This window comes from Pinus tabuliformis, chromosome 4_1 (assembly GCF_031772625.1).
Source record: "Pinus tabuliformis cultivar Carrire ecotype Pingquan chromosome 4_1, CPIR1, whole genome shotgun sequence".
NCBI classification, from domain to species: Eukaryota; Viridiplantae; Streptophyta; class Pinopsida; order Pinales; family Pinaceae; genus Pinus; species Pinus tabuliformis.
This window is the reverse complement of record NC_142303.1, coordinates 964,986,103-965,130,281: the sequence shown is the minus strand read 5'-3', so window position 1 is coordinate 965,130,281 and position 144,179 is coordinate 964,986,103. Positions and strand designations below refer to the sequence as shown.

At 38.0% G+C, this 144,179-nt stretch overlaps 1 protein-coding gene and 1 pseudogene across 1 annotated transcript; both read right to left on the bottom strand.

The window, feature by feature from the left end:
* Positions 1-67,500: 67,500 nt before the first annotated feature.
* On the bottom strand, positions 67,501-68,752 carry LOC149179365 (uncharacterized; annotated as a pseudogene).
* A 520-nt stretch (positions 68,753-69,272) lies between these two features.
* LOC149179364 (laccase-12-like) lies at positions 69,273-129,881 on the bottom strand. Its single transcript, XM_089422432.1, has 4 exons — positions 129,781-129,881; positions 71,750-71,997; positions 70,762-70,890; positions 69,273-70,321 (listed from the first exon to the last, which is right to left on the bottom strand). The coding sequence occupies exons 1-4, from the start codon at positions 129,879-129,881 to the stop codon at positions 69,273-69,275; spliced, it is 1,527 nt and encodes a 508-aa protein (XP_089278558.1).
* Positions 129,882-144,179: the final 14,298 nt, after the last annotated feature.

Sequence of the window (144,179 nt, the reverse complement as noted above, 5' to 3'; positions counted from 1 at the left end):
GAGCTTTTTCCCAATGGAGAAAAAGTTGGGGTCCGCGGGTCCGCAATGGTAAACTTGCGGACCCCCGCGCGCGGGTTTTGCACCTAAAAACCCTCCCAAAAAATGAAATGAGGGGCTAAATGAAAAAAATAAACGGATGAAAATAAAGAGTAGGATGATGTGGATTACCTAGAGAAGATGGCACTCGATTCCGACAGTTGGATTTTCCACAATCTTCACAGGAAGTTTTCTAAGCAAAAGCACTATTTTCTCACCCAAACTCGAACGGTAAAAATGAATTGACAAAGGCCCTTTTTATAAGTTTTTTGGAGTAAATAAATTGCAAATTTGTTTATGTTTCACTTTGAAAAGGTATTTTGCAATGCTTTTATCCATTTCAAACAGGTATGAGTAATGTTTTTTTTTTTGTGCAGAATAAAGGATTATTCAGGCGAAATCTATCATTTTCAACGAAAAAACAAGTAGATACATCTTTAAGCCCTTTTCTAACTCCTAAAAAATGAAAATATTGCCGAGCGTTTCTTTTACACTCGTTAAAACGGAATTAAAAGACGGTCCACTTACAGCTCTTTTCCGACCGTAAAAACATGAAAAGATTGCCAAATTTTTGTCGTTTCAAATTCGATATTGGTTATAAAACGACGTGTCGTTGATCACTTTTCTACTTTTTCGGATCAGTGACACTAATAACGAAAAGTACTCCTTGGTCGTAAAAGACCAAGCGGTTCTCTCAAGTATTATTTTATACTTTTTCGGGCTTGGGAGACACAAATTTATGAAAAAGGTCAACCTTGGAGTCTTCTTAAGTTTTTCAAACTCTCTAAAATTGAAAAACGCCGAGTTTCTCCTATACTGGACTAGTTAAAATTTCAGAGTAAAGGACCTGTTCAATTACAAACAGGAACGAACCACTCCTTCTTAGGGTTCGAATTTAAACTAAGTTGGACTCATTCGAAGGATGAGCTTATAATCAAGCAAATGTTATCCTCCTTAAGCTTGACAAAAATAAATAGGTACTTGCCAGAAATGGTGGGGGAAAAGAGAGAAAAATAAGCCTGATTGTCATACTTTGTAATCACATTTGAACACGACACTTTTATTCACCTAGGTTGGGAAATCCTTTGCCTAACAGTTGATCAAACCACATTGAAAGTCTTCAGCCGGTTTTTGGGTATTAACTTTGGGTCAAATGTCACCAAACCATCTGTTGTGTCATTATGTGTTCAAGAGGTCACTGCCAATAAGCCATTCATCTGCAAAATATTTGTCATCCATCTTGACCATCCCTGAGTCAGTCCTTGCAACTAAATTTCTTCAACTTGATCTATGGTTTCGTGTGGTGGGCTTGCCTATGACGGATCGATTTCTATCGACATCAGCTCATTATCTAGAAAGATGATCTAGAAATCGTCAGTACCTTGAGATCTGCATGCCTCAATGGTAGGTTTCTCGCCTTTGACGACAGTTTACATCATTGACTTTCGATCGAAGGATTCCATGATATGTTCGAAATCAACACATTTACTCACATCTCATGGATTGTACCGGGTACTTTGAGAGCCATTAACATCACTGGTGGTTTCTCTCACACTTGTTAACAGTTTACATTATTGACTGGTAATCAAGTGGTTTCTACCATGTTTGACATCAGCCCATTTATTCGCATGGATAGAATCGTACTATTTCGGGAAATAGAAATGAAGACCCTGGATCCAGTTTCCACCATCTACGCTGCGAGGAATTTTGTATTCATTGTATTGTGGATTATTTATAAACAGATGGCTGCATCCATACTATGTCCACATGAGTCCATACTTGTGATGTTTTACAAGATCGTTCCTATATCAGGGCAGTAGATAGTTTTGTAGTTAGTTTTGATCTGAGTATGGGAATTCCTACCTCAGTGATGATATGATCTCATATATATATCTTGCATTGAATGTTTCTACAGGTTCCGACCAAGCCACAAGATGATCCTCGAAATGATAAAGTACTTCACTCTTCCTATATGATAAATGAAATCCTCATCTACTACAGACTTCACACTTTATGGGGCAATCTGTTACACAAAAATATCATCACTATGATTATTTACAGTCAGTATAGGTCTATCACCACTTGTACTGTCCTCCTAAGTAAGTCCCAGACCTCAACTCTTCAAATCAAGCTTTGGAAGTGGGAGAAAGACATTAAAAATCAATGTAACTCTGGTTCTGCACTTTCTCTCATGGTCACCTGTGGTCCCGCAGCTTCTGTGTACAAAAGCTGCGTACCTACCCGCTCTGTCCCTAATGGTGTAGGTGCGGACCCCTGTGAAAGTCAAAAAGCGCAAGTTTTATCTTAAAAAACTCACTTTGGGTTAATTCTAGAGTTTTCTAGAAGGAATTTGACGTGGATTGTTCGCTCTGAGGTGGTTCATGCACCCCAAAAGAGAAGGAGCTAATCCCTTGACTAAAGGAGCTATCCCTTTGAAGGAGGGCTTTATCCCTTTGACGGAGGACCTAGTAACTTCCCTCCATTGCACTATAAATACAGGCATTGGGGTGAGGACTAGAGAGGTTAGAAGCTGAACATTTTGAGGGTAAATGCTGGTGAAACTAAGACTCTTTGGTTGAGCTTGAGAGGAAAGATCACATACCTCTTGGTTCCATTGGAGAGTGAGTGAAATTTGTCAAAGTAGAGGAGACATCTTGTTGGACCCTGGGAGGAGCTTGTACAGCGTCAAGGCAAAGGTTGTAAAGTTATTCTTCTTTGAATTAATACAATCAAACTCATTTTTCTCAATAAGTATCTTATGTTATTTGTTTCATGGACTCCTTGACTTTCATGTTAAATATGTTTTATGCAATTGGTTTTTCAGGTGCTATTTAATTTGTTTGCTTTGTTTGTGTTTGCAGGTTCGTGAAGAGGAGATCATTTGGATCAAAAGAGCGAAGGCATCCACAAGCCTGCGTTGGACCAAAGGTAGGCCCTAAAAACACTTGTTTGCTATTGTTCATCGAAGCATATTTAGAGAAAGATAGTGTCTGGCTGGTTTTCTTGTCGTTAGATCTTCTTTAGATTCTAGGAATGTCTATCTTTTCCGCAAGATCGACTCATTCCGCGTGACAATTAGGTGATTGATTGACATATTATTTAAGTGGAACTTGAACGATATTTCTAGGTACACCGAGTACATTTTTGGATAGGATGATCAAGATCTTCCAGGATCAGGAAGTTGACATGGTAAAGGTACGATGGACCATGCTCAATAGACATGAGGCTAATTGGGAGCAATAAGATGTCATGGGGGGGAGTACCCTCAACTTTTTAAAATGACGAGTTGTATGTATATATATATATATAGATTTCACCGAGGATGTTGCATAAAATAGGAGCTGGAGGAAAGTAATACCCCTTCTCGTTTATGATGTAAATATATATACTTGCATATTGTTGAATTTCCATGACCCTATTGTCTAGGATAGAGTCTTAAACCTTTGACGTGACCAAACCATGAATCACAATGAAACTAGTTTGCACAATGGAATATAAACAACATTAAATCTAGTGGTGCAAAAAATATGGACATTTTTTTATGATTTTCTACAATAACCCAACTTCATTATATTAATCCAACTTAATAATATAATATACTTTGACTATTTGGCTGATGTAGCATGCACTAATAGCTCCTCTCAGTCATACCCTATACCATCCTAGTCCTTCGGCTTCTGATATGCAATTCATGTAGGTTTTAACCCCGTACAGAAATTACCTACATACGAATTCTAAATCACAGAAAAATAAACAATGCGAGAGCATAACACATAAAACACATATACATAGAGATTTTCCCCTGGATCCCAAAACCAGGACTACCAGCTTGATTTTTCATTATATTCCTTTCAATGTTACAATACATATTTATACATGCCGAAGCATCCAATACCATGGATCGAAAACCATAGGTAGGTTCGCCCAACCTAATATAGGGTCCAAAAAAAAAAAATTCCCAAGGCGCTGCCCTGGACCCCGTAGAGGGGGGCTACCCGCCCCCCTCAAACCCCCCGGACAAGGGGGGCTGCCGCCCCCCACTGCCCAATCAGCGCAACGAAGGGGGGGCTCCGCCGCCCCTCTAACCCCTCGATTAACTACGTGCGTTAGTCGTGGAAAGAATATAACACAACCCAACAATTCATGCCTTTATCAATTCTCTAAGTCCATATAGCCACTGAATCTCGGCTATACAATCTGCTCGCTAGTTGATCATTCATCCATCAATGCATGAACACATTGAGAATATGATTTAGTTACTCACAACTCCCAACTTCCCATTATTGCTCCTCAACTACTTAGGTACTTCAACCCACTATGGTAATCCTTTGTTGCTCTAATGAAGACCAAAATAAGGCATAGAGGGTTGCCACCTATCACTGCAAGATGTCCATCACCCAAAAGGAACATGGTCTAGGAGGACTGGCCATCATCTACTATAGAAGTCCTTCTCTACACACAAGTCTATGACTGCTCAGATACCCGTCTGGCTTATCAAACCTTGAGCTCAACTTATTCCACTCAAGAAACCACCTCAGTCCATCAAGACAATCAACACTAGGCTCCAACTTGGTCACTACCATATTTTCCTCCAACAGACCATAAATGCCCAATCCACGCCGAAACGTGGTCCACTCTAACACTACCCTCTGATACACAATAAGTTACCAATATTGTAGTAGCATATGCTCCTAGTTAAGGAAGTCGACACCTATGGAGATCCTTCGACATGGCCGCCAACAAAATCCTCAAATATTCCTTTCAAAGGACACCATCAACCTACAAGTCACATCAACTCAAGAGGAATAGCATAGCTTTTTTCGGTAACCTCATGCTTCTCCACTTAACACATGTACTACCATTGATGAATTTCTCCTCATGATGTGCACAACTATGCTAATCTAGGACTATCATCCACCTAACTTCCAACTATTACCAAGGAGTCATCTGCAACCTCAACCTCTTATTGCATCCTTGCCTTGGGATCTATACATTCATAGGACTACTTAGGGAACACCATACAACCCTTAACCCTTGCTCCAAACCTGTGTGTCATCCTCTAACTATGTTGTCACCTTTTTCTTCCTTCTAAGCTTTCAAAACTCTGTATTAGGGCAGAGGCTCCTCCTCAACGCACACTAGAGCCACCTTCTCACAACAACAAGATGAATCTCCCCCAAACTCAAGGAGAATTCCTTTGGTTAGATTTTCAGTTCCCTTCAGTTGTCGTGGCTTAGTGAGGAAAGCCTCACAATCCTTCATGATGCTACAAATAACCTCCTCACATTGTTGTAACTATAACACTCTCCTCCAACCCATACATATATTTAACACACTAAAATAACACAGAAAATCCTCCTCCCAACCTTTGATTTGCTGCGACCTAGTCTAGGTAAGGAGATATACATATGGTACCCACAAACATCCCTTATTTTACCCACCTAGATGTTTCAGGGTTGTAGCCTATTACACAAATAGAAACCGCACCAAATGCATAGATACTCTCCCAAGCTCAGCAACCCTTTACTCCATTGTCTAAGCTTAGACTTGCTCTCCAAATCATAGAGATAAAACATGTAGTTGAATGCACTTATTATGCCTCAAATTTCATCACACTTGACCTATATTTAGATGCATCAAGTGGCTCCAACGATTTTGTATTTGGGCACAACTTTAACCTCGAGTTGACTTTCCTAATTAGACAAATTGACCCATCATATCTTCAAAAATTCATATCTCAACATAAACAACTCAGAATTGGATGATTCTCTATGCGTTCGATTCATCTTATCATTTAATATCATCCTTATCCATCACATGTCACAATATCATCATGATTTTGGCCTAAACATTGATGGGTATAAAATCCCAAGCTTGGTTTCTAGCCCACAAGGCCACTTATGGAACTCATTCCTCCAAGCCCTTTATCCTAAATGCTTGGAGTACCTCCAAGCTAGAAAAATTAACACTCCATTTTAGTGAGGGAGGTACTTCCAAGGCTAAGAAATAACCATCATCAATTACTAACACTATCCCATCTCATGTCCATCACTGCAACATACACTATAGGATGAACCCTGCAATATTGGTAGCCCCTTTGCTCAATACATCTGAACCTGAAGATTCCAAACCTCCATAAGGCTACTCCCTAATGCTATACTCCCTCTAAGCCTACACAATCTCCACTGGCTCAGTCCTGCAAGTACTCATCCTCTGAGATCAAATACTACTCATGCAAATCCATCCAATATCATATATGCAGCATCATGATCTAATAATAGTCTAGTATGCCAATATCCATTCCATCACATGAAGTCATCTCGATCAAACTCATATTTTCCAAGCTAGAGAAACCTTGGAGTTGTCCCAAACATCCAAGACAAGTCAAAGGAATTCCATGATCAATAGATTTCCCTACAAAAAACTGTTACTCATGAGTCTCACCACCAATCCACTAGAACTCCCAACCAATCTTGCTTCCAAGCCATTTCAGATCACATCTCCACGTCTTGAGCTAAACCCTCTTCTCCCTGGTCTAGACAACCATTACGCCCTCTAATTTTTTTCACGTGCACACTATGATTCATTGTCCCTCAAAGTAGCTCAAATACCCTCTAATACCATGTTTAATATCCATGACCCTAGTGTCTAGGATAAAGTCTTAAATATTTGACACTACCAAACCAAGAATCACAACGAAAGTACTTTGCGTAGTGGAATATAAACAACAGTGAATCTACTAGTGCAAAAAATATGGATAAATTTTTACAATTTTGTAGAGTAACCCAAATTTGTTATATTAATCCAACTAAATAATATAATAATATAGAGCTCCCGTACTAGGGATAATGGCCTTCATACATCCACGTGTACAAGAATAAAAACTCGGGCTTGGTGTTAGTTCATCGACAAGCACTCTACCCTCCAAAAGATACTCTCACCATCTGGTTAATGTAACATGCACTCATAGCTCCTCTTTGTCGTGCCTTATACTTGCCTATTCCTTCAGCTCTCAATCTGCAGTTCTTCCCTCTATTAATTCTCCAAGACCATTTGGATACTAAATCTCAGCAATCCAATCTGCTCGCTAGTTGATCATTCTTCCATCAACACGTCAACACATCAAGACTCATGTTGAGTTGTTCACAACTCCATTTGTGAACAACTGACAACTACCCAATGTTGCTCCTCACCTACTGAGGGACTTTAGCCCACTATGGTCTTCTTTCATTGCTCGAATGAATACCAACATAGGGTGTTAGGCCTAAGAATTATCCTTAAAATACATCCACTTTCACTCCATTCAAAATCCACTTTCTCTCCATTCACACATTTTCTCACCTCTATTCCACCACCATGTCATCACATTAGCTTCACTTTCATCATTATATGGGTTACCCTTGTATTTTCCAAAACATTATTAATTCTTAGTATTTTTAAGTGAATTTGAGGTTAAACTTTAGAAAATAATCTCCTTATACTTATACCTAACAATTGGAATGAGAAATTTGACATGTGTAGGTACAAAGGAAGCTTCCAAGGCATCCTTATGTGGCACTCTATCTTCAAATTCGAATTTGAGGAGATCATGGACCTCATGGAGAAGATCATGGACCTCATGAAGGATAGGGATATGTGTCACCATCGGTTGAGAAATATGTGGCTCTAAGAAGGGAATAGTGGATCATAATTATGAGTTTGTTATCTCATCATGTTGTATAAATAGGAGTGTTATCTCCTTCATTTGTAATATTAATTTTTAGAATTTAGAAACTTAGTCCTTCATTTGTAATGGATATCTAGAACCTTTTGGAATGTAGAAATTGGAGCTTGTAATTGCAATTTGCAATTGATTATAAATAAAGTGGATTGGAATTTCTTCTACATTTGACTTCTTTCTAAGTGTTCTTACGGAGCTATGGAGGGCCCCCATTTCCTCACTTGCATACCTGTTTCGGTATAGTAATATTTCATTTATGTTTTTAATTTCATTAGTTTAAAGATCTTGATGCTGGAAATATAAATGAATAGTCTCTTGTAACAGAGCTTGAATATTTATTTTAATCAATGTGATTTATGTTTAAATGCCTTCATTTATTAGTTTATTGATTAATATGTTAGAAGTATTAATGAACAATCTCCTGTAAGGAATCTTTAATATTTCTTACACTTGTCACAATGTCTTTTAATTTTTATATTTCATTTTGTTAAATGACTAAATAGATGTTGGAGATCCCAATGAAAACCCTTCCATAAGGGAGCTTCGGAATTTCTTCACCTAACTTATTTTAGTTTGTCTATAACTCCACCTAGAGTGGATGTTCCTTAGATTTTACTTACTTGGATTGATAGTAAATGAAACTCTAATTTGCATCCGCATTTTGGACCCAACATAGGGCATGAAGGGTTTCCACCTATCACTATAAGATGTCCATATCCCACAATGAACATGGGCTAGGATGTCCTTCTCCACACACAAGTGTATGGATTCTCAACTACCCCTCTAGCTGATCATACCTTGAATTCAACTTCTTCCACTCTAGCAACCACCTAAGTCGATGAAGATGGTGCACACTCGACTCCAACTTGGGTGCTACCACGTTGTCCTCCATAGATGCCCAATCCACATCCACACTTAGTCCACTCCGAGTTAGAGTATCAAACACCTATGGAGACCCTTCCATATGGCCGCTAACAGACTCCTCAAATTTTCCTTTCCAGTGACACCATCCACTTGCAAGTCACATCTACTCAAGAGGACAAACCTACCTTTGTTTTGCAACATATTTCTTCTCCTCTTGACACATGTACTAATATTTATGAACTTCTCCTCAAGATTTCCACAATTGTCCTAATCTAGGACTACCATCTAACTAACATCCAACTATCACCAAGGAGACATTTGCAACATCAAACTCCTGTTGCGTCCTTCCCTTCAAATCCATGCATTCATAGGATTGGTTACATCACACAACACAGTCCTCAACCCTTGCTCTAAACCTATGTTTCCTCCTCCAGCTAGGTTGTCCCCTTTGTCATCCTTGTAAGCCTTCAAAACATTGTATTAGGGCATAAGGCTCCTCCTCAACACACCCTACAACCTCCTACTCACAAAAACAAGATGAATATGCTCCAAACTCAAGGAGAATATCTTTGTTTAGGCTGCTGCCTCCCTTCAATAGTTGTGTTTCAGTGAGGATACCCTCACAATGCTTGAAAACCCTATATATAACCTACTCACAACATTATACCTATATCACTCTCGTGTGGACCATACAAAGACATATAACACTCCAAAATAACACAAAAAATCTTCCTCCCTACCTCTGATTTAATGTTTCCTGATCTAGCCAAGGAGATATAAATACGTTGCCCATAAACAACCCTTATGTCACCTTCTTGGTTTCTTCATGACTGCGGCCTATTCTACAATTAAAAACCGCAACAAATGTGGAGATACTCTCCCAAACTCAACAACCCTTTACTCCTTTCTCTAGCCTCAAACTCGCACTCCAAATCGCAAAGATAAACCAAGAATTTCATTGCACTTAGGATGGCTCAAATGTCCTCACATTTGACCTATATTTAAGTGCATCAAGTGTCTCTAAGGAATTTGTCTTTGGGCACCACTTTGACCTCAAGTCGACTAGCCTAATCAGACAAGTTAACCCATCATTACTTCAGAAATTCGTATCTCAACAACGACAAATCATAATTAAACTATTATCAATGTGTTGGATTTGTCTCATCATATACTATCATCATCATCCATCACATGTCGAAGTATCATCATGGTTTTGGCCCAAGCATCGATGGGTTCAAAACCCCAAGCTTGTGTTTGAAGCCAGTAAGGCCGGTGGAACTCATTCCTTCAAACCCTAGATCCTCAAGGCTTGGAGTACCTCCCAAGCTATGAAAATCAAGAGATAATAGGTTGGTGAGTTGAGTGTATATAATTATTAGGTTGATGAGAAAGATTCATTTTTGTAGACTTATGTACGTGTGTATATGAATATATGGATTTTGGAGATATCTTTTGAGGGACATATATGTTGTTTTGGGAAAGTGGCTTGAGGGTAAATATTTTAAATGTTTTACATATTTATATATTAAAATTATAATGGATGGATGCAGCTCCCAATCCATGGAAAAGAGTATGGAGATAGTGTAACTCCATGGCAATAGGAAATGGGTATTTGTTTCAGTGTTGGGGAAAGGGGATAATTGGGCCAAAATGGCTTCATGGAGTGCCACATGGCAGAGAAAGGCCATACATATTTAAAATGTGTATATTTTCCTAAGGGAGATAGAGGGAGTCATTATGGATTTGACACTTTATTGTATCCCATTTTACTCTAATCAACTATGGTGCAAATGGTTAGCGAGCCTTGTGCTTGGAGTTCTAGGCTAGTTGGAAGGTATTTCAATTTATGGTTGGAAAGGTGATGAGAAAGTAGTGAGATTGTCTCTAAGTGGATGTAACACAACCCTAAAGGTGGGCCCCATTGAGAGATTAGCAAGGCATAGACAAGGGGTGTGCCACTAGTGCATGCTTTGGAGAGTGGGAGCATGTGGTTGGGGTAGTGTTTATTGGATAGGTACATTGTTTGATAGTATGTGTTTCTTATTTGGTTTCTACACCATTGACTGTGGATTTGTGGAGTTGTAGCCTTAGGGTGAATGGTGGTTGAGATTGATGAACCCTAAGGTCTATAGTTGGGTGGAATGTGGAGAGTCTACAGCTAATTTCCTATTTCATTCTAGATAATTTTTCATGTGATTTTATATTCAATCAATTTACGTGTGTAGGAAACCTAATTTTCTAGATTATATGCATTTCTATCACTAATAATGCATCAATTGTTAATAGTATTCCATTGTGAAATTAGGTTTTATGGTGTATAATGGTGTGTAGATGTGAATGTTGTATTTATGAATTTTGAACATACATCATCCCCATATCTTGTGATCCAATTCTCATTTATTCAATTACACGTTGGCATTATGAGTGGTTTGGTTGTGCTAGCATTTCCCAATCAAAGATTGCGGACATAACACCCTTTTTCCAGTTCAATCTCAAACCCTAATAGTTTCTTTGTCCTACTTCTATTCTAACAATTTTAATTATTTATCAAGCTTTGGATCTAACTCCATTTTAATTTTGACTCTCTAGTTTCTAATAGATCTATATGAACATAAAGAGTGTCTAGGGTGAGCTTGTTGAGCAAACCCTTGCTAGATTGAGGTTTTGGTATATAGTATGAAGTGCCCATAGTTGAAATATAATAGTAATTTGCATTGACATTAAAATTGAAATTAAGTAGAAAATATGGACCACATATAGTAATTATTTTTGATATTAAAATTGAAATTAAATAAAAACTAACATGAATATAAGTATAAACTAAAATTGACATGGATATTGAAACATTGTGGTAAAAATTGGCATGTATATTGAAATCAACACATTGATTTCAGTATAAATTTTTCATCATTAAACATTATTACTTTATTTGTATTCAACTTATTCCCAGTGTGTGTGTGTATTATATATATATATATATATATATATATATATATATATATATCTATATATAGATATATATATATAATGTGTGACAATGTAACCATATAATAAATATGAGTTAATATAAATTAAATAATGAACTTGATACTTATACTTAATGTTTTGCAAAAAAGAAATTTATATAAACAAAATTGATAAATATGGTAAGTGAAAGAAAAATATAAAATAAATCCTTCATATACATTGAAATATCAAAATTTAAAAGAAATAGATATCACTTAGTCATCAAAATGTTCAAAATATAAAAGCCTCTAAGTCCAATAGAAAAACCATAACTAAGTGCTAAGTATAACATTGAATTTGAAAACATTTAGCTTCATCTAATATCTTTCATCCATACCCCATTAAAAAACACTATTAATTCATTCAAGTGCATCCATTCCCGTTGAAAAACACTGTTTATTCATTCAACTACTTCCATTTCTACAATACTCTTATTCAATGACCTACTGCAAGTTCATATATAAAATGACTCCAGTAACTGAAATAAGCATATAAATATGTCAACTATCTATTATCTGAAATCTTATAGATATGTCAATCCTAAATCCTTTCCTAAAGATTTCAGTTGATTATCACTGTTATCAAATACATTTTTTTAACATGCCTGTGTAACAAATGACCCTATAGAAAGTGCAATTAAATGTCACATTTCTTCAATAGTAGTTATCTATAATATTCTCTCATTCTTGATAGAAAGGAATCTATTACTATGCTATTTCCAATGAATTAAGATGAGAAACAACCAACTAGTTGATGTTCCAACTAGTTGGGAGAGAGATTGCAGTTTAAATCACAAGCGACATCAACATTGCCAAAACTCCAAACGGGATTTTCCAACCTATGGTATTTCATATCTGAACTGCCATGACACATTCCATTTATGTACGAGATCCATATAGTAAAAGTGTGTTATTGGCCTCAGGATACCTTCCCTATTCCTTTTCCATAATTTTGGGAACTAATTCTTTTCCTTTCTTTATTGCTTTGTTTCCCTTTAAAGGTAAATCGTTGCCAGATCCAACAGATCCCATTCTAAGAACACCTTAACGACTATTGATAGTTTCTGCGTTTCGACCTTCATTAGATATAGAATCTGAAGCCCGAGATGATCCGAGCCCTGGGTTTCGACCTTAATTAGATATGGAATCAAAGAGAACCCTTGCCTGTGCAACTGTAATCAAACAGAGCCCTTTACTTTGTAAGTACTCCATAGCTCCATTCATATCCCTCTCCATGTACTTCACAATATTGTTCTCAAAATCTCGGCCTTCAGCCGCTGATAGCATCAGCCAACAAAGTAAAACACACGTCGTTGTTCCAGTAACAGAACACATTTCTATTCCTAGTAAAAATCAATAATCAGGTCTGTACCTCAGCTGCAACATTAGGAGTTAGAGGCCCAACTGAACCAACATTGCTGTCAAGCTTACTCGCGCTCAAAACCAGCAGAACAGCTGAGCTTTGAGAACAAGAACTGAGCTTATCATGGGCTGCAAAAATTCAATGTTGCAAGAGATTTGGGAACAACCTTTATTTGCGTCTGCAGAAGGTTGACATACTCAATTATTTCATCTAGCATTGATACTTTGTCCATCTGCATATATAACAACAATCTTTCCATCATTTAAAGAACAATCATTTACCAAAATATAAAGAACAAACATTTACCAAAATCAAAAGAACTTTAAACCACCCAGTACCTTGGATTCTTATCAATCACCAACATTCCATGTATTGAATGATAGTAAATGCATATAAGCATTTCACACTTTACAGACAAATATTAAAAAAAATTTCTTCATCTCTGGCAATGAGTGGGTTGCCATTTGATCCCCAAGACTATGTGATCCCATTGCATTATGGGGAATCCTTATATCCTTCAATTTATATATATTATTTTATTTGAAGTGTTATGAATTAATCATGCTTGGAATAGTTTGCAGAAATACATAGTTTTGGTCAGAATTGGACTAGAACCACGTGTGAATAAGTGCAGAACTTATCAACTTATAGATGATAATTTGAGGCGATTGGTGGATGCCATCCATTTTATTTGAAACTTTATTATACTAATATTAAAAACATAATTACAATTATTTGCATAGTCAAAATAACTGAATACAATATAATTTTAGGATTTTTTTTTTCAATCACCCAGCATTTCTAATCAAATTTGATTCGCAATTCATATAAGCTCATTCACCATGGGTGTTTTCATGCCAAACATCCCGTCGAAGGTGAATTATGAAAAATCTATGGCCGAAATTATGAAACATCCTGTCACAGTGTTCATCCACAAATACATTTCGAGATCATCACTGTATGCTCTTACAATTACGGATAAATCAGGGTATGCCCAGGACTATGTGATCCATAGCATTATGGCTAATCATTATCTCCTTCAATTTATACATATTATTTTCTTTGAAGTGTTATGAACTTTCTTTGTGAAAACACTAAAGGTTGAGCCTAGTAGTAGAAGCCACAGTGTTCATCCTCAAATAGGGTAGGAATTACATTAGGAACTATAAAATTCATTTAACACAATGGACAAATATTAACAAATCTAGAACGGTTAAAGGACTGTCTTCATCTCTAGCCATGAGTGGGTTGCCATTTGATCCGCAGGACTATGTGATCCCATAGCATTATGGCGAATCATTATGTCCTTCAATTTATATATATTATTTTCTTTGAAGTGTTATGAACTTTCTTTATCTCTTTTCAATTTATAATATTGTTTTCTTTCTTTCTTTGTGAAAACACTAAAGGTTGAGCCTAATAGTAGAAGCCACTGTGTTCATCCATAAATAAGGTAGGAATTACATTTGGATACCATCTATCAATCATGGCAGGGTATTACCATTACCGTCACGGATAAATCAAGGTATGCTCTTATGATCATGGATTCGCTATTCTATTACTCCTATAAATTTAGGAATATTTAGGAATACCTCTTTTCCTTACCTTATTAGCATTTGGAACAAGCTCATGTGTCACTTTTAAGTTTTTTCCAATTATGTTTCTCTGTTTCTTGACCTCGACCAACCCTCCCAGGAATCTTTGGAGTTCCATTAAAAGCTTTTCCACCATTGACCTACCAACATCACCCATGTCTTGCAAATGATTTCCTTACAGAGCTTTTGTATCACAAGCTACCCAAGACAATTCTCTATTTCTGGTAGCCACTGACACAATATATGACGTAGCCAAGCCACATTGGCCCACAACTCCATGTGGCCTCGACTTTACAACAATTGCCGGACTTTATAACGTGTTAGATTTTTCCGGCGGTCGCATGCAAAGGTTGACAGTGAACGTTGGGTTGGCATCTATGAGCAATTAAGTCCGCATTCAATTCTTACCTACACACCTCTCATTCCTCCGTTGGTTCTTTGGCCAAAACACTTTGGGTTCCCATTCATTTGAGATTGTTCTGTTCACCTATGAAGTTGCTCCGAGAGTTCGTTGTGTGGTTTTTGCTTTGGCGAGTATGGAAATCCCTGATTCTTTTCTGGGTATTATTGTGGGTGAGTATTGGTCTCCTAATCCTAGTTATGAGGTTGTCAGCGGTTTTCTCGAGTGGCTCGAAACCGTTTTGGTTCTGGTGGTGTGCTCACTCGGCTCCTTTTCACACGGTAAGATTTCTTAGTCTCATTCTGATGTTCTGCTCTCGTCTAGTTGTAGAACCTGATGTCTCATCCGTTAACCACTACTTGCTATTGTTCTATTGCCTCTGCTTTCGTATGGTCGCCTCTACTACTATTATTGGTATCTCTGGTCACTATTCTGTGCGCAAAATGGTTTAACTTCTGTCTTCCTTAGATTCAGGAAACAAATTAGTAGGTTCTCGCCGCTCTGAAACATGTTTTGACTCCTTCCTAGATTCAATTCGGCCTTCTCATGGTATTGATGCTAACCAAAAATGCTCCTTTTGTCTCAACTTTTTCGATTCTGTCACAGATCTGCTCCTTGAACCCTCGGTCCGACTTTCTCAGGTGATATATGAAACCCTCCTGTTTCTGTGGTTGATTTGGTTTCGGTTCTTTTTTGTGTAACTGTATTAACAATGCTCTATTGTGTGTACATGTCAATGGCTCGAACTAGATACACGGGTTCCTCCAGGAGTCGGTCTTCCAATGGTAGCGAACCTTTGTCGGTAGGCTCTGGCTCTTGAATATGTCAATGCACTGTTAGATCTTTTGCTTTTCTGTAGATTTTGTTTTGTTGTCTCTGCTTGTCGTATATAGTCGTTGTCGCTTGTGGAGATGAGGCTTCTGCCTGGTTGTAATTTCCTATTCTGGTTAGTCGTTCGTTTGACTGATTATTTGGGTTTCTGTTCCCAAACCCTAGGGCAGGTTTTGTCCACTCTCGATGCGGCACTTGTTTTTGTTTATCAGTGAATGTAATGTATCTATGTATTGGTCAATAGCAATGAAAACATGGTTTTGTGATATTTGTTTGATTTATAAAAATTATGAGGACTCATTCAAAATTACCTTAACTGTGGTTTGCTTCTCTAGCACTTTATTGCGAGTTCTGTTTGCTCTCGGTCCTTTTGCTGTAACTCCCTATTCGGACTCTGCTTCAACTCATTGGTCCTTCGCTCTGTGGCTGTACATTTAAATGAGTTTGTTGTAGTTTGTTTATTTGACGAGAACAAAAAACAATACGACCTTACCGTGGTCTTTCAATGTTTGTCAACACTGTTCATTACAATTCGATAAATGAAAAGAAAATATAATATTATAGTAAATAGGCAACGAGTACATATGGATAGTTTTTTGGAAATAAGATCCATCTCTCTTTCTTTATTTCTTTGTTATGAAATTGCAGAACCTTTTTCTTGTTTTACATTGCTGCTTTTATATCTTTTGGTTACAGTTAACTTGAAACTGCAACTGTTTGTGAGTTGAACATAAACAATTTGTTGGGTAACTATAGTTTCGGTTGTCATTACAAGATCTCCTTTTAAATAATTTTGTCTTTTCTTTCCTAAATTGACAAATCAACTCCTAAACTGATGTTTAATACTGTTGAACCATAAAAACCCTAATCAACATTTAACTTTGACCTCATAACAACTAAGAGTAAAATAAACTAAAATCCTATCTCATGACCTCATAAACTAATTAAAAAAGACAATGCAGACACTCAACAACCTTCCAAACTTGCAGAGACTTCACTCGGTCATGGTGAGCTAGATGCTCCTGTATTAGGCTCCTAGGGTAAAAAGAAATCATGGTCTCGATCCATGAGCTTCTCGACTAAAGTACTTGTGTGTTCAATTTGCCTCGCATCAAGCCACGAGGTGTCCTCAATAGGACGGTTCTTCTAGTTGACCAGGTACTGTACATACTCCTTCCACCGAGTTCGTTTAACCACCTGAGTGTTGAGAATGCTTTCGATCTCAGGAGTTTGAACATAAGGCATTTGTCTCTTCCAAGCTTCTCCTTTCTCCTGGGTACTCCGTGTAGGTCACATGGTTCCATCTTCCTCCTTTTCCTCTAGGTCAGCTGTGTAAGGGAACATGTCTGCTACGTTAAAAATAGGTGAAATGCCTATTCCGAGTGGCAGCTGGATCTCGTAGGTATTCTCTGAAAACTTCTGAAGGACTTTGCAAGGCCCTATCTTTTTATACTTCAATGAAAACTTCTGAAGGATTTTGCAAGGCCCTATCTTTTTATACTTCAATTTATTATGCGTACCTTTAGGGAAGTGTTCTTTATGTAAATGCACGAGGACTTTGTCCCCCACATCAAACTGTACTTCCCTTCTCTTCAAATCTTCTTGCTATTTGTACTTTAAGCTGTTGTCCTGTAATTTAATTTTCACCTGTTCATGCAAATCTCTCATCGCGTTAGCGAAATCTTGTTCATCTGTGCTATGGTCCAAGGTCCCATAGTTCATGCACTCCGCGAGGATGCATGCCGTACAGGATCTGAAATGGACTGAAACTTATGCTGCGGTTAGGTGAGTCGTTGTAAGCGAACTCTACCTATGCTAGCGCTCGATCCCACATTTGTGAATTTTTCCCGACCAAGCTTCATAACAGGTTTCCCAGACTTCTGTTTAGAACCTCTGTTTGCCCGTTAGTTTGCGGGTGATATGCAAAACTATAGCTTAGCTGTGTGTCCATTTTTTTCCATAAGGTACGCCAAAAGTGTCCCGTGAACTTCACATCCCTGTCTGGAAGGACAAATTTAGGCAATCCATGTAACCTGACAATCTCATTGAAAAAAAAGTGGGCCACGTGGGTGGCATCACTGGTTTTTCTGCAAGGAATAAAATGCGCCATTTTTTGAGAATCTATCCACCACTACCATTACCGAGTCGTATCCTCGCTGTGTCTTGGGTAGACCTAAGACGAAGTCCAAATTTACTGAGTCCCATGGTCTACCTGGAACAGGTAACGGTGTATACAGTCCTGTGTTTTGACTGTGACCCTTCGCTAACAGGCACACTTTGCATCTAGCCACAAACCATTGTACATCTCTCCGCATCTTTGGCATAAAGTAAAAATGACTAAGCTACTTGAGGGTCTTATCCATGCCAAAATGTCTGGACAAACCTCCACTATGCTTCTCTCGAATAATGTTCTCCCTCATCGAGAAATCAGGTATGCACAACTGTCCTCCCTTAAACAACAACCTTTCCTATAGATTTTAGTCCAACCAAGGACTGTTATCTCTCACTAAAGGGTTCTGACACGCCTCATATGCTTCCTTAAAATCTGTATCCGTCTGATATAAGTCCTGTAAGTGCTCAAAAGCTAGCACCTGCACAGTGCTTTCCTGCAGAAGTAGAGCTTTCCTACTCAGTGCATCTGCTACCTTATTTGCTTGCCTGCTAATATGCTTCAATGCAAAATTGGAACTCTTCAAATACTCCACCCATTTGGCGTGTTTGTGGTTTAGCTTGTGCTACTGCATTACATACTGTAGTGCAGAATTATTTGAAAACAACACAAATTCATTTCCCAATAGGTAATGCCTCCAGTGTTTTAATGCCTGTATAACATTATAGAACTCCTTATCATACGATGAGTATTTCTGTCTACTCCCATTCAGCTTCTCACTGAATAACACTACAGGCTTATCCTCCTGACTGAGTACAACTCCAATTGCTGTCCTGCTGGCATCACAACGAACCTGAAATAACTTCTTGAAATCTGGTAATCTCAGGATCAGCCTCTCAGTAATCTTTCTCTTTAACAACTGGAAAATTCTCTCTGCTGCCTCTGTCCATCAAAAAGGTTGGCTGGCCTTTTTGATGGTGGCTATCATGGATGCACAAATTTTGTTGAAATTCTTTATGAATTTCCTATAAAAAGTTGCTAATCCATGAAAGCTACGTACCTCAAATAAATTTTTCGGAGATGGCCAACTCACTATCGCTGCCACCTTCTCTGAATCCATCTTCAGTTCATTCTCTGCTATTACAAACCCCAAATAAATCAATTCCTTCTATAGAAAAGTACATTTCTTCAAGTTTATTAGCAGTTTCTTCTATTATAATTTCTCTAGCACCTTACGCACATGTTGAAGGTGTAATTTCCTTGTCTTGCTGAAAATAAGTATGTTGTCCAGGAATACAATCACAAACTTCCCAATGTACTTCTTCAGCATCTCATTCATTAACCTCATGAATGTACTGGGTGCATTGCTCAGCCAAAATGGCATGACCAGCCATTTGTATAGCCCCTCATTCGTCTTAAAGGTTGTCTTCCATTCGTCCCCCTCTCGTATTTGAATCTGATGGTACCCGCTTTTCAAGTCTATCTTAGAGAAATAAGTTGCCCCGCTTAAGCAATACATCATATCATCCATTCGTGGCGGTGGAAACCTGTATCGGATGGTGATTTTATTGATGGTCCTTGAGTTGGTGCACATCTGTCATTCTCCTCCCTTATTGGGAGCAAGGATCGTTGGAATAGCACAAGGGCTTAAGCTCTCCCTTATCAATCCCTTGTCCAACAATTCTTGCACCTGCTTCCTAATTTCTTCATTGTCCTTCGAGCTCACTCGGTAGGCCACTTTTTTCGGCAAACTGGCTCCGGGTATGAAGTCAATATGATGACTTATGCTCCATTTGTGGGGTAACTTGTTTGGCAATTCATCTACAACTATGTCCGTAAACTCCTCCAACATTTGCTGGATCTCTGTAGGTAAATCTGATACCTCTATATGCAACACTACTATCCTTTCTTTGTTTACAACTACATAACCTTTCTCACTGTCCTCAACCTATTTTAACAACTGTTTTATGCTGACCAAAAATGTTCTTGGTTCACTAGTCTCTACTATCCCTTCTTCCTTGATGGGTACAAGCATATGTTTGATTCCATCCTTCACAAACAATATCATCAATCCATCATGGACCTCTTTTCTATCGTACTGCCAAGGCCTGCCAAGCAGTATGTGACATACATCCATCGGCATGATGTCACAAACAACTTTGTCCTTATATCTGCCTATCTGAAATTTGACCACACTCTGCTCATCCACTAGCAATTGATGACCTTTTTGCAGCGATGAAATTCTATAAGGGTTGGGATGCTTTGAGCATTTCAACTCCAATTTTTCCACCATCTCTGTGTACACTAAATTATCAGTACTACCACTGTCAATGATTAACTTACAACACTTACCTCACGACTTACAAATTGTCCTAAACAAAGCTTTCTGCTGCAACTGTTTCGTGACCTTCTTGACTAGTTTTAACAACACCTTGTGCAGCACCAGAGCTTCCCCTATCTCTGGAGCATTCTCTGCTTCTTTGGGAGGTGTTGCTACTTCCTCTGGTTATGCCACATACGCACCCCACTGTCCAGCTCGATCTGCTTCTGGACATTCAAACGATCGGTGCCCCCACTTATGACACCTATAACACTGATATCCAGCCCCTCTACCTCGGCCATTTCCCCTGCCTCGCTGGGATGACCTTCCGCCTCTCACACTGTCACCTCTGTCTATTGTTCCGGAAGCTTTAGAACTACTGCCTTCCTTGTTGTTGTTAGAAGTTCCGCCCCCGCCATAGGACTCGCCTTTCCCTCTGCTGGCTCCTTGTCCTCTCTGGGCATTCTGCTTTCTGGTAATTTTCTCCTCAGCCTTCATCGCACTCTGATACGCTTCCTCAGTGTTGTTCGGAGACAAGATACTAATTTCTTCCAAAATATCTAGCCTTAGCCCATTAACATACCTGACTGTTCTTTCTACTGTATCGTCTGTATATTCGGCTCGCAAATTCACTCGATAGAACTCCTCCGTGTACTCCCTCACGGTTAATCCTTTCCGTTTCAGATTCTGCACCTTCCTATGTAATACAATCTGATAGTCCGTCGGCAGAAATCTTCCCTTTAGCTTGGCCACCATCCTTGCCCAAGTTTTAATCGGTGCCTTGTTCAATCTCTTCCTCTCGTTCTAGACATTATCCCACCATAGGGCTACGTGTCCTTTCATTTTCATCACAACGAATTTAACTCCATGGTCTTTGCTCGCTTCCTCACACTCAAAGTACTTATCCATCTCACTAATCCAATCCAATAAAACTTCGATAGATAGGCTACCATCATACGTCGGGAGTTCTGGCTTGGGTTTACTAGTTGCCACTAAAACAGATCTCAACAATATCACTTTTGCAGGTTCACCTTCTGGTCCATCTGCTGCTACTTCAACTTCCTCTTCACTGTCATCGCCTATTTCTGGATCTCTTCGTCTACCTGCCTTTACTGCCTCCAAACGGGCAGCAAGAATTCCAATCTCCTCTCTCAATCCTTCCTCTAACAATATTTGAGCACCTCTGCCACCACCTAGCCTTCCTCTCTCCATTCCTCCTACTAACATAAACAACTACTCTGATACCACTTTGATGTAGCCCAGCCACACTGGCCCACAAATCCATGTGTCCTCGGCTTTACAACAGTTTCCGGACTTTACAACGTGTTAGATTTTTCTAGCGGTCGCATGCAAAGATGGTCAATGAACATCGGGTTGGCAACTATGAGCAATTAATGTCGCATTCAATTCTTACCTACACACCTCGGGCCTAGTTCCTCCGTTGGTTCTTTGGCCAAAACACTTTGGCTTTCGAGTCATTCGAGATTGTTCTGTTCACCTGTGAAGTTGCTGCAAGAGTTTGTTGTGTGGTTTTTGATTTGGTGAGTATGGAAATCCCTGGTTCTTCTCTGGGTATGACTATGGGTGAGTACCGGTCTCCCAATCCTAGTTATGAGGTTGTCAGTGGTTTTCTCCAGTGGCTCGAAACCGTTCTGGTTCTGGTGGTGTGCTCGCTCGGCTCCTTTTCACATGGTAAGATTTCTTAGTCTCGTTCTATTGTTCTGCTCTGGTCTGGTTGTAGAACCTAGTGTCTCGTCTGTTAACTTCTCCTTGCTATTGTTCTATTGCCTCTGCTTTTGTATGGTCGCCTTCGCTACTATTATTGGTATCTCTGGTCACTATTCTGTGCGTAACATGGTTTAACTTCCATCGTCCTTGGATTCAGGCAACCAATTAGTAGGTTATCGTGGCTCTAAAATAGGTTTTGACTCCTTCCCTGATTCAATTCGGCCTTCTCATGGTATTGATGCTAACCAGAAATGCTCCTTCTGTGTCAGCTTTGTCAATTCAGTCACGGCTTTGCTCCTCAAACCCTGGGTCCGGCTTGCTCAGGTAATATATGAAACCCTCCTGTTTCTGTGGTTTCTTTAGTTTCGGTTCATTGTTGTGTAACTATATTAATGGTGCTCTGCTGTGTGTATAGGTCAATGGCTCGACCTGGGTAAGCGAGTTCCTCCGGGAGTCGGTCTTCTAATGGTAGTGAACCTTTGTCGGTAGGCTCTGGCACTTCAATTCGTCAATGCACTGTTAGACCTTTGGGTTCTCTGTAGATTTTGTTTTTCCATCTTTGCTTGTCGTATATAATCGTTGTCCCTTGCGAAGATGAGGCTTATGCCTGGTTGTAATTTCCTATTCTGGTTAGTCGTTCATTTGACTGATTATTTGGGTTTCTGTTCCCAAACCCTAGCCTAGGTTTTGTCCACTCTCGATGCGAAACTTGTTTTTGTTTATCAGTGAATGTAATGTATCTATGTATCGGTCAATAGCAATGAGAACATGGTTTTGTGATATCTGTTTGATTTATAAAAATTATGAGGACTCGTCCAAAATTACCTTAACTGTGGTTTGCTTCTCCGACACTATGTTGCCAGTTCTATTTGCTCTCAGTTCTTTTCTGTAACTCCCTATTCGGACTGTGCTTCAACTCATTGGTCCTTTGCTCTGTGGCTGTACATTTAAATGAGTTTGTTGTATTTTGTTTATTCGACGAGAACACAAAAACAATACGAACTTACCTTGGTCTTCCACTGTTTGTCAACACTATTCATTACAATTTGATAAATAAAAAGAAAATATAATATTACAGTAGATAGGCAATGAATACAGATGGACAGTTTTTTGGAAATAAGATCTATCTCTCTTTGTTTATTTCTGTGTTATGAAATTGCAGAACCTTTCTCTTGTCTTACATTGCTGCTTTTATATCTTTTGGTTACAGTTAATTTGAAACTGCAATTTTTTGTCAGTTGAACATAAACAATTGGTTGGGTAGCTATAGTTTTGGTTGTCATTACAAGATCTGCTTTTAGATAATTTTGTCTTTTCTTTCCTAAATTGATGTATCAATTCCTAAACTGATGTTCATTACTTTTGAACCATAGCAACCCTAACCGACATTTAACTTTGACCTCATAACAACTAAGAGTAAAATAAACTAAAATACTATCTCATGACCTCATAAACTAATTAAAAGAAACAATCTAGACACTCAACAACCTTCCAACCTGGCACATACTTCACCCAGTCATGGCGAGCTTGATGCTCCTGCACCAATATAACTTTCAAGGAAATTGTTTGTTAAGACAAATTCAATTTGTTTTTTTGTTGAGAATATTCAACTATGTATACTAAATAGTAAACAGAAAAGTAGGTTTTCAACAAAACAATTTTTATATTTTAAATTAAAATAAAAACAGTTACTATTCTTATCTATATAAAATAAAGATGGACCTAATATTTAATTTTAAATAATAAAATAAAGATTAACCTTATTAACTAAAAAATATATATTTAAAAAATATATAATTAGTAGGTTTAGTTTCATTTATGGTTATAAAAGGGATATAATTAGTCTATTTAGTTTTATTTATTGCTATAATGAGTGGTGTGCACACCTGAAAGATTAGAAGGTAAAGTATCATTATATATATATATATATATATGATTTATTTTTTAATATTATTTTTAAGATAGACACTACATTGTTATGAGTTTTTTTTTTTATTTACTCACTAAGTTTTTAACCAAATAGGTATACAATCTATAATTTTGTGTTTATTGTTTATCCGGTTTGTATAATATAATGGGAAACTACCATAACTTATCAATACCATTTGCCAAAAAACCATAATTTATTTCAAAATCAAAATATTCATTTTAATTTTATTTCATAATATTTTTATACTTACCTAGTTCTTGACCAAAGAGGTACACAATCTATGACTTTGTGTTTATTATGCGTGTTAAGAAAATGAGGGTTAATATACCTCTTGGTGGGTGGATTATCCAATGAGGACTGTTTGGTGGTGTGGTAGGAGGGAAAATTAGTAACACAGAGGCCAGAGGATCAAATCCAAACCTCACTAAAAATACACGTCATTTGATTGTATTTTTATTACCAAAAAGGGCATGGTAGCATTCAAGTGGAGCAGAGTTTGTGGGTGTTGGTTGTATTATGTTTTGGGTACGATTTTTTCGTGTATTAATGGGGTGTGTGGCTTGGTTTTAACATGGGACCGTCGTGTGGGCAGGGTTGGCCCTCCCACTAGCCTTGGGTTCAACTCCCACCGGCCTCGTCCTTAATGTGATGTCATATATGTTTATTGGGCTGTGGGTTGGGTCCACCATAGGTGGCCTGCCCACCCCCTTAACAATTGTTTAACATATATGGAGAGTTGGTTGGGGTCCGACGGGGTCATGGTCACCGTCCCATGCAGCTATATAATGTTTGCGTATGGAGGTTGGAGGGTCTAGCAGGGTCATCGCTGCCAGCCCTATATTTTTAATAAAAATTTTGATATGCGGTTTTATATTCTGGTGGAGGTGGCGGGGGTCATGTCCTGCCACCTATATAATATGTTATTTTTATTTTTATTTAATAATAGACATTTTTCGAATTTGTCTGATATAGGGGATATTAGACAAATTAATGATCCAACAAATTCGTCTACTTTCGAGAGCTAGGTTTCATGCCTCGAGGTCAGTGAAATTGTAGGACACTTAAACCCGGCCCACAGCCCAACTTTGACCAAAACTTTGACTCGCTTGTTTTCCCTCACACGAGCTCAGATTGACGAACCTTTCACACTGTTGCGATGAGGACGACAAGATCTACGCTTTGGTCTTGGTTCGAAAGTATTCTGATCACTTTGATTTTTGAGCTTCCATAAGCCCTCTTTGTCCTGTGTGTCCCTGGAGCCACTTGGATCAATCCTTCCCACTTACCAGCTTTTGGTCCTCCAAAGGCATGAAAAATAATTTACAACTCCTTTGTACCTTATCTGCATCATAGGCTCCTTGAAAAGGTCCCGCTTCCATCTCCTTCTCCTTTGTTCTTCGGAGCCTTAAGCGATGAGCCTGCATCTGCAATCTTTGCAACCTGTAGTACATTTTTTTCTCAAATTACATGCTTGAATTTCATGACCAACTAATGACCCAAGCATCCCATACTTTCCATGAGTTTATAACACATACTCGGCTGTCAAGTTTACATTGAAATGGAGACAATACCCCAACTACGGAAACAAGGCCAACATATGATTGTTGCTTCAACAAGTGATGGAAAACACATCATCACTGCAACACATGATTTGTAAAAATAAGGCCAAACACTATTTTTTCCTTGACAAGTGATGGAAAAACAGCATCACTTTCACAGTTTATCATGCAACTCAAAATAAGACCAGACATCATTGTTTTTTAACAAGTGATGGAAAACACATCATCACTTTTAGATTTTAAACTACAACAAATTATTACAAAAGCGCAACCATGACAAGCTAACATGTCTAGAAACCATTTTTCACTTATCGCTATTAATGGGTCATCCCCTTGTGGTGGTTTTTCTTCTCAAACAATTTTTTCACCTGGTTCATGCACCGACACTTTGTCTTTAAGGCGCTGCTCTGGATGGAGCCTCCAACATGTGGCCCTTTGATGGCCACCTTTGTTTCAATGACTATAATAAATTTTCTTCCTCTAGATCTGCTTAACATGTTTCTTTACATGTTGTTGAGAGGGTCTTTCATGCCTTCTCCTTTTGGGTGTTGCTATTCTTTTCCAATGCTTAGAAAATTTATGGTTATGTAATCCACAAAAGATACATGTTTTTCGATGCGATTTTTTATGTTCATCATTAACAACATGATTATAATTGAAATGAACATTCAAATGTCAAGAGTTGTTATACCTTTCCTTGTCATCTTTGGTGTAAGTATGGCGATGCGAGCTTGCCTCAGTCCTTGCAATGGCCACTTCCATATGATGATGGGGAAGTGTTCCCATCATTATCTTTCCTCAACAATGTCTTAGAATAATCCGACACCTTCGAGCATTCTCCCTCAGTGTATCTCAAGACTACAAATTGATGTCTCTACACAACCTCCAATGGTTGAGTTATTCCTTGGTTGTTAACAGAAAGTACTTTTTCCTCCTCGTGCCTTGTCCTGGTAAGGAGCCTCTTGTTTTTCCCTGTAATTGGGATCTCCAAATCTCCAACAGAAATCATACTATGTGAAGATGAAATTGAAAGGAAATCAACATCTTTTACCTCCTCTGTCAATTTGGAAAGAACTGATGAGGGCCTCTCATCATCTGTTTTTGGTGGTTCACTGGTTGTCTCGGTGCATTCTCCAACTTCCTTTCTGACATAGCCAATTCCTGTTTGAGAGTGTAATTCTTCTAGTTTGATGGGGTTGACAATGCCTTGGTCATTAACGCCCAAGACTTTTACTTCATACCCCATTTTCTTCAATATTTTGGAGCCAATTCCTGCCGTATGATTTTCAAAAACAACGAAATCATCATCAGGACACATACATGAATTCGAAGAACTACTTTTTACCTCACATGGGTCACGCTGCAGCTTTTCTAAGGCCTTGTCCTTAGCTTGAACTTGTCTTAGATAACTTTTTTTTTCCTCTTTCTCTTCATGTAAAAGCATCTTCAATTCACCGTTCCCTGTTTTAAGATTGTGGTTTTTGTGCTTCAGTTCCTCCAGAGCCTCTTCCATGGCTTGCAATTGAATTTGCAATCACTCCTTTTCCTCTGTTTCTTTCTGTAGAGTTTCATACATTATTTCCACCATTTGGGAAATTTTGAGCACGGTTTCATACATCGCTTTTTCATCCTCTATCACTGCACATTCCATTGTTCACGCTTGCAATTCACATCTACGCAAAGACCACTCTGATACCAAACTTTATCCAAGTTGACTCAACTACCGGATTTAACCAAGATCTTTTCCCTTCATGATGTGATTATAATTGCATTTAAAATAGCATATTTGAACATATCTGCATGCTGTAAATAAGAAGGAATAGGACAATCATCAACAACATAAAATAGCAAGACATTGATAATGAAGTTCTTCAAGGATGGACTATGTGTCCGAGATGCAATGTCAAGATGGTGTAGGCCACTACATTAAGTGTTGTCAATAGTCATGATGTACGTAAAAGGTGATTCCACTATCATACAAGGAAAGTTCCCTAATGTGGGAGTGGCTCCAAGAGATGTTCTGCTATAGGAATTCTCAGTAAAAAAAGGACTCCTATCAGTATGACCTAAAACTCATGCGTGATGATAATGAGCATCCTGCCAATATGGCATAAAAGGGATATCAATGCAAACATACATGGCAACACATGAGTATCCCATCAACATAACAACAAAGGGATCTCAAACAATACATGAAGAATCATGACAACAAGTACATCCCACAAATGATTCTACGTTACATCAAGCAAGAATCATGAGAAAAGTAAGAAACAAGATCCCATATGAAGCATCAAACTGGGATCTATGCAGCACAATACATCTCATAGAAAAATGAAGTACATGAACACACTGAATATACCTAACATCCTGGGGTCATTTGAAGAAAAGGATGTCAAACTTCTCAAGTTGGTTGTACCATCAATCTCGCAGCGTCGAATCTCATGGAAATTACTACTCGCACATGAATGCTGACACCTCCACTCCACTTAGAAAAGTGGTTGAAAAATTAATTGAGAAAATGGAAAATCTGAATACACCATCAGATTTGTGGCGTCGAATAAGGTAAAATTGAATTTCAAATTTCTGAATTCTGAGAAAGTGAAAAGCTGGGGCTTAAGGAATATTTTAGATTCCCCCTAGATTCCTTGAAGATTCCCTCCTCCGGGTCCTCTGAAATGCTGATGCTTAGATCAGAAAATTGACTACACCATCAAGTTCATGTCACTGAGAGGTGTAAGATCGACATAAAATTTGTCCAATTTGGACATTGCAAAAATTCCACCCTTCTGAGAATTTCACCCAATCATGGTTCTGCCTGCCTCTTCTCCGGGCTCATGGCTCCACATGCAATAAATTAATTAAAAATTATTGTCTCAATTTCCGTGGTCACTGTTGGCTCCTCCATCCTTGGGCACATTAAGAAAATGAGGGTTAATATACCTCTTGGTGGGCGGATTATCCAATGAGGACTGTTTGGCGTTGTGGTAGGAGGGAAAATTAGTAACGCGGAGGTTGGGGGATCAAATCCCGACCTCACTAAAGGTACATGTCGTTTGATTTTCTTTTTGTTACCAAAACGTGTGTGGCAGCATTGAGGTGGGGTGAAGTTTCCGGGCAACATTTGTACTATGTTTTAGGTATGGTTTGTTGATGCATTAATGGGGTGTGAGGCTTGGTTTTAACATGGAGCTGCCACGTGGGCGGGGCCGACCCTCCCACCGGCCTTGGGTTCAACTCCCATCAGCCTCATCTTTAATGCAAAGTCATATATGTTTCTTGGGTTTTGGTCCGGGTCCACCGAAGGTGACCTGCCCAGCCCCTTAATAATTGTTTAACATATATGGAGCGTTGGTTAGGGTCCAGCGGGGTCATAGCCGCGAGCCCATGCATTTATATAATGTTTGGGTATGGAGGTTGGAGGGTTCGGCGAGGTCATGGCTGTTGGCCCTATTTTTTTAATAAAAAATTTGATATGTGGCTTCTAATTCCAGTCGAGGTGGCAAGGGTCATGGCTCGCCAGCTGTATAATATTTTTATTATTATTAAATAATAGACATTTTTTGAATTTGTGTAATATAGGGGATATTAGACAGATTAACAATCCAATAAATTCACCCACTTTCGGGAGCTAGGTTTCATGCCTCGGGTCGGTCAAATTGAAAGACACTTAAACCTAGCCCACATCCCAACCTTGACCAAAACTTTGACCAGCTCATTCTCCTCATACGAGCTCGGATTGACGAACCATTCACACCATTGCGATGATGATGACAACATTTACGCTTTGGGCTTGGTTTGAAATCATTATAATCACTTTGATTTTCGAGCTTCCTTAAGCCCTCTTTGTCCTATGTATGTCCCTAGAACCACCTGGATCACTTTTTGGCATGGAAGTCCAAAAAATGACTAAGTGTGGCGCCCTTTTTTCACTCCGTTCTTGTACTGCAAATGGGAACTTTCCTGCTTCATAAAATAGAAACATATACACAAGAATAGAAGGATATTTGAAAATTACTTTAGTTTTAACCTTAAGGAATTGTTCATGAATATTGTCAAGAAGGAATTGGCTAAAATTGAAAATTACTGAGGGATTTTCTTCATTGGAGAAAATGGATAGAAAACCTAAAATGGGTTCATCTACCCATTCATCCGAATAATACCCCAGTAAACATGAGAGTAAGGAAGTGATTTGATTAAATTTGTAAGGAAAAGTGGAGGAGCGATATGGTGGATTATTTTTTGGGAGGTGGACATCTTCATGTAGGAAGATCTTGAAACTCTTGGATCTCTGGTAAAAGGTCAACTTCTGATATAATTCATTCAAGGATTCCATTGAGAAAGGAGTAGTGGAAACATTATGAGGGATCTTCAACATTTGGTTAATTGACTAAGGGGTGATTTTGAATAGAATTCCACCATTATGGGCCACATTGGCTCTATAGTTTGGCAAGTAACAAGCTTGGCATTTGAGGACAAATTTGGGGAAGTGATGGGTTTGGGGAAACATGTAGAGGGGTACATTGGATTACCAGATGACAATTTCATTGCTCTGGTTGAGGAATATGTCTTTGAGCTAGCTGTGTAATTCGAATAAATCAAATTTGCACTTCGGCTCTTATATTTTTTAGTCTTTGTCATCGAGGGGAAAGTGATCAAGGTCAACTGATGAGAGAATCATAGGATTTTCGTTATTAACATTAGTTTTGCTCCTGGGAGCCATGTTGGGAATTTTGAAGCAATTTGGAAAAGGCTAAAGAGTTGTGCAATTTACCTGGGAAAAGTCTCATAATGGAGCTTCATGATGATGGTGAAGCTACTACTATTGCACCCTAGTTTTATGCTCAATGTTGATACAATTTAACTGTATTAGTTGAGATTGAGAAAATAGATCTGGACATCACAGGATCGAATTCAACAGAGGGAGTAAGAATAATGGATAACAAGAATTTTATGGCTAAGTAATCATTCGTTGAAGGCTCAAGACCATTAGGAGGTTCAATCGTAACTTGGAGGAAGATCAAATGCATAATGGGTAAGGGAAACTGTTAGACAGGTGTTGTGGAGGGATTAGTGGTATAGGTGCAGAAAACCGTTGGTTGGAAGGAGAGGGTTAGGTAGTTTTCATAGGGGTGGAGGGTGGTATATGGTATTCAGAGGGGGGAGGTGCGAAAGAACGAGAGGCTGACCAATAAGGTGGGGTTGGGGAGAGTGAAACTACCTTTTCGGATCCCCCATCGTAAAGGACACATAGATTAGATTTGGCACACCGTTTATCCTCTAGATGACATAACATATTTTCATTTTTGACTTTTGTTTATAGGAACGAAAAGTTAAGGACAAATCCTATATCTATTATGAATAACAAAGTTTTAATGTTTTTCATCCTAATTTTTGAAAGAAAGGCCTATCTTCTACAAACCAAGGGTACATCTAAATGTGCAGACCCTTTTTATTTTCCTTTGGAGGAGAGATTTGTGCTAATATAATTTCTAACCTTCAAACTTAAATTATTAATCCAACTTAAACAATTGGATCAATTTCTTCACCCATCTACCTAATTTTAACCAAGTTTTAAAAAATTGGTTAAATTATTCTCTAGCCTAACAATAAAAATTCAAATGTGGTTGACCATGAATATATTGTATGATTCAAACAAATAAGTGTGATTGTGGCATTTAAAACAAGATGCACACAACTCCTAATTTATTTTTCAAAACAAACTATTTTTCTCCTAGTGGCATTTGAATTTTCATAACTTTCACTCTTTTTCTTTTCACGAGGTTCTTTTCATCTTTTTTCTTAATTCTTTTATTCTATTTTTATCTTTTTATCTTTATATACCCTCTTTTCATTTTTATTTTCTTTTTGGAAAACATTTGCAATGTGCAATATTATTCACAATTTGATATACTGAAAGAAAATATTCAATCATCATTTCATTGTATCAATCATAGGACCCTAACACAAATATTTAGGTATCACCATCCACTATTCGCTCAATTCGAACTATCGCATTAAGAAAAGGACTATAGGAGGTTTGAAATCTTACTATGGGCTTCAAAAATATTGTAAGATGACTGATCTTTGGGTTTGGAGTAAAAGAAGTTCCCCTTGGAGACTCTCGTCACCCCTATTATTTATATGGATGTGAGGTGTGGGGTTACAATATATCTAGAGAGTCATGCAGAAATACTGAAATGATCCAAAAGCAATCCATAACCTACAACCTCAAGGTCAATGGTAATACTATATACACTATTCTCTTAATTGAGGGTAGCCTTTCCCATACTGAATGCATGACTCTTTTTAGGTATTTGATGTATAAGAAGGAGTTGTACAACATGGAAGCCAGGAGACTCCCAAAAATTTCTTATAAATCTAGTCAAAACCAACCTTGACTCAATCGAGGGTGGTATAAGGATCCCAAGTCCTAGATCCATCATTGGGAGATAAAGGATGATATCATCTTGGGGAATAAGGATAATATTAAAAACATCATTACTTCCAAATTCAAGGATAAGTTGTGGAGTGATAAGGAGTTAGGGGAGAAAAGAAAGTTAAGATACTATAAGGAGGTTGTCAACCCCACAATTTCTAACCATAATTACATTTATGTCTAATGAGTGCTAGGAAGAGAATGGATATTTCAAGGATTAGAATTAATTTTCATCATCTCCGGAGTAAAACAAGACAATGTTCTATTCCCATGATACCTTGGCACGAGAGAACATGCCTTCTTTGCGAAACTAAGAGAGTTGAATATGAAAAATATTTTCTCTTGGATTGTATGACCCTTACTCACATCCACTCTCACTTGAAAATCATTTTCCCCATGACCAACCTCCTCAACTTGTTCAATCAACAAAACTACAATGACCTCAAAATGCGTCTTTCCCTCATTTTTTATCACAACAATACAATTCTAAACAATCCCAATTAACCGCTTCTTTCTTAAGATCTGATAGACCATATCAGCCTTAGTAGACGTTAATTGTCATTGTCATACAAAACTTAGATCTAAACTAAACATACTTTAATATAATTTAAAGTACCGTAATATAAAAATTTAACATAACAATGTCTTAATTTTAAAGGAAAATAACATATTAACTACGGTGCTCCAAGGATCCGTGTAAGGGTTGGTCGAGGACAAGCTATGGAATCCTCACAGTGTAGTAGGTGAGAAAATATTCTGAAACTCTTTCTCTGTTTCAAATCTTTTAGTCTCGAGACGGTTATGACATTTTTTTTCTAATTATCTGGCAGGAACGGAGACAGAGAATTGGACGAAACTTGAAAGCGTTGCAGGAGCTTGTTCCAAATGCTAATAAGGTACAGTAGAATAGGCATTCCTAAATGAGGTATTAATTTAGTGATTATTTTTTACGTATTCTTGTTTTATATGAGTAATAGAATAGTAAATCCGTGATGGTAAGAGCATACCTTGATTTATCCATGATTGTAATACCCTGCCATGATTGATCGATGGTCTCCAAATGTAATTCCTACCTTATTTGTGGATGAACACTGTGGCTTCTACTACTAGGCTCAACCTTTAGTGTTTTCACAAAGAAAGAAAGAAAATAATATATATAAATTAAGAACGAAAATAATATATATATATATATATAAATTGAAAAGAGATAAATAAAGAAAGTTCATAACACTTCAAAGAAAATAATATATATAAATTGAAGGATATAATGATTCGCCATAATGCTATGGGATCACATAGTCCTGGGCATCAAATGGCAACCCACTCATGGCCGATCTAGATTTGTTAATATTTTTCCGTTGTGTTAAATGCATTTTATAGTTCAGTTCGGCCTCTAACTCAAAATGTTTCATGTTTCATGTGAGGTAGATGCTTCATTGTTGATTTTTACTGGTACTAGTAATATAAATTACTAGAACAGCGACGTGTGTTTTAATATCATCGGCAACTACCATAACTTACCAATACTATTTGCCCAAAAACCATAATTTATTTCAAAATCAAAATATCTATTTTAATTTTATTTCATAATATTTTTATACTTACCTAGTTCTTGACCAAATAAGTACACAATATATAACTTTGTGTTTATTGTTATCCCAGTTTGTTACAATACCATGGGCCCTTACTATGACTTATCAATACCATTTCCCCAAAATCCATAACTCATTTCAAAATCAAAATAATTTATTTTAATTTTATTTCATAACATTTTTATACTAGCTAATTTGTTGACCTAATAAGTACACACTCTATAACCTTGTATTTATTGTTAGTCTATTATATTAGAAAAAAATTACTTTTAACTTAAAATAAAATTCATAAAAGTAAATTGCAACTAAAATTTTAAATATATAATTCCAATTAAATTCTAAATAAAATTTGTGATGTCCCAAAATATTATGAAGATCTTATTATGTTAATTTTTTTTTATTTATTTTTAATATTACATTAATATATATATATATAATCAGTGAAAATAGTGGTATTATTCTAAATTATCAATTTTTTTTTTTGCATAAGACCCAAGTACTAAATAGAAACACAACATATTACACTTTATTTTATTATTTAATGAAATAATATATATTACTTTATTTACATAAAACCATTAAATATTATAGTCAAATAAATATGGTGAGTTTAAATGGTTTATAAATTCAACTTCAAAATTGATATAGGTTGGTTAGTTTTTCTCTTAATTAATATTTTTGGTCTTGTAAATATGTAACACCCCACATGTGGAAGTAAAAAATGAAATTAAATTATTGTTGTTAGTATTTTTTATTTTAAATTTTTGTGATTATGAAAATAAATATAAAAATGAATAGTTACAACTGATAATAATAAATTTCTAGAGTCAAAATATAATGAATATTCTAGGATAATCTAAAGAAAGTTTGGGAAAATAGTTGAAGGCACTTATTATTTAGTTCCTTTCTTCTAAGTCCTCGGGATAAAAAAAGGCTCGTGAGGGATGAATTGGATGTTGGCTACCATAGGGAGGAATGACCTGAAGAAGAAGGATACATGAAAAGTAGGAGTATTTCCAGAGTTGGTTTGGATGAGTGGAAACTTCTCAAGTCAGATTGATTTCTGAGAAGATCCAGACTTGACTCGGGTCAGGTTGTGAGGTTTGGAAGCCTAACCTTGAAAAGTTATATATAGTTGTATGAAACTTTTGCTAGGGGGGAATGTGGGCGTAGGAAGGGCGGACTGGTCTCATTCAAGTTCCAAACTCTTAATATTCTAAGGAATTTTAGATAAGTACATTATTCATTGTTTTTTATGATAGACTAAGTTCATAATAATGTGTGACACTCTCAACTAATTTATGAATAGATAGAAATAAAGGTTTGGTTGTTTCTTTAAAAAATATTTCTTGTAGTTCTTTCTTATATGGAAGTTAGCTAGCAGTAAATGTTTAATGGTTGGTACAGACCAACAATTTGTATTTGCGAGTATGTCAATCTTTGTTAAGGGAAAACTATAGACAATTTTGTTGATAATTACATGCAAAGCCTATTACTCTTGGTAAAAGAATTGTTGAGTTAAACGTTATGTTACTCTTGTTAATGAAATTATTGTTGAATTAAAAGGCGGGGTCTATACCTAAGAATAGTGTGGCGAATGGATTCTTGTTACTGTTATTCACTGTTCGAGTAATGCTCTTCAATTTACTAGTAATACCCTCTAAATACACCCTTTGAGTAATGTTCTTCAATATAGTAGTAATACCCTCTAAATACAGAGAAAAGTCATGCACAACACAGCAAAGAGGTAACACTATCCTAATAATAATGAATATAAAACATGTATATGCATATAAGAATATCTGTGGCTCATTGTGTTGATTTAGAATAGTTAACAGCGAGAGATTTTCTATTGCACCGTGAACCTAAACCAAACAAATCTACAATTTGAATAGTGAACTTGAGTCATGTTTAGGCCATAGTAAGGAAAGCACCGAACCTAGTCACTAAATTTACCTTCCGGCCGATCCCATTAGGATAACGAGGAGGCGGTTCTTGGTGGTTGAAGGTGGAATCTGAGACTTTTACCTTAAATAAAGGATACCCTGTTATCAAGGTAGCTGCTAATTGTAACCGTATTGATCCATAACACACAGAATGATAGTAGCTTCAATAATATCAAATGAGTAGCAAACATAAATAACCTATAACATTCATTCTCACCATTACAAAGAGAAGAACACATATAAGTTGTTGGGAAGAATTTCTTAACTAAATTGAACTGAATAGAGGTAGTTCGAATCTTATAGCCTGAGAGACTTAAACCCTCGACAACAAAGTTACATCAAGGAGTATTGACTAGTTAACCTAGTTGATGGTGTAGCAACAAGCCCACAATTGAAAAGAGACAAATATGCAATACAGAGCAATGGCTCTCAAATGGAAAGGAGTAATAAATCATGCTTGATATACATATATTATCCAAACTTAAGTAAGTGTCACATTTAAGCTACAGGAGTTAAACCCGAGGATGAAACCCTCTTGAAAACAAATATTAAACCTTGGCGAAATTCCAAACAGAACTTGAATTAGTCCTTAGCTCCATTAACAAGCTTGAAGTGCAAACCTAGAACCTATGAGGTTCTCTTATGAAGAAATTTGTTAAGAGTTTATTCCTTTTTCCGCATGACAGGGATAATTTTTCATGAGAGCCGCAAGGCAACATATGTGATTCCCAACTTGAAGGTGGAGATTCGTTCCTTCCAAGCCATCCTCTGGGACCTTGAACCTTACCTGCTGATCTGAAATGGGGACCTAAAGGCTTCTTTTCAACTTACAAGAACCTCTCCCACTCCAAAGCTTATATATTCCCAAGATCTATGCTTATGATTGACAATTTGTGGAATTAAAGGAATGTGAAATAGGTGTATGCTTGTGTTTCTTTTTAGATTGTTCAAGTACTTATGTACATTTTCTTATGGTGATGTAAAACACACATAACAGTAAATAAAGCAGCAGAGTAGCAAACACATAAGACAACAATATAATATGGAGTTCACCCTGATATCTTGGGCTACGTCTCCTTGAACTCTAATCAACTTGACTAGGCTCTTTGGGATTATGGTCTGAAATATTTTACAAGTCTTTGACTCAACTCTAATGGTTTACAACTGAACCATTGGGCATAGAATACCATCTTATCTTGCTGGCTGTCCATACTCTATAGACAGATCTAGGATTCTCTAGACTAGATCCCTTTAGTAAGTGCTCCGAGCTATCTTGAGCTTCCCTCTTGCACCAATTCCCTCAGAATCCTTTTTATGTCTCAAAAATTGCTTCTTCTGTTTTGAGCACACATCAAACACCAGCAACAGCTTGATCATTTGATCTCTTTGTTTTTTTGAACTTCATTATAGCTCCATGGTTCTTAAAAGTCTTCTTTGAGCTCTTTGGCTCTGAGGCTTTGCCTCCAACCTCTACTGGCTATGCCTTTCTCAAGCCTCCAACCTCTCGTGGCTCTTTTTTTGTCCTCCCAACCTCTGGACGCCCTCTGCAAATCATGGGACTCTATGGCCCTCTGCATTCTCTGCTTTCTCCAACTCTTCGAGCATTCATTGGGCCTTCCAATGTATTCCCGAGTATCTTTACTCTGCCCAAGCACTCGTTGAGCATTGCAAACCTCTATGAGCTTCTCAGAGCTTCTCCTCAGCATTATGCTGCCTATGCCTATGAGAATTCACCACCCTTTGTTGGTCTTTGTTTCTCTTGGCATTCCTGCAATTCCAGTTTCTCTTGACCTCCAAGTGACACCTGGCAATTATTCTCTCTGTGTATTTATCGTGCATAGGTTTTTGCCTCCCAAAAGCATGGAAGACTAATTGTTTGAAAAAATAATCCATTTTCCAATTGAAAGGAATGCCAACACTGAGTAGCCCAGTCATTTGGCCTTCCTCTGGCAGCAATTCCTGAAATAGATAAATTAACGAAATACATAGGAAAACACACGAAAACACATTCATGAGCATTAAGCCCAGACTTCAAATAATATGTAGCCACATTTATAAACACTTCGGGTCTGCCCCTTTATCGCAATATTGCAATTGCAAGTCACATATGTCAATGACCCTTTGTATTGTGCGGTCTGATCGCCGATCACATTGGCTATCGTTATGGGCTCCTTCGCATGTGCATTGGCCCTTTATATTGTTGCAATCTTGATTACTGCTTGCCACCTATCGCAATCACTTTATCGGCTCGCTCAGGCTCTGATATCACATGACAGCCTACCTCCAATGCGATATGTTGGAGTTCACGATCGAGGTTTCTTAAGGTCTGCTGCTCCGCCCTTTACAATAGCGATGTGATATTACATATAAAGCTTGCCCTTTATGCCTTTGCGATGCGATATTCTTTAATGAGCCCTTAAGTTCACTATTATAAGAAAATTCCTCCTTTTTAAAGGACATTGGTCCAACTTATTTCTGCAATAACTTCTTCATTCGGAGTCCATTCTAGTCCATTCAAATTGCAGTAGATTCAGATTGAAAATATCTACGCAATGAGACTATTCCCAGGATCATCCTTTGACTTTCATTTTTGAGTTAAAATTCATCAAGGATAATTTTCTAATCACGCCTCCCCACTGGAAATCTTTTGGACCCCAAAAGACTAATATATTGATCTGAACAGAAGATGAGTGTAACAACACCCTCTTCTTTCAGCCTCCATACACTTGCCTTGCATAGCCAGTGCCCCTGAACCAAAACTCGAAGATAGTTAACACTTTCATTCCTGGATGTGCTTGTCCTCTGGTTAAGAACTATCTTCCTCCTTGACTTCATGCAGAACTCCTGCTGAGAAGGTTATAGTAGGTAGTTTGAACTTCTCTTCCTTGATCATTGATCCAAGGTGGATCAAACAAATGTGAAGTTACATCTTCTTCACAAAAATTTACATTTGTATCTGTTTGACATATTGTCAACAAAAACAAAATTCCAGACAACAACTAGATGGCATAAACTCTTGCTTCAACAAAATAAATAGATTTTTCACATCTTGTGAATTACCTCCATGTCTTACATCTGCATATAAATAATTGACTAGATAACAAGCCAACAAAACCTTACATGTATGTTTACAACAAAGTAATCAAACCTTCAAGTTAATCACACATACATGTTGAAATACAAGGAAATCATCAACATCCCTGTGTTCATGCATATCATGATTATGCATGCATTTCATCCTTCAAATTTCACTTAAGTACATTGTACTTTCGAAGCTGAAATGAAAATGATGTTGCAGCAATAAAGAAAGTCTCCTACCCAACCTTTCCATTCACCTTCTTACTAAAAACCCTACAACTTGCATTCCATTAACAAAGAAATGCAGCAAATCAAAATACATGCAATCTCTAATTGGATAATAACTCTAACCATTTCTTACCAATCCATTTCAAAGGTGCTACATTTGTCTTCACATCAGCATCAACATGCGAATCATCTTGAAACACATCAATCATGGAATATTTCATTCCATTCCTTCCATTCTCTCTTTCCACCTTCTTCAACTTTTGTGGAAGCATTGTTGGATTCAGAGTCCAACCATTTTCAGAAATGTGTCCTTGCTTATGGCACTAAGTGCAACGCATGTGCATCTTCTTGACATCATGACTTGCTTTTTCCAGTGGACCATTGGCTTCTTGCTTCCTTTCCTTCAAACGTTTCCTGTATGTGGCCATTCTCTTCCAACATCTAGAAACATTATGGTTATCCAAACCACAAAATGAACATGCAATTCTTTTACAATGCTTATATGGAAATTTACTATGCTTTACACAATCCAAAGGAATATGATTAGAATAAGATTTATACCTTTCTTTTTCACTTTTATTACCTTTATGAGGAGGTGAATTGAATGAACAAGTAGCTCACTTTGGAACACCGTCAATCTCTTCAATGCTTTCAGAGTTTCCACAACTCTCCGGTTCAAGTGCATTCTTATGCACACCTTCTTTCTACAAAGTATGCTTCAAACTATTGCATTCCCCAAGAATACAATATTTACACTCTTGAGGTAGAAGACCTGAAATGAAACTCCTTCTTGGAACTCTTTCAATTCTTCTTCATTGTAGCTTTGGAACTTTCTCGATAAGACTATCCATAGCCAACACCCAAATACTTAGGCCTTTCCTCAACCATTATTGGTTCAACAATACCTCATGCATGTTTTCCCAAGCCTTTTCCTTCATAGCCCATCTTGGAAATTAGCTTGGAACCTATGCCTCTGGTATGGTTTTCAAAAGAACCAATATAAACATTCTTAGAGGAAATTGAAGACAAACTCGAATTATTTACCTCTTCTTCATGGTAGCTTTGGAAATTTCTGCATAAGACTGTCCATAGCCAAGACCCAAATACTTAGGCCTTTCCTCAACCATTATTGGCTCAACAATACCTCGTGCATGTTTTCCCAAGCCCTTTCCTTCATAGCCCATCTTTTAAATTAACTTGGAACCTATGCCTCTGGTATGGTTTTCAAAAGAACCAATATAAACATTCTTAGAGGAAATTGAAGACAAACTGGAATTATTTACCTCTTCTTCAATTTGATACTCAACTAAGGCTTCTTTGGCAACAAAGAGCTATGTCTCTAACTCATGCATCCTTTCCAAGTTCATATTTGCAATATGAAGTTGTCTCTTAATTTCCTGCAATTTGTCAGAAATCAACTGCTTATCTTCCTTCATGGAATTCAAATGCTCTCTAAGTATGATGCTCTTCCTTCCATCCTCATACATTTCCCTCACCATATCCATCATGGCAAACAAGTCTTGCTTCATGTCTTCATCAAAGAAGCTTTTGAAGGAAGAAGAAGTTGAGGACTCACTTGTAGAAGTTTTCATTATCAAAATGAACAAAATAACTTCAAAGAAGATTAATAAAGAGCTTATTCAAGCAACCTTTTACAACAAACCTCTTGTGCTTCAAGGATTGCTTTGAGGTCCTTTGGATAAGAAGAATGCCTTCAACCCTTCTTCCTTCTTGCCCTCTCCTGGACTTAGCTATCCATAGCTTTTCCCTTCACCTTTTAAAACTCAAACAACAGTCAGTTTACAAATAGTCAAACAACAAAAATCCTTTCTACTGTTTGAACACCTTTCAATTCAAACAAGCAAACTTATGCTCTGTCAACAAAGCATTCTGATTTGATACCATTTGCATCATGATACATCCTGCTTCATGATACAACCTACTGTGATACCACCTTCTTTGAAGGTGGGGTTAATCAACCTGCTCTAATACCACTTGATCTGAAATGGGGACCTAAAGGCTTCTTGTCAACTTACAAGAACCTCTCCCATTCCAAAGCTTATATATTCCCAAGATCTATGCTTATGATTGATAATTTATAAAATTAAAAGAACTTGAAGTAGGTGTATTCTTGTGTTTGGTTTTAGACTATTTTAGTGCTTCTGTACATTTTCTTATGCTGATGTAAAACACACATAAAAGTAAATAAAGCAGCAAAACAACAAACACATAAGACAATAATATAATATGGAGTTCACCATGATAGCTTGGGCTACGTCTCCTTGAACTCTAATCAACTCGATTAGGCTCTTTGGGATTATGGTCTAAATTCTTTTACAATTCTTTGACTCAAATCCAATAGTTTACAACTGAACCATTGGGCATAGAATACCATCTTATGCCACTGGCTACCCATACTCTACAGACAGATCTAGGCTTCTCTGGACTAGATTCCGTCAATCAATGCTCCGAGCTATATTGAGCTTCTGGCTTGCACCAACTCCCTCAAAATTATTTTTTTGTCTCTGGAATTCCTTGTTCTATCTTCAACACACATGAGAAACCATCAACAGCTAGATCATTTGATCTCTTTTCTGTTTTGAACTTCATTACAGCTCCATGGCTCTTAGAAGTCTGCTTTGAGCTCTTTGTCTCTCAAGCACTGCCTCCAACCTCTAGTGGCTATGCCTCTATTGAGCCTCCAACCTCTGGTGGTTCTTTCACTGTCCTCCCAACCTCTATAGGCCCTCTATGAATCTTGGGACTCTATAGCCCTTTGCGCTCTCTGCTTTCTCCCACTCTCTGAGCATTCACCGGGCCTTCCAATGTATTCCCGAGTATCTTTTCTCTACCCAAGCACTCAATAAGCAGTGTGGGCCTCTATGAGCTTCTCAGAGATTCTCCAGAGCATTATGATGCCTCTGCCTCTAAGAATTCACCACCCTCTATTGGTCTATGTTTATCTAGGCATTCACGCAATTCTAGTTTTGATCGACCTCCAAGCGACACCTGCCAATTGTGCTCTCTATGTATTTATTGTGCATCGGTTTTCACCTCCCAAAAGCATGGAAGATGAATCATTTAACAAAATAATCCATTTTCCAATTGAAAGGAATGACAACACAACGTAACCCAGTTGTTTGGCCTTCTTCTGCCAGCAATTCCTAAAATAGACAAATTAACAGGAAAAACAGGAAAATGCATAAAAACACATTCATGAGCCTTAAGCCCGGACTTCAAATAATATGTATCCGCATTTATAAACCCTTTTGGTCTACCCCTTTATCGAAATATCACAATCACAAGTCACGTATATCAACAACCCTTTGTATTGTGCGGTTCGATCGCTGATCGTCGATCGCTGATCGGATCAGCGTATTGCTATCAGCTCCCTCGCATGTGCGTTGGCCCTTTATATTGTTGTGATCCCGATAATTGATTTCCACCTATTGCAGTTGCTTTATCGTCTCACCTGGGTTATGATATCGCATGGAAACCTACCTCCGATGCGATATGTCGAAGGTCATGATCGGGGTTTCTTAAGGCCTATTGCTCCGCCCATTATCATAGTGATGTTATATTACATATAAAGCCTACCCTTTATGCCTTTGGGATGAGATATTATTTAATGAGCCCTTAAGTCCATTTTTATAAGAAATGCCTCCATTTTAAAGGACATTGGGTTAACATCTTTTTGCAATAACTCCTTCATCTGAAGTCCATTCTGGTCCATTCAAATTGCAGTAGATTCAGATTGAAAAGATCTATGCAATGAGACTATTCTCAAGAGAATCCTTTGACTTTCATTGAGTTCAAAGTCATGAAGGATCATTTTTTGATCACCCAGCACTTCAAAAACCCGTTGGGTAACGTGCAAATAGTAGGACACATACATTAAGTTGAATATTCACCTCTGATGCCAGAAAAAAGACCAAAAATTAATAAGTAAATGTGGATGAAGGATAATTTTAGGGGCGAATGTTCGCCCTTTAGCGAAATTAAGGGGTTTTAAATTTTTAGTGGGCAAATATTTTGTATCATAGTACATTTTTACAAATCGCCTCAAATAGCCCACCTTATTTTAAGGGAGAGGGTAAAAAAGGTAAATTTAGCCCTTGAAATTAGGACTTACAACCTTCAATTCGCCCATTTTCAAGAATAGGTTTTATTTAAGTGAATCCATTCGCCCATTTTCAAGAATATGTTTTATTTAAGTGAATCCTATGGGCCAAATACCATATTTATAAAAGAGGTATGGTAAATTAATAAAAATATAAATAAATGAGAGGTATGGTAAATAAATAAATCATTTTTTATATTTACTCCATAAGTCACCTTATATACATGTAACGTGTAAACGAATAAAAATATAAGTAAAGTGGAGGTATGGTAAATAAATAAAACGTCTTTTTATACTTACTCAAACGGTATGGTAAATAAATAAAAATATAAATAAACTAGACGTATCGTAAATAAATAAAACCTCTTTTTATATTTAGTCCATAACCCTCATTCTATTTATGAAGGCTCAAGAAAGAGGTTTTATTTAAGTGAATCCTATGGGCCAAATACCATATTTGTAAAAGAGGTATGGTAAATTAGTAAAAATATAAATAAACGAGAGGTATGGTAAACAAATAAAACATTTTTTTATATTTACTCCATAAGTCACCTTATATTTACAAACACTCAAAAAATGGGTTATATTTAGGTGAAACCTATGGCCAAAATACTATGGGACAAATACCATGGACTAGATTGTTATTAATACCATGCAAAAAACCATTATTAACCCTAATATTAGAATTAATAAAAGAAAAAAGGCACATGGTATTGACCCATGGTATTCACCAAAATGGCACATGGTATTCACCCATGGTATTCACCTGGAATGTAGCCTATTCAAATGGGGTAATTAAACCAGCATGTAGCCTATGCTAAGATTCACTAGGAATTTACAAAGTTATATTATTTAGTGAAAGACTCGCCAAGATCTTACAAGATTTTATAATTGAGTAAAATATTCGCCATGCCTGGTGAGAGATTCGCCAAAAAATTATATATACATATTATATTATTGATAAAATCGCCTTCCATTTTTCCTATATACCATGGAGATTCGCCCATTTATTATATTTATAAATTTAGGGGGGGTTCTTAAAATTTTCCCTGATGTGGATTACCATATTTTTCTGCAAGTGGGGTGGCCCGACAGGGGTATGCTGAGTGTTGAGAAGCGACAATACCCTGTACCGACCATTGAGTGACAAGGAAATCTCACCATGAACCTAAAACAATAGGACCATACCAATTTTCCCAGTGGAGAATAGCAAAACTAGGGAAGAGTCGATCTCATTTCTCCATACGCAAGGAATGAGAACGAGGATGGTCCATGATGAACTAGGTAGGTAGGTACCCTAACCCTCAGGTCTTGCCTCTCGAGTGTTTGATGGGTTGCCTCGTGGAAGCAATATGGAAAGGCTGCTAAGTGGAGGGCAGATTGACATGCACCTGGAGGGTGCCTTGACGGTTTGAGAACCATTCTAATTAGAGATGAGTGCATATAGGAATTACCATGGTTAAATCTCATAAGAATTGTTAGGAATTATAGTATGAAATCCAAACTTATGTTTGTAATCTCGGTCAGGTTTATTCCAATTAAATGTTTGTGCCATAATCAGACTTATATATGTAATTAATCAAATGCTTATGGCATGATTTTATATCTTGAGTTAATTCCACAATTACATTGAATAGACCTTGATGGTAATTTGGATGAGATAGGGACTTAAAAGGTAGTATGGATGTAAATTTTCTTTCATTACCTTATGCTTAGGTCATGTAGGTGTGAGAAGTGGTATCAGAGCCCTGAGGTTGCTACACTGAGGCCGAAAAGAACGATATTTGAATAACAAAAGTAATTATGATACACAGAGGAAGAGGATTGATGCATTGTGAGATGAGGAGCAGGATATTCCTCCTCTAGAGGAGAACTGGACATAATCCAGAGGTTTGGGTACAGTTGAATGAGCCAAATCAGAACAAAAGTGTTGCACAACTAGAAACAATACTAGAAAAGGTCAAACAACTACTAGCAAAGATGTTGAACTTATGAACAGACAATTAAAGATTACGCTTGGAGGAGGAAAATATTATAAAGAGTCTTTTAGACAGGTAGAATCAAAGGAATCTGAGGAAGGCCGAACTTGCCATGAAGAAGAATCTAATAATTTTTCTAATGAAAAACGATTTAAGAGACAAAAAACTGAACTTTAAGGGGAATTTTAAAAGATCGAGACACCAATATACAATTGATAGGCTGAGGAAGCGATAGAGGATTGTTAATCAACATGAACAAATAATTTCAAATCTATGAATACGATGATAATTTGAATGTAAGGTTAGAAATATACCAGTTGCAGGGTAAGGCCACTTTTTGGTGGGAAGAAATTAAAATAGTTAGGGAAATTGATGAGAAAAAAGTCACATGGGAACAATTCCATAAGAATTTAAAGGACAAATGTCTAAATGACCAGTTCTACGATGACAAGGAAAAAGAGTTTCATGACCTGAAATTGTGACAACAAATGGATGAGTTCATAGCTACGTTTAGCTCCATGTTGGGATATTTTCCTTACATTCGGGAAGAGAAGGCTAAATTCCAGTGCTTCATCAACAATTTACCAATTTATATGAAGGAAAAGTTGGAATTTGACAATCCTAAGATGATGGATGAGGTTGTTCAGAAGGCTCGAATTTTCTATCAGCAGATGAAGCAGAAGGGTGAGGGCACCAAAAATTGGACAAATAAGAAAGGGCAAAGAAATTTCCCAACCAGCAAGAGCATGAAATATACTAGTACCAGATATCTAGGTCGAAAAGGATCAAGTGGACCAGTAGGTAGGAATCAACAAAGGTATAGACCTCAAATTGAAGTGAAACAAAGCAAAGCATATAGCAAGATGGAAACTAATCAGGTTCCTAAGCCTCCTTTGTAGTGTTGGGGTTGTGGGAAACTCCATTACTACAAAAAATGTCTCCATCGAGGGAGAACTGAGCTAGTTGCGAACATTCAAGAAGCTTCTATTGTTCGCAATATGGCAAGGAAAATACCAAGGATTAACACAATGTGGGAGGATCAACAGCCAGAATAACAACCATTTATGGTGGAACTGGAAGGTCATATATCCAACCAACCTATTTCCATTCTGATAGATCTGGGTACAAGCTTAAGCTATGCTAACCCAAGAGTAGTTGATTTATGTCATTTGACAAGTACAAAGTTTAGAAATCCCTGGATGGTCCTGTTAGCAATAGGATCTAAAAGAAGAGTTAATGCAAAGATAGATGATTGTGTAATTGAATTTCCCAGACAACAGGTTAAAACCAATTTAAATTTTCTACCATTACGTTTCTATGATGTATTAATAGGTATGGATTGGCTAGATCAACATTGGAACATATTAGAATTTAAGGGGAAAACGATTAACTTCATATATGATAATGGCAACAGAGTAGAAATTCAGGGTATTAGAAGAGAAATTAGCTTCTGACCCATTACACCTCACCAATTAGGGAAATGTATGTGTAAAGGATGACAAATTTATGCTGTCTAGGTAGGATATACTAGGTCTAAAGATAAACTATATGTCTTGGACAACATACCAATTGTTAAAGAATTTAAGGATGTCTTTCTAGAAGATATTCTGAGATTACCACGCAAAAGGAATCTTGATTTTACTATAGAATTGATCCCTAGAGTTGCTCCAGTTTCCAAAGCTCCTTATAGAATGAGTGTTCCATAGCTTACAGAGTTAAAAATGCATCTTCAAGAAGTATTGGATAAAGGTTATATAAGACCCAGTGTGTACCCTTGGGTGGGGGGGTGGATTTTATTTGTGAGGAAACTTATATGACTTGTCCTTGATCTATCCATTCATATTTAGAAGCAGAAATGGTTCATGCTATGATCATGAGTGTGGATTGATAAAGTTTGATTGATAGTGTTGTAACTAGACATTTCGACATGAGCTCTACTAGTCACCTAGTCCAAATAATTTTTTAAAATGATATTGATGAGTTTGATATCAGTTTTGATCTGATATCTAAACTTTGATAATTTGAAAAAGTTGATTTGATTACACAATATTGATTTGTGTAAGGCTAAACATATTTCTTTGGTCAAGTGTTATGTTTCAAGAAAGCATTATATGAAGCAAGATACCTAAGCCTAATTTATCTGTGTTGATAGTTATTTGGTGAAGTTAGGATGATGTGTCAATCCAAACCTATACTTCAAAAGTGGTCCAAGGTGTGGCTTTGATTTTGGTTTTATATAATGATGGTCTATTCTTGACAGGAAATGAGCCTATGTGTTGAAATATGGCAACAAGAATATTCAAATTTAATCTGTCCTTGAATTAATTGTGAATTAAAATCGAATTTAGTCTTAACAGCTACTTGGAAATAATTAATTTATTTATTTTGAATTAATTAGTTGGAGAAATTCAAGTTAGAAGTCTTTATGAAGTCATGCAAGAGTTATCCCTTAAATTAAGGAGATAATATTGAGTTATATTTGAGTTGTAATTAGTTAACTCAGTTTACTGAGTTAAGTCTAGTAAAATTAGTTCCAAACTATTTGAGTAACTAATAGAGAGTTAACGGTCAGTTGATGCATTAATGCGTCCACTAGTGCTACTCCAGTTAAGTGAAGATTCCATCATTAGAAACTCATGCATGTCTATTCTGAGAAAGGCCCAGTTGATATTAATGTCATGGATAGTGTACTATCAGTTGCATGTGTTTGCTCATGTAAAAAAACTAATGCATGCAGTCAAGGATTTAAGTGTTGAAGATTGCATTGTTTTGGAGGAAGTGTTCCACATGGTTGGAGGAGGTTTTCCACTTGGTCAGAGGAGAATCATCCCAGAGGAACAATGCAAGAAAATAGGAGCTTGGAGGGTAGAGAAGAAAGCCTGAGAGAAGCCAATATTGCATGCGAGCATCTGTGAGGATTGTACTGAGAGCTGGATAGATGTGAGAGCTAAGGCTTTGTATAATTCCTATGTATTTCCACCTTGTATGATAATACAGATAATGGGGTTTTTAGCTGAGGCTTTCCCCAAAGTATTTTCATGTGTATTGTGAATTGATTCTTCTTCTTCTAGTTATATTATTCAGCTCGATATTTAAGCTTCCGTAAATTGATAGTAGAAGTAGGTTATTGTATTCTGCTTTGATTTGTATTTCATTATCGGGTTAGCCAACATCAAATTTTCTACATGGTATCAGAGCTGGATTTGTAGAAATATCTACAGGGTACCGGAGCTGTGAACACTATACTGAGAAGAGAATTTGAAGTTTGAAGTTCAGGGTCACATGTGCAAATCGAATTCATATCATACTTCAAGGTTAGCCAATGGAATTCTATGGCTTGAGACTTGAGTATGCCTTAGAAGGTAGCTCGAATTACATAGCATGGAAAGATAGAATGGAGGCTGTATTAGAAGACAATGGTTTGAAGGAATTCAGTGATCAAGAAATCCCAAAGCCAGCTTCAAATAATGCACAAGAGTTGGCTGAGTGGAAGAAGTGTGTGGCGAAGGCAATACGGATCATTCTTGAGGGAGTTCAAGACCATATTGTGTCGAGTCTCCATGGGAGGGATACTACATTTTCAGTGTGGAAGACATTGAAGGGCATCTTGTTATAGACAGTTTTGGGCCCTACAACCCCAAGCATGAAATGTCCATAAACCAAGGGCTCCTAAGTCCCTAAAAGTGTTGTTCTAACCCCTAAAGGAACAAGGTCAACAGATTACAACTTCTCCCAGAAGTTCTCCATGAAAAACTGCTCAGAATTGGTCAAAACAGGATCATTTCAGCTGCTCCACTCGTTAAGTGTGTTGCATCTCACCTAAATACACTGTGTGGGTGCGTTGCATTTCAAAAATACATTCTTGGGGTGCGATGGGCGAGAAATGACAAATGGAAGTGTCATTCCGCGAGGAGGAGAGGCAATGGAAGCTTCCAAAAACTTCTCCTGTGACACTTGCCTCACTGAATTCGACCAAGGATGAGTAAGAGACCATCAATCTCCAAGTGGAAGCAAGAACTATCAGAGGGAAGACACTAATCAAATCACAAGCTGACTCATCCCCCTTACAGATATCTATATATGGATCCCTCATCCCAGAGATCCAGAGGCTGGAATTTTGCATATTGTAAGGAATTGCTGTTGGTTTCTTGAGACAAACATCAAATTGTTGAGTGATCTAAGCTTTGTTTGAGGTGAAGAGGGGCTTCTTTGCTGGGAAGTTGATGTTGGGTCAGAACAACTGGTTGTAACTCCTCTTGGCTCTTTCTTGTTTATCAATAAAAGTTATTCAAGTTTTCCTCCATGCTCTTGTGTCATTGATGCTTACTACATTTGTATGGTCAATTTACTTCTGATCCTAGATTGTTTATGATTATAGATCCATGTCTTTGTATAGTGTTATGCTTCTGTGATCTTACAGGTACTTTGTGAAGCTGGGCGTGCAAGGGAGCAGGTAGCTAAAGACTATCAAATAAGAGAGGAATCAAATCAGCAGATTAGCGCAAGATAGAGGTTGGTCTTTCTGTTCCTCTCTATCTATAATTCATAAAGGAAAAATCAAAGTAGCTTTTCTCTATTTGTTTCTAAGGCAGCTGTCACACCTTAGTGGGATAGAGCAGTTCTATATAGACACTTTTCCCTGTAACAAAATGGCGACTCCACTAGGGAGATAATTAGTTGTTTGTTTATCATTCTTTGTTGCCTATTTCATAAACTTACAGGTAGCATTCGAACTGCATTTGCCATAGCAAATGCAAAGTAGATAACCGCTACTTCAATCCATCTACTGGATTTGTATATGATTTAAACAACTGATTCACAAAATATTTGATTGCCCTTGTGATAGCTCTTAGATCCTCCTTAGATCTACCCTTGATTGTTTCATTACTGATTGCTTTTTTCTCGGCCAAAACCCAAGAACTGAACTGCAAACTGTGACCCGGAACCCAAATAGAGTCTTGTTTCTGGCCCAACACAGGTACTGTTCAGAGAATCTGAACTTTAGCGCACTTCCCGAGTGGAAAAGGTGTGTTGCATTTCAAATTCTCTGTGTTACAGATGCGCTGATCAGGCTAGGCTCTGTGCAATTTTGGTTTCTGTGATTCATTCTTTCCAGTTCTATTCCTGAATTTTGCTCCTTGTGATCAGTATATGTCTGTTTGAAACCCATTTTCCTTGTTGTTATTCCACCTCCTTTGTACAAAAGAACTGCAGATGTCTTTGTGTGTTTGTTGAGTCATTTACAGTTCTCCTTTGCAAAAGTAGCATAATCGTACTGTCTTCCTTTGATTTGAAACTGTCGCAAGTGTCGATTTCAATCGTAGGAAAGAGTTTGATTGCTGTTGATGGTCGATTATCCTGTTAATATTGCTTTTGGTCTGAATTAGTAATTTTCTAGTGTCAAGAACAAGTATTCATTTCAAAATCGTAAGGTGTTGTGATCGTCTCCATTTTTAATTTCGAAAATAAACTTGTTGATATTTGTCGCTTGAAAAGAAATTCAGATTTGTGCATCAACTTTATTTTTAGCATTCATATACTAAGAAAGTCAAAAACAAATACATGCATGTGCATTTGAATATAGACAGTCTGATTGGCTTGATTTAGGAAAGTGCATTTAGAGTGTGCTCTTTTCTCTTTGTGAAAAGGTTTTGTCTTTCTTTTCCTTAGTAGCTAGGATTTTCATTGCACAAAGAAGATAAAAAGTTTGTTTATCATCTTAGATTTCATTTTAGGAATTACATCTACATCTCGCAGTGAACCTGAAAGGAAAACTTCATAAACAAGATCAACTTAAAATAAATTCAATGAATCTAACAACGCTTTGGAACTTAACGCACAACATTTAGAAGTCTAGGCTAGAGACATATTCCGGCGTCGTAAATCTTGGTAACTATTGTTCTCACTGATGGTTGGGTGATTCCTCCACTTTGAGACGATAAGTGCCAGTACGGACTTGTGCTCCCACGTACTGTCGAGTATATTTTGGGAGACCCCAATAGGCTTAATCCTTTATCCATAGGAAGCTGTGTCTGCCACCCTATCGATCACAATGCACTGAACATAGCATTCGGGAAGATTGACTGTCGTACCGTAAAAAGTATTCTGCAGTTTTGCGATTGGTTTGGTAATCCCTCTACCTAGATTTCCAGAGCAGTCCCTTTCATTCCTTTTAATACTCTTTAACAGAAAAGGTCCATCTGAGCACTTGTCACTTCAGGCTCATTAAAAATCGAAGGAGACTAGAGTCATTTTTTGTTTTTTCTCGACTCTTAAAAACTGAAAAAACAAGTTGTGTCAAAGCTTCTAAAATTCATTTAATTCGGAAACATACTTCCCCTTTATTATAGTTGATCGAGTAATCCGCAATCGTGGACAAAAGTCAATTGAAACCTCGTCGTTCACGGAGGCTTACGAGTCAACTGTCTTTGTCTCCAGAATCGAAGCTAGTACAGACAAAGCAAACTCATTTAACCGGTTCCAAATCCCCTATTAAAGTTAGAACAAGTGTTCCAACAACATCAGAGACTCCGGTTACTCCAAACATTTCTGGAATCCCTGCCTCTACAGAAGAAGTTCAGCAGCCACAGAAGGACAGTAATACTAATCCTAGTCTAAGAGTAAACACTTGTGTTACTGGACCAGTTCCATCTACAACTGGTTTGGAGAGTCTTGCTCTTCAGACATCTGTCGCTGCCGATTCCATACCTTCTTCGACACCAGAAATATTCTACGGACCTCACGGTCTTCCCCTTCCACCTGGTCTGATTGCCATAGAAGAGATTGTGGAAGATCCTCCAACTAGTACTCCATCGCAATTTGGAGTCGGGATCACTCTATATCCTTCTTCATCAGAAGTTAGTCTACCGCCAGTGGAAGCTCCTGTAGATTCGCTAGGTAATCTTTTGGATAGACTAGAAATGTCTGAACAATCGTCAACATCTAGGACTGTGTCATCTAACACAGCAATGGCAGAACTCCCTGCTATCACTCCAACAATGTTCACCGGCATACCATCTGTCCCAACTAGCTCTCAACCGCTAGAAGGAGCCCACTCAGGGGCCATTTCGACAGTATGGTCTGTTCCTGTTTGTCCATCCGGAATAATATCCGAAAACTCTTATATTGAGTCTCAACAAATTGATCCATCTGGAGGTCAATTTGGGCAGTCTGGCCCTCAAGGGCAAACCATTCCCTTGAGTTCTGGATTACCACCGTATGGGGGGAAGTATACCCTTTCATTATCCCCTCCGGGAGGATATCCATACGGGAGTTCACAACAACATTCGGGTTATACTGGAATTACCTCAAGCGGTTGGGTACCGATACTACCTCAACAACCAAGAGTTGTATATTCTATGCAACAATGCTTACCTATGTCAAATATACCAACTACGCCAACTATTGTGACGTGTTTCAAGTTCAAGTGCTGCCTATTGTATGCCAACCTCAGGTCTCTCAAGTTGTAATGCAACAACCCCTTGATCCTGCAACTCAACCACAATCGTCGATTGGTAGAATGACACAGGTTCAGACAAGTACGATGACCCCTCATCTTGGTCAAACTCTTAGTATCGGACAACAGCACATGGCTTCACAACCATGGCTAGTGCAATACCAACAACTACAATTCCAACAAGTATACCAAGGTTCTGAGCAACAAATATTTTCCAATAGTGGACAGTCGTACATTCAAAATGGTCAAAATCAACCATTTTACAATGGTCATGCCCACCAACCTTACCAAAGTTACCAGCATCAAATGCATTATGCCGATATGCAAAGACCAATTGCTCAGGCAATCCCATCTTATCCTGGGTATGCTTCGCCTAACCTGAATCAGCAGTTACCCTTTGTGGCAACTCTAGAGTTACCTAATTTAAATCGGTTAACAAACGATCCAATCGCTTACACCCCTTGGTGGCCAGCGATTCTGCATAAACTTCCATCAGATATTCCTAAATTTAATGGAAATCCGGGTGAGGATCCATCGAATCATGTGATGACCTTTCATCTATGGTGTTCATCAAACACCCTAAATGATGATTCTATAAGACTTCTTCTCTTTCAGAGGACGTTAACGGGTCCAGTGGCAAAATGGTACATCGAATTTCCTAGAGCTTCATTCAACAACTTCAGTACCTTAGCCACAACCTTTTTAACCCATTTTCAATTACCAATCAGGTACGAAATGGGAACAGAACTCCTTACCAACTTCAAACAGACGACGGCCACTCACATATCTGATAATATACATGAGTGGTGACGTCATCGTAGAATGGTAAAAACGTATGTTCCCGATCAGCTCTTAGCTGAATGGTTTATCAAGTCATTACTACCTTCCATAACGGAAGATGTGGCGAAGGGGGGAGTCGTAATAGAACAACAAGTTATCGCTTGTGCACAATATTTGGACTTGATTTACACTCAGTCTGGCACGCTGTACGATAAAATACCTGATGCCCCTAGATCGGAATTCTCAATTCCTCCTACTCGTAAATCAAACAATGACTCTCATGCCGGCGATGGCGTGATTGGCACGACAGACACGAAATCAACAAAGGCTACATCCAAAAAGGCCCGTAAGATTTCAGGTCAAAATGCAAAAGATGAACTTCTTGCCTCGGAAGTAAATTCCGTATCGACAGATAAAGGCAAAGAAACCAAAAAACTAGGGGGCAAGAAGAAAGGCAAAGGGAAGAAGAAGAAACAGGAAGAATCATCACCTGAAAAATCTTCTGCAAACCCTCCTGGAGATAGGAAACCAAAAAATCCATGCGTTATATGCGATGAGGATCATTGGACCACAAGTTGTCCACATAGAGCTGAGCTTAAAAAATTCTTCAATAATTCAAAGACCTCCGCAGTGTTAACTAATCCATTTCCAAATCCAGGAACAAATCTGGTTGAAAGTGGAAATGCTTCCCCGTCTCAAGTGCTAATGTTGTCGGTTTCGAAACAAAAAAATGATGCTTTGATATCGACAAGGAACAAAGATTATGGGAATCCACAGCTGTCGAACAACAAGGATAAAGATCAACCTAGTAGTTCGACAACAACTTCAACAGAAGTTTCGCCACCCATCATTCCTGAATTGACAATAAAACCGCCAAAGGGAGTAGTACACAAGTCGACGTTTAATCCCCGTGCTAGAGCGGCACAGCATTATAATATAGTGGAAGATTTGGCCCAATCGCCATCCGCTCTGTCGACTCTTGAAGTACTACAGAATTGCCCATCCCAAAGGTAGCCTTTATTATCAGCCATTGGTGGGATAGACCCAAAGGATTCCAATCTTGTATCCTTCGATCATAAAGGATACGATCCTCAATTACCAGCTCAACTAGCTTTCCTTGTTCAAGTGAAAACCCTTAACAAAATTGTTCATCGAACAATTATTGATGAAGGCGCATCTACATGCATTATGTCAATGATTTGCTGGAAAACTTTAGGATCTCCAACCTTGTCGCGATATTCGATGACATTAAAAGCATTCGACGGAAGGACATATACCCCATATGGTATTCTAAGTAACTTGAAAGTTGAACTAGGAGGGAAAACAGTAGAAATAGATGTTGAAGTAATCGATGGGAATCTTGATTACAACATCCTAATAGGAAGACAATGGATATATGCTATGGCTACTGTTGTGTTGACCTATTTTAGGAAGATTTCATTTCCCTTTTAAGGAGGGATTACAATCGTCGATCAACAAAAGTTCCTACCCAATGGTTCTCAAGTTACAGGAAGCATTCCTATGATCCATGGAAGCCCCCATTCGCTTCAAAATATCGGAGTAGGCCTACTAAAAGATCCTATATTAATGGGAACTTTTGCCCTTCCACCTCCAATCAATCTGGCGGAAGTAGCATCGGTAGGAACCTGCAATATGATATCTTCTAAAAAGATCTCAGAAAACGATATCAACATGGATCATGCAACGGTTTTTCCCCCAAGCCCAATGGAAATATTGTAGCAATCAATGTTCCTAGCCTGGATGGCAAACCCAAATCAACGCTCATCAAGCGTTTGGATAGATAGGTCTAAAGAATATGGTACCCTTTCAGATCCTTGGTCGCGAGTGCATGTCACCGACGAAGGAATTGTCCAATCAATGGTAATTGAAGGGGCACCATGGAATGATTCCCACCATCGTTCCCTTCTTTCGGATTGTGGAGAAGATACTCAAGATGACCTTTATCATCCTTCAGTTTTTTATTTTCTATCAAATACTGTAAACACATTGGATTCCGAGTGAAACTTGTCCAACATTGAAGAGACTATCGCCATAAATATCTCGACCAAAACAGATGTTGTAGAGAATATTTATGTTGGCAAATGTTGTTCTCCTTCAGAACTTGAAATATACGACGCTCTTTTTTGCGAATTCAAAGATGTCTTTGCTTGGTCATATAGTGAAATGCTAGGCATTGACTCGAGTATTGTTGAACACGAAATTAAGATGTATCCAGATGTCAAACCATTACGACAATGGCTACGACAGGTGCAACCCAAGAAAGTTACTGCCATTAAGGCAGAGATTGAGAAACTTCTCCATGCTGGTTTCATCTACCTGGTTCCTCTAACCGATTGGGTATCGAATATTGTCCCTGTTATGAAAAAACAAGGAACAATTAGAGTGTGCGTTGATTATAGGGATGTAAATAAAGCTTGTCCAAAAGACAACTACCCTACACCCTTTATCGACCAGATAATTGACGAATGCGCCGGATGCGAAATCTTTTCATTCGTGGATGGATTCTCCGGGTATAATCAAATAAATATCTGCCCACAGGACCAGTCGAAGACTGCATTTATTTGTCCGTGGGGCACATTCGCATATTGAAAATTACCCTTTGGTTTAAAGAACGTATGGGCGACGTTTCAGAGGGCAATGAATTATGCCTTCCATGACATCGAAAACATCGTTCAACCATATCTCGATAACCTTCCGGCTTATTCGTGAACGCAGACTGATCATCTGCAGCATTTAAGAAAGATATTTCTATGTTACCGACATTACAAGATACGACTCAATCCAGAGAAATGTGTATTTTGCATCAGTTCTGGTCGTTTGCTTGGCTTTGCAGTCTCAAAGAATGGGATTCGTCTCGACCTATGTAAGGTCCAGGCAATCATAAATTTTCCTCCACCTTCGAATTTGCTTCAAATTCAGAAACTCTAAGGCAAAGCGGATTTTCTGAGGAGGTTCATTCCAAATTACGCCGAACTTGCTAGAGGTTATACACGTCTTTTGAAAAAGGAAGTACCCTTTGTCTGGGATAAGGTTGCACAAGCTTCCTTTGATGATTTAAGAGAATCACTAATGAAAGAATCAATAATGTACGCTCCTGATTATCAAAAAGATTTTAACATGTATCTGGCTGCAGCGGATACGACCATCGCAATGCTTTTAGTTCAAGAAGTCAATGGAATTGAACATCCTATATATTATTTAAGTAAAAACTTAAATGATACAGAAAGCAAATATTCTTACATTGAAAAGCTAGCACTCGCAGCTGTTCAAGCGATACAAAGATTTCAACACTATGTCCTCTTTCGAAAAACTACCATTCTGTCAGATTGCAACCCCATAACTTATATATTTTCGCGACAGTTGTTGGGGGGCAAATATTCAAAATGGATAGAAATCCTGCAAGAGTTTGATTTGGAATTTGTAAAATCCAAGTCAAAGAAAGCTCTAGTTTTCGCAGAATTATTGTGTGATCTCCCATCATCGTCCAACGATGAAACATCCAATGAAACAATCGTGGATGAAAGTTTGTTTCTGATATCTTCAAGCAATGAGTGGTATGGGGATATAATCATTTATCTCCAAACCCAAAAATATAGGCCAAACACCTCCTGCGCGGAACAAAAACGTATTCGATACCAAGAAAAAGACTACATGATCGTCGGTGATACACTTTACCGTCGCGGTATCGATACAGTTCTGAAAAGGTCCCTCACCCATGAGGAGGCCGAAAAAGTCCTGAATGATTGTTATTTAGGCGCGTGTGGGGGGCATCAATCTGGTTATGCTACAGCGCAAAAAATCTTACGAGCAGGATACTTCTGGCCAACAATGTTGAAAGATTGCATAACCGCAGTCAGAAGTTTCCATGCTTGTCAAATTTTCGATAGCAAAACCAGAAAACCACCCACACCTCTACAGCCAATAGTTGCTGTTGGGCCATTCGCCAAATGGGGCATCGATTTCATGACATGTAACCCCACCTCGACCAGCGGCATGGGTATATCATAGTCGCAATTGACTATTTTACCAAATGGGCCGAGGCGATGCCTACATTAGATAATACTGGTGAAACAACTGCCCTCTTCTTTTTCAATCATGTAGTCGCCAGATTCGGCGTACCACAGGCTATAGTCACAGATCATGGATCACATTTTCACAATCACATGATGGTCGAATTAGCTGCCAAACTAGGGTTGTCTCATGAGAGCTCTGCTCCATATTATCCGCAAGCCAATGGACAAGTTGAAGCAATAAACAAGGTCCTGAAACGCATGCTGCAAAGGATGATTGGAGTTCACAAGAGAAGACGGCACCTAATTCTGTACTCAACTTTGTGGGCTCACCAAACATCGGTAAGGAATGCAACCGAGTTTACACCTTTCCAACTGGTATATGGCCTGGAAGCAGCCTTACCAATCCAGTGCGAAATCTCGTCTCTCAAACTCGCAATTGATCTCCTCCCCGGAACTTCAGAAGAAGAAGCTTGTTTCTTGGAATTAATCCAATTGGATGAAACCCGTCGTGATGCCGCTTTGGCTAACGAATCCCATAAGAAACGAGTCAAGGCGTAGTGCAACAAAAATTTCAAACCCTGTGTCTTTTCAGAAGGTGACTTGGTCTTGCTTTACGACCAAGAATCCGATAAATTGGGAGCAGGTAAATTTAAGTCTTTATGGATGGGCCCCTATATTGTTAAACGGGTGTTAACAAAAGGAGCCTACGCGTTAATGGATTATGACGGAATTCCACTGGCGCAACCTCGTAATGGGTTGTACCTCAAGCGTTACTATGCGTAATGGTAACATGTATGCTTTTGTTATGTTTTTGTTTTCGCTAAAGTGTTTATTTTGGTCAAGTAATCCACTTTTTACATTTATTGCAGATGTCAAACCTATTCGAGTCATGTGTTGGATATGCCGACGGAGCGAGTCGTAGTTCGCGGAACCTATCTTTCGCGGCCTGGGCCATTTTTGATCCAAGCGGTGAGTTAGTAAGTTTCAGAGGGGTATGTATTGGTCGATAAACAAATAACATCGCTAAATATAGCGCGTTTATAGAACTTCTCTCTGATGCCATCACACATGGTATAGGTCGGCTAATTGTCAGGCTTGACTCACAACTCGTAATACTACAACTCACTGGTATCTATTCTATCTGAAATCCAACTATTTATCGCATGTTCCTAAGGATTAAGATTTTGGAAAGACAATTTAATTTTATTCAATATCAACATATTTACAAAAACTTAAACACATTAACTGACTCATTGGAAAATTATGTGTTAGATAGACATTTTCAACATTTATAAAAAGAAACATACCATCAATGTTTGCATTTGGATCATGTAACTTAACCAAAATAAAACTCCAAAAATAAAAAATATATATAACTGTTTGTGGTTTACACATAATGTTCTGTAACCAAGACAAAATCGGTCAAATGACCAAAAAACTCCAAATGCTAGGGGCACCCTAGTCTAATGATGCTCGTGATAGCAAGTCACAGCCTGTGCGATCATGCATAAGAGATGAGTCCATCGTCTTGGCAGACCAGTAGTATGCCACTGTAACCTCAAAGGTAGCTTGTCAGTCCTCACATCTGGAATACCAAGAGTGAGGCCCTCAACCTGCTCCTGTAATGTTGTGAGAGTCTCAGCCACATCAAGGTCGCGAAGGATAGCCCTTCCCACAGCCTCTTCTGTTGGGGCAGCAGCTGGTACTCTTAGGCGAACTACTAGATGAACAGGACCAACATCTGCATGTACACATGAGTTTGATTAAAGTCTTGATAGAATAAAGCACAAGGACGTTATAAATAAAAAACGATAAACAAGAATATGGTCAAAGATTTTACCAATGGCGCCCCATTGTTCGCCATCCGGCAGTACTAAATCTGGATCATCCCGGAAGTCCATGCCAGCATATGGATACTCATAATAAACCATCTCCTGACGATCAAACCACCTGAAGAAGGTATCAAAAAACGAAATCTGAGACTGACCAGCATGCCTAGACATATGGTCAACCCATCTCTGCATACGTGGTTCAGTAGGTGAAGGTAAATCGAGTGCAATATACTGCGGCTGCATCAGTGGTATCTTCTCCAAGGAAAAGGTGGTCAAAATAGAACCATACCCAAAGTTCTTCAACCTCCCTCTCTTTATCTTGGTCAACTGTTCTTTCATCACAAGAAGTACTGCGTCACACCAGTTGAACACCTTTGGTTGGAGGCATTCCAAGGCATATTGCATATAAGATCGGTTGGCTACATGAAGAGCCGCACCACCGGCCATCCTACCAAAAGTAAACAGAATAGTCCTGAGGGACCTGTCAGTGACATCATGGATGATTATCTTGCTGTCTTTACTCGGCTGAGATCCCTCTCTGTAGTACCGGCGAACATAATCTCTCACAGAGTCACCTCCTCGGGCCGAACCTGATAAAGAGATGGGGGCACCCCGCCTTGACAAGCCAGTCAAGAAATAGATGTCTACTACAGTCAAGGGGATAGATTTGCCCCTGATCTGGAAAACCTGGTTGGTAGGATCCCAAGCATCGAGAAAATACTGCAGTAAGTTGATCTGTTGTCTCATGCTAGAAATGCGGAAAAACTTCAGCAAGCCACAGTTCCGCAATGCGTTTACTGTAACTGGATCATGTAGGGCAAGCATGTCCTCTTCTTCATGCTCACGTTCTCACCATGTAATGGTCATCTTACTCCAAAGATCTCTGAAAAACAAACAAGAGAAGAGTTAGATCCTGATTTTGGTAAGAAACAGGCAAAATTTCCATCAAAAATTGTGCACAGAATTCCTTCTCTTTGCCCATCGCACCTACAGTAGTGCTCTGGGTGCATTGCATGTCAGATGGCCTTTAGACAGGCCAACATTCAACGCACCTTTCGATACACAGAGGGTTCGCTGAAGGCAGAACAAGTTTTTCAAACCTTAGAGGCTCAAAAAAACTAGGAATCTAGCTCAGAATGTAAAATGGAAAACATGAAATGAAAGAGCTCAGGTTTAGCTCCTACCTAGTCCAGACGGCGCCGAGAATCGTCCATTGAATCTCCTGAAATCAGCAGATGAAAGTCAAAGGGGGAAAGCACCTCCAAAGCTCCAACAAACCAAAGTTCAAATGAAATGTTAAAATGAGAGGTAAAAACACTTTTTCATTACTTTTTATGTAGTTCAAAGTAAAATATTAGTGTTCTAACTCATTTTCAAGCATATATTGTTCATTTCTGACTAGTTTGATGAATAATTTGAAAATACAATACAATCTTTGAAAGAACAAAGCTATTTATGGTAAAATAAAAAAGGGACCATTCAATCGAGCAGTTTTAGCACATAGTTCAAGCTCGTTAAAAAATAAACATAAGCCATGAGCAAATGTTTCCCCCCGCGTTTAAGCTCATTAAAAAGTGAACTATTCCCTGGTAAATTAATCATCGTGAATGTAGTACTTCAGCCATTAAAGCCTTGGTCATGTTTGCATCGTCACCTCCACTTTTGCATTGGCCGATCATTCACCCCCATTTGATTGTTTACCCATTTTGAGGAACAGCTGCGAAGAGTGATTTCACTAGCCATCCTTGTAACACTGCCATGATTGGAAAATTCCAAACCTTACTTGGAATCAGCTGCTACCCTTTTTATCACACGTTCCTCAAAAGACGAGTCTCCTTTAAGCTCTTTTCAACTGACTCGTAAAATATGAAAAGATTGCCAAGCCATTGGCCTCTCTAGCTCGTTAAAGGGACAGGAAGTGCTATCCCTCCTCTAAATTTTAATCTTTTTGGACCTGAGGGATTATTACACAAAAATATCGAGCGCTTGTTTTGTTCAGCTCGTTAAAAGTATCAAAAATTCATCCCTTATGTATTGTTTTATACTTTTTCGGACTTAAGGGATTAGATGACGAAAAAGGAATTTTGGAGTTATCTTTACGTTCTTTTTCGGACTCTCTAAAATTGAAAAGGACCGAGTTATCTTTGTCGTTAAACTCGTTAAAATTTTAATAGCAACAAACTTGTCTATAGACGAGAACGAGTTTCACTATTGCTAGGCTCGTTAAAACATAGCGATGGGTTTACCCGAAGGGAAAATTATAGAACAAGCATATGTTATCCTCCTCAAGCTTGACAAAAATAAAGAGGTACTGGTTAGCAATGACTGGGGAAAATTGGGAAGAAAACTTGAAGAAACTTTGTTGGTAGCAAGTCGCTCTTGAACATGACACTTCCACTCCATGTCCGAGTCGGGTTGGGTTGTTTCATTCACCGGTCACATCACCATGGTCCCATCATACCATCCACATTTGGGGTTAATGCTACCAATCCATCACATCAGTGTCGCTGATATGTTCAAGAGAAGTCATTTAGAGAATTCACCTGTGTCTCACCCACTACCATACATTTATACTCCATTCTTTCATAACCGACACCCTGAACCTTATATCACCAAATCGTTTTAACCTCCATAAAAATCATTTGCTCCATTCCGTGTCATTGATGTGGGATTCATTAAGGCCCTCCTATGATGGATCACTTCTTGTCGACATCAGCTCATCATCCAAGAAGTTGATCTAGGAACACCCCATTCAGTACTTTGAAGCTTGCATGCCTCAATGGCAAGTTTCTCACTTCCGGCGACAGGTTTACATCAATGGCCTTCGACCGAAAGATTTTTCATGGTGTTCGACGCCAAGTCCTTTATTCACACCACATGAATTATACTGTAGTACCTTGAGGGTCATTATCATTATCGGTGATTCCTCTCGCACTTGTTAACAGTTTACATCATTGACTGGTAATCAAGCGATGTCTTTCCATGTTCGACTCCAAAACAACTTTCACATGGATCGACTTGTACTTCGAGTGAAGATCGAATGAGATTGAAGACCTCGGATCTAGTTTCATCCATCCGGGCTGCGATATATATTTAGGGAAATAAATACATTAAATGTACATCATTGCTGCACAGATAATCATCCAATCAAAAGGATGATGGCTCTACCAGAATCATCAGTCTACACTCAGACGATTGTCTGTCCTATGTACATGAAAATGAATTTATAAAGCTGAGCATGGGAATTCCCGCCTCAGCTAGATTATGAAAATATTATGAAGATAATGTATTGTATTGTATCTTATTACAAGTCTCCTCCCAGCATTGAAAGAACTTCAGATCCTCATAATAAAGCATTTCACCCGACATCAAAAGATTAACGACCTCATGCTTTAGGGGGCAACTGTTATAGACAGTTTTGGGCCCTACAACCCCAAGCATGAAATCTCCATAAACCAAGGGCTCCTAAGTCCCTAAAATTTTTATTCTAACCCCTAAAGGAACAAGGTCAACAGATTACAACTTCTCCCAGAAGTTCTCCATGAGAAACTTCTCAGAATTGGTCAAAACGGGATCATTTCAGGTGCTCCACTAGTTAAGTGCATTGCATCACCTAAATAAACTGTGTGGGTGCATTGCATTTCAAAAATCCCTTTTATGGGGTGTGATGGACGAGAAATGACAAATGGAAGTGTCATTCCGCGAGGTGGAGAGGCAATGGAAGATTCCAGAAACTTCTCCTGTGACACTTGCCTCACTGAATTCGACCAAGGATGAGTAAGAGACCATCAATCTCCAAGTGGAAGCAAGAGCTATCAGAGGGAAGACACTAATCAAATCACAAGCTGACTCATCCCCCTTACAGATATCTATATATGGATCCCTCATCCCAGAGATCCAGAGGCTGGAATTTTGCATATTGTAAGGAATTTTTGTTGGTTTCTTGAGACAAACATCAGATTGTTGGGTGATCTAAGCTTTGTTTGAGGTGAAGAGGGGCTTCTTTGCTGGGAGGTTGATGTTGGGTCAGAACAACTAGTTGTAACTCCTCTTGGCTCTTTCTTGTTTATCAATAAAAGCTATTCAAGTTTTCCTCCATGCTCTTGTGTCATTGATGCTTACTACATTTGTATGGTCAATTTACTTCTGATCCTAGATTGTTTATGATTATAGATCCATGTCTTTGTATAGTGCTATGCTTTTTTGATCTTACAGGTACTTTGTGAAGCTGGGCGTGCAAGGGAGCAGGTAGCTAAAGACTATCAAAGAAGAGAGGAATCAAATCAGGAGATTAGCGCAAGACATAGGTTGGTCTTTATGTTTCTCTCTATCTATAATTCATAAGGGAAAAAAGAAAGTAGCTTTTCTCTGTTTGTTTCTAAGGCATCTGTCACACCTTAGTGGGATAGAGCAGTTAACAATGTAAACTTTGAAATGGGAACTGATACTGTTACCCGTTTCGTAGAAATAGCAAAAAAGTGACCTGATTTTGAAAAGGGGTGATGCAGAACGAACATGTTTTTTTTAGATCATAGTTTTTGGCACCTTAATTTTTTTCTGTACATTATGTTTTAGAATCGTTTTAGAATGGTAGTGATTGTCATGTTGATTTTAAAAAGTGAGTATTCTGCGTCACCCCCTTTTTTTAAAATACCTGTTTTTTGGCTTTAAATTTTCTAATGTATAAAATGTAAATAATTATTTTGTAAATTTGATCATTTTTGAAGTGGTCGTTTTCTTCACGTTTTCTTGTTTTTTGTTTTAATTTTAACTTTTTTTTTAATGAGGTTTTTATTGTTTTGCATTTTTAAATTAGGAGGTCGATATTTAGAATTTTCGATATTCTACATATTTATACATCCTTAATTAATTTTTCAATCCACATGAAATAATTGTTTCTGAAAAACAATATTTTTTAACAATGAACATAAAAATAACCATTTTTAACATAAATATAGCTAAAAAACTACACGTTTTGATAATTTTTTGGTAGAATTGACATGTCAAAATCACAATTTTTACACGAAAATTTTAACTAAAAATGGTTAAATAATAGTTTTTTTTATGAATTTCATGTTAAAAAAATAATAATAATAACTTTTTTTTCAAAAAATAATGATTAACTTAAAAATTAATGCGAAAATCACATCTTAGAAATATTGAATGCATAACAACCTTAATTGAGTGTTTATTCTTTTCATAAAATGTCAAAGTCAAAACATTGCAAAGCTTTATTTCCAAGCATAACTTAAATTTAATCAACAATGTCACGTAATCCAAACTCTTCGTCCTCTAGGGTTTCATCATTGTCTTCTTCCACAATATTTTCTGCTTCCTTTTGCTCATTTTCCTCTTCTAATGGATCTTTGATGTCTGCGAATCTCCCAATGTATGTCTTTCCAAACATTCCATGTAATGGTGGGCGGGGTTCCTTTACCTTTTTTGCCACACATGATTCACTAAAGTCCCCTTTCTTCAACCCAATTTCTTGCATTGCATCTGGAAGAAATTGAAAAGCATAATTCTTTGTTGAATGAAAGGCTGAAATGTTTAAAATTTTTCTTGAATAACTATTTCAAATAACCATTTATGAAAAGATGTTAATGCAAGCACATAGAACCAATAAATAAGATTTCAAAGATGCAAGAGAATGTTATTGCCTAGTGGACAAATATCTAGTCTCTCTACAAACAAGCTACACCAAAACCATAAAAAAAAAACTAAGCAAGTTATTAAACCTTCCTAATTTTAGTTTATTAAGCATAGGTCACTATGTGTTAAATATCATAGTCTAAAAATAAAATAAGTAACTTGCACCTCAAACTTACATTGAAAAGAAGCATTAATACAAATGATCCAATTTCAATTGAGAACAATAGTTTATTATGAGGAAAACAAAAAGAAAAAACCCTTCTAATTCTAATTGAAACAAAGAGAAAATTTCAATATAAAAAACTCAACACCCATATCTAGATACATTATCACCACATCTCTTTGACTACAAATCAAGCACTGGAGAAATTTTTTAATATAAAAACCTGAGCATCCATATATAGATACATCAACACCCCATCTTTTTGAGTAAAAATCAAGCACTCCTCTTTGTACATTAAAAAGGAGGGATGAATCAATCTATCTTGGTTTATGAGGAGCAATGAAAGGAATTTTTTTGTAATCTTCTAGTTTAGATCAACTAAATAAAAAGGTGTAATAACTAATCATTTAGTTTGGGTTGTTGTTTCTAAAAGGGTATGGCCCAAAGCTTAATTATGCCCAATGTCACTTCATAATCTAATGATATGTAAGAAAGATCTCTTCCACTTGAATTAATAAGACACTAGAAACCTCACGTACTCAAAACAAACCTATTGAAAACCAATTTGATTCAATAGACCTAATCAAAACAAACATACAAGAGAATGTAAAAATGAACATTTGAGTATACTCAAATCTTGAAATTTGTGATCCCAATTCATAATTCTTTATTTATTTCTATCTCATCATACGTTAATTATTTTAGCAAAAGAAAAAGACACCTACATTTCTATCTTATTTGGAGTTCATTATTTTGGAAAAGAGAAAGAAACCTATGTGTTCATCTAGAACATGGAGAAGAGGTAAACCGCGTTAGAATGTCTCTTTTTCTTTCACAATACACACCAATAACCACTCTTTTTAGCTTGCCAATATTATTTAGCATCAAAAAATATCTGACAATGGAAGATTGGCAAATATTGTGTCATACACAATGATTGGAAAATATTGCGTCATACCCAATGAAAAACAAGATGGGAAGAAAAGAAATAGATGTGGCAGATCCATGGGTGAAAAAGAAAAGTCATAAATACTAAACATATTGCAGATTTTTATAACTTCTTGCAAACCTGGCATAGATGCCTAATCTATGCATCATGAATAAGAGATTTGGATAGGTTATAATTCTAAGCTTAATAGAATTGTCAAAACTTGTGACTTTACAAACTCCTTTTTGTTTGGGCACAAGAAGGTCCTATAAAACCACAAGCACTTCTACCTTATTATTCATGATGATGCCAAAATCAATAAACATATTATAAACCTTATGTCACCTCCTCAACGCCCATGCCACTTTTATAAAATAAAATGTATTTATCATTCTACTCAACATTCATTTTTATCAAAATTCAATATTTTCACAAACATGAAATCACTTTAAAACATTTTATACCAATTTTATTAGTCACTCAGCTGGGAGAATTGTCCACACCGCTGATTTGATTTGACCGTGTAAAAAATCATTTTTATATAACTAAAATAACCTAGCAAATTCAGTAAAACCATTTGAAAAGCTTTGAATTTGTCAATACAAAATAAGATTAAATACACTATTAAGAAGGAATTTTATTGACATCTTAGCCAAATATTTATGGTGAAGATAATGTGATTGATTACAAATTTGTGTCATATATACTGGTATTTTTTTAGATTTAAAACAAAGTGATATTAGGAGCATGATTTTCAAATTACAATTTCCCTCTCTCAGGTTACCATTCAAAATATGATGGATTCCATGATATCATAAGATGATTTCAGGGTGTTTCAATGAAATGAAGATTTTTCTTTTCAATTTTGGTAATTATATTTGTTTTTATTAAATTTTATTTAACTATAATGATATGTTATAGTTTTTAATTTATTTTAGAAAATTGAATATGACTTAAAATTGCGATATTGTGTGGAAGTTTGACATTTTAATAAATTTAAATAGAGAACACCCCCTTCAAAGGGTTGGACTGTTGTTCCATGGGAATTTTTCGATGACTTAGTCTACCAAAACGATTACTAGAGATATGACTATAAACCCCCACATATACAAAAATACTTTAGCTAATAAAGCGGTGAGCACAACAAAGATCTTTTCATACCTGCACTCTTTAGTGATAAGAAAACATCACAGATTTGTGAAAGCCCATTTCCTTGGGAATCTAAAACATTACATATGAGTTCAATACCATGTGTTTCAAAATTCGACATTGTTTTTATAAAGTTAACAAAATAATTAAAATAGCAAATGGGGCAATTCGTAGCAGATGGGGGTGATTCTGAGAATCGACCCACCACCCGACTATTCTCAGAATTTCAAAACGCAAATCTTTTCAAATGGTTTTACTGAATTTGATAGGTTATTTAGTTATATAAAAATGGTTTTTTACAAGGTCAAATCAAATCAGTGGTGTGGACAGTTCTTCCAGCTAAGTGACTAATAAAATCATTTTTCATTATCAGGAGAACAACATATTCATAAACCACCCCCAGGTCACGCAAGTGTCTGCATGCCCTAGCCAGTGTAACCTGGAAATGCGTCCCCAAAGCCGAGTAACAGGACTGCCGAGAGTATAAATTTGTCAATGCAACGAATTATGCTGGCACGCAGTTATTCGACAAGCAATAGAGTTGGAGTACCAACTGGTTTTCAAATCAATTTCAAGGCTTCTGAGGGGGAACACTCTGGGTCCCTCAATTTTCAGAATTGAAGTTATGGATGCATACCAGAGCTGCAGCCCTTATTAATTGAAGTTTCATTTCAAGCAATTAAAGTTCATCTCAGGAAGGCTGCATGAAAGAGAGAAAGCAATTATGTCTGAGATGGAAACCCATTCTTCATCTGTGAAGAAATTCACAATGGATGCCAGGCATTCTTGCAAAATGCCAGAAAGACAAAGAAGTTTACGATCTAAAAAGAACCGTGTTACCATGACTGCCAAATTCTCTGCTTCAGAGGCTGTTAAAATAGACCTCGACTTCCTTGCCCGGCAGCAAGCAGCCACAAATTTGACCCAAGACCGAATATTCTCTGGTGGCCCATCGTAGGAAAAATCATCTTTATCTTGTGAGAGCATCCGCTCATCTCCCATACAATCTTCCAAATATCCGTATATTTGAACAGTTTCTTTAATTTGATCATAGGTAGGAACCCAATCAAGAGTACAAAAGCTTGATGAACCCTCAGTTCCTGAAAGAATGATGCTGCATAAGAAATCACAAGCAGACATCTCCACATTTTCATTTGACGTGTGTGCCATTAAATTGAAGGCCCAACATACAGTAAAATCATCACAGTGACTATGAGATAAAATCAAGTTGAGAAGCCAACACTTCTTAAAAGCTCTACCATGAAAGACTCTCCATTTTCAGCACTCAAGCCTGTTGTCAACGGATCATGGACCTTTTTCTTATTCCTGTGGACATCACCTATAGTGTTTTGAGTTTTTTTTTTCAAAATGCGAGGCGGGACGAAGGATTTGTACCTGAACGTGCCGAATTATTTGAGATCGTGAAATTGATGTCAGAGATCGAGTCGTGGGAAGTGATCCAGTGCCGTTGACGTGATGAAGCCGTTCATAATGGAAGACGGTTGTGTGCCTGAACTGGGTGCAACTGCAGGCTGTTGACGGGGTTGAAGCCAAATCTACCCGGAGCCTTGCCGTCAAACTGGTAATTTACTGCACCACCGCTGTTTTCTGAAAGTTTTTGCAGTAGGGGACACACATCAACTGTTGGAACAACCAGTTTTGGAGAGGATTTCTGAGAACCAAATATTCTTTCACCCCATGATGACTTAGTCTACCAAAACGATTATCAGAGATATGACTATAAACCCCCACATATACAAAAATACTTTAGCTAATAATGCGATGAGCACAACAAGGATCTTTTCATACCTGCACTCTTTAGTGATAAGAAAACATCGCAGATTTGTGAAAGCCCATTTCCTTGGGAATCTAAAACATTGCATATGAGTTCAATACCATGTGTTTCAAAATTCGGCATTGTTTTTATAAAGTTAACAAAATAATTAAAATAGCAGATGGGGCAATTTGTAGTAGATGGGGGCGATTCTGAGAATCGTCGAGTGGTGGGGCGATTCTCAGAATTTCAAACCCAAAGCTTTTCAAATGGTTTTACTGAATTTGCTAGGTTTTTTAGTTATATAAAAATGGTTTTTTACAAGGTCAAATCAAATCAGTGGTGTGGACAGTTCTTCCAGCTGAGAAACTAAAATTTAATAGTAAATAAAAATCAATTATTTGATTTTTGTTAGTTGATTTTTTTTTACTGAGATTAGATTTCAAGACATTCTCAGAATCTACAATCCAAATATAAGAAATTGACAAATATACAAAACCAAAAAAAAAAAAAAAAAAAACCACCCAAAAATCTAGATTGCAGTTTTCTGAAATATATTTCAGAAACTAGAATATTGCAGTTTTCTGAAATATCTCAGAAACTAGAATATGAAGCGAGGAAAAATCGGTAATTTGACTTCTCTCAATTAACTTTTTTTAAGTTCCTATTCTGAAATATTCTCAAAATCTACTTCATTCATTGAAAACAAGGAATTGAGATCTGTAATAAATAAACAAATATCTAATACAGGGAACCAGTGAATCTGCTGACCAGGATTGTTAGCAACGAATCTTATAGCAGACCATCCATTCACCGGCACACCAACGGTGTTGCGCTGTGGAGGATCGATGAGGTTGAACGTCAGAGGGTCACGCTGTGGATCGAAGTTCCCGAAGCCCTCTCCCACGATGTAAAAATCGTACCCATGGAGATGAACAGGATGATTTTCTCCAGTAACTATACTGGTTCCCTGAAGAATTATTTGCACTGCAGAATTGTATTTGAGAACTTTAACTTTCGTGCCTAGCACAGGAGCCCAGAGAGCCGTGCTTACGTTCTGTGCAGTATAATTGAATTGCACGGGAGGGTTATCGGGGAAATCTTTGGTGAAGACTCCGGGAATTCCGAAATAATGAGCTTGAAGGAGAGAAGACGTTCTGGGAAAGACGAATGAAATGTTGTTCATGCTTGCTGTGGATCTTTTTCCGTTGGGGCCTCCACAAGGCTGCCCTGGGCAGTCCAGCAATCCTAAGCCAACGGTGATAAAGAGATTTTCGTCGATATTAAGGGGAACGTTGACTGGGTGGTCCGGGGTGGCCAGACTCCTGAGACCGGTGGTGAATTGGGTTACAGTAGCAGTATCGTTGTAGTTGGGAAGATTAGGGGTAACTGGGGACGAAGCCGAGCTTCCTTCATAGTCCAGAATGGCGGTGGTCGTGGTATTATCAAATTGGACTCCCTGGGTACTCGCGTAAGCTCGAGCAGCCATGTAGTATTTGGCCACGGGCTTATTTGCAATGAGGAGGACGTCCGTGGTCTGACCCGGGCCAAGCATCACAACCCGGGTGTGAAGTAGCTTTGTGTAGGAGGCATCCACTGCAACTACCAATAATACATGATCTGCTACTGTGAAAAACAGTTCTGCATTGAGGGCAGCGTTGATTATTCGAAGAAGATAAGATTCACCCGCCTTCACAGAGAGACGATAAGTATCTGCATTTGCCATTACAGAGTGTACAGAGTGTCAAGAATTTTGATATTTAACATGCTTTCAAGATGGTTGATTGAGAATTTAACACTTCAGAGTAATTCCAGAGCTATTAGATATAGGTTATCATTCTTATTTCCTTTAGATTTTATATTTTATTTTAAAATAGAGTTAAGTTTAACTATTTTACTCAATAAATCACTTTATGAGATGAAGCTAACACACTAACCCACTTTCTTCAACCTTACATAAATCAATTTTCTGAGAAAAAGCTAAAACACTAACCCACTTTCTTCAACTTCTATGAATCACTTTTGTAAGATGAAGCTAGAAAACAATACCCACTTTCTTCCACCTCCATGGATCACTTTTTTAAGATGAAGCTAAAACATTACCTACTTTCAAGAACCTGATAAAAAATTTACATTAAATCAACCTGGACTACCTGAACTTGAACAAGGATATAGATCTCCTGGTTGGGCATTTATGGTAAAAGCGTCAGATATATTTGGTGGGGCTCCCGTGCGCGTTGCCTGATTCACCACATCGATAGGGTTACTATTCCACCACTCCCCTGTTCATTCGAAAAACAATCAGTAAAAAAACAAAAATACTTTACGTGGTTAGAGTAGAAAACGTATGAAGAGAGAAAGTATGGAAAGTTCACTGGAGGTTTTTATTTTTCCATAGTGTTTGATGACATAAAATTTAACAAAAAAAATAAAAAAAAGGTTAGGGAAAGTTCTAAAATTTTAGAAGTTTGGGGTTTAGAAGAGACTCCCAACCACAATCGCTATGGCATAATGCTTTGGGTAATCATAAATAAAAGTTCAATCTATTTTTGGTTGTATTTGATTTAAACAAATTACATGTTTTGGATGGTTAAGTGAATACTACATTGGTGTATGAGATTTTTTTATTTGTGTGATAAAAAAAAAAATTCATCTCAGTGATTTGACTGCTAAATCTATTAAAATATATAGACTCTATCTTTCTAATTTTGAACCTGTGACTTCTTAGAAAAAAAAAGAAACTCTTAACAATTAAACCAACTCAACTTAAATAATAAATCAACTATTTAACTTTTCTCCTCTAAACTATATTTTCAAAATATTAAATTTAACAACTCTGAATTCACCACCACCGTGTGAGACCTGAGGACACAGAATTTGCCTAGAGGTTATCTTACTTCACACAGTATCTAAGCAACCCACAAAATACCTCTTACCTATCGACCTCCTATATAAAGATGAAAATAAAGATGAAACAAAAACTTATTTTTCCAATCAATCCGGTTGGACATCCCGTCAAAAACAGTAAGGCAGGGTACCATCTGCTCTTTAGAAACTTTGACAGATAAGATCTATAAGCTAAGTAGAGTAGGTGGAAATTTGAATATAAATGATGCATCCCTTGATATGTGGCGTGGCTACCTAGCATGATGGGTTCAGTCTCATGGCAGGGCTGAGGAAATGGATATGTCGTCCCTGGCTTTGGATTGATAATCAAAGCTCCATAAACTGTAGCTCTCAGCCACGAGCTGTGCGCATGCCACCATAGAGTTCCTTCTTGGCCTTCAAGGGTGAATCTGTACGTGTAACTTCCTCCTGGGCGAATGGGGCACTGCGTTATGAACTCGGGTCTGTCAGCCCATGCTGTGCGTACCTGGCGCACTCCATGCCTGCAAGCAATGAATTTCTACAATAATTATTATTGCTTTCAAAATTAGCAATCGTAATAATCAAAATTCTGTGAAACTTCTTTGTATGAGGTTAGGATTGATTAATAGTGGGGGAAGCAACACACTCAATAGTGGGGGAAGCAACACACTCAATAACCATATTAATAGGGGTGTCTCCTTATATTGGGTGTAAATTCTTGACCTAATTGACTTTTTAGAATTGTTGCCAAGGGAGATGTTTTTATGTTGTTGTTAAGATATTCGTAGTGAATTTGATAAATGTAATCGTTTCTCAATGGTAATTTATGTTAACGGAGGTCCAAACTTAGTTTGCTCATTTTGGTTGTGTTTCCCATTGTGGTATTAGAGTCCATGTGCTCCTCATGAGTCACCTGCAACAAAATAAGACAAACACAAAATACCATGTAACTATATTTAAAACACCATCAAAGTTATTATTGTGGTTCATAAGATGACAGTGACAGTGACCTTCCTTTAAAGGTTTGGAAATAAATTAAAATAGATTATTATTATGGCCTTAGATACTCTAATCAAAGTAAATCGAGTGGTCGTAGGTAGCTCATCGTATTCTCCCTACATGAGGGGCATGATTTCACTGATGATACATTATTAGGATTGTGATTGATACTAGAGTTATCTTCTGGGAACTTGCTTGTTTTTTCCAATTATTTCATTCTTGAGAGAAATTCCTCTAGCATCTACGTTTGGGATTTATTGATAGCAAATGAAGTTATCCTACATTCATTTCTCAAGAACACATTTATGAGGGAGTAATAAGGTTCTTGAGGTGTAACTGAGTTGCTTTAGCACAAATGAAACTTGCTTCTGGGATTCCTTGTGAACCTTTTGTGAACATATTTTATGGAGAGGGTGATCAGTTTAGCGAGGGTCATTAGAGGAGATTCACTGTAATCCGACTCCAATTCCTCTTTTTAGCGAAATCCTAGCCTCCTATGAATTTTTCATGCTTAAAATTAAAATAAGGATAATCAGAAAAATGTGCTTGATGTGATATGGTAAATTTGTCCATCTATGTTTAGGTGTAATAACCATGGCATGTAATGGTTGAAAACATGTTGAATTTATACTTAGGAAAGAAAAATGATATTCTACCAAAAACATTAATGTGTTTTTTTCCTCATAAACAACTTTGTTTGGCACATAAAAATTTGGTTTTACTAGCATTTTTTAAAAAGTTTGAAAATTGACCCTAAAAAAAAAATCATCGTTCTAGTATCATCACTTTTTCGTTTTGAAGCTATATTTTGCACGAAAATTTCATATAAATTTCGTAGTCACTGCCATTTTTAAAACATGTTCAAAATTGACCCCTTAAAAATAAAATCATCGTTCTAGTATACACACTTTTCATTTTTAGCACTGTTTTTGATGTTTTTTCAGGATTTTTTGGCCAGAGTTCTCGTTTTGAGTTTACAGTTCCCGTTTCAAAGTTTACATTGTTAGTTCTATATAGAAACTTTTCCCTGTAACAAATCTACCAGAACAATAACGACTAGAGGAAATTAGCGCTCAAGGATAAGCTTCAAAGAATCAAGATGGAGAAGGGTTTACTATTTCCACATTTCTGAACAAGCTCACTAGCTACAGAGATGAGCTTGCCAGTGTGGGAATAACTATTGCCGATGATGATATAGTGAGCATCGCTCTCCTCGGCCTTCCAAAGAGTTGGAATAGATACCAGGACTCTGTGAATGGAAGGTAGGAACTGCCATATTGGGAACGGCTGTGGTGGGATCTTATGTAGGAGGAGACTAGGAGGAGCACACGAGATGGTTCTTCATCCATGGATGATGATGAAGAAAATTTGGCCTTAGCAAGTAAGGAAAGGAAAGGGAAGGGGAAGGATTCCCATTCCAAATCAAATTCTTCTCATGGAGGGAAGAAGGGTGACATGTCTAAAGTAATATGCTTTAATTTTCACAAGATGGGACATTATGCGACTAATTTCCCATCGAATAAGTCCAAGAAGGGATCGTTGGAAGGATAGGAAGGTGAAGCCTTAACTTCTCAGTTCAAAATGGATTTTAACCTCATCGCATGCATGGTGTCATCGATGATGGGTTGTGTCTAATATCTTGACGATGGAGCCTCATTCCACATGACTGGTGATAAAAATTTATTGTGCCTTGGAGGAGAAAGACCTCAAGATGTGCATAGAGATGGGTGACGATGGAAGGTATAGTGTTTCAATAGTGGGCATGATTTCTTTTCAAAGGGAGCATGGAGCTCGTATCACCTTGACAGATGTGAAGTATGTGCCTAGACTAAAGAAGAACTTGGTATCGGTTGCAATGTTGGATGACAAAGGTTGTGATGTTTCCTTCACTAAAGGAAAGGCATTCCTCCGACACATAGCCACGGGTGAGACCAAGAGGATAGGGATTCAGGTGAAGAATCTCTATAAACTAGAGGTGGATGATTGTGCAACATTGAGTACAAAAGAAAAATTGGTGAAAGGCCAAGACATTGACGAGTTGTGGCATAGGCAGTTTGGCCATTTCGATCATGGGGCTTTGAAGATAATGCAACAGACATCTACAGGACTTCCCAAAGGTAAACTTGAGCAAGTTGACACATGCAAAGGTTGTACCTTGGGAAACTACACCAATTCTTCCTTTAATGATTGAGACAGTCAAGCAGAGGCTATCTTAGAGCGAGTTCATACTGATGTGTGTGGACCATTCTCAATGGAATCCACAATGAAGCAAAGGTATTTTGTGATTTTCATTGATGACTATTCTTATAAATGCTGGATTTATTTCATGCAGAAGAAGAACCAAACTTTCACAAAGTTTTGTGAGTTCAAAGCTTTGGTCGAGAAAGAGTCAGGGAAGAAGATCAAGGACTTGAGAAGTGACAACAGTGGAGAATATGTCTCTCAAGAGTTTAAGGACTTCTATTTAGTGAAAGCAATTAAACAAAAGCCTCAAGGAACCTCATAACCAATAACACAATGGGGTGGCCGAGAGGAAGAACATAACTATTGTAGGGGCAGCACGGGAAATGTTGCATGACCAAGGCCTACCACTTCACTTGTGGGTTGAGTCACGCAACAGAGGGGTCTATTTGTAGAATAGAAGCCCACATCACATACTTGGGATGAACACACTAGAGGAAGCTTTCTCTGGTAAGAGACCAGATGTCAGTCATGTCAGGATCTTTGGCTCATCGATATATTTCCATATCACAAAGGATCCACGGAAGAAGCTTGAGCCGACAACAGAGTTGGGGATATTTTTGGGGTACACTGATACACCTCACAACTATCAGGTGTACTTGCCTAGTAGTCAAAGGATAATGGTTCACAAAGATCTCAAGTTTAATGAGCAGAAGGCCATGCAAGTTTCCCTTGAGAGGGAGCTCCAACTACAGGTTGTGGAGCAACTATTGGTTCCTAAAGAGGAGGATCCTCAGACTGATGCAGAGGAGCCGCACGCAGATGTTACAGGAGTGGAAACATCCACTCAAGAAAAGTATTCTAGTGATGGATAGAAGCACACAAGAGAAGCTGACAAATTGTTGGAGGATGTGAGATAGAATGTGGGAGCACCATCTTCTCAACGTAGACTGAGGAGGTCACCTGAGAGGTACACTAGATACATGGCCCTTGCTAGGGAATGTGTTGAGATCGAGCCATCTTCCTTTGAGGAAGCAGTGTAGCACCCGTTTTGGGTTGATGTTATGGTGGAGGAGTATGACTAAATAGTTTGGAACAGTGTTTGGGACGTGGTTTCGTGACTGGAGAATAAGTCAGTTGTGAGTTCCCATTGGCTTTACAAGGTAAATCAAGCTGTTGATGGTAGTGTGGAGAAGCACAAGGTAATATTTGTTGCTCGTGTATTTTCACAGGTCAAGAGGATCATGTTGCTGCAGTATATTTCAACAGAGGAGAAAGATGCTAACATTTTGACAAAGGCATTGTCAAAGTGTAAATTTGAGTTCCATAGAGACAAGATCGGGGTGGCAGATAATACCTTTCTTGTTGAGAGGGAGTGTTGAAATATGGCAGCAAGAATATTCCAATTTAATTTTTCCTTGAATTAAGTTGCGAATTAAAATCGAATTTAGTCTTAACAACTACTTGGAAATAATTAATTTATCTATTTTGAATTAATTAGTTGGAGAAATTCAAGTTAGAAGTCTTTCTGAAGTCATGCAAGAGTTATCCCTTAAATTAATGAGATAAGATTGATTTATATTTGAGTTTTAATTAGTTAACTCAGTTTATTGAGTTAAGTCTAGTTAAATTAGTTCCAAACTGTTTGAGAACTAATAGAGAGTTAATGGTCACTTGATGCATTAATGCATCCACTAGTGCTACTCCAGTTAACTGAAGATTCCATCATTAGAAACTCATGCATGTCTATTCTAAGAAAGAACCAGTTGAGATTAATGTCAAGGATAGTGTACTATCAGTTGCATGTGCTTGCTCATGGAAAAAAACTAATGCATGCAGTCAAAGATTTAAGTGTTGAGGATAGTGCAGTTTTGGAGGAAGTATTCCACTTGGTTGGAGGAATTTTTCACTTTGGTCAGAGGAGAATCATCCCAGAGGAATAGGATAAAGAAATAGGACCTTCGAGGGTAGAGCGGAAGGTTTGAGAGAAGCCAAGATTGCTTGTGAACATCTGTGATGATTGTACTGAGAGTTGGCTAGATGTGAGAGATAAGGCTTTGTATAATTCCTATGTATTTCCACGTTGTATGATAATACAGATAGTGGGGTTTTTAGTTGAGGCTTTTCCTAAGCTATTTTCAGGTGTATTATGCATTGATTCTTCTTCTTCTCGTTATATTGTTTAGCTCACTCTTTATGCTTCTGCAATTTGATAGTAGAAGTAGGTTATTGTATTCTGCTTTGATTTATTTTGCATTATCGGGTTAACCTACATAAGATTTTCTACACTATGATGATCAAAGTAAGAGGGAGATGGCCTCTGAATTTAGAAATATAGAATTATGGCATGATGTATTATGTCCTAAATTTGGGAAAATAAAATCTATGTAGTGAAGCTATTAAAGAAAGTGGAAATGAAAATCCTTGGACATTCCAATCAAATTTCAAGAAATTATGAGGGCAACCGCTAGTTGATTGAAGCATTGATGTTCCATGTGAACACACATGTATTTTTGGTATGAGACGTTCTTCCTATGATATCTCACTGCATTGATTTATTGATGCTATTTGGTATCTTTGTTAATGAAATAAGCACATTTTTCTATTGCCTTAGTATTTTTATCTTTGATGATATTTTGGATGATAAATTCCATATCTTTAAGCATGATCGATGTTTTGCACCAAGTTGCTAGCATGGATAGCTATGAGGCAGGATGAAGAAGCTCTTTAGAGAGTTGTTTGAGCAGATTCGGGATATGGCAAGATTACAATGTGATAACACTAAGTGGGATCTAATTGGAAGACAATATCATATATGGCTAGGACTAAGATGGATTCATATATTGATACATTGTTTCGGTATGAGACAAACTTAGGCTTGTGGTTGCTACCTCTATGAGAGGGAGAATGAATCTGGTATCCTTTTTGTGATATGTATATTTTTTTTCTAATATGACATTTGATTTGATGTCTTGTATGAACAAGAGACAAATTCTATTGAAACATGATGATTACCAAATATGAGCTTAACGATATGTTGTTGATCTACATAGAGAATCAATAATAGGGGACACAAAGCTAACTCGTCCCCCCAGTTTTTGTTACCAGGGTGTGGAATTTAGATGGAGGGATCTTGGGGTTGAGGCATCTGTGGGAAATAGGGTGTCACCGCTATCTATTACACATAAAGTCGGATATGTTCCTCCCTTATCTTGGTATTTGTATATTCTACCCTAGTTGGCATCATACCCATTAGTACAGCTTGTTGGGATTGTCCCTCCTCGCATGGGAAATCGGTTGAGGAGGCTTGGGGCATGTGATCCTTACCTATTGGTAAGTCAAGTATCTAGACAAAGATTGGACTATGAAGTATGCGTTATATCACATGACTCTTGAGGGTCATTATTGGGAAGATTAGTAGGAAATAGGATGGGTTGAGATGTGTTCCCCTATATCACCTACTGCTAGATATGGGGTTGTATATGTTTAGCTCCCTTATGAGATTCTAGGTTAAGATTAATCCCGTCGATGTTGTTCCAGATTGAGCTAAGCTCTCCAATGTTGATGTAGGTCATAGATTTGGCTCCTTTCTAAAGTTTCGCTGGTGGTAGAATTAGGCTCCCAGTTCACAGATATTTTGTGTGGTAGTTGTGGCTCCAAGATGGATAGAGGGTGGTATATTGAGCGCCCCTCTAATGTTAAATTCTTCTTCTTTTAGATTCAAGAATGTTGATCATATGAGAAGGGACAATCAAGAGATATGCAAAAATAAGAAAGAAATGAATCGATGTGAATAGTGATGATACATGATGATGAGATACTTGAGACTGGATATGATTTGGTGACATGATACACATGACATCATGCAAGTGGAATTCTCCTTAGTTGAGTGGGAGTGCTGAAACTGGAAACTAGACTGCAATTGCACTTTCGCTAGCTCTTTCGATGGCAATAATCATTATATTGAATTCCTCTTCTTCAGAGGACCAAAATCGACCTAAATATCATCAAATTTGGACAACTGAAAGTATATTTTTGAATTTTGAGCCCACATGTGCATATTTGATCAAGTCGGCCCTAAACAAAATTTGACAACCTTGGAAAGCTATAAATACAAGAGAATTCTATCTCATTTTCACATCAACATGGATCATTCTTCTATTCTCTTTCTTATTTTTGGCTCGCATAGGTGTGACGTGTTAGTGTGAAATTTATTGGGGGGTGTACTAAAAACACTTCACTTAAGTCACTAGGTGACAAGTGACCCTAAAAAAATCTTGATGGATACTTTGGATTTAGATTTGCAATAAAAATGGAAAATGTGCAACAAAAAATATATACTATCCAAAATATAAAGCAACAGTAGAAATATCCAATGCAATAATCCAAATGGAAAGACTTAAATTAAACAAATCTTTAATTAAAAACACCTGGTGAAGGAGATCTACAGATGGGTCTGTAAGTCCCCCTTTGTGGGATGGGTCCTTAGATGTCCTTGATGCTTCAGAAAATGATCTTCTCTCTCAATATGTGAAAAACCTACACAAAATTTGGAGAACTCGAACGGGAGTTCAAAAGAAAAAAGATGATAATGGTGGCAATGATTATGGTCATGGTGAGGAATTAATGATGATTATAACAAACTATTGAGTTAATTTTGAAAATGGATAGTAATAAAATAATATCAACCAAATCAAGATCTTACTGGTTGGAATACTTTATTATATTTATTGGAGAGGGAAAATATATTTAAAATGGTTAAATATATTTATTTAGAAATAATTAACAAATAAAATGTTTTATTAATTATTTCGAGAGAATTAAGAATGGTGTGCAAATTAAATAATTATTAAATAGTGATTTAACGATTATTACAATAACTGAAATAAGGAAAATTAAATATATGGTGATTTATTTAATTAGTTCTAAGGGATTTAGTCAAACGTGACAAGGAACAATTATTTAATAATTATTCCTAGATAAAATTAAATCATTAATGATTTATCTAATTATTATAATGTGTTTTTTATTTAAATGAGAAAATAATTTAATAAAAGTGGTTTACTAAATTATTTTCTACAGTGAAAGTGATTTTACTGTGGTAAAATTAAATCTACATGGTGTATTTCGATCCTCCTAGTTAGAAATGGCTCGGTGATCATTTTTTGGTGATAACAAATTTCGCCAACATGTATGAGTGTTAGGAAAAAATAGTATGACTAAAATATCTTGTAGGTTACACTTCCATGAAAAACCAAAAGGGGAGTCAAAGAGAGAGAGAAGGATCTGAAGAAAGTAAAGGACAGACAAATAATGGAGGGGGTGAGACCTACTAAGCTCATAGGAGTCTCCTTTTATGTGGGAGTACATGATCTCAAATGAGGTGGAGAAGGCATATCCATACCCACCAAGATATCTGTGTACAAAGAATAATGATGAGCTTGATAATGTGGCACTGAGCTACAAAGTACATGATACATGATACACTAGAATCAATGGGCTAGAGAAAATAATACAATGAATCCCATATACATAATGTGCCTGGAGAAACATAGGCCACGATTAAATACAAGAACATATGATTACATCACACATAATTCCCCTCAAGGTAACATGGTGAGGAGGGATCACAACCAAAGAATCCCTCTGGAATAGGAAAGGGTTCTGAAGATCTGAATGGATCATGTAAAGGGGACATGCAAGTTGTGGGCGCTGTAAGAGGCGAAAATTGAACCCATCACATATGTAGAACTACAGCAGAGGCCAGATCAACATCTTTGGTCATCCAGGCATGTGGGGGGTCCGAAGGGTCACCCACTCATGAGGTCTGAAACATATCAAACACATGAGGAATCACTATGACAATCATTTGGATCACTGAACTATCAAGCATATGAATCTTAATCATGTGATAAGGAGCTCATGTCGAGCACGTGAGAAACAACAAATTAAAATCCTAATAATGAGCCCCTTTTCTTGATCCACGGCACCAAACAAAGACGGTAGCTGGAATCAAGGTACACGACCCTCTAGATCACTCTTCTAGAATAAATGTGTTGAGGTCGATAGAAGAGGGCCTGCCAGAGTCAAGGTAATAAGGAATCCTCAACAAAGGTATGAGGGATAATAGTAGAGTGATTGATGGACTGACACCAGGGATGGTGATGGAATGAAAGAAGATGGGTGGTGGACTGTCAATTTTCCTTGTCAGAGCATAATAAGGATAGTTGACCTAGTAGTGGCTGAATTAATTCTAGAGGGGATTTGTCAATGACTCAAATGAGGGTTCGTTAAATATGGAGTAGTAGAGTTGGAGGAAAAATATAAAAAAATGGGATGGATGTGACACGAAGAGATATGAAACATTGTAATGGTACTCAAGGGGACTCAAAACAGACTCCATAAGTACAAGGATGACTCATCTCAGATGCTCTAAACAAGGGTTACTTGATGATACTGTCACATGGGGGAGGCCAAGAGGGGACCGTAAAAGCACAAGTAAATGATAGTTACTCATGAAGAAATTCGGCACATGGGTCAATTAGTGGAAAGGTAAAATGGTACCATAGTATGGCTGATTCAAATGAAGATATTTGATCTTAATAAGAGGCAAAGTGAGACCCCATGGAAAAAAGGGCTTCCTAGTGAATTGTCAAATTATCAAAAATAAAGAGAGACCCATTATAGAACCCAGTGAGTGATTTCAAATGGTGCTAATGGTTCAACAAATGAAGCTATGGTTTGGTCACAATGGTTGACCAAAAAACTAGGGTTGCACCTGTAAAAGAGATTTTTTCCCCCCAAATCCAATTCATTTGCATAGAGAGTTGTGGAGAATTTGGAGAGGAGGAAAAGGTACTAAATGTTGTAGATATCGTAGAAAACAAAATTACCATCAGAACTTAGATCTACATCTTTCAAGTAGGTGGCCTTACTTGTCTAACATGGCCTTAATGCTTCTTTGAAAGAGGTTTCCTCGTGAAGAATCAAGGTAAGAAATGAATAAAGGAGTGAACTACAAGAGAAGGTCTAGGATCATCTGCACCCACATAGTCAAACATGGGGGCTGGGTGATAAGTGTGACATCACATAAACTTGCATGTTTGAATAGGTGGTATCAATGATCTACAATATGCAATGTGTACGTGGCTCGCCAGAGAGGCCAGTAGGAAAAACTTTCCATGGAATGGGAGGATAATCAACCGTACATAGATCATTGGGATCTAGGCTGAGCCTTCTATTAACCACGTGATAATGTGGTCAGAGGTAATCATGCCCCCAAGCATGGGATACATCCCCCCATAATATGGTGATGGAGGGGATCGATCAAGTGGTAATGATGCCCCCTACCTAGATGATTTTATGGGGTGTCATCATGTTCCAAGTGCACAAATAATGGATTCATGCATTCAGGGTTGCTGGCACAAGATCTTGCAGAGGATCATGAATAGATGTGATGGCATATGTTCCCCTTAATTTTGTATGTATATATGGGGTATGCTATGGGCATACTAGATGTATTTCGAGTAGTAGACTCCAAACACATTTTAATCATGTTGTTCACCATTTGTTTATGTTATGGTCATCCTCTTATGGGAAGAATTGATAGATACATTTATAGAAAGGAAACCATGGATTACTAATCTCATTTGGTACTACATATATGAATTAAATGGAATGAATTTATGGGTTTGCATACATGGTGTCATTATACCAAAGAGTGGCTTCTAAAAGAAGGAAATGATGCTCACCTAGAAAACATGGTTGTTGAACAACAACAATTTCTAAGGGACTGGGTTGTTGACATAAAATGAAGACATGATTAAGTGGGTCATTCTGATGGTGATATAGAGTGATATGATACTCTAGAGGTTCTTATAAATGGGGAAAAATAATGGTATGAGAGTCGACACTTGCAAATGCACTAGGAGGGTTGGGGAGAATTGCTTCTCATGGACTGTCAAAGATGAATTCCCCCTTGATCAACCATTGAGTGGTAATGTAAGGGACACAAGCTTGATGTGGTTTAGATTCATAGGTTCAAATTCATGGGTTCGAAGTAAGAGGTTATTGAACCACTTGACCTCACTATTGGGCCATTAATATGCCATTATTATTATCAGTTTTGAACACTTATTCTACCCATTTCTACCATTCTTCATCACGTCATTTATAATAATTTATCATATATTTCTATTTTACAATGATTTATGCTCTTATGTAAAAATACTATTTATTCTCCTTTATTTCTAATAAATCAATGATTATGCATGATTTTATAAATGATAGTTTTAATAAAGTGGTTGTAACATTATTCACCATTTTTAGCCTCCAATACAATTTCTAGATTGAAGATTTGATGATTAAATATTCCAACCCAGCAATTCACTGGAATAAGAAGTGACAGTTTTTCTGTTGAGATTCTAGGCAAATGAAGAAGAATCTAGAAAGTCTAGAACATGGGTTTTGTCCATAACGGACCTAGTTAAGCTTATTGAAGAACGGTTTTCCCAAATTCGGCTTGTATTGAGAGAAAAACAATGTTTTTTTAGCATGATTTTCTCAGATTTGTTGTGTGGCCATTTCCCAAATCTCAGCTGCAAAGCCAAATTTGCCTTGCTTTTATTGAAACATTGCTGGAAATATATTTCTTGTTGATCAATTCATTAGAAACAATCCAATTTTTAAATAGAAATCATGTTGTAATTATCTCTATTGTAACTGGTCTCTGATCTCTCTCTATTTAAATGAAAACAAAGATCAGAGATGGGGATGGAAAAATGATGGAGAATTGAGGATTCAGAATTGAAGATTCAAGAATGATGATGGGATAGGATAGAATAAGAGGAAAAGGAGATTGTTGCATTTCCATTGTGATCTTCAAAGCTTCTGTTGTTGTAATGATTTCATAGCTTGATGGTGAATAAATAAAAGGGTTGTTGTTCATTCTTCTCCTCTGGAGTAGCCCAGCAACATCTACTGGCAGCTAAGGGCCCAGCCTCCGGTGGATTAAGCTGCTGCTGTATTTTATCTTTCCAATTTCTGCCATGTGATGGTTTGGTTTCCTTCTCATTTCTTTAAATTGTTTTATTCAGCAATCTTTTGTTTATGAACATTTCACAGAATTTCTCTGTTATATTGAAATTATAATTGGATTGAGTTAGTAACAAAATTATTAATTATAACTTGAAATGTCCTGCTCTTAATTCTAATCTAATAATGCACTGTCTAATTAAGACTATGGTTCATTTAATTGATGTTCATGTGTAATCGAAATTGTTGTTCAATTATGTTATTATTCAATTATAACAACAATTGTTCTTGCTTCAATAACTGCGATTAATGTTCATGCTGCTGGATTAAGGTTGCTGATTCAATTACATTTGTAGTTGCTGTGTATTTCTATTCAGTCAGCATTCCTGTTCAGATTTATTAAATAGGATTCGTTGTTTAATTCCTTTAATTACAATTTGTTGTCCATTTACTTTGTTGTTCATTTATGTTGATTAATCGCAAAGAGTTTGCTTTTAACAAGTTTTCACAGTTTACTTTCAATAGCAGCTTTAGTTCAATTTCTATTTCCCTTTAATTGCTTTAAAGTAGGACTGTCAACTGTAGATAATATTGGTTATTGCTTCCTCGTTCCCAGACTGATTGTCTTGTTCCAGTTTGGTTTCAATTGCCTCAATCTCTAGAGGAATGAGTTATTGCTACTATATCCTCGATTGATGGTTGTTTGAGTGAATGATTTAGTTGCAGAGTGTTTGAGTTTTTTGTTGTTCTGATTATATTTTATTTCAAGCATTCATTTACTTTTGCATTTTAAGCACTATACTGCAAAACATTACTCTTGAGTAAATAGTTGCCTCAGACTGAGTACATTCTTGAAATAAAAAATCGTCCCTGGGTTGAAAATTAATGTGAAGATAATTAGGAGTTAAAAGGACACCTTTTTATCGCTCGAAATTTTGGCACTGTTGCTGGGCAAAGTGTAGCCATTTTTAAAGAGTAGTGTGCATCTGATGGGTGCCTGTTAGGAAATAATTGGGTATTAAAAACGGAAGGTAAGAACCTGCGTATGGAGCATGTAGAAGCCCTGCTCCCCCACCCGCTTTCCAACACATCTGTTAAAGAACTTAAGGTAGAAATAAATGTTTGAATTTTTGTGTGAATGATTAAGAAAAAAAAATAGAAACTTTGAAAAACAAATCTCATGATTTTTCTCAATTGGTGATGTAAGCACCACCCATTTCACTAACCAATTGACAGGAACATTTGAAGAAGGAGCCTTAAATAAACACATGAAGAACATCTTCTATTATGGTAAGAAATGACTTGCATTTCTACTTTTGAATTTCCTATCAAAGATCTAGGAAAAGTGACACAAATGCAAATAATTCCCCCATCTTCTCTACCAAATTTTCATGGCTTAACAAATGAAGATCCAGATACATTCTTCTTTGAGTTCGAAATACTTTGTAGAGGATATGATTATTGTACTAACGATCAAAGGTTGAAAGTGTTTCCTCTTACTTTAAAAGGAGAAGCTCTCCAATGGTTCATGAGCCTAGGTGGGAACTACATTCAAACATGGGGGGACATGAAAAACATATTCTTGAAGAAGTACCAAGGCTATTGCAAGGCCGATGAAGATATTTTCGATATGATACAAGGGGAAGATGAAAGCTTGGAGGACTATGTAGATTGATTTTAATATAACCTTCAAAAATCAAAACATAAGAGTTTGGAAAAAGAAATTTTAAAAACACTCCTACTCAAAGGGATCAAAGATGAATTTTTAGAACTCTTAAATCTGATAGGAAAAGGTGATGTTTTCTAGTTGTCATATGATGATGTTTGTGAATTGTGCATAAGGTACTCAAGAGGAATCTCCAAGGTTGGTAAGAATTCTAGAGATGTTTGTTCTTTCTTTTCCAAATCTGCTACAAGAACAGAAGACAAAAGAGCTGAAATCAATGTCTTATTTAAAAATTTTAAAGTTGATTTTATTAGCTCTCTAAATTCAAAATTGGATGTTTTGTAGGTTCAAAAAATAAAGAATTTGATGAAGTGTTTTTCCCTCATGATCAAAAGGAGCATCTCATAGATAGTTGTTCTTCCTTATCTAGGATGGAGGTATCATATCAAAGAGATGGGGAAGCTGCAACAAGGTCAAAACCATGGAAATAATGGCCTACAAGTATGGTTCAAAACACTTCTTCTCCATTTTCTTACTTGCATAATCAATTATGGAATACTAATGTGTTAGAGCAGCCATGTCAATATAACCATCAATCTTGTCTACAAGCTTGGCATGGTTCACCTTATGATTGTATAACTACTCTCCCCCATCTTGTAGCACAAACATATTCTCCATATTCTTTACCAGCTCCTCCACAATATCTTGCTTTCCCATCAAAACCATCCACACAACCTAATCATCTACATCATCAAAATGCTTCATTCCATGCACAATTTCCTGCTCAACTAATTCCACACCCTCACCACAATAAACTAGTACAACATGCTTACAATGTTGAACTACAAAATTTACACACCCTTCCCACCCATTTTATCTGACATGCATCATTAGAAAAAACTTACAATGAGATTCAGAATGTTTCAAATTCCAAAATTGTAGAAGCTATGGAGGAAAATGAGCTTTCTTTTAGTATGCATCAACAAGTCACTTTGAAGGCTCAAGAACTTCATGGTATGATGGCTATGGGAAATCAAGAAAGTAAATGATATATTGAAGATTGGTTTCACTCCATCATTTGTTTGCAACATCACTCTATGCTTCAACAATTTTTGATACCATCTTTTCAAGGGAAGTTGGCTTCTCATACCCTAATTTTTATCAACATGCATTTTTCAAATTTGGGTATGTACATACTAGAGGCCTTCTTTCTAAAATGGTTCCATTGGAAATACTCTTATACATAAACATATTCAATTTTCAAAGAAGAGTAGGATAGTGGACAAAATAAAATAAATAAAGAAATAAAGCAAACACTTTTTTTTATTTTTGTGAAAATAGTTGTTTCTTTGTTGCAACACGCTATCGAAATCAACATTGGTGATAAAAATTGCATTTATATTAAAAAATTGCATTTATATGCATTTTTATCATCGATATGAAAAAATTGCTTAAATACCATTTTTTGGCTTGCGGCTTAATGAAATTTATGGAAAAACAGTCGGGACAGTCATGTTTTTGGAGACCAATTGGCTATATTTTTAAAACCTGTTTCTAACCTAATTATCCCTTGATGTCTACTTTCCAACCCAATTTGGATCATTCAATTTGGATTTGAAACGAAAAAATTTAGAACCAAAACATTGACCGGATGTCTAGAAGGAAGCTCAGGAATAGAGTTGGGACAGTTGGGTTTTGGAGACACAAATGAATGAATTTTTAATACCTGTTTCTATGGTAGATTCCCCTATGAATCTAGTTTACAATTCAATTGGAATCACTCATTTTCAATATCGTATGAGAAAATTATGACCAAAATACTGACTGTCTATCGTAAATCAGCACTCTCAAAACTCTGTCTTTCCGATTGTTCCTTACAGTATTTGACCTATCAATTATTCTTGTCTTCAATACCTATTTCTATTGGAGATAAATAAATAAATTTCATTTCATTTCAAATTTTAATCATTGGAATTTGACATCAAACTAAAAATTTATGCTCGAAATATCAACTGGTGGTCTAAGATGGGTAATCGAAAATGACTCTGTTATGCAGGTTGTTCTAACTAAAATTGACATATCATATAATTGAATATTTAAAACATGTTTCTACTGGAGATAAACCTTTGAATTATCTCTCATCTAGATTTGGAATCACTCAATTTCTATGAAAAACAAAGAAGTTGTGACTAAAACACTGCAGGTTAGCATGATTGGCCACTACTCTCCCGCAAATGACAAATAAATCTTACTTTGTTATTTTCTCCATGGATTTATTCTATAGAGTAACTACTTGTTTTTTTTTTGCATAATTCTTGGATTAGGGGAGGCTGCGCACCTCTCTTTCTCCATGATTTAATGTTTTATTGTAGGCAGATACTCATTTTTTTCAGGTCCTAGGAGAAAAAGAAGGTCAATTTATGGACAAGTGATTCTTGAAAGAAATTTTAATGAAATAAGGGAATTTCATCCAACTCATTACCCAACGGATTCATAATAGAAGAAATGAAGAATTGACTTCCATTTGAAGATTCATGTCATGTCTTTGCTGCCAAAACATTTTTCGAAGAGATCATTTTTTTTTACATAACATCATAGCTGTTGTAACTTAATTTATTTATTTACATACTGCTTTTAAATAAAAAGTTGTTTTTTTTCTGATCTCTCTTATATTTTGTGTTTCAGGTGATACTTAATTCAAACTGTAACTCACCCTCAGCATCAGTACAGTGAACAACTAATTCATTCTTTGCGTGCTTGAATTTTATGCTTGTGCATTTTGTTGTTCCTTTTTTGAAGGGACAACATTTGTGTGCACTTTTGTTGTTTCTGTTATTCTTTTTCCTAAGGGACAACATTTTCATTTTGTTGTTCATTTTTCAAAAGAACATCACCTTTTGTGTCAGTTGTTCCTTTCCCACGGTTCATTTTGTTGTTCCTTTCCCACGGTTCACCTTGCCGTTCCTTTCCCATGGTTCATTTTGATGTTCATTTTCCACGGTTCATTTTGTTTTTCCTTTTCCACATTCATTTTGTTGTTCCTTTTTCACTTTTTTTTGTTCCTTTTCTAATGGAACATCACTTCTGCACTTTCACTTTTTGTTGTTCCTTTCTGAATGGAACAACACTTCTGCACTTTCACTTTTTGTTGTTCCTTTCCGAATGGAACAACACTTCTGCACTTTCATGTTTTGTACTTTCACTTTTTGCTGTTCCTTTCCAAATGGAATAGCACTTCTGCACTTTCACATTTTTTTGTTCCTTTTCGAATGGAACAACACTTCTGCACTTTCACGTTTTGCTGTTACTTTCTGAATGGAACAACACTTCTGCACTTTCACTTTTTGTTGTTCCTTTCCGAATGGAACAACACTTCTGCACTTTCACGTTTTGTTGTTCCTTTCTGAATGGAACAACACTTCTACACTTTCACGTTTTGTTGGTCATTTTCGAATGGAACAACACTTCTGTACTTTCACATTTTTGTTGTTCCTTTTCAAAGGAATAGAATTTTCGCATTTATTGTTGTTTTCTTAGGGAACAACACTTTTTCACATGCATTTTTTTCGTTGTTCCCTACACAGAACAACACTTTTTCCTGTGTATATTTGCTTTTTGGTGTGAATTTCCTTTGATGTTCCCTCCAAAGAACAACACCTTTTTTTTAGTGTTTTTGTTGTTCCTTCAAGGAAACAACACTTTGGGAGTATTTTCAATAACCCTTCTTTCCTCTTGTAGGATTATTCCTAATTCATCTCATCCACATTTTACTGATTCCCTTTCATGGCATGAAGTACACTATTTTTATGAGGACGAGAATTATGGATTCTATTGAAGCGAGTTAATATCTTTCACGTTATGATTTTTAACAGGACAACTCCTTGATGATAGAATCTTTTCAAAAGGGACACAATTATTTGTATACTACTTTACTGCATTATTTTCTGTTGTACATGATACTGATTGATTATCTTAATACTATGTTGGTTCCGCCCTTCCTGATTATAATCTTCTCTGTCTGTAATAAATGAGATTATGGGTATATTTTTTTCTATTGACATGTTCAACTTCTTCCACCATCCCTACTCTTAAGGAGTACTGAGCCTCCCTATTTTTATCATAAAAAATGTGTAATAACAACAAGAAAAATTTCACAGATAGAGGATAGGGGTCTCATTACGAGCCAGCCTACCATGTTCATAAGGCTGTAACAAAGTGACATTCCCATTACGGCCACCACACCAGGGTTATGATCCATTGGATAGCCAAATTATCCTTGGAACAGGAGGTCTTATCACGAGCTAACCTGATCACTTTTGCTACATCCCAATGAATGGCAATGTGGTTATCTGGTTACCATGCGAGCACACTGATCTCTTCTGTAGAACAAAACTGAAACTCTCTAGTTATAAATTGAGGATTCTTACTCATATGGGTTAAAAAATAACCCTGCGAGGCTATGGATGCCTGCTAGCAGCAGAGGCTCTACTTATGGTATTGAAGTTATATCTTATCGTCAATTATTATTATAATACCCTTTTCTTTTCTTTTTTTTCTTTTCATAACTTATCATCAATCCAAATCATCCTATCTTTTATTCATAACTATCTTTACACACTCTGCTCTCATTATAACCATAACTCTCGCTGTCCTATCATTGAGATGTGTACTCTGCTTCATTTACTGTTGTATTGTTCATTCCCTTGCCTTGTTGTTATCCCAACACCTCTCATATGCGTTATGGTCATGGAATTCCTTTTTCAATTGGAGGGGGGAATGTATGCATTATGGAATCGCATGTGATATGACCATTACAGTTTGCCATAACTTGTTGATTTGACAAAAATTTTTCTGATTGAAATTTTTGCATGCATCTTATATATTTATATTCATAACTAACACTATGGATTCAAGAACATTGTATGCGAAATAGTGATTTGTTTACAGGAGAACAAGAAGTATGGCGGGGAAACTCTATTCGTAGCATGACCACACTATTGCAACTAATAGAAGAGGCTCGAGCAACTCGTGAACACGAACAATTCTTCAGACATATGTGCTTACCTGGATTCCACCTTTTGCATCACTTTCAGCACCCACCCTACCTAAATCAGCTTCAACAAATACTAGTACATATATGTCCTTCCACATTTTTCTTTTGGAGGTAAGACTTGATGTAAAATAGCATAATTTTCTGATTTATTACAAATTTAGGAGAATTTCGTGTAAATCCATTTTGAGCATTATTTATCATCTTTCATTTCACATTTTTTACCACTTCCCATTTTTCAGCGGCATATCATATTTCAGTTTGGGGGAGTGTCGCTTTCATTCATTTCTTTCTTATAACCATGTCATTCATATTCTTTATCATCCATTACTATTCTTATTCATTGTCAACACCTCCCTTATTCCATGTTGTTTTACATGAAGAATAGCATTCAACAGATGGTAGCAACTACCTCTATTTGTTTTCTAGCATTGCATGAGGGCATGCTAATTCTTCAGAGAGGGGGAGGAATTGCTATGCATGATAGATGTTTTCTACTTTCTTTCTCATTTAAGGCATATAATTTCAGTGAACAAATTGATTTCCATAATACTTTTGAAACTATGAACTCAATTCTTGTAATCTCTGGAAAACACAGACATATTATTAAAATACACAAACCCAGAAAATTGCAAGTTATATTAGTTCGTAATATTCGGAAATCATGCACTCTCGCATATAGCCATTTTGTTTATATCTCATGATCCGTGCATCAAAATGATCTGATTCTTGGATCATAGAGGCATTCATAAATTACACATTTATTTGCAAAGTTTCAACAAAAGTTGGTTTGTAGTTTTTGGGAAAATGGTTAAGGAAGGTTGTTGTCACTTATATCATATTTTGCTGCAACTTCATTGTTATGCCTTCATCAAAATTGCTAAGTTTGAATATTCATTAATTAAGAAGGAATTCATTTGTTCTATCCATTTCATGAGTTGGGATGAACAAATTTTTTATTGCTTGGTTAACACATGGGTTTTGTCTTTGGGTTGCATGAAGACATGCAATATGCTCAGTTTCTGTTGCATGAGGACATGCAACATATTGAGTATGGGGGTATGTTGGGCCGCTAATATTCCATTATTATTATCGCTTTTGAACACTTATTCCACCCATTTCTACCATTCTTCATCACATCATTTATCATAATTTATCATATAATTCTATTTTACAATGATTTATGCTCTTATGTAAAAATACTATTTATTCTCCTTTATTTCTAATAAATTGATGATTATGCATGATTTTATCAATGATAGTTTCAATAAAGTGGTTGTAACATTAATCACCATTTTTAGCCTCCAATACAATTTCCAGATTGAATATTTGATCATTAAATATTCCAACTCAACAATTCGCTGGAATAAGAAGTGATTATTTTGCAGTTGAGATTCTGGGCAAATGAAAAAGTATCTGGAAAATATGGAACATGGGTTTCGTCCCGAATGGACCCAGTTAACTTTAAAGAATAACGGTTTACCCAAATTCAGCTTGTATTGAGAGAAACGCAGGGTTTTTTGAGCATGATTTTCTCAGATTTGTTGTGTGGCCATTTCCCAAATCTCAGTTGCAAAGCCAAATTCATCTTGCTCTTGTTGAAAGATGGATGGAAATATATTTCTTTTTGATAAATTGGTTAGAGACACTCCAATTTTGTAATAGAAATCATGTTGTAATTATATCTATTCTAACTACTCTCTGATCTCTCTCTATTTAAATGAAAACAGAGATCAGAGATGGAGATGGAAAAATGATGGAGAATTGAGGATTCAAAATTGAAGATTCAAGAATGATGATGGGATAGGATAGAATAGGAGGAAAAGGAGATTGTTGCATTGCCATTGTGATCTTCAAAGCTTCTGTTGTTGTAATGATTTCATAGTTTGATGGTAAATAAATAAAAGGGTTGATGTTCATTCTTCTTGTCTAGAGTAGCCTAGCGGCATCTGCTAGCAGCTAAGGGCCTAGCCTCCAGTGGATTAAGCTGCTGCTGTATTTTATCTTTCCGATTTCTGCCGTGTGATGGTTTGGTTTCCCTCTCATTTCATTAAATTGTTTTATTTAGAAATCTTTTGTTTATGAACATTTCACATAATTGCTCTGTTATATTGAAATTATAATGGGATTGCGTTAGTGACAAAATTATTAATTATAACTTGAAATGTCCTGCTCTTAATTCTAATCTAATACTACACTAGATAATTATTATTGTGGTTCATTTAATTGTTGTTCATGTGTAATCGCAATTGTTGTTCAATTATGTTATTATTCAATTATAACAGAGATTGTTGTTGCTTCAATAACTTCGATTAATGTTCATGTTGTTGGATTAAGGTTGTTTATTCAATTACATTTGTAGTTGTTGTGTATTTGTATTCAATTAGCTTTGCTATTCAGATTTATTAAATATGATTCATTGTTTAATTCCTTTAATTACAGTTTGTTGTCCATTTACTTTGCTGTTCATTTCTGTTGATTAATCGCAAAGAGTTTGCTTTTATAAAGTTTTCATAGTTTACTTTCGATAGCAGCTTTCGTTCAATTTCTATTTCCTTTTAATTGCTTTAAAGCAGGACTATCAACTGTATAGAACATTGGCTATTGCTTCCTCGTTCCCAGACTGATTGTCTTGTTCAAGTTTGGTTTCAATTTCCTCAATCTCTAGCGGAATGAGTTATTTCTACTCTATCCTCGATTGATGGTTGTTTGAGTGAATGATTTAGTTGCAAAGCGTTTGAGCTTCTTGTTGTTCCGATTATATTTTATTTCAAGCATTCATTTACTTTTGCATTTTAAGCACTATATTACAAAATATCACTCTCAAGTAAATAGCCTCCTCAGACTGAGTACACTCTTGAAATAAAAGGTCATCCCTGGGTTGACAATTAATATGAAGATAATTAGGAGTTAAAAGGACACCTTTTTATTGCTCGACACTCACCATGGATGAATTCTTTGGAATCCACACCATATCGGTTAGGGGTTTGTTTCGGATGGAAGTATGCATGATGGTGCATATCATCCCAAGGATAATTAGGAGTGGTCACAACTTCCATGATGTCTTCATCAGAATGGAATAAGGGTGGATGGGAGGAAGAAGGACCGCATCATGGAAAAGAGTTACCTGAGGCATATTCATGAGAGACAAGGTTCACATACGCATTGTCAAGGATGTGAGACATATGACAAGTAGATGGAATATCTACCAATGTTGAGACCTGGGTGATTGTCAAGGAAGGTTCAACAAAATCACAATAGGATACATCAGGGTAGTTCCAAGGCATTGATCTCATGGATGACAACAGGTAGAGAATAAGAGTGGTACTATCGATCACCTTAACATCAGGGGGATGGATCATAATGGGTGTTTAAGGGACCTAATGTTCCAATGTAGGAGAGGGGCCAGAATCTGTAGGTAGAGTAGAGGTGGACTCACTACGAGTAGCCTCTAATTCACGAAGAACTTGAACTGTACCATGAAAAGTAGACAGGGACAACGATGAGAATAGTGGCCAAAATTATTACACAAATCACATGGGTAATTTGTGCATAATGATATTTTATTTATGGCTGACTCAGGTAAGGTGACATGGACCTCAAAAATGTTAGAATTACGAAAGGTATCATTTAGCAGATCCTTAACATGTGGGAATTTAGGACAATTATTGATGGCATGACCGACAACATCACACAAGGCACAGGGAGGAATAGGCTTTGGTAGCTTAGGAGGAGTTAGGGTTTCTAGGAGGGCATTGACTTCATTTCCATTTTTCTAGGCTTTCCCCCCTCCCCATATGCTTTCACAACATGATTCAGCTCTTGTTGAGGTAGTTGTGAAACTGAAGCAAAGGCAGGGGTAGGAACAATATGTTGAACCAGGGTCAAAGTAGTGTAAGGTTTGAGTTCATTTGGATGGAGTGTTTGCAAGAGGATTGATGTACCAAACTGGGATCCCCAAGGTAATGATAGGTAGACTCAATGTAGCCATGACAGGTGTAGAATAAACTCCATGACGTGGAAATTAGAAGAATATCTTACTAGAAGGATAGTGGCCTCGAGGAACTGCTCTAAAATGGTTAAGGCCTATGGGAATGGTTCCAGGGGATAACGGATTAGGAGAGACACTAAAAGAAGGAAATGATCCTTAAGTAATCGTTCTAGGAGGAGGGGTAGAGTTAGGAATAGCAGGTTGTTGAGGTGCAGTCTATTTTGAATGCGTACCAAACCATTAATGGGTGGCTTGTGATGCTTGGAGCATGCAAACACTAGATGAGCTAAGCTCAGATGGGGTAGGCATGGATCATAGTAAGAATGACGCAAAGTGGAATATTTTTAGTCTCCTTGTTAAACACACACATGGCAGCAATAGTATATGAATGATAAATATGAGAGTATATTTTTATTAACAAAACATATATATTTATAGTACATGGTTTGACCATTGGGTTCCACATCCAAAGGTCTCTTGGAATTCCTTAGTCTATTCTTCTTCCACACTAACGCATAGAGTATTAGGTGTCCAACATTCCCCCCCTTAATCCGAAGGGTTATGTATGAGTCCAATAAAAGAGTTGTAATACAAAATGTGCAAAAATGCATGGCAGCACTAGGCTGAATGTGCTCTCTAAAATGTTGGTATAAAGGGTGATGGTTTAAGGATGACCACCAACACTGGAACGCTTAGTGTAGTCCCCAGAACTCTTCCAATTCTGGCATGAATCTCAAGTCTTCTGGTAGAGGAAGTGTTCCTGATGTTTTGAAGAGGGAAACCTTCAACCATGAAAGGGAGGTGTCACCCCACATAAAAGGGATAACTTCAACCTGAAAAGAGAAGTCTCAACCTGTGATGATTTAAGGATGACCGACAACTTTGGAATTCCTAATGCAATTCCTAGAAATCTTCCAAAACTGGCAAGAAGATGAATTCTTCTGCTAGAGGAAGTGTCCCCAATTCTATTCCTGGAATTCTTCTGAAACTAGCAAGAAGCTGAAGTCTTCTAGTAGAGGAAGTGTCATAGATTACCAACTGAAGGCATGCTCTAGGGCATCTTTGTCTCTAGCTACAACTCTGAAACTGGTGTGGCAAGTTGTGGCTCAGGCTCGCTTGATGTGACTTTGAAGCTTATAGATGACAATCATTTCCCCCCTTGTCAGTTACAAGATGAGATGATGGAGAATACTCAACTGCAAGACTGTTCAATACTCTTGAACAAGTTCTGACATGTGACTAAAATATCTTCTTGGTTGTTGATGCCCATTGCCAAGAAGTGATCCAACCAAGATGAATATTTTTTCTTGCACGAGTTTTGTTTCTAAAGCATCTTTTTGAAGAATGACTGGTTTTATGATAATGCTTACATGGATGAAGATCAAAACAATGATCTTTCACATGGCCAACTCAATCACAGTGTTGGCATTTCAGAATCTATTGTTGTTGCTGTGGAAGAGGAGCAGAATCTGGAACAACTGAAGGTGAACTGTCATGAAGGAATCTAGCACTCTAAAACTGAATGGGCTTTGAGTAGTCTGGAATGTGAAAGGACACTTCCTTGTCATATCCAAGACCGATTTTGTGCTTGTTGTGGACAAGGTATTACCAAGGTCTGACGATTGGCTTTGGAAGTGTTGGACGAATTTTTGCATCTGCATGCAACTCTGCTACTTCATTGGGCACTAGATCCAAATCAACTTGCTTCTTATGGGAGTATGTTTCAATGTTATGAATCGAAACAGGTTCAAAATGCTAACTCCTCTGTTTTAATTCTCCTTGCTAAAGCTAAGATTCAAGCTCCAAAAATTCCACTTTTTCTTGTGTATACTACAGATAGGTTTTAATATCACAGAGAGTGTTCTTGCTGATTTTCACTGTATTGTGATCAGTAGAATGCATCAAATTTTTCAATAATTGTAATACTTCAGCAATTTGAGCCATATTCTCCATTGTCAAAATTACACCTTTTAAAAACTGATCACAACTATAACCCAATGTGGAAAAGTAACACCCTACAAAGACATTACAATATCCTCTATAAATGTGCACCGATTGACCAATGTGCAACCAACAAGAACCAATTACTGTAAAGTTATTCAAGTTGATCAAGTTGCAGCATATTTGAATTCTACATGTTGCTTCTTGTTGCAAATTGGGACATCACTTCTCGTTTGGCATGGTAATTTTGTATGATTGTGCATTTGAAAAAGGAATATTAAGCCTGCAGAATTCTTCAACTTTAATCAAGATGACCTGTTGATGGACAATATCATGGTACTGGATACTTACAACAAGGTTTTCATTTGGATTGGTCAATATGCAAATTCTAAACTGAAGCAATTTTTTTTTTTTTTTTTGTATATGAAATATTAGTGATAGACAATCAGTCAAAGTACAAGTTAGGCGGTTCACAATAACAATACAATTGAGTATCCCAAATCAAAGCCTATCCATGGTCCTCTGAATAACAGTACCATCATCCTTCGAAGAACAAAAACGAAGAGTTCTTTGTCTATGTTGCCAAGCATGAAATATAATGTCGGGTCTTAGTTTTTAAAATAAAACAGGTGAAAACTAGCAGAAGTTGCATCTGTTCTGAGAAACCTATAAATTTCCATATGTTAGTTTGAAAACAATTGCAGTCCATCTTAAAACCTATTCGTAGTCAGTGCCAATTAACTGATAAATGTGGTCAATATTTAGCCACAAGGAAAGATCCTAAGACATATATAATTGTCCACCGAGAAAAGACATGTTAATATATGTATTATGTCTAGGCTCTCCCTCAGTAACGATGTAAAGCAGATTATCTAGAGACAAACCTTCAAACGCAATTGCACAACATGCTCTGTGTATTTTTGAGAGTTTGAATGGTCTTCGAAAAGGTGGCTTAACTCAAAAATCTTCTGCACTTGTTGCCTTATCTTCGGCTTTTACATCAAGTCACAGAGAAAAAGGTTCAAGTAAAGATGTGAAAGCGTCATCCAAACCTACTTTGAATTAGTTCTCTCAAATATCGTCTGTTGGTTTAGCATTATCTACTACTCTCAGTGTAGAAACCAAAAGCCATCCCGCTAAAGACATAACCATTCTATTCCAGTTACTAATGCTACAACAGTTTCAGATGTAGCAAAGATTGGAACAAGCAATATGACACATGCTGAAAGTGAGTCGCCTAAGCAAGATGAATCAGCCTTAGAAAATGATATGAAATTAGAACTGTTTATGCCTAATAATAAAAGAGAGGAAATATCTAAAAACGTCAATATCGAGCTAGAGGAAAATGGATCTTCACAACGCCATGTCTAACCTAGGAAGCATCACTGAGGCCCTCGAGGAAGCCATTAAAGAATGAGAAGAGATACAGGCTTGATTGGAAAGCTGACCTCTTCAAATGGTTCACTGAGCTTACATTTGTGGGTAGAATCCATGCATTTCTCGGCAGAGCGTAGCACCAACTCGAGAAAGTTGCTTGTTCTATATTAAAATGCGTCCTATGTTGTATTGAATAACAGTTCATCTTCTTATAATGGCTTTTGGAATGCAAGCATAGTTTCCAGAAGCATGGAAAATGTTGTAGCCACACTATAGTCTGGTGTCACAAGCTGGTGAAATTCTTTCCTTACATATCATCAAACCTCACAATCTTGTCATCCCTCTCAAAGATTGCAACAACATGAAATTGATCATTTTCTTACTTAGCCTAACAAAAGTTCTAGTTCTGGGTCATTGATTTCGAGCTGTAATCCATTGAACCAAAGTCAGGGAAATCCCCTTTGTGAATCTCATCAATTTGAATCATATCAACTAACTACAAACATACTTGAAGCTCGCTCTGCATTGCCTCTTAGGACACGAATTATCCTTGCTCATTTGACCAGTTCTCCTCAGCCCATTTCATTAATTAAACACACTTTTCATCGATCAAAATGCTGGAACATGCGATATGTTTGGTTAATTAAATAAAGCACTAAATCCTGGCAAATGAATGAAGGGAATGTGTAGCAGATAGAGGTGGGAGGGTGGCAAGGTCACAGTGGATCATTATACATACGTCCTACCATCACCCTCCATCCCTTTCAAATTGGCGATGTCCAACAACATCAGGGCCAATAATAACAACACATAACAAGATGCAGATCAAATCCACCCCAAACAATGCACATCACACCATGATATTCCAATGCACAATGCATCATGCGAATGATGGTTGGACGCACCACATATCAGTCTGAAAAAGGTGGTTTATAAATTTTATTACAGAACGAGCAACTGAACATGCCATAACAGTTTAGTCACAACAAAAGAGGTAACGTTCAGTAATGCACAACTCTTAATCATGCGAGTTGCTTGTGCCTTACACCACAACACTAGCCTGGTGTGGCTGACAAAACTAAATGTTATAGCTAGGAATATAACAGTGACACCAGTATGTAGAAAGGTTGTAATGGTTCCGCCAAGGGGCGGCGATGACAAAGATGCAACAATAATAGTAATCGCAGTTCTGACATGCAGAAGGGCAGAACTGATCGCAGAAATGACCTACACAAAGAGGCCATAATAAAATGGTTCAAAGTAATTATGCAGGGCAGGAATACGCCTACTATGATACCATGTTAAACACACACATGACAGCAACAGTATATGAATGACAAACAGGAGAGTACATTTTTATTAACAAAACATATACATTTATAGTACATGGTTTGACCATTGGGTTCCACATCCCAAGGTCTCTTGGACTTAGTCTATTCTTCTTCCACGCTAACCCATAGAGGATTAGGTGTCCAACACTCCTCGAGAGACATTCTTGAAGGAAAAGACATTTATATAGTCAGCCACACAGGAAATTTTGGTGTGAGGTGAATTTTGGTCTTTATGGTCATACTACGTCAATTGATCGATGGTGACAATCTTTCCATTATGGGGAAAGAACATATTACGGTGAGCGAAAGATGAAATACATGACATCGAATAAGTATAAGTATGACCCAAAAGGATGTTGTATTCTAGGGGAGAATCAATGACTTCAACGTCAATACAGACAGTCTTGCCAGTAACTGTGACTAGGAAGTGGTGATATAAGCCAAGGGGTTGTGAAGGATGACCATCCGAGGCTCAAAGAGTGACGGTGGATGGGGATAGGTCAGGGAAAAAAAGTTGCTTCCAAACACTAGTGGCGATCACATAAGTGGAGGCACCTTTGTCGATGATTCGCTTCTTAATAGTGGCATTTCTAATAAAGATTGGTATTTCAAATGCAATGGATGAAGTAAGGGGAGGAGTTTCTCACTTGTCAACATGAAATAAAATCATCTAATCATCTTGAGGATCCATGACACACAAGGAAGATAGTATATCTTTCCATTGGGATGCGCACATCTAGAGGACTTCTAGCATTTTCATGGCACCAGGAGACTGCACCAAGTCATCTACTATGCTATATGTATGGGAGGCTTTGGCAGAAGTAGAATTTTGATGTAACGAACCTTTGGGGATCTTGGGAGTAACCTAGACCTAAGGCTAAGGGATTTTTAAGGTACCATTATATAATGATAGATCCTTAGTGAACACTTTGGGTTGGGTCTCAGTTGCTGACTTAGTGGATGGCTTGTCGTATTGGCACGATCAAGTCTGAATGTTGACTTGCTCGGTATTTACCTCATCAAAATTCATCATAAGAATATGATAATAATGTTGATCAGAAGGTGGATTTGTTTGAGTTGCCTCACCTTGTGTGAGTTGGGTAGCTATATATCCTTGGTGATTAAAAGGATTGGTAAGCATTGTTGGTTGAGATGAAGCAGGAGGGTGAGGAGGAGTGGTGGACTATGATCCTTGAGAAGCTACTTGAGCTTCCCATACTTGTCGCATATGAGGTGAAAGAGGACACTCATAGTTATAATGACCATATATGCCGCAAAAAAATAAAAGGTTTGTTCATATGAACACCCTCATTATATTTGGGATGACTGCCCTATTGTTGGGTTCTAGGATTAAGTTGAATACCCTGAGGGGCATTGGGTGGAAGACCCTTGTTTCCTTGATTACATTGAGACTCCTTGTTCGAATTACCGTTCCATTTTTTCCTTATCTTGGGGTTAGGAGGATTGGGTCCACTCTGTTGAGCATACACTTGACCTTGTGGACAAGGTGGTAGTTGTGGCAGAAGTGGAGTAGGGATGGGGGGTTGGGGCGATGGTGTCAGAGGATATGGAGCACTAGGAGGTGCATGCTGATAATAAAGAAATGGTGTCACATTGGGATAAATAGTGAAACGGTTGGCCCTAGCATATATTGATGTGGATGGGGATATGTATATGGCATGATGGGACCTAGTTAAGGGTTTCCTTGTGCAGGATCAGGGGAGGGATATTTCTAAGTGGAACTGGTCCCTCCCTCAGGTGAACCATAACTCATCTAAGGTGAAGCATATGGTTGAGTGTGTGAAATGGTTCCAACTATGCCATCCATGGTGTGAGATGGCCTCGATGACTTAGAACCACCATGCTAAGGGAGATTAAGGATTACATTGTAAACATAACCTTACTGGGCATATATTAGATCAAATTTTATGGCTACTTGGAGTGCATCTTCCTTAGATTGGGGGAAGTTTGATGCAAAATATTTAGAAATGGGGGCCTACAACTATCTATGGACCCAGTCCATATAGAATTAGTCTTCCAATCAAGGAGCTTTAAAGATGCTCCTCCTTCCACACCGTTCTTGAACATGGTCGGAAAGGTTTACATCATCATCTTGAATCCTATTAGTTCTTATAAAGTTTATTTTTGTTGTAAATTTTACTTTGGAGACCCATTTTAGACCTCAAAAGTCCTCTAATCAGTCTTGAGCTTCTGGGTAGTCAGCTACCACACGGGATTCCCTACCATGGCTTGGTTAGCCTTGAGGAGAATTGCTTGCATGATAACCTAGCCTAAGTCCCTTTGAATTGGGTTTCTGACGTAATCTAGCTTTAGATCGTGGGGTGGTGAAGGATTTTAAGTCCCTAATATGGAAAATTCTATGTTTGAATGAAAATCGATCGATGCGTGTTATTGGAAACCTATCCCACTGATCCTAAAACTACGCTATAAATACTATTTGGCCCAGGTTCCCAAGTGAGCTTAATCTATGTGTGTTGATATTTTAAGGTGTAGTATTTCAAGTCTTGGCTTGGTAGTGTTAACCAAGCTCACATTTGCTTAGGGTGCGACTGTGTGTAAATAATGTGTCATGAGTTAATTAAACATGTTTCATGATTCCATGTGTTATTGAAGGTAAAATGATGAAATATTGTAAATAAATCTGAAAATGACATAAAGTAAACAACCAATCAAGCACACAAAACCACACCTACAAAGGCTACTAAGCAGCTAAACAAGATAGGGAAAACAAGTTACTCAAAGACACATAAAATTCCTAAATGATCTAATGTCAAGGGACTAAGATATAGAGCCAATAATCTCTTGTCAAACAATGTAGACAAATAATAGAAATCATAGGTGAATATTTCTACCAGGGATAGGTGTGAAGCTCTTAAACATAGGAGGATCAAGGGTATCCTAAGGGGGAAAGGAAAACCCAAACTCTAAATGTAAAAAAGGTAAAATAAACCTATCCAAAGGAGCTAAATAGTAATGGATCAGTCTCTAAAAATCAATTATTAAAAATGTTGAAAACCCTAGATTCCTCACTCATCAAATCTCTTCCTAACAATGTGGAGGTGTACTCTAAACCCTGGGGGGGTTTCCCTTCCTCCAAAAGAAAAAATAAGTAGATCTAAGCCTAAGGGAGATTGAAAACAGAGGTAAAATTTCTAAACTACTCTTTAGACAACACTCTCCACAATTCTATAAAACATTTGAAAATTTTATGGAATTTTCCAAAATGTAGTTATTGACCTAGAACAGTGGAAAACACAGTTTCAATGCCAAATAGTGCACTTTGGAACACATATCAGGGGTTGAAAAGTGTTTTTTTATCCTGATACTCTTGGTTAGCAAATCTCACACATCTTTTGTCGTGTCGCTCAGCTAGTACCTGTGACTTGCGAAAAAACCATAAAACCAACAGAATTTGAAAATTTGACAAAAACAAGTTTACTACTATAAATGGAAATTTAGAGGCTAAAAATAGTTTTAGAAAACCCTAAAATTTTCTAAAGCTTCAGTTACCCAAAAATATTGTTATTACACTAGCGGAGTTTGCGTCATTTGTTGACGATAAATGTAACTAAAGACCCAATGGAGTCACCATTTTTTAGTGTGAAATTTCTTAGAAGGTGTACCAAAAACACTTCACTTAAGTCACTAGGTGACAAGTGGCTCTAACAACAAGTTGATGGCTGGTTGCGATTCAGATCTACAATAAAAATGGAAAACATGTAACAAAAGGTATAAACGATCGAGAATAGAAAGCAATAGTAAAATTATCTAATACAATAACCTGGTGAAGGAGATCTATAGATGGGTCTATAATTCCTCCTTTGCGGGATGGGTCCTTTGATGTCAATGATTCTTTAGAAAATGATCTTCTCTCCCAATATGTGAAAAACCCAAAGAAAATATGGAGAACCTGAATGGGAGGTGAAAATAAAAAAGATGATAATGGTGACAATGATATGATCATGGAGAAGAATGAAAGAAAAGTCCACCTATTTATAACAAAGTCTTGAGTTAATCTCAAAAATGGAGAATAATAAAATAATATTAACCAAATTGATATCTAAACGCTTGGAATATTTTATTATATTTTTTGGAGAGGGAAAATATATTACAATGGTTAAATATCTTTATTTAAAAACTCTTAACAAATAAAATGATTTAATTATTTCGCGATAATTAAGAATTGTGTGAAATTGAAATAATTATTAAATAGTGAATTAACAATTATTCCAATAACAAAAATAAGGAAAATTAAATAAAGAGTGATTTATTTAATTATTCCTAAGGGATTTAGTCAAATGTGACAAGGAACAATTCTTCAAATAATGATTTAATAATTACTCGTAGATAAAATTAAATAAATAATGATTTATCTAATTATTCTCATGGATATTTTTATTTAAATTAGAAAACAATTTAAGAAAAGTGGTTTTGTCAGGCCAGGCAGTAACTCCACAAAGAAAAAAACTGATTTGTGTATTATTCCATCAGGTAGGTCTTTGCTATATACAATAGGGAGAGACTGTTCAGTTCATCTCCCGATGATTGTTCACATTTCTAATTTAATTATTTACATAAATTCACCCAATCATGACGATTAGGTGTCAACATTCCCCCCCCCCCCTAATCTGAAGGGATGTTGGTGAGTCCAAGCATCGTTCTGAATCGTTCAAGCTTTTCTCTTCCAAGTGCTTTGGTGAAGATGTTTGCAATTTTCTCATTTGTGGAACAATGACGGAGATGGATTGTTTTGGCCTCAACATGATGTCGAATCAGATGATATTTAGCATTGATGTGCTTCATTCGATCATGGAACTTTGGGTTCTTAGCCAACTTTATTGCAGAGGTATTGTAAATCATGAGTGGAGTTGATTGTAGTTGTTTTACCTGCAAATATTCAATAATTTTCCCGAGCCACAAAATTTATTTCATTGCTTCAGCTGCTGCCACGTATTCTACTTCTGTTGTGGAATCTGCTAGAACTAATTGTTTGCGTGATCTCCAGGACACAGCTCCTGATCCAAGACTCATAGCATATCCTAAAGTAGATACCCCAGTTTCTTTGTCTCCATCGAAGTCTAAATCAGAGTATCCAATCAAGTTGAAGTCATCCACCTGTGTATACCTGATTCCAAAGTCTTGAGTTCCCTTCAAGTACCTTAGAACTCTTTTTGCAGTAGACCAATGTCCCTCACAAGGCTTTTGCATAAACCTGGAGAGGATTCCAACAACAAATGAAATTTTTGGTCTGGTAGTAGTTAGGTAGTTGAGACTTCCTACAAGTTTTCTATACTTTGTTGCATCCTCAAATTCCTTTCCTTCAATAGATGTGAGCTTTAAGTTTTGTTCCATTGGAGTAGTAAGTGGATTGCACTCTGTCATGCCAAACCTGTTCAACAAATCTCCAATGTATTTCTTTTGAGAAAGAAATATGGACTTTGGATGTTGGGTTACTTCAATGCCAAGATAGTAATGAACATAGCCCAAGTCAGTCATTTCAAAACTTTTCCCCAATTCCTTCTTTATGGATGTAATGTAGCTTTCATTGTTCCATGTCATCAAGAGATCATCTACATACACCACAAGATATACAACTGCTTTGTCAACTTTCTTGACAAATAAAGTTGCACCATCAAGATCAAAATGTTTGAAATTGAGTTTCAGAAGATGCTCAGTGAGTTTGTCATACCAGGCTCGTGGTGCTTATTTGAGTCCATACAAGGACTTCACAAGTTTTCATACTTTATGTTCATGTCCTTTCACATCAAATCCTTTAGGCTGGGACATAAAAACATTCTCTTTTACATCTCCATTCAAGAAAGAAGTTTTTACATCCATTGGATGGACTTTCCAACCGTTCTGAGCTGCTAGTGCAAAGAGTGTCCGGATGGTAGCCCATTTTGCTGTGGGGTAAAAGTCTCCTCATAATTAACCCCTTCCTTCTGTGCAAAACATTTTTCCACAAGCCTAGATTTGTGCTTTTCAAGTGAGCCATTAGCTTTATATGTGTTCTTGAAGACCCACTTGCAGCCAATTGGCTCCTAATGGAGGATCAACCAGCTTCCAAGTGTCGTTCTTTACGAGGGCATCATACTCCTTTTCCATCACTTCCTTCCATTCATCATGAGAAGCAGCTTCTTTGAAGGAAGTTGGTTCAAAATCTGTAGACAATTTTAATTCACAATCATAAGAAACATCGATATCAATAGGTGAATTAGAGTCATCTACATCACCTCCATTTTTCCAGTTTGAATTTCTGGTTCCTGTCTTTCCAACTTCATCAGGATGAACACTTTCAAGTGTCTCTGTCACCCATTTTGGGGGACCTTTTTTAGATGGTCTAGGCTGCTCCATTGATTGAGTTGGGACTGAATCAAGATTGAGTCTCCCAATTCTATCAATCACATTGTTACAGGGAAAAGTGTCTATGCAGAAATGCTTATCCCACTAAGGCTAGTAGCTACCTTAGAAAAAAACAAAGTAAAACCACTTTCGTTTTCCTTTATGAAAGATATATGAGAGAAGAATAAAGGAGACCAACCTCTGTCTTGCGCTTGGTTCCTTGCTCAATTCCTCTCTCTTCTGATAGTCCTTTGCTACTTGGTTTCTTGTATACCTAGCTTCACAGAGTACCTGTAGAATCAAAGCAGCATAACACTATACAAGAAGATGGATCTATTATCATAAACAATCTAGGATCATATGTAACTTGACCATACAAATGCATGAAACATAAATTACACAAGAGTATGGAGGAAAACTTGAATAGCTTTATTGATAATCAAGAAAGAGCCAAGAGAGTTACAACCAGTTGTTCTGACCCAACATCATCCTCTTAGCAAGTAAGCCCTTCTTCACCTCATGAAAAGCTTAGATAACCCAACACTATGATGTTACCTCAAGAAACCAATAGTAATTCCTTACAAGATGCAAAATTCCAGCCTCTCGATCTCTGGGATGAGGGATCCATATATAGATGTCTGTAAGGGAGATGAGTCAGCTTGTGATTTGATTAGTGTCTTCCCTCTAATAGTTCTTGCTTCCACTTGGAGATTGATTATCTCTTACTCATCCTTGGTCGAATTCAGAGAGGAAAGTGTCACAGGAGAAGTTTCTGGAAGATTCCATGCTTCTCCAACTCGTGGATTGACAGTGCCATTTGTCTCTTCTCGCCCATCGAACCACATAGAAGGGCTTTTTGAAATGCAACGCACCCACTGAGTGTATTTAGGTGCGTTGCAACGCACTTTGCCTATGGAGCAGGTGAAATGATCTAGTTTTGACCAGTTCTGAGTAGTTTTTCATGGAGAACTTCTGGGAGAAGCTGTAATCAGTTGACCTTGTTCCTTTAGGGGTTGGAACAACACTTTTAGGGACTTAGGAGCCCTTGGTTTATGGACATTTTATGCTTGGGGTTGCAGTGCCCAAAAATGTCTATAACAGTTGCCCCCTAAAGCATGAGGTCGTTAATCTTTTTGATGTTGGGTGAAATGCTTTATCATGAGGATCCAAATTTCTTTCAAGTTGGAAGGAGACTTGTAATAAGATACAATACAATACATTATCTTCATAATATTTTCGTGATCTAGCTGAGGCAGGCATTCCCATGCTCAGCTTTATAAATTCATTTTCATGTACATAGGACAGACAATCGTCTAAGTGTAGACTGATGATTCTGGAGGAGCCATCATCCCATAGATTGGATGATTATCTGTGCAGCAATGATGTACATTTGATGTCTTTATTTTCCTGAATATATATCGCAGCCTGGATGGATGAAACTAGATCTAGGGTCTTCAATCTTGTTCGATCTTCACTCAAAGTACAAGTCGATCCATGTGAGAGATGTTCTGGAGACGAACATGGAAAGACATCGCCGGATTACCAGCCAATGATGTAAGCCGTTAACAGGCATGAGAGGAATCATCGATAATGATAATGATTCTCAAGGTATTGCAGTACAATTCACGTGGTGTTAATAAGGGACTTTGCGTCGAACACCACGCAAAATCTTTCGGTTGAAGTCCATCGATGTAAACCTGTAGCTAGAAGTGAGAAACTTGCCATTGAGGCAGGCAAGCTTCAAAGTACTGAAATGGGTGTTCCTAGATCGACTTCTTGGATAATGAGCTGATGTCAAAAAGAGGCGATCCATCATAGGAGGGCCTTAATGAATCCCACATCAATGACACGGAACAGGACAAATTATTTTAATGGAGGTGAAAACGGTCTAGTGATATAAGGTTCAGGGTGGAAGACATGAAAGAATGGAGCGTACATGTATTGCAGTGGGTGAGACACAGGTGAATTATCTGAGTGGCTTCTCTTGAACATACCGGCGACACTGACATGATGGATTGGTAGCATTAACCCCAAATGTGGATGGTGTGATGTGACCATGGTTATGTGACCGGTGAATGAAACAACCCAACCCGACTTGGATGCAGAGTGAAAGTGTCATGTTCAAGAGCGACTTGCTACCAACAAAGTTTTTTCAAGTTTTCTTCCCAATTTTTCCCCAGTCATTGCTGATCAGTACCTCTTTATTTTTGTCAAGCTTGAGGAGGATAACATATGCTTGTTCTATAATTTTCCCTTCGGGCAAACCCATCGCTATGTTTTAACGAACCTAGCGATAGTGAAACTCGTTCTTGTTTGCTATGGACAAGTTTGTCGCTATTAGGTTTTAACGAGTTTAACGAAAAAGATAACTCGGTCCTTTTCAATTTTAGAGAGTCTGAAAAGGGATGTAAAGGAAACTCCAAAAATCCTTTTTCGTCATCTAATCCCTTAAGTCCGAAAAAGTATAAAACAATACAGAAGGGATGAATTTTCGATACTTTTAACGAGCCGAACAAAACAAGTGCTCGATCTTTTTGTGTAATGATCCCTCAAGTCCAAAAAGATTAAAATCTTAAGGAGGGATAGCACTTCCGGTCCCTTTAACGAGCTGGAGAGGCCAATGGCTCGGCAATCTTTTCATATTTTACGAGTTAGTTGAAAAGAGCTTAAAGGAGACTCGTCTTTGAGGAATGAGTGATAAATTTGGGTAGCAGCTGATTCCAGGTAAGGTTTGGAATTTCCCAATCATGGTAGTGTTACAAGGATGGCTAATAGGATCACTCTTCGCTGTTGTTCCTCAAAAGGGGTAAACAATCAAATGGAGGTGAATGATCGGCCAATACAAAGTGGAGGTGATGATGAGAACATGACCAAGGCTTTAAAGGCTGAAGTACTATATTCATGACGATTATTTACCGGAAATTGGTTCATTTTTTATTGAGCTTAAACATTGGGGGAAACATTTTCTCATTTCTTATGTTTATTTTTTAACGAGCATGAAGTCCGCGTTAAAACTGATCGATTATAATGGTCATTTCTTGACTTTACCATTAATAGCTTTGTTATTTCAAATATTGTACTGCGTGCTCAATTGCTTCATCAAACTAGTTAGAAATGAACAATATATGTTTGAAAAATGAGTTAGGACACTAATATTTTACTCGAATTACGCAAAATTAATTTAAAAGTCCTTTTACCTCTCATTTTACCATTTCATTTGAACTTTGGCTTGTTGGAGCTTTGGAGGTGCTTTCCCCCTTTGATTTTTCACCAGCTGATTCTGGGAGATTCTGTGGACGATTTTCAGCGTCGTCTCGACCAGGTAGGAGCTAAACCTGAGCTCTTTCATTTCATCCTTTCCATTTTGCATTATGAGCCTGATTTCTCGTTTTTCTGAGCCTCTGAGGTTTGAAAAACTTGCCCTGGCTCCATCGCACCCTTTATGCATCGAAAGGTGCGTTGGATGTTAGCCTGTCCACTGGCCAATTGACATGCAACACACCCAGAACACTATTGTAGGTGCGATGAGCGCAAGGAAGGAAATTTATGCACAGTTTTCAATGGAAATTTTTACTTGTTTCTCACCAAATCAAGATCTAACTCTTCTCTTGTTTGTTTTCAGAGATTTATTGGAGAAAAATGACCATTACATGGTGAGAAGGTGAGCATGAAGAAGATGACATGCTTGATTTTCATGATCCGGTTACAGTAAATGGATTACGAAACTGTGGCCTGTTGAAGTTTTTCCGCATTTCTAGCATGAGACAACAAATCAACTTGCTGTAGTATTTGCTCGATGCTTGGGATCCTACCAGCCAGGTGTTCCAGATTAGGGGCAAATCCATCCCCTTGACTGTAGTGGACATCTATTTTTTGACTGGCTTATCGAGGTGAGGTGCCCCTATCTCTTTATCAGGTTCGGCCTGTGGAGGTGAATCTGTGAGAGATTATGTTCGCAGGTATTGGAGAGAGGGATCTCAGCCGAGTAAAGACGGCAAGATCATCATCTGAGATTTCACTGACAAGTCTTTGAGGACCATTTTGTTCACTTTTGGTAGGATGGCTGGTGGTGCGGCTCTTCATGTGGCCAACCGATCTTATATGCAGTACGCCTTGGAATGTCTCGAACCAAAGGTGTTCAACTGGTGTGACGCAGTACTCCTTGTGATGAAAGAACAGTTGACCAAGGTGAAAAGCGGGAGATTGAAGAACTTTGGATATGGTTCTATTTTGACCACCTTCGCCTTCGAAAAGATACCACTCATGCAGTCGCAGTATATTGCACTTGGTTTACCTCCACCGACTGAACCACGTATGCAGAGATGGGTCGACCATATGTCTAGGCATGTCGGTCAGTCTCAGATTTCCTTTTCTGATACCTTCTTCGGGTGGTTCAATCGTCAGGAGACGGTTTATTCCGGGTATCCATATGCTGGTATGGACTTCCGGGGTGACCCGGATTTGGTACTACCAGCTGGTGAACAGTGGGGTGCCATTGGTAAATTCTTGACCATATTTTTGCTTATCATTTTCCTTTTTATAATGTCCTTGTGCTTTATTCTATCAAGACTAATCAGAACTCATGTGCTCATGTAGATGTTGGTCCCATTCAACCAGTAGTACGCCTGAGAGTGCCAGCTGCCGCTCTAGCAGGAGAGGCTATGGGAAGGGCTATCCTTTGCGACCTTGATGTGGTCGAGACTCTTTTAGTATTATAGGATCAGGTTGAGGGCCTCACTCTCGGTATTCCAGATGTGAGGAATGACGAGCTGCCTTTGAGGTTGCAGCGACATACTACTAGCGTGCCAAGTCGATGGACTAGGCTTTTGCGCATGATTGCACAGGCGGTGACTTGTTATCACCAGCATCATTATACTAGGGTGCCCCCTAGCGTTTTGAGTTTTGGGTCATTTGACCAATTTTGTCTTGGTTATAGAACATTATGTGTAAACCATAAACAGTTATATATATATATATGTCTATATATATATATATATCTATATATATATATATATATATATATATATATATATATATATATATATATATTTGATTTTTGGAGTTTTATTTTGGTTAAGTTACATGATCCTGATGAAAATATTGATGAGATGCTTCTTTTTATAAATGTTGCAAATGTCTATCTAACACATAATTTGCCAATGAGTCAGTTAATGTGTTTAAGCTTCTGGAAACGTGCTAATATTGAATAAAATCAAGTTGCCTTTCCAAAATCTTGACCCTTAGGAACATGCGATAGATAGCTGGATTTCAGATGGAGTAGATACCAGTGAGCTGTAGTATGACGAGTTGTGAGTCTAGCCTGATGACTAGTCGGCATATTCCATGTGTGATGGCATCAGAGAGAAGTTCTATCAACGCGCTATATTCAGCGATGTTATTCGTTGATCGACCAATACATACCCCTCTGAAACTTACTAACTCGCCGCTTGGATCAAAAATGGCCTAGGCCGTAGAAGATAGGTTCCGCGAACTATGACTTGCTCCGTCGACATATCCAAAACAAGATTCCAATAGGTTCGACATCTGCGAAAATGTAAAAGTAGACTTACTTGACCAAAACAAATACTTTAGTGAAAACAAAAATGTAACAAAAGCATATAGGTTACCACACGGAATCATGCATAGTAACGCTTAAGGTACAACCCATTACGAGGTTGTGCTAGTGGAATACCATCATAATCCATTAACTCGTAGGCTCCTTTTGCTAACACTCGCTTAACAATATAGGGGCCCATCCATAAAGACTTGAATTTACCTGCTCCCGACTTATCGGATTCTTGATCATAAAGCAAGACCAAGTCACCTTCTGAGAAGACACGGGGTTTGACATTCTTGTCGAACTGTGCCTTGAATCATTTCTTATGGGCTTCATTAGCTGAAGTGGCATCACGGCGGGTTTCAACCAATTGGATTAGTTCTAAGAAACAAGCCTCCTCTTCTGATGTTCTGGGGAGAAGGTCGATTGTGAGTTTGAGGGATGAGATTTCACACTGAACTGGTAAGATTGCTTCTAGGCCATACACCAGTTGGAAAGGTGTAAACCCGGTCGCATTCCTTACCGATGTTCGGTATGCCCACAAGGCTGAGTACAAGATCAGGTTTCAACTCCTTTTGTGGACTCCAATCATCCTTTGCAGCATGCGCTTCAGGACCTTGTTGATTGTTTCAATTTGTCCGTTGGCCTGCGGGTAGTATGGAGTAGAGCTGTCGTGGGACAACCCTAATTTGGCAGCTAATTCGATCATCATGTGATTGCGAAAATGTGATCCATGATCTGTGACTATAGCTTGTGGAACGCCGAATCTGGAAACTACATGATTAAAAAAGAAAAGGGCATCTGTTTCACCAGTGTTATCTAATGTAGGCATCGCCTCGACCCATTTGGTAAAATAGTCCACTGTGACTATGATATACCCATGCCCCCCGGTCTAGGTGGGGTTACATGTCATGAAATCGATGCCCCATTTGGCAAATGGACCAATAACAACTATTGGCTGCAGAGGTGCAGGCGGTCCTCTGGTTTTGCTATCGAAAATTTGACAGGCATGGCAACTTCTGACTGCAGTTATGCAATCTTTGAACATTGTTGGCCAGAAGTATCTTGCTCGTAAAAATTTTTGCGCCGTAGCATAACTGGATTGATGCCCCCCACACGCGCCTAAATGGCAATCATTCAGGACTTTTTCGGCCTCCTCATGGGTGAGGCACCTCCTTAGAACTGTATCGACAACACGACGGTAAAGTGTATCACCGACGATCATGTAGTCTTTTGATTGGTATCGAATACGTTTTTTTTCGGAACGGGAGGTATTAGGCCTATTATTTTGGGTTTGGAGATAAATGATTATATCTCCATACCACTGATTTCTTGAAGATATCAGAAAGAAAGATTCATCCATGATTGTTTCTTTGGATGTTTCATCGTTGGATGACGATGGGAGATCGCATAATAATTCTGTGAAAACCAAGGCTTTCTTTAACTTGGATTTTACAAATTCCAAATCAAACTCTTGTAGAATTGCTATCCATTTTGAATACTTTCCCCCCAACAACTGTCGTGACAATATATAAGTCATGGGGTTGCAATTTGACATAATGGTAGTTTTTCGAAAGAGGACATAGTGTCAAAATCTCTTTATTGCTTAAACAGCTGTGAGCGCTATCTTTTCAACATAACAATATTTTCCTTCTTTATCATTTAAGTTCTTACTCAAATAATATATAGGATGTTCAATTCCACTGTCTTCTTTAACTAAAACCATTGAGATGGTTGTATCCGCTGCAGCCAGATATAGGTTAAAGTCTTTTTGATAATCAGGAGCATACATTAATGATGCTTTCATTAGGGATTCTTTTAAAGCATCAAAGGAAGCTTGCGCAACCTGATACCAGACGAAGGGCACTTCCTTTTTCAATAGACCTGTATAACCTTTAGCAAATTCGGCGTACTTCGGAATGAACCTCCTTAGAAAGTTTGCTTTCCCTTGGAGTTTCTGAATCTAAAGCAAATTTGAAGATGGAGGCAAATTAATTATTGCCTAAAGCTTACATGGGTCTAGACGAATCCCGTCCTTTGAGACTACAAAGCCAAGTAAACGACGAGAACTGACACATAACACACATTTGTGTGGATTGAGTCGTACCTTGTAGTGTCGGCAACGTAGAAATATCGCTCTTAAATGCTGCGGATGATCAGTCCGCTTTCGCGAATGAGCTGGAAGGTCGTCGAGATATGGTTGAACGATGTTTTTGATGTCATGGAAGGCATAATTCATTGCTCTCTGAAACGTTTCCCCTGCGTTATTTAAACGAAAGGGTAATTTTCGATATGTGAATGTGCCCCAAGGACAAATAAATGCAGTCTTTGACTGGTCCTGTGGGCGGATATTTATCTAATTATACCCAGAGAATCCATCCATAAATGAAAAGATTTCACATCTGGCGCATTCATCAATTATCTGGTCAATGAAGGGTGTAGGGTAGTTTTCTTTTGGACAAGCTTGATTTACATCCCTATAATCGACGCACACTCTAATCATTCCTTGTTTTTCATAACAGGAACAATGTTCGATACCCAATCGGTTAGAGCAACCGGGTAAATGAAACCAGCATGGAGAAGTTTTTCAACTTCTGCCTTGATGGCAGCGGCTTTCTTGGGGTGCACCTTCCTTAGCCATTGTCGTACTTGTTTGACATCTGGATACATATTAATTTCGTGTTCAATGATACTCGAGTCAATTCCTGGCATTTCATTATATGACCAAGCAAAGACATCTCTGAATTCGTGAAAAAAGAGCGTTATATATTTACAATTCTGAAGGAGATCAACATTTGCCAACATAAATATTCTCTACAACATCTGTTTTGGTCGAGATATTTATGGCAATAGTCTCTTCAATGTTGGACAAATTTCGCTTCGAATCCACTGTGTTTACAGTATTTGATAGGAAATCAAAAACTGAGGGATGATAAAGGTCATCAGGAGTATCTTCTTCACAATCCAGAAGAAGGGAACGATGGTGGTAATCTTCCCATGGTACCCCTTCAATTACCATTGATTGAACAATTCCTTCGTCGGTGTAATGCACTCGTGACCAAGGATCTGAAGGGGTGCCATATTCCTTAGACCTATCTATCCAAACACTTGGTGAGCGTTGATTTGGGTTCACCTCTCATGCTAGGAACATTGATTGCTACAATATTTCCATTGGGATTGGAGGCAATACCTGCGTATGATCCATGTTTATATCATTTTTTGAGATCTTTTCAATTGAAGACATCATATTGCAGGTTCCTACTGATATTACTTCTACCAGATTTATTGGAGGCAGAAGTGCAAAAGTTCCCATTAATATAGGGTCTTTTAGTAGGCCTACTCCGATATATGGGGGCTTCCATGGATCATTGGAATGCTTCCCGTAACTTGAGAACCATTGGGGAGGAAGGTTTGTTGATCGATGATTGTAATCCCTCCCTGAAAGGGAAATGCAATCTTCCTAAAATAGGTTGACACAACAGCAGCCATAGCATATGTCCATGGTCTTCCTAGTAATATGTTGTAATCGAGGTTTCCGTTAATTACTTCAACATTTATTTCTACTGTTTTCCCCCCTAGTTCAACTTGCATGTTACTTAGAATACCATATGGGGTATATGTTCATCCGTCGAATGCTTTTAATGTCATCAAAGATCGCGACAAGGTTGGAGATCCTAAAGTTTTCCAGCAACTCATCGACATAATACATATAGATTCCCCCTCATCAATAATTGTTCTATGAACAGTTTTGTTGAGGGCTTTCACTTGAATGAGGAAAGCTAGTTGAGATGGTAACTGAGGATCGTATCCTTTATGATTAAAGGACACAAGATTGGAATCCTTTGGGTCTATCCCACCGATGGCTGATAATAAAGCTTGCTTTTTGGATGGGTAATTTTGTAGTACCTCAAGTGTTGACATAGCGGATGGCGATTGGGCCAGATATTCCACTATATTATAATGCTATGCCGCTCTAGCACGAGGACTAAATGTCGACTTGTGTACTACTGCCTTTGGCGGTTCTATTGTCAGCTCAGGAATGATGGGTGGCGGAACTTCTATCGAAGTTGTTGTCGAACTACTAGGTTGATCTTTATCCTTATTGTTCGACAGTTGTGGGTTCCCGTAATCTTTGTTCCTTAATTATATCAAAGCATCATTTTGTTGTTTGGAAACCAACAACATTAGCACTTGAGATGGGGAAGCATTTCCACTGTCAACCAGATTTGTCCCTGGGTTCGGAAACGGATCAGTTAATACTGCCGAGGTTTTTGAATTCTTGAAGAAATTTTTAAGCTCAGCTCTATGTGGACAATCGGATGTCCAATGATCCTCATCACATATAAAGCATGGATTTTTTGGTTTCCTATTTCCAAGAGGGTTTGCAGAAGATTTTTCAGGTGATGATTCCTTCTTTTTCTTCTTCTTCCCTTTGTTTTTCTTCTTGCCTCCTGGTTGCTTGGCTTCTTTGCCTTTATCTGTCGATATGGCATTTACTTCCGAGGCAGGAAGTTCTTCTTTTGCATTCTGACTGGAAATCTTACGGGCCTTTTCAGATGTAGCCTTTGTCGATCTCGTGTTTGTTGCGCCAATTACACCATTGCCAGCATGAGAGTCATTGTTTGATTTAGAAGGAGGAGGGACCGAGAATTCCGATCTAGGAGCATCAGGTATTTTATCGTAGAGTGTGCCAGACTGAGTGTAAATCAAGTCTAAATATTGTGCACGAGCGATAACTTGCTCTTCGGTGATGACTCCCCCTTTTGCCACATCTTCCGTGATGGAAGGAAATAATGACTTGATAAACCATTCAGCTAAAAGCTGATTAGGAAGATACTTTTTTACCGTTCTACGACGACGTCGCCACTCATGTATATGATCAGATATGTGAGTGGCCGTTGTTTGTTTGAAATTGGTAAGAAAATCTGTTCCCGTCTTGTACCTTATCGGTAACTGAAAATGGGTTTAAAAGGTTGTGGCTAGGGTACTGAAGTTGTCAAACGAAGCTCTGGGCAACTCGATATACCATTTTGCTGCCAGACCAGTTAACGTCCTTTGAAAAAGGCGAACCCTAATCGAATCATCATTTAGGGTGTTTGATGAACACCACAGATGAAATGTCATCACATGATTTGATGGATCTTCACCTGGATTTCCATTAAATTTAGGAATATCCGATGGAAGTTTATGTGGAATCGCTGGCCACCAAGGGGCGTACGCCGTAAGCGATTGGATCGTTTGTTAACTGATTTAAATCCGATAACTCTAAAGTTGACACGAAGGGCAACTGTTGATTCAGGTTAGGCGAAGCATACCTAGGATAAGATGGAATCGCCTGAGTAGTGGGTCTTTGCATCGAGCATAATGCATTTGACGTTGGTAACTTTGGTAAGGTTGGTGGGCATAACCATTATAGAATGGTTGATTTTGACCATTTTGAATATACAGCTACCCACTATTTGCAAATATTTGTTGCTTAGATCCTTGGTATACTTGTTGGAATTGCAGTTGTTGATATTGCACCAGCCATGGTTGTCAAGCCATGTGCTATTGCCTGATACTAACTTCTTGACCAAGATGAGAGGTAATTGTACCCATTTGGGCCTGTGTCATTCCACCAGTCGACGATTGTGGTTGAGTCGCAAGGTCAAGAGGTTGTTGCATTACAACCTGAGAAACCTGAGGTTGGCATACAACAGGCAGCACTTGTACTTACGACACTGTCATAATAGCTGGTGTAGTTGGTATATTTGACATAGGTAAACATTGTTGCATATAATATAGAACTCTTGGTTGTTGAGGTAGTATCGATACCCAACAGCTAGATGTAATTCCAGCATAACCTGAATTTTTTTGTGAACTCCCGTATGGCTGTCCTCCCGGAGGAGACAATGAAAGTGCATACTGCCCCCATACGGTGGTAATTCGGTACTTAAAGGAATGGTTTTCCCTTGAGGACCGGACTGCCCAAATTGACATCCTAAAGGATCAATTTGTTGAGACTCAACATAAGAGTTTCTGGATACTATTCCAGATGAACAAATAGGAACGGATGATACTGTCGAAATAGCCCCTGAGTGGGCCCCTTCTAGCGATTGAGAGCTAGTTGGGACAGATGGTATACCGGCGAACATTGTTGGAGTGATAGCAGGAAGTTCTACCATTGCTGTGTCAGATGACACAGTCCTAGATGTCGACGGTTGTTCAGACATTTCTAGTCTATCCAAAAGATTACCTAGCAATTCTATAGGAGCTTCTGCTGGCAGTAGACTAATTTCTTATGAAGAAGGATACAAAGTGATCCCGACTCCAAATTGCGATGGAGTACTAGATGAAGGATCCTCCACAATCTCTTCTATAGTAATCAGACTAGGTGGAAGAGGTAGACTGTCAGGTCCGTAAAATATTTCTGGTGCCGAAGAAGGTATGGAATCTGCAGCAACAGATGTTTGGGGAATAACACTCTCTGAACCGATTGTAGATGAAACTGGTTCAGTAACACAAGTGTTTACCTCCAAACTAGGATCAGAGCTACTACCCCTCGGTGGCTGCTGAATTTCTTCTGTAAAGGCAGGGATACCAGAAAGGTTTAGAGTAACCAGAGTCTCCGATGTTGTTGGAACACTTGTTCTAACTTTACCAGGAGATTTGGAACCGGTTAAATGAGTTCGCTTTGTCCGTAATAGTTTCAATTCTGGAGACAAAGACGACTGACTCCTAAGCCTCTGCGAACGACGGGGTTTCAATTGACTTTCTTCCACGATTTCAGATTACTCGATCAATCAAAAATAAAGGGGAAGTATGCTTCCGAATTCTTGTTTTTCAATTTTTAAGAGTCGATAGAAAACAAAAGGTGACTCTAGTCGCCTTCGATTTTTAATGAGCCTGAAGTGACAAGTGCTCAGATGGACCTTTTCTGTTAAGGAGTCTGAAAAGGAACGAAAGGGACTACTCTGGAAATCTAGACAAAGGGATTACCAAACCAATCGCAAAACTGCAGAATACTTTTTACGTTACGGAAGTCAATCATCCTGAATGCTGTGTTCAGTGCATTGCGATCGATAGGGGGGTAGACACGGCTTCCTATGGATAAAGGATTAAGCCTATTGTGGTCTCCCAAAATATACTCGAAGGAACGTGGGAGCACAAGTCCGTACTGGCACTTATCATCTCAAAGTGGAGGAATCACCCAACCAACAGTGAAAACAACAGTTACTAGGCTTTACGACGCCAGAATACGTCTCTAGCCTAGACTTCTAGATTTTGTGCGTTAGCTTCCAAAGCGTTGTTAGATTCATTAAATTTATTTTATAGTTGATCTTGCTTAAGAAATTTGCCTTTCAGGTTCACCGCGTGATGTAGATTTACAATTCCTAAAATGCAATCTAAGATGATAAACAGTCGTTTTATCTTCTTTGTGCAATGAAAATCCTAGCTACTAAGGAAAGAGAGACAGTATTCTTTCAACAAAGAGCAAAGAGCACACACTATATGCACCATCCTAAATCAAAACCAATCAAATAGTCTAAATGCAAATGCACATGCATGTATTTTTTTTCAGCCTTCTTAATATGTGTAGGATAAAAGAAAGCTAATGCACAAATCTGAATTATTTTTCAAAGCAACAACTACTAACAAGTCTCTTTTCAAAATCAAAATGAAGACAACGACAACACTTTGCGATTTAGAAATGAAAACTTGCTTTCGACACTAGAAAAACTACTAATTCAGATAAAATACAATAGTAACAGGGTAATCGACTATCAAGAAAAATCAGTTTCTCTTCTATGACTAAAAACGACACTTGCGACACTTTCAAATCAAGAAACGACAGTACAATTACGTTACTTCTTTGTAAGGCAGAACTGAAAATGACTCAACAAATACATAAAAACATTTACAGTTCTTTGTACAATAGAGGCGGAATAACAGCAGAGAAAGGGGTTTCAAACACAGGTGTACTAACTACAAGCAGCAAAACTCCTGAATAGATATGAAAAGAGTGAACACAGAAACCAACATTCAGGAATAAGGCGTTGTCTTATCAACGCACCTGTAACACAGTGAATTTGAAATGCAGCGCACCTACTACACTCAGGAAGTGCATTGAATTTGAGATTCACAGAATGGACAGTGCACTGGACCAGGGACGAGACTTTGATTGGGTTCTGGGTCACAGTTTGCAGTTCAGTTCAACGATTTTGGCAGAGCAAGTGGTAATCAGTAAATTAATCACAGGGGTAGATCTAAGGAGGTTACTAGAGACACCATAAGGGAAATTAGAGAGTTTGTAAATCAGTTGTTTAATTCATAAACAAAACCCAGATATTGACTGAAGTGGCATTTATCTACTTTGCATTTGCATAGCAAATGCAGTTCGAAGGCTACCTGGCTCAACTTCAGGCTCCATCTGTAAGTTTATAAAGTAAACAAATGTAGATAAACGAAAAACCTAGTCGTTCCCCAGTGGAGTCGCCATTTTGTTAGAGGGAAAAGTGTCTATGCAGAACTACTTATCCCACTAAGGCTGGTAGCTACCTTAGAAACAAACAAAGTAAAACTACTTTCGTTTTCCTTTATGAAAGATAGATGAGAGAAGAATAAAGGAGACCAACCTCTGTCTTGCGCTTGGTTCCTTGCTCGATTCCTCTCTTTTCTGATAGTCCTTTGCTACTTGCTTTCATGTATACCTAGCTTAACAGAGTACCTGTAGAATCAAAGCAGCATAACACTATACAAGAAGATGGATCTATTATCATAAACAATCTAGGATCAGATGTAAATTGACCATACAAATGCATGAAACATAAATTACACAAGAGTATGGAGGAAAACTTGAATAGCTTTATTGATAATCAAGAAAGAGCCAAGAGAGTTACAACCAGTTGTTCTGACCCAACATCATCCTCTCAGCAAGTAAGCCCTTCTTCACCTCATGAAAAGCTTAGATCACCCAACACTATGATGTTACCTCAAGAAACCAACAACAATTCCTTACAAGATGCAAAATTCCAGCCTTTGGATCTCTGGGATGAGGGATCCATATATAGATGTCTGTAAGGGAGATGAGTCAGCTTGTGATTTGATTAGTGTCTTCCCTCTGATAGTCCTTGCTTCCACTTGGAGATTGATGATCTCTTACTCATCCCTGGTCGAAGTCAGAGAAGCATGTGTCACAGGAGAAGTTTCTGGAATATTCCATGCTTCTCCACCTCGTGGATTGACAGTGCGATTTGTCTCTTCTTGCCCATCGCACCCCATAGAAGGGCTTTTTGAAATGCAACACACCCACTAAGTGTATTTAGGTGAGATGCAACGCACTTTGCCTATGGAGCAGGTGAAATGATCTAGTTTTGACTAGTTCTGAGTAGTTTTTCATGGAGAACTTCTGGGAGAAGCTGTAATCAGTTGACCTTATTCCTTTAGGGGTTGGAACAATACTTTTAGGGACTTAGGAGCCCTTGGTTTATGGACATTTTATGCTTGGGGTTGCAGTGCCCAAAAATGTCTATAACACACATCACTTAGAGCATCATCTGTTGTTGGAGTTTCATGCAGGGGAGAGTGTTCTTCAGAAGAAGATTCCACATGTTGATCTAGTATAGGAATCCCCCCTTCAAGATGTGGAATCTGATTATCAAATTCTTGCAATGATTTTTCTTTTGCGAATCTATCCAAGCGATCAAGTTTCCGCTCAACAACATTGTCAGTTTTGGATGATTCAAGGAAAATTACATCTCTAGATACAACAAACTTCTTATTTACTTCATCATAGAGGAAGTATGCTTTGGAGGTGTTTGAATATCCCAGGAAGATACACTTACGAATTCTAGCACCAAGTTTGTTTCTATGTACCTTTGGTATCAAAGCATAACAAGTGGAACCAAAGACCCTGAGATGCTTTACCAAAGGAACATGTCCATACCACATTTCATATGGAGTCTTGTTTCTTATAGCATTAGATGGGCATCTATTCTTTATATATGAAACACATAGAACAACATCAGCCAAAAACATTATCTTTACATTTTTGAAGAAGAGCATGGATCGTACCATATTTAAGATTGTCCTATTCATTGTTTCAGCTACACCATTATGTTGGCGATTATAAGGCATAATTGTTTGATGTTTGATCCCATGTTGGCGAAGATAGTTTCAAATTCATTTGATGTGTATTCTTTTCCATTATCAGTGTGAATAGACACAATATGAGATTGTGCATCATTTTCAATCCATTTATGAAAATTCTTGAATGTTTGAAAAGCATTAGATTTGTTCTTCAATAAATAAACCCAACACATTCTGGTGTAGTCATCAATAAATGTCATGATATATTTATTTCCATTTGCAGAAGGAATAGGCATTGGACCACATAAATCTGAATGAATGAGTTCAAGTTTCCTATGTGCTCTTGAATGTGAATCATGAAAATACTGTTTGCTATGCTTTCCTAGAATGCAAGCACCACATTGCTTAAGCTTTCTAGGAATTGTAGGCAAACTAGCAACACCATTTTTCTTCAACAAGCGGAGACTGTCATAGTTCAAATGTCCAAATCTAGCATGCCATATTAAACTTGATGGAAGTGTACCTTCCTCATGATGAGAATTGTATGAGAAATGTTGTGCATGAGCAGAGGTTCCTTGCAGTTTGAGAAGCCTTTCTTCTTCTATTCCCCTAATGACAAGTGAGTGGTCAGATTCTTTCCTTACCTCAAGCTTTCCATCAAACATATGAATGGAGTGACCTTTCTGGCAGATGTGGACTAAGGACAACAAGTTTCTCTTGAGCTATGGGAGATATAGAACATGATCCAAAAGAAAGTCTAGAAGACCAGGCAGTTTAAGCCTGATTGTGCCAAGCCCTGATGGCTTGATTTTTGATTGATCTGCAAAGTATATTGCTCCATCAACATTGTCAGTGAAATCTTCAAAAAAATATTTTCTATGAGTCATGTGGCAGGTTGTTGCTAAATCAAGCAACCAATCATTTTTCCAAGAATCAAGTGAAGCATTAAATAAATCTTCATTTACTCCAATGTTACACAGTGCCAGAACATAGTGAGCGGATTCAGGTGCTTTACCTTTGTCTGTATCATCAGTTTTACCTTTCTGTTGGTTTGGTTTCTTTTCTGTTCAATTTTGTCCCATGGTAGCTTGCATGTAGAGGCATCATGTGATCCATTTCTTTTGCAGCAAATGCAGTGCAAATCTGCCTTTTCTCCTTGAGAATGTCCGCCCCCCCTGCCTCTGAAATATCTTCCTCTTCCTCTTCGTCCACCTCTTCCTCTTGCGAAATCTTGAGCATGATTCTTTTCTTTATGAGCAAGGCACACAATCACTTTATAAGATTTAGGGGTTCTCTTCTTTTGAAAAGCTTTCTCTCTTTCAGCGAACTTTTTCACAAGAGAGTCAAAGGTTATATCTTTGAGATTTCCATTTTCTTGCAATGACTCAAGATAATTGGAGTAAGTAGGATAAAGTGGCTTGAGAAAAGCAATAAGAGGAATATCCAATTAAACCTTAGTAGATTTGATATCATGCATTATAAACTTTACTTTAGATGAAAGAGAAAGAGGATCTTTATTTTGCAGTTCAAGAGTGAAGAGTTTAATCATGAGTTGAACAACTTCAACTGCAGAATGTGAGTCATAGAGTTCTTTCAGCTTTTGTAAGGCTTCAAAGGCAGTTGAATATGATGAAATATGGTGACTCGCCTCTTCCTTTATAGATGCTGCAATTAATGCATAAGCTTTGCTATTCTTGTTTTCCCAAATGACGAGCTCTTTGTCTGAGGTAGGTTGTATTGGGTCATTGTCTCCTTCACCGACACACACTCCTTTCCACAACTCATTGAAAATGAGGGTGTGTTTTCTCATCTGGGACCATTCAGGATAGTTCTCCTTGCTAGTGAGAACTACTCCCACCATGGATATGATCGAATGCATTCTGTAAAAAAAAAAAATTTGCTGATAGAAAAATACTTATGCTGCCAATGTATAAAATTGTGCTTCTCGTGGAGAAAAAAATGCAGCTCTGGTGTAAAATTGTAAAAAAAATTGCACTCTTATATATAGGAATTGGTAACCTTATGGTGGATATGATATCACTCACAACAAAAAGCTTCAGAGAAGCACATAACCTCAAGCTAGAAAACTCATGCAATGTACCAAATTGGCCAAAAGCAACTAGTCTAAATGTAAAGAGACCTAGAAACCACTGAGATGTGGGTTATATGTGAGTAGTTATATCACAGTGGCTTTGACTGTAGAGGAGGTCCAGTTACCATCATTCTACGCAGAGTATGGAGGGGATGAGCATTGTATGGCAACATTCAAACAATACATATGGTTGCGTATGGGAGCAGAGGTATGGCAACGTTCAATCAATACATATGGCTGCATATGGGAGCAGAGGTATGGACAACGTTACTTATATGGACACCAGTGGTATTAAACGTAGAGAGAGAATTTATGTATGGACCGTATGGTACCAGTGGTTAACAGAGAGCGCTATTATCTGTGATACGGTAACAACTCTTGTACAGTCGGCACATATAATTTTATACAAGCAAAACACTACCACAATTAAAAAACAAAGTCTTCAAAAAATATTTAATGCAGAGGCATCATACTGTCGCATTTCTCATGCCACTCCAATGGAATTAAATGCATTTATTCCACCATTAATTATCACGTCATGCTTCATCAAACAAATTCAGGTCAGGCCATTCTGCTACAATACCATTCTACTGCGCCACCCTCCAATGTGGTATGGAGGTCGAGCATTGTGCCTGGTGTTGAATGACAGTGGACACCCTCCAAGACTACTTCAAACATGCTCCACTACTCTCAACCATTGATGGAGGGACGAATGTCAAAGGAGAGGAGTCACTAGCTTTCAAAAGAGTTGCCATCATTCAACACATTCAACCTGAGTCTCTAGATATGGAGGCTGGACGTACAGTCGTGGTATGTGTGGAATATGGGAAAAAAACACATATGACAGTGTATGAAAGGTGGGTACAGGCTTCAAGAGTATGGTAGAGGTGTCAGTTCTACAAAATAGGTATAGGCAGGAGGGAGTTACGAGGACAGAGAGGGAAGCCAAAAATGGAGCTAGCTCTGATACCATGTCAGGCCAGGCAGTAGCTCCACAAAGAAAAAAAATAATTCGTGTATTATTCCATCAGGTAGGTCTTTGTTATATACAATAGGGAGAGACTGTTCAGTTCATCTCCCAATGACTGTTCACATTTCTAATTTAGTTATTTACATAAATTCACCCAATCATGAGGATTAGGTGTCAGCAGGTTTACTAAATTATTTTCGACACTTAAAGTGATTTTACTATGGTAAAATGAAATCTACATGGTGTATTTCAATCTGGCTAGTTATAAATGGCTAGGTGATCATTTTTTAGTGATAACATGATGTAAGTTCATAAAGAAATGGGTTCGATTGAAGGTGAAATTGTAGCGTTTGAAGCTCAAGAATATTTTTCTAGGGTTTTGTCTCTTAGTCGCAAGATTTCCAAAGGACAAATTTGAGTGGTTGTGTCCTTGCAGGCTCAAGGAAATGACTGAAAGCTCCTAGTTTCTCACATGCCCACTTCCTCCATGTCACTAGGATGTAAAGTTGTATTTTATATGGACCAAATATTTCGCTCATTGACTTCAGTATTCCATAGTTGATCATAGACAATGATGATTCCTTACAGGCTTCTAAATCAAGGTTTTTGATTATGAGCATTGTTGGGTTCATCTCATGGATATTTTATAGATTATTTTTTCTAGATAGTTGTGTGAATGAATAAATGAATCATTGTACTCTTTTATTGAATAATTGAATCACAATATAATAAGAAGAATAATTTGAAATGGTTTTCCCCATAGTTGGTTTTGGCCTGGTCTCTAACCAATCTTGTTATCTCTGTGTGTCAAATCTTTTCTTCTATTGTCTGTTTATGTTATGCTACATTTATGATGATGATATTATTATTTCTACATAGATGCATATGTCGCTAAATAATAATGTAAATATAAATAATGTTATGATGTTGTGTAGTGAATTTAGTGTGTAAATTAAGAAATGCAATTATAAAAAAAAGATCAATATAACCCTAAGAAAAATTAACATTATTGAGAGCAAAGGAGGTTTGCCCTTCAAAGAATTATTTTAAGACTTCTGAAATTTGTTTTCTTGCTTTAGATTTTTCCGTCATCCCTTATCTACTAGATTGGACAAGCATTATTATGCAAGTGGATTTACACCAAGTGCATCAGTTTATATATAGTCATAGCCACAAATCTAAAAGGTTCCCTCAAGGTTCTCATGGTTGAAAAATTTTATTTTCCATCTAGAAATAGCTAAACCCTTGGCATTTTCTAAAACAAAGAAGGAGAACAACAGAAATCCAAGCGTTGTAGTTGTCACACTCCTATTTTTCACACTAAAAATACTTTTGAGTCATCCAATTTACACAAGGGCCTTATTTATGTACACTGACCAACGAACAAGACATGACAAGACATGACTTACATAATGAACAAAAAAAAAACAAAATTAAGAGAAATAGAAACAAACCAACTATACATGAAGTGCAACTTGTAGCTTCTATCAAAAGTGATTCCTTAAATGTCAACCATTTATAGGAAGAGGGTTAATCTTGTCATTTAATGATTTCATCTTGGAAGAATTTTGGCTGAACTTTTCATCAACAACAACTGGTCCAATCCTCAAAGGCTAGAACTTTTTGTCTTTCCCCTTTTCTTCATGGGGTTTATCCCACTTCAAGACTAGGTCACCCACATCAAAGTTATTTTCCCCTGTAGACATTTTATAAAACCAACACCTTAAATAGTTATGATGTACTACAAATCAGCCTTTGGACTTGTGGCTTTATTCCTCAAGTTTAATTAGGGTATTTATCTTACTTTGAACTAGGAGGTAGGGTTTACCTTGTGACTCTTGAGAGAGTTGCAACGCCGAAAGACACAAGTTTAGAGTCAATATAGCTTCTTTACTATAAATGAGGTAGTATGGCAAGGTTCTTAGGGAATGATTTGGAGTAATATTCTCAGCCCAAAGAGGGTCAAATATTATTGCTAGTTATTTCACTCGAAGAAAATGGTCTTCCTTGTCATATGGAGAATATTCTTATTCATGGATTCTACGAAACCATTTCCCTCTCGATTGTGATTAGATGCATGTTTAAATACAATTCCATTATTTAATTTGAATTCATAAATATTTAACAATGAAAAATGTGTCGCATTATCAAAGACAAGTGAAGTAGGAGGGACAAACCTAGTCATAATGTTTTATTGAAAGAAGTGGATGAATTCCTAGTCATTTACTTGTTTGAGAGGAATTGCTTCTAGCCACTAAGGGAAGTAATCTATCACTATTAATGTAGACCAATGTTTATTTTTAAATGAGGGAAAAATTACAAGAACATCAAGTCCCCACAATTGCAATGGTTCTTCAATTTCTTTTATAGCAGTTGGGTGGCTAACCTCTAATTGCAACCAGTGCATATCTTACATTCTTGGTGCTTGCAGACAAAATCATGAGAATCCTTGAAAAGAGTGGGCCAATAACACCCAACACACATAACCTTATTTGTTTTAGTTTTTCCCACATAATGGCCACCTATCATTCCATTTTCTAAATCTTTCATGACCTTCTCTGCATTGTGTGCCTCAAGGCACCTTAGCTAAACACCATTGTCGTGGTTACAAAAAAGAACTCCATGGACTAATTTCTAAGAGAGATATTTTAGTCACATTTCTCATTTCCTGTTGTTCGAGAAGTGTGAGAGAAATGTGCCATTCTCCAGAAATTTCCATAGATATGCATATCATGGTGTTGTAGATGTAGGCTGAGGAGCATGTTCAATATTATACATTTTGATCTCCTACTCCCATCCTGAAAGATCTTGTTTAGGAGCATATCTTACATCATTAGCCAACTGACGTAGACCATGACCCTCTATGGTATGAATTGGTTTGAACTGAAGATCATACTCTTGAAGACAGATCATCCGATCAACCCTCTTCGCACACAGCTCTTGTTGCACAAACAATGTTCATACTGTTGGATGAGGTCAAATACTAATGTGTGAGCTTTCAATATGTAGGGCTTGATGTACTTAATTTCCTTGTATAATTCATATGTTTTTTTGTCGATGGTAGGAAATTTGACTCGAGCCTTTGAAGACAAGTGCTCATAAAGGATAATGGTCATTCATTTCCTTCCATATATTTCTGAGTCAACAAGGCCACAATTGACAAGTTCGAAGAAAACTTACAAAGAAAGAAATTTTTTCCATAATCTAGATTGAAAAGTGCAGCTGCATTGATACTGGATTGCTTAATCTGAGTGAAATCATCTCTTTCCAATTATTTCAATTGTATACTACATCTTTCTTGGTCATCTCCTATATGAGCTTGACTATCTCGTGATCACCAGTATTCCAGAAATAATGTTGTAACTCCTGGGATTCCTACTTTACTTTTATCAACTGATTAGTTCATAACAAACTTGGAAGTGACGGTGTTGTATGTAGAAGTACTAGTTCTTACTGCAGGCTGTCACTTGGTCAGCTGGCACAAGATCACTAGGAGCTCAAGCCAACTTCTATGGATTCCAGAAGAAGCTCTTTATGTGATGAAAGAAAGGAAAGCTTACTCTACAAAGGCTACTCTACTTATAGAAAGGAAAATAAGACTTAAATGTAAAGTAAACCTAGAAAACCCTACTTAACCGACTAATCCTACTTCTGCAGAAAGAGCGATGGAAACAATGAAATGAATGTCGTTACTTAATCTAGGAAGTAAACAAAATCTACTCAAGATATCTCTAGAAGCAAATGAGCAAAACAGATCTTTTTGGATTTTTATGTATTTTTATGTGAAATTGTCATGCATGTAGTTTATTTGATTGTGAATGTGGCAATGATTAGGTGGCGATGGAGGGAAAATTTGGGATTTGAAGAGGTGTAGGATGATGTGGAGGGGTCCTAGGATGGCTCAGGTGGCCTTCTAGAGGCTTCCAGCAATCAGACTTCAAAAATAAGCCTACAAGAAAATCTACAGGAGGCTACAGGAAATCTACAAGAGGTCTATAGGAGGATCCCAAGAGATGTTTTGGAAGTTTTGAAAGTAGGAAAGTGGGTGGAAAGGGTAGCTGAAGGCTAAGATGATGTGTTAAGATGTATAGGGTCCATCAAGAATGATTGGGAGAGGGAAAAATGGTCGGATTTGTTCAAGGAAAGAGAGGAAAGTCTATGGAAATTTGCAGAAAGCTAAGGCGGAGTTGAGATGAACTATGGGCAACCTATGGCATAGATCCAAGAGAGATTGTGATGGATGATGGGACAAATGATGTGAGAAGAGATTTTCTACCAGAGAACTGAAAATCAAACATTGATATTAAGAAAGAAAGGAAACTAAGTACATAAAACAGTAGAATTTTGCATCAAGCTAATCTAGATCATGAGCTATGGAAAGAAATGTTGAAGAATATTGTAATGAGAGGAAGCATGGAAGGAAACTTATTGCAAGACATAAATGAGCATGGTGAAAGAGATCTACAGCAAAGCATTAACCTTCTAACAAACTACAACACTAGAAATCCTATGGAAAAGGGAAATTTGTGTTTTTGTGGCAGCAAGAGGGTCTTGGACTTAGTTCATAGTCCCAAAGGGAGGAAAGGAGGCCAAGGCTCTGCTGATTGCCTTTTGTATCTTCTTTCTATTACTGTTCAACCTACTATGGGAAACTAAAATGGAAACAACCTTCTAAATCACCAAAAGCAACCTATTCTTAACTAAGAAAGAAATTTATCTAACAACAACTAATCCATAAACTGAAACAAAACATATAAATACAAACAAGAGGAGCTTGGCTACATGGACTAGGCCCTAACCCAAGAGCTTCAACCCTATGAGGTAACTCAGTGCTAGCTCGAAAAGGAATTCATCTTTTTTATCAAAATAATAATAGGATTACATGAAACTGTCAACAAAAGTAAGCTCAAAGTTGAGCAAAGAAAAGCTACAATAAAAATTCGAAAGTTTGACTAAAGCTCCCAACAACTTCCTTAAAACCAGGAAGGCTTGGCTCCCAAAACTTGAGATAAACAGAAGTTATCCTACACTTGCTCGGCTACCTCTTTAGTGCATTGATGTGGCTATTTGTGCTCATTGTTGCATGATGGAGAATTCGAAGTGGGGAGTCATAAATGAGGGGGATACCCTCCTATAAATCCTCTCTCTTGTCTTCTTCAAATTATTTCTTCCAATTGTCCATTAAATCTTTGACTTTGTCCATTAAACCTTTCCATGTACTCAAAATGTGCAATGGCCTTAGCCTGATCACTGATATACATAGGGGAAATATGGGGATTATTTGTAAGTAGCTGGTGTGTGTTGACGAGAGCCATGGGGTGTGATGGCTCAGCTCTGATCATCAAGGGCTCATTCTGCTCCTTTTTCATCAACTTCCTTATCTCTGCTGCCCCTCATTCCTCATGGTTCATCCATGATGCCATGGACATTAGTTGTAGGTCCCCTAGCCTAGCATTGGGGTCCCACACATTCATATCAGCGAGGGCCATGTTTTTTTTTTCTCAGTAAATCTATTCTATTCTATTATGTACAGAAAAAACATTACAGGCATATATTCAGATTGCCCAAGGCCGACTATGGCTCTTTGGAGCATGATTTCTCAGCACTAGACCCGCCCTCGCAGGGGCAGCGTGACCAGACAAAACTATCTTCACAGGACATCATAATATGACAGTGAATCCATACCATACAAAAAACATCCCGCGCAGGGGCACCGGAGCAGAGAAGTACATCCCTCGCAGGGGCATCAAAAGAGTTATAGACATAGCCAGAGCAGACATAGACATAAACGTAAACTAGAGAGACATAGCCATAGCCGACATAGACAGAAACATAAACCAGAGAGACATAGACATAGACATAAAACCGGAACAGGACCTGCACAATTGTGGAAGACGATAGGTTGAACCAGTGGAGGTTAGTCCTCCGGCTTCTCCTCGACAATTCTGCACCATCCATACTTCTCTCGTTCTTCTGCAGTGGGGAAGGAGTCCCAGTCTTCAGCAGTGTTCTCCTTGGAGGTCGACGCCTGCTGAGCCTGAGGGCGATTGGGAGCTTGCACGGGAGCCCCCGCTGGTCTCTCCTCGTCGCCTTCCATGCTTTCATCTGGGAGCTCCTCCTTACTGCGCGAACCACCTTCATCATCCTGAGTTTCCTCGATGAATAAGACCGAAATGTGAGCATTAATGCGGGGTTTATTCTTCGAGCTGCCAAAAGTGAAGATGGCGGAGCCAAACGCAGGAAGAGGGTCCGGTTCAGAGCTTGGACTGCTCGCGTCCATGAACTGGCTCGCCTGGAGGGGATTGGCCTCTGCCCTTCTGTGGCAATTACAGCGACAACAGTGGAGATGGGGCTCTGTAGCTGGAGGACGAGAAGACCCTCCCCGAGCAGAACCTCGTCGACTGAGCAGTCTTTGCCGGGGTCTAACCATTTTTGCAGGAGTACCGGCGGCTTGAAGTAGTATAGCAATTGAAGACCTTCCCAGCTTGAGACAGCCCCCAACTGAATTAGATCCGCTCCCAGCTGACCTGGGACAACACTCAACAGAGCAGAGGCGGCAACCAGCTGAGTTTCTGGGCTGGAGACAACCCTCACCACCTTGAAAACTGGCCTTAACAGCAAGAGCTGTGGCCTGTAGAACAAAACAACAAGCAGGAGCCTGAACCTCGTAACCACAGCGCTGAGCGTGAACCTGCTCCATACCATCACCCACCTTAATATCCTCAACATTCCCTCGAGACCTGTTCTCCATAACTGCAAATTGCAGTCGCACCAATTAACCGGACGCTGCATTGAATTCCCTTCACCCACACCTGAGCTTTTAATCCTCGGCAGCGAGAGACGCAATAACATTTAAGATTGAACTCGGGGCACCACATGGCTGGCATGTGGCTCCTCCCTGCCACCCGTACTATCACCCACATCCAGGTAGCGAGGGCCATGTTATTCAAATAGAACTCTGCTATTTTTTCCTTGTCTTATGTTGAACTTTGGTCACATAGGTCCATAAACTGTGTATAATCTTGGAAAGACATTGTACTGATGAGCCCCAAAAATGGATAATTATATGGGCTCATTCAGCCTCCTAATTCGACTTAATCCACCATTCTAATTATTTTATTGCATGTTTTTTTATTATATTTATGTTAATAGAGTGAATTGGGTTAGTCATTATGCCAACAAGTCTAATGTGTGCTTTATGCAGTCTTTTTGGTCAATTTGGAGACAAAATCAAAGGTTTAAATGAGCACTTGGCAACCAAATTCATGGAGATGATTTTTAGGAAGGTGTCCCCTTCATTTATGGGCCCTTACCTCAAATTCTCCACCATCAGCTCAGAGTTCAAGGACCACCAAATCAATTATCACAAGGGCAGCCGAGCAAGGGCTAGTAAAGGTTTTGTTAACTACAAGTTTTGGCAGCCGAGTTCCTAAAGTTTAGGAGGGCTGTTGGGGTCCTCAATTTGTATAAATAAGAGGGCTTAGGGCCTCATTTCAATTAGTCACTTTGTAGGCAGAAGTTAGCTAGTTTGTAGTTCGATTTTAGTCATTTTTTAGGTAGTAGGTTAGCTTTGCATTTTAGCACATTTTCAAGCTTTCCCTTGTGGACAGTTTTTGATGTAACTATTATTTCTTGCTCAATAAAGACGAATCTAGCTTTGCACCAGCTCTAATCTCTCTTAGGAGGCTTTAGATCTTGGGGTTGGGCCCAACCCAAGTGCCCAATACCTCCTTTTTTCACCTTTATGTGTTTTTGCTGCATTCTTAGAATAAAATCTGCTATTTATATTTAAATATTGCTTTGTTATTTAGATTGATTTTGATGATTAAAAAGGATTTTTATGTTCAGATTGAGTTGATAGGTTATTAACAGGGAATATCTTCAGAAAAAGGCCATCAAGGACCTCTGATCTCACCTCTCCCTCAGTGGGATCAGGAGCTGGGATGAAGGTGACCTTGCTACCAACAAAAACATTGTCTTTGCTTTTCCATGCAATCATTAGTGTTTGATTTTTATTTACAGAAGTTGGTTACATGTTCATATACTTGATTGCTTCGTTGCATATTTATTATACATGGTTTCATTGCAAATAAACTCCTATTCCTTCTCTTTACTGTTAGTTAGGCCAGATTAGAATAAAGTAGCTAGGTCGTCATTTTTCCAAGTCATTGTTTGTTCAGTTAGAGAAGCAACTTGCAGAGCACCTTGTCATGCGGAAAGAGTCAATTTTGTGGACAAAACTGACCTCCCTAGAAAGCAAGGCTTTTCTAGTGACAAACAAAACAATCAAGCACTATCTTTCCCTAAATATGCATTTAAAATAAAAGCAACCAGGTGTTAAGGCTTACCTCTAGTCCAACGCTGTTTGTAGCAACCAAGCCTCTTCGATCCAGATGAGCTCCTTCTCCTTGAAGCCTGCATTCACTAACAAGCAAACGATTACATAGCACCTGAATAACTCATATAATAAAACATATTCATCATAAATACCAAGGAGTTTATGAAACAAATTATATATAACAACTTGTTGAGAAAAATGAACTTAATTGTATTAATTGGAAACAAAAGAAACCATTACAACCAGTGCCTTGGTGTTGTGCAGGTCCCTCCCAGGGTCCAGCAAGAGTTCTCCTCTACTTTGATCAGCTCACCCACTTCCAAATGAAGCTAAGAAAGGATTGGAATCTCTCCTCTCAAGCTCTAAAAGGGAGTCCTAATTTCAGCAGCATCTACCCTTAGGAATGTTCATCTTTCAACCTCCCCTCCCTCTAGCCCAATGCCTGTATTTATAATGCTTTGGAGGAAGTTAAACAGGTCCACCATCAATGGGATAAGCTCCTCTTTGAAAGGGATAGCTCCCCTCTTCATGGGATAAGTTCCTCTTTCATTGGGATGCATGAACCATCTGGAGGCGCTCAATCCACGTCAAACCATCTTCTAGAATGCTCTAGAATCGACCGCATGTAAGTTTTTTGAAGTAAAACTTGCGCCTTTTGACTTTTACAGGGGTACGCACCCACCCCTTTACAGACAGAGCGTACAAGTACATAGGTATTATGTACTTGAAGTGCGTACACGCAGGTCAGAGTAAGAGAAAGTGTGTAACCAGAGATATATTGATTTTTAAAGGCTTTCTCTCTTTTTTGGAGTTTGACATGAGGAGCAGAGGTATAAGACTTGCCAAGGAGGATAGTATGGTTATTGATGGAGTCATACTGACTGCAAATAGTCATGGTGACAAATTTTAGTGTAACACACTTGTAACACCTCTCCATCTACCCGTACTCCATGAATCCTAGCTGCTCCATCCCCTACCTTTGATTCTTGCCTCATATTTTCTACACCTTGACCTAGTTTCCATATTTTTGTGCAACATTGCTCCAATTCTCCTTAAACAAATCCAGCAATCCTCATCTCTCCTCAGCTCCATCCACCAATTCCTGGACCTCCTCACACCCTTATCCTACCTCCATACTCACTCCTTCACCTTTTTCTCTCCATCCATCCTCCAAAATTCTCTTTTGGGAACATCCTCTAGAAATTATAGAACATCTTATAGAACCCTTGCAGACTTCCTATAGAAGCTCACGAACGTGGTTTCTTGATAGCCAAACTTTTTCAAACTCTTTAGAAGGGTACTAGGGACCCCTTAGGCCCTATTTAAACCTTCCCAACCTTCTGCAAGCATTTCCTCTCGCCAATCCACCTCTGCACAGTGAAAAACCAGTCAAAGCACATGCATGATAATTCTGACAACTTATTCAAAAATACAAAAAGATGTTTTTCAGATGTTATTGTAGAGGCAGCTTAGACACATGCATTTTACATTTCTAGAAGTCAATGGCATCTCTTTCAGTAGCTTGCATCCTCTTTCTTGCATCAGTAGGGCTAGCTAGTAAAATTAGGGTTTGCTAGGGTTTGTGTTTCCTTTCATCTTTCGAGTTTCTTTCTGCAAGTAGATTAGCCTTCTTTGAGTTAGCTTTCATCCATCAATTAAATGGCTTCTTCTAAGAGCTCATAGAAGTTTTCTTAAGCTCCTAGCAGACTTGTGCCATCTGATCAAGTGACAGCTGCGGCAAGAGCTAGTACTTGTGCATACAGCACCGTCGCTTCCAAGTTTGTTATGAACTACCGGGTTGAAAAAACTAAAGAAGGGAGTTCTAGGAGTTGCAACATTATTGCTGCAATACTGGTGCCCACCATATTTTTGGTGCCATTGCTGGGGAAGCATTAGAGTATTTGTGATTGCTGCTTCTCTTCTATTTTCCACTACAACCTTCTGCTAAGTAGTTTATTTCATTTCATTTCTGCAAACGTAGAGTAGATATTTCCTGCTTTCATAGATTAGCATTTCAATTCCGTAATTTCAATTCTGCAAGCATAGATTAGCATTTCAATTTTATAATTTCAATTCTGCAAGCATAACCTAGCATTTCATTTCAGCAAAATAAATTATTCATTTCTTGCTTTCATTTCAATTCCATATTTTCATTTCAGCAAGATAGCTAGTTGTAGTTCAATCTATTTTACTTTTGTAGATACAAGCAGAGAAAAGCAAAAATCAACCAAAAAGATTTCTTTTCATGCCTTGTAGGAGTAGAGATAATTCAAAAAAATGATTGCACAACACCCCCACTGCTTCACATAGCCAACCTTTTGTCTTCTTCGATGGCTGTGATTAAAGAACCCTTAGGTGGAGAACAAGACATATTTGAAGAACCTCAAGGGAAGAAGAAGAAGAAAACATTCCTCTGGAGCAAATGGCTACAAGAAGAAATGTTGAGAGTAGTACCATATCCAAAAACAAATTTTCAAATCAGATGGAAGATTTCAAGAGTGAGATGAGGTAGTTTCTTGCCATGAAACTGGATACCTTGCGGATCCAAAGAAAGCAATAGGAAGCCAAGAGGGCTTTGGCCATCTTTTGTCCCAGGTGAACTAGAAAGCATCCTAGGAATGGATGTCCATTGCACTCCATAGAAGTGTGTTTTTTCTATGAAAAAGACCATCCTACAGATCAGTGCCTTTCCTTACCCAGAATCAAAGCTGCATATCAGAGTGCATCCATTGATCGCAATTTTGCTATGGGAGGTGATTAATGATGATAGGAACATGCTCAGAAAGTTTCAGATCGATCCGGTCTATCGTTCGAGAGCAATGGAGAAAACAAGTTTCTACCTTGTAAAAATTCAACATCAGCAGTTTGAGGGTGCAGATCTGAACGTGGAAACAAAATCCTGTAGCTTAGATCCAGCCAGAGGATACCTACACAACAAAAAATAGCCATGAATCAGCCACCAAGCCATCATGCAACCACAGAAACAAATGCATGCAACAACAAAAAGGACCCAGCAGCACGTCGACTTACAGGTATGCGTCTAAACCAGTTCTTCTATTTGCATCAATATGATTCGAAAATGCTTAAATGAATGAAATGGTGGGATTAAGCCAGGAATCTAGCAAAGTTAACTCGACAGTGCCTTCTCTAGTGCTCAGTCGAAAATCATGCAGTATACGTGGACAGTCGACTCACATGAAAATTAAAAAAAGAGGGAGTGTTGGTCGTTTGAACTCCAGTGCAACTGATCCAGAAGAGAACATGCAGTTCATGATAGCACTGCAGTCTGCATGTGGCCACGTACACCTGGCCACCTCACCTCCTCACCATGAATTGCGCCGTAATTCAAAAATTCTCGGCTGAAGAACTCACGTTGACCGCTGTTCATTTACATTTGCAACCATTCTCAGCGAAGTACGCATCCTCCTCCTCCGCAGTCTGTTAGCCTGAGCTTTTCGTCCTGTTTCAAAATTCTCCTATGTCCCAGGCTCGTTCAGAAGCGTCGTGACATCCTACAAAAGCTGGCAACACGTTCTATAGGAAGAGGTTCTACAGGAAATACAGCATAGCCTTCCAGAGAAGAGAAAATGGATTTTTCTTGGACAAATTTGGAGTCCCAAAAGCGGTAGGCTCGAAAAACACTCTTCCATGCATGGTGTGTTCGAAAGGTGATGAATTGAACTATATTGAATAAGGAAGTCAGAGACAAGTCTGCCTGTGAGTCGAAAATAGTGGTTTGCCTATGTGTTGCTCGGAATTACTCAGTCAGTTTTGTGTCAAAACTCTCCTCCATGGTCCCTGATAAAAAAATTTCTCCTTAGAAAAAAGATGAAGCACCATGAGGGCTAACCTATGTATGAAGTATTTGAATTTTCATAATTGTATGTATGTTAAGGATGAAAATCGAGCTCTATGCCCTGTCTGTGAAAACTTGATTCTTCCTTTTACCTACAGACAGCCGAGTTTTGGGCAACAAAAGTTTTAGAACCAGGGAATTGGTGCAAGTTAAAATATAAACACCTAAGAGATCATGTCCCGAGGTTCAAAGGAGGAAACCATAAAGTAGCATTCCCTCTCTACTCATAGCCTAAAATAGAGCACTCTCACCATGCCAGGGGGATCTATCAGGAAGGAACCCTCAGATTCTAGGAAATTGCATGAACATCCCGAGGTGGTGAACCTCTTCACCCATGCCAATTGGATGACCTTTTGAGACAAAATTCAGGGTCATGACGATGAGATAATGGAGGAATTCTTAATGTCCCTGCAACCTTAATCAAAGACACAAAGGAGGGCACAACCAAGGAAACCACACCAAAATTAAAAGGAAAGACATCCCCAGCCAAGCAGACCAAAACAATGAAGACAGGTTCTATAGGAAGCCAAAAAATAGTCGACATAAGACTTTTTACAAGAAGCATGGAAAAAGGGCAACAAAAGGAAAAATCGCCTGAGATTTTAGCTAGGGAGGCAATAGTTGTGCTGGCTACCCTAAGCACATCTCCAAAGCACAAGGGGAAGCGAAAGAGGGAGCCTTCCATGTATTTTAAGGCAAGAAGGAGCATGCGGATAAAACCTGGCAGACCCCAGCCACCATCAAAAGAGCCAATCACAATTGTAGACACCCCAGCCACACAAAAGGAGAGGTCTCCCTCAAGGGCATCCATCACCTATGAACGGGGAAGCCCGAAGACATCCACTTGGAGAGAAAGAATGAAATTGTTGGACACAAAGGCCTCTCTACAGGATGCTGAGACTGTTCTACTGGAAACACTGGCTAAGCTAAGAGAGACCGAGAAACTGGAGGAAAAGGTGCCCAAACAATCATAGGAAGAAGGAAAGACAAGGAAACATCTGATGAACAAAAAAGAGAGGACAAGCTGCAGGTTGAGGTTGAGGAGCTAGCAAAATTGCTATAGGAAAAGGAGCATAGGCAGTGGGAAGAAGTAGAGAGAAAAGCATGGTTTCATGACTAAGAAGAGGACATCACATCAGAAGCTTGGCATGACAAGGAGGCCACCATGGCTATCAAAGATGAAGAGATAGATTAATTGCTCATAGGATGAGAAACACTTTCAGTAGGGGGGTGATGATGAGCCCCAAAAATGGATAATTATATGGGCTCATTCAGCCTCCTAATTCGACTTAATCCACCATTATCATTATTTTATTGCATGTTTTTTATTATATTTATGCTAATAGAGTGAATTGGCTTAGTCATTATGCCAATAAGTCTAATGTGTTTTTTATGCAGTCTTTATGGTCAATTTGGAGACAAAATCAAAGGTTTAAATGAGCACTTGTCAGCCAAATTCGTGGAGAGGATTTTTAGGAAGGTGTCCCCTTCATTTATGGGCCCTTACCTCGAATTCTCCACCATCAGCTCGGAGTTCAAGGGCCACCAAATCAATTATCACAAGGGTAGCCGAGCAAGGGCTAGTAAAGGTGTTGTTAACTACAAGTTTTGGCAGCCGAGTTCCTAAATTTTAGGAGGGTTGTTGGGGTCCTCAATTTGTATAAATAAGAGGGCTTAGGGACTCATTTTAGTTAGTCACTTTGTAGGTAGAAGTTAGCTAGTTTGTAGTTCGATTTTAGTCATTTTTTAGGTAGTAGGTTAGCTTTGCATTTCAGCACATTTTCAAGCTTTCCCTTGTGGAATGTTTTTGATGTAACTATTATTTCTTGCTCAATAAAGATGAATCCAACTTTGCACCAGCTCTAATCTCTCTTAGGAGGTTGTAGCTCTTGGGGTTGGGCCCAACCCAAGTGCCCAGTACCTCCTTTGTTCACCTTTATGTGTTTTTGATGCATTCTTACAATAAAATCTGCTATTTAGATTTAAATTTTGCTTCATTATTTAGATTGATTTTGATGATTAAAAAGGATTTTTATGTTCAGATTGAGTTGATAGGTTCTTAACAGGGAAGATCTTTAGAAAAAGGCCATCAAGGACCTCTGATCTCACCTCTCCCTCAGTGGGATCAGGAGCTGAGATGAAGGTGACCTTGCTGCCAACAAAAACACTGTCTTTGCTTTTCCATGCAATCATTAGTGTTTGATTTTTATTTACAGAAGTTGGTTACATGTTCATATACTTGATTGCTTCGTTGCATATTTATTATACATGGTTTCATTGGAAATAAACTCCTATTCCTTCTCTTTACTGTTTGTTAGGCCAGATTAGAATAAAGTAGCTAGGTCGTCATTTTTCCAAGTCATTGTTTGTTCAGTTAGAGAAGCAACTTGTAGAGAACCTGTAACACCTCTCCATCTACCCGTACTCCATCAATCCTAGCTACTCCATCCCCTACCTCTGATTCTTGCCTCATCTTTGCTACACCTTGACCTAGTTTCCATATTTTTGTGCAACATTTCTCCACTTCTCCTTGAACAAATCCAGCAATCCTCATCTCTCATCAGCTCCATCCACCAAGTCTTGGGCCTCCTCACACCCTTATCCTACCACCATACTCACTCCTTCACCTTTATCTCTCCATCCACCCTCCAAAATCCTCTTTTCGGAACATCCTGTAGAAATTACAGAACATCCTATACGACCCCTGCAGATTTCCTGTAGAAGCTCACGAACGCACCTTCTTGATAGCCAAACTTTGAGAAACTCTTTGGAAGGGTGCTAGGGCCCCTTAGGCCCTCTTTGAACCTTCCCAACCTTCTGCAAGAATTTCCTCTCGCCAATCCACCTCTGCACAGTGAAAAACCAGTGAAAGCACATGCATGATAATTTTGACAACTTATTCAAAAATACAAAAAGATGTCTTTTCAGATGTTACTGAAGAAGTAGCTTAGACACATGCATTTTACCTTCCTAGAATTCAATGGCATCTCTTTCAATAGCTTGCATCCTCTTTCTTGCATCAGTAGGGCTAGTTGGTAAAATTAGGGTTTGCATTTCCTTTCAGCTTTCCAGTTTCTTTCTGCAAGTAGATTAACCTTCTTTGAGTTAGCTTTCATCCATCAGTTAAAAGGCTTCTTCTAAGAGCTCATAGAAGTTGGCTTAAGCTCCTAGTGGACTTATGCCAGCTGATCAAGTGACAGTCACGGCAAGAGCTAGTACTTGTGCATATAGCACCGTCGCTTCCAAGTTTGTTACGAACTACCGGGTTGATAAAATTAAAGAAGGGAGTTCTAGGAGTTGCAGAATTATTGCTGCAATACTGGGGCCCACCATGTGCCTCTCTATGGCAAAGTCTTGATCTGAAACTATAGCCATTAGTCCTTGAGGTATAATCCATATGATTTTTCTAGTGTTCTGCACTACAATGCTTCTATAGACCAGCTGGCCATGCATGCTAGTTATGTCTCCCTCTCTTGCAGCTATCTTCTAAGTAATGCATTTTTTGTTTCCCAGTTTGTTCTTGTGATTTCCTCTCTATGCCTTACAACACTTAATTCCCTACCCATTTCTATAAGCTTGTTCTTCATGTCGCCAATATCGTCTACTCCCTTGGATTTGGTGATTTTCATCCACCTATGGCTCCTTATTCTCTCTTTCTCTAACTCAAAGAAAAGTGGGATTGCAAATTTCTATGCAATGATTTCCCCCCCTCAAGAAGATTGTAGTAAGAGCCCAAACCAGGTTGGGGATCAAGTTCCTGAGTCTTTGGTTCTTCCTCCTTCCCCTGTGACTATCCTTCTATTCTTTCTTCAAGTTTTTCAGTCTCCTGTAGCCTTAATAGTGTCTCCTATAGAACAGTCTGTGCCTCCTATAGAACCATTTTTTAGTCTTGTAGTTGCACTCTTTCCTTCCAGGTGGAAGATCTGGGAGTCCCTCTTTCATATGTGATAGGGGTTTCAGAGGGAGATTGTTCCCTTTTGACAGTGGGTGAATCCTCAATTATAATGGACACTTTAGAAGAAGGTTGGGGCTTCCCTTGTTTGATTCTTGTGCTCTTCTGGGCCCTGAAATACATTGAGGTCTGCCTCTTCCTTTTTTTTGGGTTTAATTGGGGTTCTGAGGGCAGCAAGAGTAGCTATTGCCTCCCTCTCTAGGGTCCCAGGATACACTTCTGTCTTTTCTGCCCCTTTTACCTCTCCCTTTGTTTTCTTCTCTATCTCTACTGGTTTTGTTTCCTCTTGTTTTGGTTTGGTTTCTTCCTCCTCTGTCTTCATTTCATCCTTCTCCGTTTTTGTGTCTTCCTCCTCTGTTTGTTCCTCAGTTTTCTCCCCTTCTTCCCCTTGCTTCTCTTCCCCCTCACTATTAGAAGGGTTGAGATCATATGTGAGGGCCTTTACATCATCTTCTACTGTCATGTTTCAGAAGATTTCCCATGCTATGGGGATTTTGAAGGTATGGAGGGCTTCTTCCACTAACAGTTTAATTAACCCATGGTGAGCCAACTAATTTTGACCTCCTGCCTTCATCTTAATGCTGGAGTCTATGAGGGACTATAGGAGAAAATAGGGGATGCTGAGTTTCTGGGCTCTTGGAGTGTCCATGCCATATCTCAGCTCATGGAGAAGTGTGAAATGGTAGCCATAAACTATTCTATACCTCCCTTCACAGGAAATATATTTGATACTATGGTAACTGACCTCATCCCAAGGGTAAGGTATGCTTGTTCTTCTAATGCCATTTTTGTCTTCTACATGATGTTCATTGTTTTGGAAGAAGTTTTTCTTGGCAGACTGTCCAATTGGCTTTTCATATTTTCTCCAAGGTAATCCCAGAGGAAGGGTGGTAACCCTACTGATGAATTCTAGGGTCATTTCTATGGAGAGACCTCTCAAACTAACTGCATGGGTCCTTGAGAGAGGGACTAAAGAAAGGGAAAACTCCTGAGCCACTTCTTCATCAAACCATCAGAATTTCTCAAAAAATGGCATGCAATTTGCTCTCGTAAAAATGTCTACTATTTCGGGATGTTCATGGATCCTGGCTGAATTTGTGGGATCCCGCTGCCATTTTTATTACACCCCTTTTGAACAATCAAGATAGAGATGGAGACAAGAATTTTGAAGAAATAGGAAAACAGAGGAAAATTTGTGTTTTTTTAAGAAAACAGGCAGAAAATACTTATGCAATTCCTCTCCTTCTATGGACTCAATTTCTCCCTAAAATTGTGTCATTCCTTGCAAAAATTGAAAATCAAGGTGGGTATGCATAGAACCTACATCCTCAAGCCAAAAAGCGAGCAAAAACCCCGTGCTTTCTCCTTAAAAATAACATAATTCCCCTTTTGTAGAACTACCTGTAGGTGCTCCTGTAGAACCTGTAAGTGCTCCTTTAGAACGTTGATAGCAGGAGGATGGATGGAAACGATAGAGAATGATGGTTTTGAGGCTATGGAGGTGGCAAAGAGCTTACTCCAGCTAAGTGGACGAGGATGAAATGAAAGAAAAGGTGCTGAAGGAGTTTCGAAGAGGAGTACTTATTTCTTCTTTGAGATGTTTTCGGTGATGGGGTGAGCTGGAAAAAATGTACGTTTCCATATTTGGAGCTGGAAAAAATGTCGTTTAGATCTTTCTGTGAGTTGACTAGGCACACGTGTGGTGGCACCTTTGGATGAGCGCAATTAACTGGACGAGGGTGGCCAGTTAACTAGCCACCTTTTTTCGTTCAACCCTAAACATGTCATTTTCTCATGCATATTTTCCAATTACATAGATGCAACAGAGGAGAGGGTTAGTCACTTACCTGTGAGTTGAATATACGTGTTGTGAGGCATTTTGGTTCCTTTGTTGCTGCATGCTCGTATTTTAGTTGTTGCATGCTTGTATCTCCTCTACTGTTATGCTTTCTTCTTCCTAATGTGTGGCTTGTTTACTTTGTGTAGGTATCCTCTAGCTGGATTTGGCTTCAGATGTTCCCTTAAATCCTATGGTTGCACCTATTTTGCTGTTGTGGCTTGATTTTAATGGGATCAACTGCAACAGGAATTCCTACAGGAACTCCTGTAGCTATTTCTCCCTTTAAAAATTTTAGCTGATTTTTGTGTTGGGAGCTGCGAGGATGATGCTAGAGATGCTAATGAATATGGAGAGGTACTTTGTAAGCTACAAGTTAGATTTGGAGGTGATGCTCCCTTTATTTTTGTTTTTTTTCTAAAAACTGGTTTCTAACAGGAAAGGAAAAAAATGATGATGATGAGGTGGTGCAGGTGTGGGATGGATGGCAAGGAGGTAGGGTAGCTATAGGAGGGTCTACATGCTCTTCATGAAATCTCTCAACCCCTTAAACTTCTTTTTGGAACCATTTTTGGCCCTCTATGATTTCTACAGGAGCCTCCTGTAAAACACAAAGGGCCTCCTATAGAACACACAGTTTCTAGAAAAAACACAGTGGGGTGGAAGAAAGGTCAGAAATGATGGAGAAGAGTGTGGGAGAGATGAAATAGGCTTTGTGACATATTCTCTTGCTTCCTCTAGTCCACCTGTGGCTTGTAATGGACATTAAAAGTAAATTTTCTTTTCCTTTTTTTTCTGTTTTTTTTCTTCTTTCTGTTTTTTTTTTTTTTGAAAAACAACTAGGGTGCCTCAAGGAGGTTTTCACCCTAATTGCCTACCCTGGGCACCTCCAAGGGAGGGTTTCACCTAGGGATATTATTCTCTTTCTTTTATTGGTTTTTGTCATGACTGGGCTGCGTCAAAAGAGGTTTTCAACCCAATGATGGGACTCAAGCGCCTCATCAAGGTTTTCACTTGAGTCCTTATTATTTTTTCCTTTTTTTTCTGCTTCTTCAGCTAGTGGGTGAAATGGAGGCTAAGACCTACTCCACTACCATCACTGTCTTATTCAGATCTTTAATGAACTCTCACCTAGAGAGGGGGTTCTTGTAAATCTTCAACCTATGTCCGTTGACAAGCATGGAGATGGCTTCTTCATCAATGGCTCTGATTAGAATTGAACCATTACCATTGCATTTTTCCACAATGTAGGGTCTCAGCCATCTTGTCCTCATCTTTCCTTTGAAGTATTTAAACCTTGATTCATATAGTAGTGCCCACTCTCCCTCTTGTAATTGCTTCTCCTTGATATTTTTATCATGCCATATCTTCCTCTAGAGCTAAACTACCTCTGTGTGGAGAAGGGCCTGCAATATTTGTTCATCCAATCCATTGACCTCGAGTAGTCTTTCCCTCTATGCATGGCTAAGGTCTAGGTCCAGCTGAGCTTCCATTCTTAGTGTATTGTATTCAAATTCTATTGACAGCAAAGCCTTCTTCCCATAAACCAGTTCATAGGGTGTGAACCCTGTGGTGGTCTTCCATGTTGTGTTGTAGGCCCAGGTGGCCTCAACCAGTCTATCCACCCAATCTTTTTATTTCTGCTCACTACCTTAGTTAGAATTCCTTCCAAAGCTATGTTAGTGACTTCCACCTGTCCATTGGCTTGTTGATGGTAAGGGGTGGAAGTCTTGTGCTTGATTTTATGATGTGTGGGCACGTTTTCAATCAACTTGGAAGTGAACTGACTACCTTGGTCTGTGACCATTTCTCTTGGATACCTGAACTTATAGAATATATTTTCTCTCAAAAACTCAGCTACTTTTCCCTCTTTTGCTTCTTTGATTGCTTTTGTTTCCACCCATTTTGTCAAATAATCGGTGCACACGATGATGTATTGCTTATGTTTCCAATGAGGATTGATAGGACCCATAAAGTCCGTGCCCCACTTCTCAAATGGCTCAAGGGTCACTTGAGGTTGCATGGGAATCTCATCCTTTGGAGTAGCTTCCCCATCCTTTGACACCAATCAGATTGAATGGTATACCTCCTCACATCATGA

Coding starts and splice junctions, on each gene's coding strand:
- LOC149179364 (XM_089422432.1), bottom strand. CDS start 129,881: ATGTCTATGTCTGCTCTGGCTATGTCTATAACTCTTTTGATGCCCCTG. Junction 71,998..129,780: donor CGCGGGATGTTTTTTGTATG/GTATGGATTCAC, acceptor CATTGCTTGCAG/GCATGGAGTGCGCCAGGTAC. Junction 70,891..71,749: donor GACTGAACCCATCATGCTAG/GTAGCCACGCCA, acceptor TCGAATGAACAG/GGGAGTGGTGGAATAGTAAC.